General features: G+C 38.2%; 5 protein-coding genes across 6 annotated transcripts; 2 read left to right on the top strand and 3 right to left on the bottom strand.

The window, feature by feature from the left end:
* The first annotated feature begins 25,836 nt into the window (after nt 1–25,836).
* LOC145788438 (BBSome complex member BBS1-like) lies at nt 25,837–27,606 on the top strand. Its single transcript, XM_082600205.1, has one exon. It carries the CDS (start codon nt 25,837–25,839, stop codon nt 27,604–27,606), a length of 1,770 nt encoding a protein of 589 aa, XP_082456331.1.
* Nucleotides 27,607–34,020: 6,414 nt separating this feature from the next.
* LOC145788437 (abasic site processing protein HMCES-like) lies at nt 34,021–55,187 on the top strand. Its single transcript, XM_082600204.1, has 6 exons — nt 34,021–34,076; nt 38,582–38,778; nt 38,877–39,062; nt 49,270–49,434; nt 53,319–53,461; nt 54,999–55,187. Exons 1-6 carry the CDS (start codon nt 34,021–34,023, stop codon nt 55,185–55,187), a joined length of 936 nt encoding a protein of 311 aa, XP_082456330.1.
* A 1,376-nt stretch (nt 55,188–56,563) lies between these two features.
* LOC145788436 (uncharacterized) lies at nt 56,564–61,965 on the bottom strand. The gene is made up of 3 exons (XM_082600203.1): nt 61,839–61,965; nt 59,173–59,368; nt 56,564–57,653 (listed from the first exon to the last, which is right to left on the bottom strand). Exons 1-3 carry the CDS (start codon nt 61,963–61,965, stop codon nt 56,564–56,566), a joined length of 1,413 nt encoding a protein of 470 aa, XP_082456329.1.
* A 13,273-nt stretch (nt 61,966–75,238) lies between these two features.
* On the bottom strand, nt 75,239–88,584 carry LOC145786110 (cytochrome P450 2J4-like). 2 transcript variants are annotated; one of them, XM_082597768.1, is made up of 9 exons: nt 88,486–88,584; nt 83,505–83,647; nt 82,496–82,598; nt 81,770–81,879; nt 81,300–81,415; nt 81,098–81,210; nt 80,483–80,630; nt 78,271–78,428; nt 75,239–76,034 (listed from the first exon to the last, which is right to left on the bottom strand). In XM_082597768.1, the coding sequence occupies exons 2-9, from the start codon at nt 83,567–83,569 to the stop codon at nt 75,723–75,725; spliced, it is 1,125 nt and encodes a 374-aa protein (XP_082453894.1). In that variant the 5' UTR covers nt 83,570–83,647; nt 88,486–88,584; the 3' UTR covers nt 75,239–75,722. The 2 variants fall into 2 exon arrangements, with proteins under 2 accessions (XP_082453894.1, XP_082453886.1); XM_082597760.1 differs by lacking the exon at nt 88,486–88,584 and adding an exon at nt 83,891–86,597.
* Nucleotides 86,634–134,656, bottom strand: LOC145786124 (uncharacterized). Its single transcript, XM_082597779.1, has 5 exons — nt 134,589–134,656; nt 116,665–116,837; nt 98,581–98,719; nt 90,235–90,331; nt 86,634–88,759 (listed from the first exon to the last, which is right to left on the bottom strand). The coding sequence occupies exons 2-5, from the start codon at nt 116,811–116,813 to the stop codon at nt 88,596–88,598; spliced, it is 549 nt and encodes a 182-aa protein (XP_082453905.1). The 5' UTR covers nt 116,814–116,837; nt 134,589–134,656; the 3' UTR covers nt 86,634–88,595.
* Between the last annotated feature and the right edge of the window lie 9,523 nt (nt 134,657–144,179).

The raw sequence follows: 144,179 nt of genomic DNA, 5'->3' as shown, positions 1-144,179 counted from the left end.
GATCAATGTCGGAATACGAAATGTAAAATACGAGAAAAAAAAATACGAGTTCGGAAGGTGAAGATTTCAAAAATATTATTATTACATCACAAAGGATGAAACTTAGGGGAAAAATATTAGTCAGTCTTGACCTAGCTGTAGCTGAATCTGATTACTGTACTTCAAAATTGTGTAGAACTACAAATTAATAGAATAACAAACTAAAATTAAACAAAAAATGGAGTGGTAGCGTACAATAAACTGTCCAGATTTGATCTTTTTTTTTCTGAAATTTGATTTGTTTCCAATAAATTAACCTCTTTGGTGTTGATGGTTGAGCTTGTGCTGAAATTGGTCTTGGTTGGGTTGAAGGTTATTAGTAACGGTTGGGTGAAAAATAATGGCTGGGTTTAGAAAATGTAAGAAAGTCAAAATGAGTCCTTTTAACTTACTTTGTCTTCTAAACTTGAGGATTTTACTGGCAGCTGTGATTTATCTTCGTAAATGCAAAAAAACAAACAAACAATGACTGCTGACTTGTTAGCTAGCCTAACTGAAGGTCTTTTCAAGTTTAATTATCTCTGCAACTTCCTGGTTGATTTTGATAGTTTTGGTGTTGATATGACCACCGTCATTCTGGCAGAATAATTCTGCGCGATCCGCCTAAAAAAATGATCCTTAAAAATTTGCGCGATAAACAATGCGATGAAAGTAGCAACACTCGGAAGCTGATAAAATCACTTCTCGTTACCACATCAAAGCAAATCTTATATTTTTTCCATAGCCAAATGAACAGTGAACACAGAAATTTAAATAATAAACTCGACTTGTCAAAGATAAAGCAACTGCAATTGCGAAAAGTTAGACAAAAAATCGTATCTATTAAGACTGCTATATGTGATATGGCAAGAATAGTAAGCATCACAAAAACAACTATAAAAATATTTTCCCGAAATATTTTTCGGAATTTTATTTTTGAATCGTGTTCAGAATTAAATTTACTTTCCAGGGATGGCAAGCTCGTGGTGGGGCAGACGAAGGAAACGCGAGCAGAATGGTTTAAAAATGGGGGAAATGTCTTACGTATTTAAAAATAAATAGAGATTTTAACGTTTATAGACGCCTTCAATTAGGCGTCTATAAAAATATTTTCCCGAAATATTTTTCGGAATTTTATTTTTGAATCGTGTTCAGAATTAAATTCCTTTCCAGGGGTGTCAATTTCGTGGTGGGGCAGACGAAGGAAACGCGAGCAGAATAGTTTAAAAATGGAAGAAATGTCTTACGTATTTAAAAATAAATAGAGATTTTAACGTTGATAAACGCCTTCAATTAGGCGTCTATAAAAATATTTTCCCGAAATATTTTTCGGAATTTTATTTTTGAATCGTGTTCTGAATTAAATTTCCTTTCTAGGGATGGCAATTTCGTGGTGGGGCAGACGAAGGAAACGCGAGCAGAATGGTTTAAAGATGGGGGAAATGTCTTACGTATTTAAAAATAAATAGAGATTTTAACGTTTATAGACGCCTTCAATTAGGCGTCTATAAAAATATTTTCCCGAAATATTTTTCGGAATTTTATTTTTGAATCGTGTTCAGAATTAAATTTCCTTTCCAGGGGTGGCAAGCTGGTGGTGGGGCAGACGAAGGAAATTGGGGCAGAATGGTTTAAAGATGGGGGAAATATCTTACGTATTTAAAATTAAATAACGATTTTGACGTTTTGACAAGCCTTCAATTAAGGGTTTATAAAAGATAGTTGAAAAATTGGAAATTACAGAAAATAATGCAAAAGACCTGTACAAAAATAAATTCCTTGTGTTACATTTGTTTATTAAGTTCTGTATTGTTGTAAGGTTTTCCCACCGCACCTTTGATGCAACCTTATACTGTCGTTAGGTTTTTTGTTAACGCAAGACCTGTCGCCAGTAGCCATATTACACCTGCTGATACAGCACATCTTGAGTAGTGCAAAAAAATTGTACAGAATAGTTAATGCTTTATCAATATTGAACTTTTCAGAATTTGACAAAATGATGTGTAAATTGAAGAGATCCTAATTTGAAAACTTAAATTTCTCTAGAAAACGATTATAGGCTATACATTTCAAATGGGTATTTTTTTAAGTTTTAATAGATTACTGCATCTACAATGATTTGATTTAGAAATCACTAGGTTTGTTTGTCGTATCCAGACTTACACCTGGTGGTTGAAGATTTGGATTAAGTGGACACGAAAGCAATGAAGCCAATCTTCGTGTCCACTTTCAGGCATGCCTTTAAGTGTCCTGCCAAAGACACACCCGCATGCTCTTGAACGGTGTCGAACCCGGTGCTCTTTCGATTGCCTTTCCAAGTTCTCACCACTCGGCTATGCAGCCGACCTCACCACTCGGCTATGTAGTAGGTATCAGTTAATGAAGAATAATAGGATGCTGCGGATTCTTTTGCTATATTCAGTCTTTAGCTTTTACGTAGAAAAACAAGTATCCGCGATCCTGTATTAGGCTACCTTTGTCATTTCGCAGAACGAAATACATCGAACTTTTTTGTCATTAAATTCCCAAACTACATTGGCTCCTTCTAGACAATAACAAATGTAATGGCCGTTTTCCTTCCCTTCACCAAAATGTGCAATGGCACTTACGAATTTGTAATTACATTCAACGCCATTTGCATCCTCAAGAGTAAAAGTTTCATCTGCTGTGACACATCTTTTGGATTTGATTACACCAGTATTTCTACCTAAAGACAGAACCAAAACTTTGGGGAAACTAAATATTTGTTTACTCGTAGTGCAGTTCACACTTGTACATTTACAACATGGTGACATTTCGTTGTCAACGAGCAAGTTCTTTAGATATAAGGATAAAAGATTATTTTCTGAAATCCAGTGGTACATTGGTAGAAATAATACTTTTTCGTTATTTCTATGAAGCTCACTTTTTGAACCGCATTCAATACACTGGTGATACGTGACGTATTCCAGTGCCAATGTTATATCAGACCGCTCTAATAACAATGGCAATGACGATTCGCTAAAAAATTCGGCAGGGTCATGTTGCAAATCCAGTGGAAATTTACTTCTTATATCATTCAACGTGTTTTTAAGTAGTTTTTCTTCCACGTTTCTGTTAACAATAAGATTATGCATTATAAGTTACCTACATTTACTAAGCCAGGAGGAAGATTGCTATTAGGAGTTCCAGATAGCGTTTGCGTTTGTGTAGCATTTGATAGCGTTTGTAACGATGTAATATATCATCCAATGTCGATAGGTTGTGAAAAAATCAACATCCAAATTTCTTTGGTTAAGCTTTTCATCGCTGTTGTTGCAAAGAATATCCGCTGTCATGTAAACGGCCACTCCACAAGTATTGTTGTCTGGTTGCATCAAGATGTGTTTAGTGTCTACGGCACAATCGTCCTTACATAGCCCGTAATCAACCAAGATATTTAATAAACAATCTACGCCGTCACGAAAGAACTTTGAAACATCACTGGACATGCCATTGTTGAATCATAGCAATGTAACAACTCCTTTTGGATGGAAAAATATAACAAGCGAAAATGACCATTGCACAAGAAAGGCAGAAGAACGACGGGTCGCAGCTTGTCCTCGTTTTCTATCATGGCCGTTTTGAAAAATTTTATTGACTTTACGGGTGTTCCTTGAAGAAGCTTGCTTGTGGAATCGCAGTCTAAAGCCCCTATGGCGTTAATGTTGCTCGGTTCATTGACTTTTAGCAAAATGTAAGCGTCTACCAGACGTTTGCTTAGCCAACCAACGGCCGATGGATTTGTATAGTGCTTTTCCAATTCGCTCTTGATTTTCCTACAGGGGTTATTACACGCCGTAAGTAAATCTAGCCAAGACACTTCGTGGTTTTTGTCTATTACGAGAGCGGTATCAGATAAACAGTTACGATTTATTGCCAAACCGTGCCACACCTTTGTTGAAAATTCCTTCATGTACCCGAAATCTTTTTTTATAGCAGTCCAAAAGTCATTTATCCGTTTGTCATCACACATAGAGGTTGCAAAAGCAGTGTTTTTATAAGCAGCCGATGTGGACATGGAGTCACTTATGACATTGCCGTATCGAATATGCTTTTTTGATTCATCGTTAGTGTAAAACCCAGTTGAACGACGTTTTTTTGGTTTTCTAAATTTAGAAACTACCAGACTAGTGCAATGGTTTGACTGATCTTTCAATGTTTACTCGCTTTTGTTTTTGGAAGAAATGTGAGGTTTTCTGTAACCTTGGTGGATATAATGTGCAGAGTATATTTTTTCACTAGTTCTGATTTCATTTTCATATTGTTCCACAAAATTATCGATACTTACAACTCGCTTTCCTTTTAAATAAATTTGTTTCAAATCCCAAAAATGCTGCTCAATGATTTCTTGAGTTAAGTTATCCCGAGAAATATTTCTTAATTCGGAAGAAATGACATTTTTAAACCAAGAGGAATACCGAAAGTAGAGTTGATCATTTGGGCATTGATGATGAGACGAATGCCGGGATAAGTCTCCCAGAATTAGCTGCGAAGTTGTACTAATTCGACTTAAAACAATTCGAATGAGTTGGGAACAAAAGGTTTTGTCCATATAAACATTTTTGTGCTTTAGCTTTGAATTGCAATGGTTAAGGTGATACGAAAAGTTATTAGAATCTAAAAAAGCGACAAGTCGGTTATGGTAGCGTACGTAAAATGGAGATTTCAATTCTTGTTTTTGATCCTCACGCATGCTGGTATGAAAATGGTCAGTCAGGTCGTTTACATCGGTTTCTTCAATTTCATTTGTTACTTTTGATTTAGTTTCGTAAGGTTTACGCCTTGATGCAGTCTGTTAAAATGATAGTCCACTTGAAAAGACGTTCGTTCGCAATTGGTTACCCAATGGCAGCAATGGCGAGTGGTTAGCGCGTTGGGCTCACAGTCAAAAGCCTGCATGTTCGACTCCAGCCACCCGCACTTGCTGTTGTTTCTCTAGGCAAGAAACTTTACGATAATTGCCTCTACCCAGTGATCGATTTCGAGTAATGGGTAGTACCAAATTTAAGTCATAAGTAAAGTAGACAACCGGAAACAGACATTGCCGTCGGCTGCAGCGTGGGTCAGGTGTACGTCGGAAGGCGTAGGCTACACCGATGCATAGCGCTCAAGTCCACTTTCCTGCAATGCAGGATAAAGATAAACAAACAAACAAACAAATAATGCTTTCCATTATTTCGTCCAGTTCACGCAGGGTTGTACATGCAAATAACAACGAAATCCAATGCATTGCAGTCAATCTGTGTTGTTTATGTTGGTAATGTTTTTTTGCCATAACTTTAGTTGCACGCATGGCATGACTTAAACAATTGTGAACGAACGTTTTTTCTAAGTCGTACGTTATTGCCTCGCCTGTAACTACTCTCCAGCATCTGTTGTAATAATCTAACCTTGTTTCATTGCACATAGCACTTAATACAGCATTCCACATAGCCATGGAACCGTCAATCATCATCAATGCCGGTTTTTTTACTTTCCCGCAAATTTTTACAATGTCCATTAAAAATTTTCTCAGAAAACTCCGTATACTCTCAGAATTATGAGTTGTTGCGATGTTTGTTGCCACCGGGAGCGCTGGACCCCCGGTGTATGGGCTTCTCACTAAAAGCGAATAAATTTAAAAGTCTTTTTCACCTTCTTTTTTTCTGACTATTCTTCCAGATGCGTCGAAATAAACTACATCATTGGGGCATAAATCCCGATAAAGTTTCACTTGTGCATTTGAATACATTGTAACGCCTGGTGGATGTGTAGTTATTTGTCTTATAAAGGTTCGATTTTTCTTTTCAAACTCGTATCTCAGGCGATTGATGTTATACATCCAATTTTTTGAGTATCTATTGCAAAGCTTACCTTCACTTTTTATATTTCTCAAAACAGACGAGGCAGGAGCAAAGTTATACGCTCCGTAAAATAGTTCATCTTCAGTTAAGTCATCTACCAACTTTCGGCCAACTTCGCTAGGATGTTTACATTGTAATTGCTCCATAAGTAATTTACGTTGTTCTCCTGCGACCGGCCTTCGTTTAACGCAATGCGATTCATGGCTACGCTTCCCCTTCACACTTACGACTATTTCAACTTTATCAACGTACGAAAATATACGAATGGTCCCCTTTACTGAGCATTCACAACAACGCGAGTGCTTGCAATACATGTTAGCATGGCCATTGTAAAATTTTGTATCGCCGCTACTTAGAGACTCAACTGCTGCTGGTTCTACCAAATAATGATTTCTGAAACAAAAAACACATCTGTCATAAATTTTTCTAACTTTTTTGCATATAATATCGCGATATAAACCAGATGAAAATCTATGCGCAGTGCGACTGGAAGTCATTTCTTTCCATTCATCTAACGTGAGGAATAACGGCTTACTATCTATGTTAACCAATTCACAACGTCGTTCACGCTTTTGCGATACTGGCTCTTTAAAATCCCCTTACTCCTTCAATGTTTCATCAGAAATCCAAGGTTTCTGATTTTGGGAGCATCCAAAAATGCTACCTTCATTATCATTTACTCCGTTTGGGTCATTATTTTTGTTTTTTACATCAATAAATATTTTTTGGCGATCAACTTTTAGGCCTACATCATCTTCTTCTTTGTCATCAGGTTTTAGATTATCTGTTTCATTTAAGGTTTCATCAACTGTGACTTTTACATCAATAATTTTTTTTTTATTATTATTAACTTTTGCTTTTAGATCATCAATTTCGATTATTTTGTCAGTTTCGGTTTTTAGGTGATTAGTTTCGGTCTTTACCAAATTGTTGTCGCAGTTAGATAGAAGTAAGTTTGATTTATTATTATCAGACAATTGTAAATCATCAGAATTAGTTGGAGAGGCAGATTTACTAACGTTACAAAGCAAATCAGATTTCTGCTGGAAAACTGGAGGTAAGACATTTAAATGTTGAATGGGTTTGTTGCTTACACCAACAAGTTTATGACAAAACACGGAATTTGAAGAATGCAACACTATCTGTTCACCTTCGCATACAAGATGACTATTAGCACAATTCCATTGTTTTTCTGTTATAGCTAATGCCGGACTATTTGGTGAGAATATGCAGCGAGGGTGAAACCATTTCAAGCAAGTTCCACAGCACACATATAGGGATCCGTCATTAGGCTTGTTACATATGCAGTAGAGAAGATTGTCTTCATGATTTTGTAAAGAAATGTCACTTCGATAGGCAACAGAAACAGTTGTTTCGTTTTGATCTGGGTTATTCTGTTGACCAACATCGCAAAACTTTTGCGCACCTAGCGTTGAGGAGATATGTTGAGATGTCACGCCTTTCGCTATATTTTTTTGTTTAGAAGAAACATATAGTAGTTTTACCGATTCCCTAAAGAAGAATCACGATGCCATCTAGATTTAATTGTTCTCACTTCAGAGCGAAAAAAGGAAGCAGGCCAATGATTTTCCTTTAGCATTGCTGCGACACATGAACCAGGAAGGTAGTCATCGCGAGGGAAGTCGTCCATATGCTTGCTGATGGAATTTGCTAATTCAATATCTAACTGAGAGGGCATAGTTTGTGATATCGAAGCGGAATTTGTTTTAAAATGTTCTATTAAGTTTTTATTTTTTCGACAAAACGTCAACAAATATTTCTCTCGTTTAGAAGCAGCACACTTTGCACGAAAACTCGAAGACGTTAAAAACTCTACACGGTTTGATTTGTTTCTCAGGGAATGCAAATTATTTTTCGCTAAATACCTACCAATTTCATTTTGTCGTTTGACTTACTAAGTCATCAGAAGCACCTCCAAAGTTCATTGTCAACATTTTGCTGTTACGTTTCGGGAAGGTGCTCTCTTGGCAAACTTCATCAAAATGAAATAACGTTTCAAGTGGAGAAAACCGATTTTGCGAAACAAAGCTTCGAGTAGGATTACAACTGGCACCACGCGTCCCTGTAGCAGACCTCACACCAGGACCGGCACCACTCATGTTTTTAGCAGACCTCACAACAACAGGACCAGCACCACTCGTACGTGTGTCAGACTTCAAAATAGCACCAGAATAGGTACCACTCGTACCGGAAGCTGACATCACAGCACCAGGACCGACATCACTCGTCTTGGTAACTGACCTCACAACAACAGGACCGGCACCACTCGAGCTTGTATTAGACTTCATAGCACCAGAGCAGGCACCACTCGTACCGGAAACAGACATCAAAGCACAAGAACAGGCACCACTCGACCCTGTACCAGTACTCACAGCAACAGGACAGGCACCACTCGAGCCTGTATTAGACTTCATAGCACCAGAACAGGCACCACTCGTACCGGAGGCAGACATCACAGGACCAGAACAGGCACCACTCGACCCTGTACCAGACCTCACAACAACAGGACCGGCACTACTCGTCCTTTTAGCAGACCTCACAACAACAGGACCAGCACCACTCGTACATGTGTCAGATTTCATAGCACCAGAACAGGCACCACTCGTCCCGTTATAGACGTTATAGACGCCTAATTGAAGGCGTCTATAAACGTTAAAATCTCTATTTATTTTTAAATACGTAAGACATTTCCCCCATCTTTAAACCATTCTGCTCGCGTTTCCTTCGTCTGCCCCACCACGAGCTTGCCATCCCTGGAAAGGAAATTTAATTCTGAACACGATTCAAAAATAAAATTCCAAAAAATTATTCGAGAAAATATTTTTATAGACGCCTAATTGAAGGCGTCTATAAACGTTAAAATTTCTATTTATTTTTAAATACGTAAGAATTTTTTTCCATTTTTAAACCATTCTGCTCGCGTTTCCTTCGTCTGCCCCACCACGAAATTGCCACCCCTGGAAAGGAAATTAAGTCTAAACACGATTCAAAAATAAAATTCCGAAAAATATTTCGGGAAAATATTTTTATAGGCGCCTAATTGAAGGCGTCTATAAACGTTAAAATCTCTATTTATTTTTAAATACGTAAGACATTTACCCCATTTTTAAACCATTCTACTCGCGTTTCCTTCGTCTGCCCCACTACGAGCTTGCCATCCCTGGAAAGCAAATTTAATTCTAAACACGATTCAAAAATAAAATTCCGAAAAATATTTCGGGAAAATATTTTTATAGACGCCTAATTGAAGGCGTCTATAAACGTTAAATTCTCTATTTATTTTTAAATACGTAAGACATTTCCCCCATTTTTAAACCATTCTGCTCGCGTTTCCTTCGTCTGCCCCACCACGAGCTTGCCATCCCTGGAAAGGAAATTTAATTCTGAACACGATTCAAAAATAAAATTCCGAAAAATATTTCGGGAAAATATTTTTATAGACGCCTAATTGAAGGCGTCTATAAACGTTAAAATCTCTATTTATTTTTAAATACATAGGACATTTTCCCCATTTTTAAACCATTCTGCTCGCGTTTCCTTCGTCTGCCCCACCACGAGCTTGCCACCCCTGGAAAGCAAATTTAATTCTGAACACGATTCAAAAATAAAATTCCGAAAAATATTTCGGGAAAATATTTTTATAGGCACCTAATTGAAGGCGTCTATAAACGTTAAAATCTCTATTTATTTTTAAATACGTAAGACATTTCCCCCATTTTTAAACCATTCTGCTCGCGTTTCCTTCGTCTGCCCCACCACGAGCTTGCCACCCCTGGAAAGGAAATTTAATTTTGAACACGATTCAAAAATAAAATTCCGAAAAATATTTCGGGAAAATATTTTTATAGACGCTTAATTGAAGGCGTGTATATACGTTAAAATCTCTATTTATTTTTAAATACGTAAGACATTTCCCCCATTTTTAAACCATTCTGCTCGCGTTTCCTTCGTTTGCCCCACCACGAGCTTGCCATCCCTGGAAAGCAAATTTAATTCTGAACACGATTCAAAAATAAAATTTCGAAAAATATTTCGGGAAAATATTTTTATAGACGCCTAATTGAAGGCGTCTATAAACGTTAAAATCTCTATTTATTTTTAAATACATAAGACATTTTCCCCATTTTTAAACCATTCTGCTCGCGTTTCCTTCGTCTGCCCCACCACGAGCTTGCCACCCCTGGAAAGGAAATTTAATTCTGAACACGATTCAAAAATAAAATTCCGAAAAATATTTCGGGAAAATATTTTTATAGGCACCTAATTGAAGGCGTCTATAAACGTTAAAATCTCTATTTATTTTTAAATACGTAAGACATTTACCCCATTTTTAAACCATTCTGCTCGCGTTTCCTTCGTCTGCCCCACCACGAGCTTGCCACCCCTGGAAAGGAAATTTAATTTTGAACACGATTCAAAAATAAAATTCCGAAAAATATTTCGGGAAAATATTTTTATAGACGCTTAATTGAAGGCGTGTATATACGTTAAAATCTCTATTTATTTTTAAATACGTAAGACATTTCCCCCATTTTTAAACCATTCTGCTCGCGTTTCCTTCGTCTGCCCCACCACGAGCTTGCCATCCCTGGAAAGCAAATTTAATTCTGAACACGATTCAAAAATAAAATTCCGAAAAATATTTCGGGAAAATATTTTTATAGGCACCTAATTGAAGGCGTCTATAAACGTTAAAATCTCTATTTATTTTTAAATACGTAAGACATTTCCCCCATTTTTAAACCATTCTGCTCGCGTTTCCTTCGTCTGCCCCACCACGAGCTTGCCACCTCTGGAAAGGAAATTTAATTCTGAACACGATTCAAAAATAAAATTCCGAAAAATATTTCGGGAAAGTATTTTTATAGTCGTTTTTGTGATACTTACTTTTCTTGCCATATCACATGTCGCAGTCTTAATAGATACGATTTTATGTCTAACTTTTCGCAATTGCAGTTGCTTTATTTTTGACAAGTTGAGTTTTTTATTTAAATTTCTGTGTTCACTGTTCATTTGGCTATGGAAAAAATATAACATTTGTTTTGATGTGGTAAGGAGAAGTGATTTTATCAGCTTCCGAATGTTGCTGCTTTCATCGCATTGTTAACCGCGCAATTTTTTACGGATCATTTTTTTAGGCGGATCACGCAAAATTATTCTGCCAGAATGACGGTGGTGTTGATATGACTACAATCAAATTTTCTTCTTGGTTCTTCTAGAATTAGCTTTTCTCCAGGCCTTAATTATTTTTATGAGTCCATTTTTTGATTTGGGCCTGAAGAGAGAAATTTTTGCTGCTTACTTTGAAAAGCGCGGGAACTTTTTTCAACTATCTTTGGAACTTTTTTTAACTTTCAACTTTCTTTTTTCAACTTTCAACTTTTTTACGACTTTCGAAATATAGTTGCTTGAATGAACACAATATTATGCATCGATCGGTTAATAAGAGATCTAGCCTACAATCTACATAGGCCTGAAGCCATCAACATTAGTAGGCTACGGTAACACGATAGTAGAAAATTTTTATAATGATTTTTAAATGAGTTTGGTGGGATTTTTCTGATTTCCAATGTGATTGAGTTCCAAATTTCCACACCTTTATATTTGAAGCTATGTTGAAGTTTTGAAGATGCGCATTGAGGAACATAAAATTTATCTTTGTCAATTGCATTTCTGGTATTGCAAAAATGAACATTTTTTGCCTTTTTAAAGTACCGTAATTAGAAAAAGTGCATGGCAGAGAATTATTTTCATATTTATGCATTACCGGTAATTTTGCAGTTTCGAGTTTGAACAATACAAATCTCTTAGCCTATTTTAAAAACATCTAGTTCAGGGGTGGGTGCAAGTATAGAATCCGCCACCCTAGTCAACATGACGTCACAAAACGGACGCAACTACTACATAAGGGGTGAAAAAAAGGATGCTGAAAAGCGGCGGAATGAAGGTGATAAAGCGGAATGGATATGGATTTTTTGACAATTTTACTGTGTTTTTACAATAAAAACATTAAACCAACGTCGAGTGTTGAATATAACTACCTAGAATGACATAAAATTTACCAAATTGCATCAATTCAGCTAAAAATTTACCCAATTAAACTTTAAAAATAAAAATATGAAACGTTTGCAACTAATTGTGTTGTAGCTATCTAATTTCAGCTCGCATTTTAATTTTTACAATAAAAGTACCAATCTAACGCAACTGCAAAGAGTATGTCTTGCTTTATGCACCTGGAAAGTTTCAGGTTTATATCTTATCTACAAAACGGGCAATCGTCGTTCAAACGTAGCCACTCAGCGACACTTTTTTCCAATGCATTGTAAAGGCGAATCGATCCTTATTCAGTATAAGCCACCCCCTGTTTGCTGTGATCCGTAAATAGTGCTTCCACTAAACTTGCTGTAGTTTTCTCGTTTCTGCTCGGATTTTAACAATTTTGCCATCGTTGGAAAGCACGATCATATATCTACACGAATCAATTAAACAGTAGCACAAAATAGGTACTAGCTTTATATTGTGATAACTTAAACTTCACCAATTTGTAACGATTCTCAGCAATTTAATTTTTGCAATAAAATCATTAAATCTTTGCAAACTAAAAGAATATGTCTTGCTTTATGCACATGAAAACTTTCAGGTTTATATCTTATCCACAAAACTGGCAATCGTTGTTCAAACGTAGCCGCTCGGCGACACTTTTTTCCAATGCATTGTAAAGGCAAATCGATCCTTATTCAGTATACGCCACCCCCTGTTTGCAGTGATCGGTAAATAGTGCTTCCACTAAACTTGCGGTAGTTTTCTTGTTTCTGCTCAGATTTTAACAATTTTGCCATCGTTGGAAAGCACAATCATACATCTACCCGAATCAATTGGCTACAAATCTAAAACAAGTACTATCTTTATCTTGTAATAACTTAAACTTCACCAACTTGTAACGATTCTCAGCAATTTAATTTTTACAATAAAATCATTAATATTTCACAAATTGAAAGAGTATGTCTTGCTTTATGCACCTGAAACGTTTCAGGTTTATATCTCATCTACCAAACGAGCAATCGTCGTTCAAACTTAACCGCCCAGCAAAGCTTTTTTTCAATGCATTGTAAAGGCGAATCGATCCTTATTCAGTATACGCCACCCCCTGTTTGCAGTGATCGGTAAATAGTGCTTCCACTAAACTTGCTGTAGTTTTCTCGTTTCTGCTCGAATTTTAACAATTTTACCACCGTTGGAAAGTACAATTATATATCTACATGAATCAATTAAACACAAGCACAAAGTAAGTACTAACTTTATCTTGTAATAACTTAAACTTCACCAACTTGTACCGATTCTCAGCAATTTAATTTTTACAATAAAATCATTAATATTTTGCAAATTGAAAAAGCATGTCTTGCTTTATGCATCTGAAAAGTTTCAGATTGATATCTCATCTACCAAACGAGCAATCGTCGTTCAAACCTAACCGCTCAGCGAAGCTTTTTTCCAATGCATTGTAAAGGCGAATCGATCCTTATTCAGTAGCCTATACGCCACCCCCTGTTTGCAGTGATCGGTAAATAGTACTTCCACTAAACTTGCTGTAGTTTTCTCGTTTCTGCTCGGATTTTAACAATTTTGCCATCGTTGGAAAGCACGATCATACATCTACACGAATCAATTGGCTACAAATCCAGAACGAGTACTATCTTTACATTGTATTAACTTAAACCTTACCAACTTGCACCAATTCTCAGCAATTTAATTATTACAATAAAATCATTAATATTCTGCAAATGGAAAGAGTATGTCTTGCTTTATTTACCTGAAAAGTTTCAGGTTTATATCTCATCTACCAAACGAGCAATCGTCGTTCAAACTTAACCGCCCAGCGAAGCTTTTTTTCAATGCATTGTAAAGGCGAATCGATCCTTATTCAGTATACGCCACCCCCTGTTTGCAGTGATCGGTAAATAGTGCTTCCAATAAACTTGCTGTAGTTTTCTCGTTTCTGCTCGGATTTTAACAATTTTGCCATCGTTGGAAAGGAAGATCATACATCTACACGAATCAACTGGCTACAAATCCAGAACAAATACTATATTTATCTTGTAATAACTTAAACTTCACCAACTTGTAACGATTCTCAGCAATTTAATTTTTACAATAAAATCATTAATATTTTGCAAATGGAAAGAGTATGTCTTGCTTTATGCACCTGAAAAGTTTCAGATTTATATCTCATCTACCAAACGAGCAATTGTCGTTCAAACTTAACCGCCCAGCGAAGCTTTTTTTCAATGCATTGTAAAGGCGAATCAATCCTTATTCAGTATACGCCACCCCCTGTTTGCTGTAATCGGTAAATAGTGCTTCCACTAAACTTGCGGTAGTTTTCTCGTTTCTGCTCGGATTTTAACAATTTTGCCATCGTTGGAAAGGAAGATCATACATCTAAACGAATCAATTGGCTACGAATCCAGAACAAGTACTAACTTTATCTTGTAATAACTTAAACTTCACCAATTTGTACCGATTCTCAGCAATTTAATTTTTACAATAAAATCATTAAACCTTAGCAAATTGAAAGGGTAGGCTATGTCTTGCTTCATGCAACTGAAAAGTTCAGGTTTATGTCTTATCTATAAAGCGAGCAATCGTCCTTCGTATTTGGACAACACTGATACATCTCACATCTAGGAAAAGAGCAAGATGCTAGCCGTTTTTGTCATTCGTCCAGTTCAAAGAACACGCAACACAATTTAAATCCTTTGAATTGGGATTGTTTGGAGAGTAGCTCATAGCCTTCCTACCAGTTCTGTAGCCAAGGGGGGGGGGGGGGGGTTGGGGGTTACAACCCCCCTTTAGCACGCGTGTGACGTCACGATATTGAAAATGATGCTTTCAGTCTTTACGTCTCTAAAGCAAAGTTTGCCTAATTTTAAACGAAACTGCATTAAAAGAGCGAGTTTTGCCAATACCAAACATTCAAATATCTCAACCAGGAATACGCAACAAGAAAAAATAGCGACTTAGCTCTATTACCAAAAAATGTTACGTTTGAACGACGATTGCCAGTTTTGTAGATAAGATATAAACTTGAAACTTTTCATGTGAATAAAGTAAGACATACTCTTTCAATTTGCAAAAGTTTAATAATTTTGTTGTATAAAGTAAATTGCTGAGAATCGGTACAAGTTGGTGAAGTTTAAGTTATCACAAGAAAAAGATGGTACTTGTTTTGGATTTGTAGCCAATTGATTCGTGTACATCAGGGGTGCACAACCTTTTTGCTATTGCCGGCCGCATTCCGATTAATTCTATAAAGCACAGCCGCCAGTGAGTTTTAATGATTTTTTTTTTCAATTTGCGTTATCTAAGAGAAGAATTTATTCGTTAATATTTAATAAACTCATCATACTTAGGCTATACCTAATAGTACCATGAAATATCAAACATTTTGAAATGAATTCATTCAATAAAAGTCTGCGACATTGCAACTCCCTTGATTTTGCATACGAGCACCGGTTAAGACACCAGTCTCAGTTAGCCTGATTTGTTCGGTACTCGTTTTTGTAGGTAGGCTACTTCATTCGTGAAAAGGCAGACTCACACTTTTCTTCAAATTTTCGACACAGATTTTCCTCGACTCGCCTTCCAATTTTGCATAATGGTGTGACATATGACGACAAAAATGCTGTTTTGCATTATTTCCTTTAACAGTTTTAACCACTTGACTGCATATTAGACACATCATAGTATGCGCTGCCGTCTCCATCATGAAATAACCCAACTCCCATTTGGAATTGAATACCCTTTTCTCCTCTGCTAGTGTTCTTTTTCTTTTTAAGGACATAATGCAATGTAGGCAGTGCCGGTCTTAGGGTATTTCGGGCCCTGTGCGGAATATGCTTTGCGGGCCCTAATGACAATGATCCAATTCAGTAGCGTAGCTAGGTATTTGAAAGGGGAGGGGGTTTTGACGGCGTGTTCGCCGAAGGCGACACCCAGCGTCTGGACTGGAATGCCTCAGAAATTTTTGAAAAATTACTTTGAATTTAGTGCATTCTGAGAGCATGTTCAACAAAAATTTGGGTATGAATATTACTGTAAAATGGTGCTTGCCTCACCCTCAGCACTTGCCTCACCCTAAAGCCGCAACTATGACTTCAAGGAATGGGCTACCGGTAGGCTACTTGCTTGTGAATCGAATTGAATTTTTTTCCATTGGAAATGACAAAAATTACTGCATTTTTTGAGTAGCCTAAATTGCGGGGCCCCCTAATTTTCGGGCACTGTGCGATCGCACGATTTGCACACCCCAAAGACCGGCACTGAATGTAGGCTACCGTTACAATGAAATTAGGTTGAGGAAAAAGTTTTGTCTCAAAACGATTTTAACAATATAGCCTAGCCTACAAAAACTTATGATGAGAATGTTTTTCAAGTTTTAAAATTTGAAATATTATATATAATTACAAGCTACAAGGGTATCCAGTGGTTCTAGATATCCCTGTATAATATTTAAAATACATTTCATTTTTATTAATGAAATAATTTTTTTATTTCAAAAACAGGGCACGGCCGCCAACACATGCTTATTAAATTACGTGTTAACGGCCGCATAATTATTTATCGACGGCCGCAGGTTGAACACCGTTGGTGTAGATGTATGCTCTTGCTTTCCAACGATGGCAAAATTGTTAAAATTCGAGCAGAAACGAGAAAACTACCGCACGTTCAGTGGAAGCACTATTTACCGATCACTGCAAACAGGGGGTGGCGTATACTGAATAAGGATCGATTCGCTTTTACAATGCATTAAAAAAGCTTCGCTGGGCGGTTAAGTTTGAACGACGATTGCTCGTTTGGTAGATGAGATATCAATCTGAAACTTTTCATGTGAATAAAGTAAGACATACTCTTTCCATTTGCAAAAGTTTAATAATTTTATTGTATAAAGTAAATTGCTGAGAATCGGTACAAGTTGGTGAAGTTTAAGTTATCACAAGAAAAAGATGGTACTTGTTTTGGATTTGTAGCCAATTGATTCGTGTAGATGTATGATCGTGCTTTCCAACGATGGCAAAATTGTTAAAATCCGAGCAGAAACGAGAAAACTACAGCAAGTTTATTGGAAGCACTATTTACCGATCACTGCAAACAGGGGGTGGCGTATACTGAATAAGGATCGATTCGCCTTTACAATGCATTGAAAAAAAGCTTCGCTGGGCGGTTAAGTTTGAACGACGATTGCTCGTTTGGTAGATGAGATATAAATCTGAAACTTTTCAGGTGCATAAAGCAAGACATACTCTTTCCATTTGCAAAATATTAATGACTTTATTGTAAAAATTAAACTGCTGAGAATCGGTACAAGTTGGTGAAGTTTAAGTTATCACAAGATAAAATTAGTACGTACTTTGTGCTTGTGTTTAATTGATTCGGGTAGATATATAATTGTACTTTCCAACGATGGCAAAATTGTTAAAATCCGAGCAGAAATGAGAAAACTACAGCAAGTTTAGTGGAAGCACTATTTACCGATCACTGCAAACAGGGGGTGGCGTATACTGAATAAGGATCGATTCGCCTTTACAATGCATTGAAAAAAAGCTTCGCTGGGCGGTTAAGTTTGAACAACGATTGCTCGTTTGGTAGATGAGATATGAACCTGAAACTTTTCAGGTGCATAAAGCAAGACATACTCTTTCCATTTGCAAAATATTAATGATTTTATTGTAAAAATTAAATTGCTGAGAATTGGTACAAGTTGGTGAAGTTTAAGTTATTACAAGATAAAGATAGTACTTGTTTTGGATTTGTAGCCAATTGATTCGTGTAGATGTATGATTGTGCTTTCCAACGATGGCAAAATTGTTCAAATCCGAGCAGAAACAAGAAAACTACAGCAAGTTTAGTGGAAGCACTATTTACCGATCACTGCAAACAGGGGGTGGCGTATACTGAATAGCCTAAGGATCGATTTGCCTTTACAATGCATTGGAAAAAAGTGTCGCCGAGCGGCTACGTTTGAACGACGATTGCCAGTTTTGTGGATAAGATATAAACCTGAAAGTTTTCATGTGCATAAAGCAAGACATATTCTTTTAGTTTGCAAAATATTAATGATTTTATTGTAAAAATTAAATTGCTGAGAATCGTTACAAGTTGGTGAAGTTTAAGTTATCACAAGATAAAGCTAGTACCTATTTTGTGCTACTGTTTAATTGATTCGTGTGGATGTATGATCGTGCTTTCCAACGATGGCAAAATTGTTAAAATCCGAGCAGAAACGAGAAAACTACAGCAAGTTTAGTGGAAGCACTATTTACCGATCACAGCAAACAGGGGGTGGCTTATACTGAATAAGGATCGATTCGCCTTTACAATGCATTGGAAAAAAGTGTCGCTGAGCGGCTACGTTTGAACGACGATTGCCCGTTTTGTAGATAAGATATAAACCTGAAACTTTCCAGGTGCATAAAGCAAGACATACTCTTTGCAGTTGCGTTAGATTGGTACTTTTATTGTAAAAATTAAAATGCGAGCTGAAATTAGATAGCTACAACACATTTAGTTGCAAACGTTTCATATTTTTATTTTTAAAGTTTAATTGGGTAAATTTTTAGCTGAATTGATGCAATTTGGTAAATTTTATGTCATTCTAGGTAGTTATATTCAACACTTGGTTTATTCAACACTTGGTTTGGTTTAATGTTTTTATTGTAAAAACACAGTAAAATTGTCAAAAAATCCATATCCATTCCGCTTTATCACCTTCATTCCGTCGCTTTTCAGCATCCTTTTTTTCACCCCTTATGTAGTAGTTGCGTCCGTTTTGTGACGTCATGTTGACAAGGGTGGCGGATTCTATACTTGCACCCAGGGGTGTGCAACGTGCGGCCCGCGGGCCAAATGCGGCCCGCAAAGAAAAATTGTGCGGCCCGCAAAACGTGTTTATAATTTAGTTTAGTCTGGTACGTGTGAACAATTCATTGTGGAGTGGATTATTGTAGATTTCGATACTTCTGTTAACCATTTTAGAAATCTCCAACCTGCCACCGCTAATCCAGTGTATTTAATTATTAATTGGAACGTAAAAATGTATGGTCACATAAAAGGCATTATGAACAAATTACGACTTTCGAAAGTTCACACACAGACAGGAAATCCTTTCCACTTTCCAACTTTAAGAGACTATGGAATGCATCCTGAGAAGAAAACTGAATTTGCAGACTAACTTGAAAAATTGTTGCATGAATTTTTGGTTCGTTTCAAGGACTTGAAATCTCATGAACATTTGTTTGGTATCCTATCTTCTTCGCCATTCAACACAGACATTGACAAAGCACCAGCTGATATCCAACTTGAACTGATTGATCTTCAAGAGAAAATGAATTTGAAAGCAACGTATTTAGAAATGAATCTTGGGCGACTTTTACCGAAAACATCTCAACCAAAATGACTTTCCTCATTTGAAAAAATCCATGGGTTCAAGAATGGCTCTTTTTGGCTCAACGTATTTGTGCGAACAATTTTATTCTAAAATTGGTGTCATGAAATCTCCCTATCGATCGGTGCTGACAGACGAACACTTGGAAAATGGACTTCGAATTGCGAGCACTTCCATTAAAGTAAATTTGGAAAAAGCCGTCGGAAAAAGAAGCCAGCTGCAAACTTCTCACTGAACTCGTTTAAAGACGGTGTGACAATAACTTTGAATAGCAGTTTTCTTCAGAAATTTATTCGTCTTAACTTATTATTTCTGCAAGGAGATAACCCTTAATAATTCCATAAAGATACCATGAATAACAAAAAACCTCTTTTTTGTGCCTGCAACTACTAGAAGTCATATATTGAATAAATGTTCGGCCCGCGGTTTCACCCATTTATTTATATCTGGCCCTCCTATAATAAAGATTGCACACCCTTGATTTAGTTGTTTAAAATATAGAGTCACGTGATCCGACCATCTACCTCCCGCAACGATTTTTATTGCTTTGTTTTGGAATGCTTGGAGTTTGTCGACATATGTCTTATTTTTGTTTGTTTTTTTCATATCTTTATCCTGCATTGCGGAAAAGCGGACTTGAGCGCTATGCATCGGTGTACGCCTTCCGACGTACACCAAGTGGAACCCCATATTGTTATTGCGTAGGCTATTGTAGGCTATATGGGGATGCACATTGCACAAGCGAGTGATATAATTGAAGTCTGGTTTTCGGAGGAATAAAAGATTTCAGTTTAGACAGAAGCCGACTGACCGAGCAAGTTTCGATTTTAGATTATAGATGTGAGGTTTAAACGAAAGTTGATTGTCAATAGTTACTCCAAGATATTTAGCATGGTCAACTATTTCTAATTTATCATCGTTGTAGAGAACATGCATTTTATCAAGATTGCTGTAGTGTTTTTTTTTGGCGGAATTACTAATAAATTTGATTTAGAAGCATTGATAGTTAATTTGTTGGCATTTATCCAGCTATTAATTTCAATAATCCTATTAATTTCAATGATTTTATGGAGGTAATTCTGGACAATAACTTAGTGCAGTGTGTATTAAGCCCAACAAGAGAAGAAGCAACTTTGGATCTGCTGTTCACCTCTAATCCAGAGCTTATTACCAACGTCGATGTTTTGGAACCCTTAGCTAACTCGGACCATAACATGGTCTTGGCAGAAGTTGCGCTGTTAAGCATCCGCAGCAATAAAAGCTCTAGATTGCGTCGGAATTTTAGGAGGGCAGACTGGGTTCTGTTTCAAGATCTTGTGAATGCTGCTAACTGGGAAAATGTTTTTTCCACCGTAGACGTCAATTCAATCTGGGAAAATTTTGTTTCAACCCTGGATTGTATCTTGGAAGTTACAGTCCCATCAACAACACAAATAACTACGACATCTCCTTTGTGGGAAACTCAAAAGGTCCGTAATGCTCGAAAACAACGCAATAAAGCCGAAAGACAGTTTCTCGCAAATAAGACTACTGAAAACAGGAGAATGCGAAATATTGCGGCAAAAAACCTTAAATCAGAAGTTCGGTATGCCATCAAAAACTTTGAATGCAGACTAGTTGAAACTACTGATGCCAAACCGTTCTGGCACTATGTGCGTTCCAAGCAAAAATCAAAAGTTTCCATTGGTCCTTTGGTCAAGAACAGCGATTGTGATTTAACAAACAATGCAACTGAGTGTGCACAAGCCCTGAGTAACTTTTACTCCACTGTCTTTACCTATGAGGATACCAACCACATATTATTACCTTTTGCTCCTCCAAAAACCAAAGAAGAACTAGTCAGTGTCACCTTCACGACTGAGCTAGTATCGAGGAACCTGACCAAGACAAAAAATTTTGCCTCAACTGGGCCTGATGGTATTCCATACATTGCACTTAAAGCTGGTGATTTTACTCTTTTATGTCAGTTGTGTCGACTTTTTCAGCTGTGTCTCGATTATGGTGACACTCCAGCGCAGGGGAAGATTGCCCATGTAACCCCAATCTTTAAAAAGGGAAACCGAAGAACTCCTGCAAACTATCGTCCAGTGAGCCTTACAAGTTGTGTCTGTAAGTTAATGGAGTCATGCCTAAGAGAAGTCATCTGGCACTTCTGGGATGAGCATGACCTTATTAAATCATCCCAATTTGGATTTATCCCACAATCCTCATGCACAACCCAACTTCTTGAATTTCTGGAAGACATCATATCTATTGTTGATAAAGGTCAATGCGTTGATGTTGTCTATTTGGACTTTTCTAAAGCCTTCAATTCGGTTCCACACGAAAGACTAATGAGGAAACTGTCGGCTTTGGGTATAAAAGGCAATGTTTATTCGTGGATACGTTCCTTCCTTTCTGGTAGGAGTGAAGTCGTTGTGGTGGATGGAGAGAAAAGTGATCCGAAACCCATGATATCCGGTGTGCCTCAGGGAAGTTGCCTTGGGCCTCTGCTGTTTATTGCCTATGTCAATGACGCTGATGACTGCATTAGTCACAGCACCTTGTTGAAATACGCGGATGACATGAAAATCTACACAGAATTGAGCAGGGATGATCCCGATCTTGCCTCATCGCTGCTACAAACGGACTTGAAATTGTTAATGGACTGGTCTGAATCCTGGCAACTACAGTTTAATGTTGACAAGTGCTCCACTCTGCACTTTGGTCATGGCAACTTAGAGCATCAGTATGTTCTGGGTGACATGCCAATTGCCCCTAAAAAGAGTGAAAAAGACTTGGGTGTCATGATAACGACTGATCTTAAAACATCTACCCATGTCTCGTATGCAGTTAAAAAGGCGGAGATGGTCCTGGGTGTTTTAAAACGAACACTGGTCAGCAGGGACAAGCATGTCTTTTTAAGATTATATAAACAGTTGATCAGGCCCCACTTGGAATTTGCAGTGGCGGCTTGGAATCCCCATTCTGTTCGGGACATTGATTTGCTAGAGAGGGTGCAACAACGAGCAACAAAATGCATTCATGGACTGAAAAACCTAACCTATGCACAAAGACTGTTTGAACTTGACCTTCTCTCGTTGGAAAAATGGAGATTAATTTTTGATTTGACAGAAGTTTTTAAATTAGTATATACACAATGTTCGGTATCACCATCTTCCAAATATTTCCTTTTTAACTCTAATTCAACCAGAGGCCATAATTTTAAATTGCATAAACAGTTTGCTCAACTGAACTGCCGTAAATTTTCCTTTGCCAATAGAGTAGTCGATACTTGGAATAATTTACCATATGCTGTAGTCAATAGTATGTCTATTGCGATATTTAAGCGACGTGTCGAAAACTATTTATGAATGTGTCTTATCTTTTTTGTTCCTTGTGATTTTTGTTTTCTCTTCAAAAATTTCTTATTTTTATTTATTTATGTTTTCTTATCAATTGTTATTTGCGAGTATGTTAATGTTTTTCTCTGTAGTACCATGTGTACTGGACCAGAATACATTATTATTATTAATTAGATCCGAATTGAGCTTGTCTTCTAACAGAGTTAAGTTTTCACCCGTTTATGGCAAACAGTATCGAAAGCCTTTTTTAGATCCAAGAAAGATAGCCCTGTAAAATCGTTGGTTTTCATTTGATCGTAAAAAGTGCTGATGATATCGAGAGCGGCATGTGTTGTAGAGCGATTAGCACGGAATCCATATTGCAAAGGAATGAGTACAGAATTTTTATCAATAAAACAGGAAATCCGTTTAAATATTAGCTTTTCGAATACTTTAGAGCAGGGGTTCCCAACCGGGGGTACTTGTACCCCTTGGGGGTACAAGATTAAACATCAAGGGGTACGAAGATCCTTGGGCCACAGAGCAGCTTTTCAAACAGATTTCACAGTACAAGTTTATTTTGGAATTGTAAATGATACGTATTATGCCATTACCGTCTTTGCTTTGAAAAAACAAATTTCTACAAATAATTGTTGTTATTTAGTAGGCTAAGAAGCCTCATCGTCTCATAACAATGTGTTTTTTACTTGCTACTGCTGAAAATGGAAACCTTGCTAATTTTCCTTGTCTTGATCAAATTGCAAATAACTCTTTGCTGCAAAATGTCAAAAATGAAATTATTTCCCATTTAAAGATGCTGGTTGATTTTTTCGATTGTTACTTTTTTGCTGGTGAATTGACTTATTTCCGGATTGGATTATAAATCTATTTCTTTTTTGATTTAACAAAAATGTCGGATGAGGATAATTTGAAGAACATCATCGAAATGAAAATCTGCCAAAAATTGAAACTGCTGTTTGACAAATCAAAGTTAGAAGATTTTTGGTGTGTTAGCTATGAATCTTTCCCAAATCTTGCTATGGAAGCCATGACTGTGTTAATTCTCTTCTCAACAACTTATCACTGTGAAAGTGGCTTTTCGACCATGATGTTTATCAAGAATAAGTATATACAGACATTGTCTGCAACTGGAAGATGGTTTCCGTGTTGTCTTGAGTAAAATCGAACCATTGTTTAAGCGAATTTTATCAATAAAGCAGGGTCATTTCATTATATTTCAGACAAAATTATGACTTTTTGGAACCATGCTATTTTTTTATTGGCTTATTTTATTCCTCTCACTATGCTGAGAAAAATGACACTAATTTTATGAAAATTGGGTCAGCGGTTTTCGAGATATCACGTCATTTATATGCTGTCACTAGGTGTCCTCGCGAATAGAAGAGCAACACGTTTATGACCATAACTCTAGACCCACTAGTCCAATCTTAAAATTTTTTGTGTTTAACCCCATGTTTTCACTGGTGGGCTTTCCAATAACATTGTGTAAAATGAGCTACTGGCAGTAGTTTTCATGATAGACTAATTTTGACTACATTTTATCTGCGGCAGATATGACAATGATCTGAATTTTTTTTTATATGAATTGGAAGAGGAAGGTTTGATGTGTGTTGTATATCATTTTCAACTAGTTACTCATTAATTAAGAGCATTTTGTAACTCAGCAATTAGGCTCGAACCTGATCAGTATTAGGGATCGATCTTAACTTTTTTTTTCACTAGCCCACCGGACTAGTTGCTCCCCGTTTTCACTAGCCCGCACGATTTTTCACTAGTCCGACCAGTTTACTGACTTTTCTATTGTCTGATGACGTATTAACAATAGCGATAACTACCCAGTTAACACTCAGCGTTAGACACTTTGTAGTAACATTGAATCAGCATTTGATCACGATATATCAACAAAAAAACGTTAATTTTGCTAACTGCTGCTTGCTGGGATGCTGGCTTCGTGCTGGCGACCTGCAGGGTTGCCAACCTGTCTTCACCAAAAAAAACCAGACCTAGTCACAAAAAAAGCCCAAAAAAAGCCAGCAAAAAACAGCTGAAAAAGCCAAGAAAAAAACAATTAGTATTCATTAAACATACACATATAAAAGTGCGCAACCAAATAGTGTCCCACCGAACTTTGACTTCAGCGACAACGCAGAAACATAGTTAATGAAATGACAAGCAACTAGAAAATTTTCTAGTTTCGGCTTCAAAACGAAATTCGGTCGGACACTACAACCAAATATAGAAATTACTGCTCGAATTGACGCAGACCGAATTTTTTTCCTAAAAAAAATCGCGAAAGAGAAAATTAAGCCAAAAAAAGCCAAAATTATGTTGGCTTTTTATTAATTTGACAAAAAATCGATGAAACATGAAAAAAAATTAGCCAAGCGAGTTGAAAAACAGTCAGATTCTCAAAATCTGGCTTCAAAAAAGCCAAATTGGCAACTCTGGCGACCTGGCGTGCTCACTACTATCCTACCACATGACGTGTCTAGCGAAAATGCAAGAAAAAAGTAGTCACGTGCTCAGTTGACCGACTTTGCAGCCTTTTTCGTGCAATTTCGCTTCTGGCAAGCAAATTTCTGCAGTATTTCAGAGTGAGAGTGACGTCGCCAATCGCCATCTTGTAAACCAAAACTTTTCACCGACGAATATTTTCACTAGCCAATCGGACTAGTACTGCAACATTTTTACTAGTCCGCGCAAATTTTCACTAGCCATTGGCTAGCGGACTACCGCTAAGATCGAACCCTGGAATATAGGCCTAGCAATTATTTCCCATGGGCAAAAAAAAGTTTTTTTGTTACATAGTGTAATTGTCCACATGGCTGTTTGCATTTATCGTTTGAAACCTTTTATCAGTTTAAGTGATATGATACTCTGTCAATTTTGTATCTGTTGATTATGTTTTACTTTGCTTAAAGTTATTGTTTTGAGAGGTGTGTACAGTGTACACCGGCACTTAAATTTTATGTAGAGTCATAAGTCTTTCGGTATAATATATTCTTTAATTTGCTTCCCTTATTGATTATATATAAAAACTAATCACTAATCACAGTAATCAGCCTATTAGCTTTCAACTAAACTTCTTCATTTTTTAGGCACTTGCTGTGTATTTGAAGTAAGTTTGATTTCTATTATTAATTTCAACATGGATGGCGGTTTACAAGAGAGTAACCCCAATTGGTTGTCTGCACATTATGATCCTGTTGCCCAAGTCTACACATTTTCATCTTGTCTTACATTAGCCGATTTAAATGGGGATGGAGACAATAAGCTTGTCATTGCAGATCTTGGAACAGGCTCTTACAACATGACTATAAAACTAATGAAAGGCACTTCTGTTGTGCAAGAAAACGCTTTGTTAGATTTACCTACTGGGGTTGCAAGTATATTTATGGATTTAACAGAACCAAGGACTCCTGGAATTGTCGTTGCATCTGGTCCTGCATTATTTGTTTATAAGAACATGCGTCCTTATTATAAGTATAATCTTCCTTTGCTTTCCATCAACAAAGAAGAAGCATTGCTATGGGACCAAGCCAGTAATGGGGAGATTAATACTACAATGCTTGCAGAAGGTTTAATCAATTTGAGAAAAGAGGTTCAAGCATCTTCTTTGACCACACGCACTTCTCTTTTTCTTCAACTTTCTACTGATAGCGAAGGTCACCAGTTTATTGAAGATTACAAAAACAAAGCATTAACACACGAGTCTGTGATAACTTGCTTGACAACCATAAAGAAGTCTGTTGCTGAAGAGGATGCAATTTCTGCCATTGTTGTTGGTACCGAGCATAAGAAGATTCATATCATTGACTGTGAAGCATTTACACCTTTGCAACAATTTCCTGTTCCAGGAGTGCCCGTTTTTATCAATGTTTCTGGGGTATTTGATGTAGACTTCCGCTTATTTGTTGCTTGTCGTGATGGTAAAGTTCACATTTTACGTAAAGATTCAGAATCTTCAAAAGTTTGTCTGGAGCTTAATTCCCAAATTGTCGGATTGGAGAGAATTAGCAAACTTCTTATGGTAGCCCTTATGGACAAAACCTTTTCTTGTTATTCTACCAAAGGGAAATTACTGTGGGTTATTGAGATGCCCTGTTCAATTTTGTGCACTGCGATTTTAGATCATAAATCAAAGGGTTTCAAAGCTGTTATGGTTGGTTTGCAGAGTAATGAAGTGCAAATATATAGGGACAAGAACTTAGTTGACACAATCAAACTGTATGACAGACCGCAAGCACTTTGTTTTGGTAAATATGGAAGAGAACAAAGCACTCTTGTTGCTGTCCTGGCGTCTGGAGCTTTACAAGTTTTAATCTTGAAAAGGACTGTTGAATATGCAAACCAGTCAAGCCACAGAGGCCCACCTGCCTCACAGCGGATTAAATTGGACATTCCAAAGAAAACTCAACTTTTTGTTGATCAAACTGTGAGGGAGAGAGAAAACAGCAAAGATATTTTCCAAAATTTTCAGCGTGATCTTCAACTCATGAGGTTGAATATTGCTAAAACTTATCTAAAAGGTCTTCAGTCCAGTATCACTCCAATATCCGATGATCCTCGTATGCCACTAAAGCTCTCTGCCACAATTCAGGGCATTGGACCATGTTTTCAAATGTTACTAATTATTGAAAACACTTCTTCTGCCAGCATTTCTGATGCAAAGTTGGCGACTGGTCTCATATTGCTATTTAATTATTCAGACTCTGTCTATACTATAAATCCTCAAGCATTGAACCTACCAGCATTAGTTCCAGAAATTCCATACAAATTTTCTGTTCACATCCAGTGCATTGCAACTGATGGTTTGTCACAAGATTCTGTTACAGCTGTTGTTATCAGACATGGGTCACTTAAACCTCTCATCATGGCTAATATTTCGATGCCTGCTTCAGAGGGGACTGTTGTTTAGATGCTTCACTGTTGTTTGATGAGTCATGTTGATGGTTATTATTAACAATTTTGTTTGAGGCTATTTTGTGACACATTATCCTCATTATGTTGTTAACATTAACTTGATAGCTATTCTTTCCATGGGTCTGCTACTATTCGGTGAGTCCGATTCGGTGAGTTCCTAACCTCTAACCCCTAACCCTAACTCTTAACCTGGCATCCCCTAAAACGGCAATGATAATTAGGCTACGGTACCCAATAATTAAAAAAAAAATTGAAAAATCCCCCGTTAAGGGATCGGACTCACCAAAACGAGCCATTCCGTCTTTCCATTACCCATTTCCATTACCAAATCATACTACATACACTTATGTAGTATGATTTCTGCAGTAGTTTGGCTAGAATTGATGTACCGTATATAGGGGTGTTCAATTTCAATTATTTGAATATTCGAAATTCAATTTATTTTCGATTTCCGAATTTCGATTTCGAATATCACAACTATTCACCACACTGCAAAATGTGATTTTATAGAAAGAAACGACATAAAAATTCACTAGAAAACACAAAAAAAAAACGATGAAAATTTGCGAAAAAAGAACACAAAATAACGTCTACAGCTCCAGGCCCACGTTGGTGTTTAAGAACACAAGCGACATGGTCACCCATCAGTCGGGATCTCAGCTTCGTGACGGTCAGGCCAGCTTTTCAAAACGATCGCTCCGCTGAAGCTGAGGTCGCTGGGATCCCAAACACTTCAAGTTCATTTTCACACTGAGCGATTCAACTGCCGCGGCGACATTTCACTGCAGAGATTTCGACTCGAAAGCGACATCGAGTATGTTTTCAAGCGCATAAAGCTAAACGCACACTCCGTCTACGTAGCAAATTATGTTGTTTTTGGGTGTATTCAACATCTGATGACATTGAATCGACATGAAATGGTAGATTTTTGCTATGTCCCAGGCAGCAAAATCAGTCATTTTTACATTGATTCAACGTCTGCAGACATTAAATCAATGTAAAAATGACAGATTTTGTTGTCTGTTGTTGGATTGTAGCATCGCAACTCGTTGTAGTGATTATTTATCGGGAAGCTGTTGCGGTTTGCATTCAAAAAGTGTTTTCCTGCTGCCGATCGCTAGTTCATCTATTGTTTTATGTATCAATACAGCATAAAAAGTTGCCTCCACACAGAAATATGCGTGGGGGCTTGGCCCCCACGCAGGCCCGTAGCTAGCCGGGGGCCAGGGGGGCCTCGCCCCCCTGAAAAAATTTTCGCGATCCCCCCTTGGCAAAATCTCAACATTCTCGAGCAACAGCTACAATTATAATGATTTTGCCCATTTAAATTTTTTCGGCCCCCCCCCCCTAAAAAAAAGTTGACCCCCCTTGCTCTGCGGTCTGGCTACGGCCCTGCCCCCACGGCTTAGGCGCCTATGGATTCGGTAAAAAATGGATAAAACTGCTACAAAGCTCAGCTTACACTTTCTGCTATTGCACAACCTAGTATCTTCATTCTTGAGAGAAATTTGGCATTAAAAATGCCAACCTGGCATCCCTGGTGCAGGACTGGCCGTTGGACCCGCGAGAGCGTGTGATAGTCACGTGATCGACAATGCGCATGCGTCAAAGTATTTTTTCGCTTGCAAAATGTGACAAGACAGATTTCGCGCCACTCGAGTTACTTTCAACTGCGTTCAGCCGAAAGAGCGGCTATAATTTCGAATATGTCCGATACGAAAAACGAATTTCGAATATCACCTTAATCGAAATCGAATAGAAAATCGAAATTGAACACCCCTAATCGTATATATAATTGTTGTTTTTATGTATTTTGTATATGTTAGTGCCGATGGCTTAGTATAATGAGAACCTTATCTTCTCATCCCCCGATGCTTGGATTCAAGTATGAGACTCACCTTTATATTTATGTATACTATAGCCTACTGAAGCCAGTAATTAATAAACTCTAAAATTTGTTTGGTTTAAACTTCTTTTTTTTATCTTGCACAGCTCATGATATGGAATAATTGGGTGTATTTAGATGGAATAATTGGGTGTATAAAGGTTCAGAACAATTATTAGCTCTTGCTTTTTGTAGTTAAATAATGTTAAAGTTCAGCTAATATTTCATTTTTGTGAGCCGTATAATATTCTATATGTACGCCTTACTTATTAGTGAAATGTACTAGTGTATTACAATTTTTATATCCATTGGTCATTGAAATTTTTATATTATTGGTGAATGGGAAGATCTTGAAAAAAATTCAGATTTAACTTTAGCCCTGATTTAAGAATACAACAGGATATTCTTAGGGGTCCACGTCTTTTAGGCGCAGACTGTTGGGCGCCGGTCAAATAGGCGCAGTGGCGCACACACTGTGACGTCTGGATATTTAGGAGCGGAGCACTGTGGCACCCGTTCATTTAGGTGCTATTGCTAGTAAAGTCTGCAGATTGTATCAGCTTGGCAGGTAGGGCAATGCTTTTCACACAAAATGTTATATTGAACAGAAAAATATGTTGTTTTGTTAATGCGCGTGTGGAAATGAGGTGCGAGACAACGCTCTACTACTCTTGATATTAGCACATCTCCACAGGACATTTGCTATGCATACTAAACACAGGTTGCAGCCAGATGGAACCTTACTTAATCAGTTAACTTTTACAATTACTTCTACTCGGGATGGATTGGTCATGTGGCGAGTACGTATGAGACAACGCTCTACTACATGAATACATTTCTATAGGGCAGGGCTACAATGATTGCACATAAATGCACCTGCATTAACAAAACAACATATTTTTCTGTTCAATACAACATTTTGTGTGAAAAAGCATTGCCCTACCTGCCAAGCTGATACAATCTGCAGACTTTACTAGGAATAGCACCTAAATGAACAGGCGCCACACCGCCACAGTGCTCCGCACCTAAATATCCAGACGCCACAGTGTGCGCGCCTATTTGACCTGTGCCTAACTGTCTGCGCCTAAAAGACTTGCTCCCATTCTTAGACCTCTGGTAATTTTTTTTGATAAGACTATGCTTACCATGTCCCTAAAATTGCCTCACTTGTATTTACATTACATTGTTTCAAGTTTAAATATTCATGCCAGCCTACTTCACTAAAATTTCCCAACATGTTGCATTGTTGCAAGACAGTCGTAAACATTTTTTTTGGTAGGCTTATAGATTTTGCAGTAAAATACAATAAGGTTGTCATTATGATTTGTGTGCATAAATATTGTGCTAGTACGGTATTTTTTTATTAAAAGTGCATGTGGAGAATTCGCAGAGCCCTATTTATTGCATTTCACCCTACTACTGCAGAGCATCATTAGTCCTTAAAAAGCAAACATACAAAAGCATTGCCTAAAACTATTAGTAAATGAATAAATCTGCAGTAGCCTAATGAAGATACTGGCCAAGACTAACTTGTACAATACTGCGTAAAATATTATAGGCTATGGCAAATTGAAACCAAGCTACATGAACCTAACTACTATGACAAAATAATGATGAGAGACAATGCGCAAAAGCAAAGGCAAGGTTGAGAGTCGAATAGCTAAAGTAATATGTACAAAATGAAATTCATTTGTATAAATTCGGAATGGCCTGTTTCGGTAAGTCCAATTCAGTGAGTCCAATTCGGTGAGTCCGATTCGGTGAGAGCCTTTTTCGGTGATTTTTTTAAAAATTATTGGGTACTGTAGCCTAAGTATCATCACCGTTATAGGGTTAGGGGATTGGGATTAGGAGGTTAAGGTTGGGGTTACGGTTAGGGTTACGGGTTAGGGTCTTATTTCAACGTTTAGCGACGTTAAAACGATGTAAAATCGGCAATGATAATTAGGCTACGGTACCCGACAATTTTTAAAAAAATTTCAAAAAAATCACTGAATAGGGCTCTCACCGAATCGGACTCACCAAATACTAGCAGACCTGTATAAATTGAACCTGTCTTTTTGAGGTGAAAATCACTTGCAAAAATCTCGACCTATACTCGAGTATATATGGTACAAATGGGATATGAAATATCCATGTACTTCACTACATGAAAGAGTGGAAAACCTACGGAAGTTTATGAATAGATTTTAGTTGGATGAGGTTATATTTACACCATTGTTAATTTAAATAAATTTCAAAATAAAACTATGTAAATGAACTTTTCATCAAAAATGTTTTGTTGGCTTGATTTAATGAAATTAAAGATACTAGTCCAAAAAATAGAGAGTACGGTACCACAGTAAATTGATAAATTCAAGTGTATTGTACAGTATTATAGTTATTCTCTACATGTATCCATCTTATTAAAAAAGAAGGTTCAAAGAATATTTACTGGCAACACACCATACTTATACACAATATCTTGAATCTATTCATTTTGTGTGATAGCCTGATCTATGTTTCTTCAAGACAAAATATTTGAATTCATGTCGCACTTTTACACGTGCACATAGTCATGTGCACAATTGAAATGACCACTTTACCCTGTTTTATGATAGCGCCTAGACCAGAAACTGTATATAAGTACGGTAACAAATAATATTTAAACTTTAAATGTCATAAACAATAAGTGACATCAATACAAGGAAATTTTTGTGCAACATAAATAGTGTCCCTTTAAAACGTAACTTTTGGATGGGGAGTATCCTGCTGTATCTTAAAATCAGGACTAAAGTTGAAACTAGAATTGTCACCACCATGTACATTGTTCATATTTCGAAGGAAAACCAGGTTCTATTTTGTTATTTGTCACTGTGTTATGGTATTTGTAAATTTTATAGCATGTTTTTCTTTGTTAAATTTATAGCTTTATTCATTTTTGGTGCATACGGCACCGTATATCAAACCAGCATTGTCCAACTACTTTTAACAGTGTGGGCAGCTACACAGAAACTTGATATTTTGTGAGTCAGTTCAAGCAAAACAATAAATGAAACAGCAGATTCAATAATTGCAAATAAAAAAGGTGAACAGGCCTTGAAATTTGTACTTTTTTCCGGCGGTCAAGCATGTCCTACTGGACTGGCTCTTTCAGCGGACATTTAATATCTCAACCGGACATATTTTTTGCATGTACATTTTGCACAAAATCACACTACAGTATTGTGTAGTCATGTTTGTAGAAGAAGATTTTCTACAACAGAATAACTCTGCAATGGTTGATGGCTTAATTAACCGACCCTGAAGTATACTGGAGCAGATTGCTTGCAAATAAATCAGTGCGTTAATGATAGTCGTGTAATGACGCAATAAACACAATTGAAAACAACAATCCAAATTTCCTCATTACAAAAGCAACTACGATCACTTATTCCGTGGTTTTCGCGTTATAGAATCGTTGTGCCAAGCGATTACTGCTGGCGCGGGGTCGTAAATCTCCAGCTCAGGACTAGACAAATGCGTCTAAATGTGTCTAACACCCTCCCTTCTGGGCAGAAATTATAGTTCTATCAGTATCAACGTGAATAAGGTCGCCACATTCGCCTAAGCACGTGCGGAACCCAGCTGAGACTTGCTTTTCTGTGACGTTTCTTTTTAACAAACGATCAATGTAACGCAATAATCCTCATTGTTAAAATTAGAATACATATCCTGCCGAAAAGTTCAGACAACTTTATTTCAAGGCAACATTGCAAGGCGTTGAAAAATGAAATGATGTGAAAATGGGTACTTTTGCCATCAGCTCGTTAACCACGCCACTCTAATGTGATCTTTAAAGCAATTGCCTGTACTGTTATTGTTTCAGCTCTGTATTTGTTCGAATGTTCGCGTTAAACAAACAATTGTAACACTTCAAATTTAAAATATATTTTTGTCAAGAATTTTGCGGCAGTCATTTATGACCGACCAATGAGTCGGCTTCGGCAGACATTCGAGGTCATGACCGCCGTATGTTTCGAGGCCTGGTGAACACTAGGGACAATTGAAATTATTGCGCTATAGCAATTTATTGCCAAAGTATTCCCTCTATAATTTATGCTGTTATATGTGGTTTGCTTCATGATGTAGCTGATTCACTCATGTATGTATGTGCTTTCATAGAGTTTAGTTTGCTTAGGAACTTTATGTTTACTGACTAATTTCCAGAAACTGAATGTCTGTCTAATAATTCCATTCAGTTGTTTTACTATGAGAGATTAGCCTAAGCTTTATACTTTCAAAATTGATCGATTTTCATACATGCAAGATTTCAAACAATGAGCTTGACTCATTGCTAAGAAGAGCTGTTGTTACACAGTACACATATAATATTAGGGTATAAAATTAATTGTAATATCGAAGAAGCTACAGGCCGCAAAAAATCTGTCCGTTAGTGGGTGTGGGCCAGTGGTTGGACCATGCTGTATTGAACTTGTTTTTGTATATTGTATCACTTAGGTGATGCTTGTATTATTCTTTTAGATAAGTGAACGAAGTTTAGTAATGTGTGGGAGAACTGCATGCACATTGAATCCTGATGTCATCAGCAACTTGTGTCGGTGAGAAATATTTTAAAAAACAATTTGTTCATGAAAAGATGTTTTTGGAAAGGCTTCTCATTTTGGAACCTGATATTAGTAAACTAGGTAATATCAGGTTTGGGTAATATTTTCATTACGATATTTACTTTAAATGTTGTCCAAGCAATGTTAATGTTCAAATATTATAAAACTAAAACATTTTACTGAGTATAATAAAATTTTAGGTCACTCACTGATGTAGGCTGTAAAAGGCACTTGCACAATGCACAGTGAAGCAGTATGACTAAAAAGTTTGTTTTGTCCCTGCTAATTTTAACAGTAGGCTATCACAGGGTATTTATTCAAGTATATGTCGCACCCCGCAACTCAGGCCTTGAATAGTACTAAATTTTTTCATGCAAATTTCCTGCTGAACATGTTGCAGTAACCTTTTTCCTGACTACTTGCTCATTTAATTACACATCCGTCAAGTAAACAGGATTGTTTTTGTGTGCCAGCACAATCCGTTACTCATGCTTCAATTGCATAATATAGCTATTTTAAAGTGATGCAGTGATGCAACTGAGATGTTTTTCAAACACAATTTTGAAATTTTTGATGTTACACCCCAACTTTTTAAGTAAACATTTAATATTATAAGCTGGTTAAACATTAAAAATTCGAAATGGCAGAATAAAATTCTGCATTCTTTTGACTTCACCAATGATCCAAAAGGATGCATACTTGCATAGTGTGATAAAATAATCAAAAAAAGTATAGCGTGTCACAATAAAATTGGCAAATTCAAGTTTGTTAAATTTAAATTCAAAGAACTTGAATTTGTCAATGTAGTGTTGTACTGTCTACTTTTTTTGTCGATAAGTTAACTAGACTTATATTCAATATCAGTCGACTAGACTTATATTCAGTGTAGGTTCACCAATTAGACTTTAAAGAAAATCATAATACCATATTCCATATTATAATACTCATCATAATAGGCTTCATGTAATAAAAGACAGGAATAAAAGAAATAAACAAACTAATAAAAGAAATTACCATGACCAAGCAACAAAGGAGGTTGACTGTTAATATGGTCACCACTGGGATCAAACAGTCCTCATTCTCATCATTGGTAGTAGCCTACTTGAAATTGGGTGGTTCACTGAAGTACCATTTGTTGAGCATGCAACCACACTTCTGACTTACAGAATTTAGTCAAAACTGCAGCAAACTAACTTATGAGATTTTCAGCAGATAGAATTCAACACTTTTTTTTGCAGTTCTTTGTTATGATAACTGAAAACTGTTGTTACTTGAAAAAATGTATGAAACGATTGAAAATAGTATAAAAAATAAATAAAAACATTAAAAAAAACAACTATTAATTTTTTTTTTATCATTTCTGCAGATGAAAACTAGGGTGCCCCTTATTTGCCGATTTTTGAATTTTTAAACAGGCGCATTCTAAAATAGTTTCGAATTGGTTAAAATACAGAACGGCAAGGTTTTTTTAAAAAGATTATTCAACATTGAAGGTATGTTCAAAGATGTTGACTTTTCTGCACATATTCAATTGTCCGATTGCATTCGAACATGTTTGCAGTTGAAAAGTCAACTGTCATGGTAATTATGCGCTCCCTTTACGGCAACACTTTTGTTTTTGAAAATTGATTGTGGGGGTAATTGGCTCACTTCAGGGCGGAGATTAGGGTAACAACCAAAAATGGTTGGGAACCACTGCTTTACGTCATGGAACTCCAAGTCCAAACGTTATAGCATTAACTTTCTTCATTCTCAAGCCTAGAAGTGGTTTTTAGTGCAATGTTCGCATACTTTATGAAAAACTCAGACATAATCTTAATGGAAACTTCTTTAATAAAATCACTCAGAATCAGATTGTAACACTTCTTGTTTGTCATATACTTGTCACAACTGTATCTCGATATTTAGGACAGCGTCCGACTAAGTCATAGGCATATTTTATTAGCCTATAGATCATATGTTAGCTGCATAGCTCGGAATAAAATTCCTTGCAGAAAAGGGTAGGTATTAGCAATGTATTGAAATTATATATTTTATTTATACAAGTATCAATTTCAGTGGGCCTGGTTTTTCAATACATACAAAGCTGCCTTCATAACCACATAATTTTCAAGGTATTTTTTCTTGTGTTAGACCACGATTCTTGATCATTTTCATTTGTGTCCCGCTTTCATTCCTCACAGTTCATTTTATCCCTCGCTTGTGTTTTAAACTTTTTACAATAACAACCACTTGAACTAGACAAATGCAATTATGACATCAGTGATAAACAGTGCTAAAAATGAGTGATTTTACTAGTAGAAAAGCTTTCAGGTAATGATTTGAAACATTCTTTGTCAAATATCTCAAAAACTAAAGCCAGTTCAAAAAAATTAAGAGCTTTTTCGGAATTGTGAGACTTGATATATTCTAAAATGACTATCACACTTTGTGCCTATTTGTTTGCCTAATGCACTGTGGACAAAATGAGAGAAGCAAACTCAATTTATCCTACAAGTAGTAGCTATCACCACAAGAAACTGCCTCACATAACTAAAGCTGCACTTGTTGAGAATCAGGTCAGAGCATTGTGAACACATGAAGAGAAATACTCATCATATTGTTATTTTAAAACATGTAATATCCACTAACATTTTGTATTACCTTTGTATTAGAATATCAATTGGACTCAGCCAAGTCAAATTTGGTTTGCATTGAGCATACATTAATTGTCGTTTAAAACAAAAAAATATTTTACAGGAAGTGTTTTTACATCAAGGGGAATCAACGTAATGGGTGCGGTACAATTTCTTCCACCTTACATTTTTAGCTGCTTATATATAAGTAGGAAGTAGATCAGGGGTCACCAAACTTTTTTCTCTGAGGGCCGGATTGCTGCGATATCAACAGCTGCGGCCGGATGCAAATTCCGAAAAGATATACTACTATTTAGAATCTCCATTGACTTGAATTGAGCACAATAAATAACAAAGTCAGCGGTGGAATAGCAAAGTTGTGATGAAAATCGGAAGGTTGCTGGTAAAGTTATCCCCTGCTGTGAATCTGTGATACACTACAGGTACAGGGCATCGTGCTTTGGAAAAAAAATTAGCCTACACCTTTCCAAATTTGGCATAGGCTGTCCCCATTTGTGGTGGCCTAATGATAAAAACAATGATAAAAAAATGATAAAAAACAGTTGTATTGCAGCTGTTATTTCCGCAGCACGTGGCGGGCCGGTTTCAGGCCGTAGTTTGGTGACCCCTGGAGTAGATTTTGCAACTGGTTTTATTAATAAGAAATAGGCACAGATCAATTGATAAAATATATATACAGAACAAGGTAAAACAATAATGCAGCAATATCCAAGGCGTTTAAAATCAAATATTTACTTCTCATAGTCAGACTCTTTTTCTGCTCTACCATGGGGGCATGTGTGCATTCAAGGCAGTCATATATTACCATGCTTCTTGTCCAAGATATCGTGATAGTGACTGAATGTTTTTCACTTTCTGAGGAATTATGGAACAAGGGCCTATGTAGGATTGTAGGGGGATCAGTGGAGTACTCAACCAGAGTGTACGGTGGCTTTATAAGCCAAAAACTTTGCTCCAACAACGAATTCATGTCTGTAGCTTGTTAAGTTGGCTGTATCTAAGGATTTTAAACTGGGTGATTTTCCAGTCCTCAGCTTTAATCTTGCAACTTTTTCAAAAAATCTTTTACAGTCTTTTATCTCACTTCCTTTCATGGTGGTCAACTGAAAGTGCTCACAGATCATGTCATTCCAACCGGTGTAAGGATAACACTTCTCAAGAAGAGGCACACATTCTAAGAATACTGATATCGCATTCAAAATATCTCATTTTGTTCCCCTGAGCACCATAGTGAGACATTCGGTGTGGAAAACTGATACTGTATAAGTGTATAGTGTAGCATTCTGAGCAATGGTTTTTGGTGTGGTTCCTTGTGCTGTCAACTGAGCTATATGCCTTGTTTGTTTTACTGAGTGCCACAAGGGTCCAATTGATGGAGTTGGGTCCTTCTTGAAATCAATGGAAACATTGAGGGGGGTATTTTTCATGTTAAAACTTGAAACGCTTGGCCAATTTTCAGATGTGATTTAGAAGACACTGAAGGGAATCAGAAAAACACAAAAAGTTCAATTTGAAAAAATGTGGAGTTGGGCCGTTTTTGAATTCACGTATTCAATATTCATGTATAAAACTGTTTTTCTTCCTCATTCCTCTAAAGTTTTTATAAATGCAAGGGACTAAAGAGATGGTTAATATGCTTGGTCAACTTGTGTAAAGCACAAAGTCACAAGCAGAAACTGAGCAAACGTTTTGAAAAGCTTTTTAGTGCTACAAATAGAATTTTAGAAATCTCAAGTGCTGTTAAACTTCAAACGTACAAATTTAAGTTGTAAGTTATTATGTTTTAGTATTCCAAAAGTTGAACTTGTAGCAAAATTACATTATCAAGTTACATGCAATCATGCATACCAGTGATGTTTTCAGGTACAGACTAAAGAATGGGACATCCACCAAACCAACATGGGGCAAAAGCAAAGACAAATATTTTCCAAGTTACAACAAGGCCCCTCGATCATATTGCCCTGTGATAGTGAGTCGAAAACACATGGATCAAGACGGCTTGTCAGATGAAAGGGAACTTGCTGCAATGAGATGGGGATTGATTCCTTCCTGGTTCCAAGGTGAGTCGTTAGCTGTTGTTTTTTCCATACTCACTTATCATTCGTCTGTTCTTGAAAAGTCTGGTACGACATATTGCTGTGATGTAGCTTTATTGCAGGAGACTCTGTAGACAAAGTCAAATACAACATGAGCAATGCACGCAGAGACACAATAATGGAAAAACGTTCATACAACATACCACTTCGTAAAGGCCAGCGATGTGTAGTGGTTGCTGATGGATTTTATGAATGGAATACTTCAACAAAAGGGAAACAGCCTTACTACATTCACCTTCCACAACCAAGTGAGACTAAACTCGGATTTTTAAACTGTTTGCGACAATTTGGTGCAGCCATTCGGACACGCCATTTCACAGATATTCTGATTTAGAGACGACCTTTTTTAAGCATCCGACGCAGTGCGCACATTTTTTAAAATCCCGTGACGGTTTTTATTTATTTAGTGAATTTGTGGGGTCATTTAGGTAGGTAGTTTCCATGCTTAACTTCCCATACTCATGGAAATGAAACGGTTTATATTGTAATTGTTACACAGCGAGGTATAGTCAGGTTCACTATGTCAAAAAAAAGAGTTTCGTTCAAATTTTTTGGAGATTAGCAAACCTATACATTTTCGGAAAGCTTAGATCATGAGGAATGCGAAAAACGTTGATTACATTTGCAGAGATGTCCGCTTGGCCGCCATTTTGAATTTTCAAAATGGCCGCCACAAAATATATATTTTGATATATTTTGATATAATAAGTCGGTGCAGGTCAAGTTGTTTCTTCGACACGAACATCTCTGGGTTGAGCAGTTGGTTTTGCATTGGCATCGGTCTAGTTGAATATTGGCTTGAGTTGCAGGTAGAATCTTTGTGGTGATAGGTGAAATCCCACTTTCATGCTGATGGTAGCCATGCCGAAGTGGATCAAGAAGCTGTTGCCACATGACAGTGGTGTGGCACCAGACAGGACTCTGAACTCGCACGCGTTCAACGTGCTCCTCTAATGCACCAATTGTTGGAGGCAAGTTTTGATTCTCCGCCAAGTTCTTGCAAAACAGGTGCCATCTCAGTTCTGGAATGTTGTTTATGTGGACACCCTTCGGGCAGTACATCGTGCAGACAAAGTTGGCCAGCATTTCTTTAACATTCGGAGATAGTGTGCTGTCCTCAGGTAAGTGTATTAGTGCACTGATTGTTTCCATTCCTACCTTCAAGTACTGTTGGAACCACTTGGTTTTATCCAATCCTGAGAATCTGCCAACATTATCAACTCCACTAAAAGTATGGAATACGGGTAATGCCTTTGCCTTCTCTTGTCCTAGAGCTCTCCATATTGGTGCGATCACCAGTGTACTTGATAGCATGGAAAGGGATGAGTGTTTGCAGAGTTGGTCGTAGTTTGCAACAGCAAGGACAAGAACGTCTGTGTCCAGACTAAAGAAGACTAAGTGCGCACCAGGACTCCGCTGTGATGCTGATGTTGCGAGGCAGATCATCAAGGTGTCAGCTTCTTCGTGATTGTTCACTTCAAACGTGATGTTTGAAGATTGCTTCTGGTGTGGCCTGACGCTGAAGTTATCACCAGCTTTGGAGAATGCTTGTTGTATCCGATTACTTCTTCAGCAAGATACTGTGTCAAATCTGCTTTCGTTTGGTCATGGGACAGGAACCTACTCAGTGGTATATGTGCTTGATTCTGGTGTCATCCATTTTTTGGAAGAAGTGTCTCCAAATTGCTCTTTGAACTTTTCTCAGAGGCGCGACATCTTTGGTGCAGCCAGGAAAAACCGTTTCCGGGCATTCGTGTTGTTAGAAATGCCAATTAGTCCAGAGCGGACTTTCATCATCTTGTTGAACTGCTCTCATGCACGATCTGCACCAATGGACACAAATGGGATCTCACCCTTGGTAACAGACACATTGCCTTCTTGAAGTTCGCACCAAGTCTCTGGGTAGCTGATCTTCAGGTCATGCATATCTGCAATATACCGTGGCCAAATGCGCTTGTACTTTATCCGATCTAGGGCTTATTCAGTTCCTCACCAACTTGCAAATGGAGATTGAGATCTGCATTCCGGGATACCTCGACAAAGAATAAGATCGTTTCCACACAGTGAACATAGTTCATCATTGACTTGAACATTGCATTAGAGGACTTTTCCGTTTCCCATGCTTTCAATTGCTGCATCACATCTTCATCTATGAGGATTCGTTCCAGATGGTCATGAACAGTCGAGATGGATTCAAGAGTAATGTTTCTGTTATCAGATAACGATGTACATGCCTCCTGGACCTTATCTGCTAATCTTGAGCAGATAATCTTCAGATGTGGCTTCTCTGTGAAAAACTGATTCAAGGCCAGTTTTACAAAGCTATGTAAGTGTGGATGTGTGCACGAAGAGTTCTCTTGTCGTGCGCACACTTGAGAATTTGTCTTGTGATCGCAGATCTATACACATCGGCTTCGATCCAGGCATCATTAACCCCAGAGTTCTCTATGGAAGTTCCGAGAGCTCTTAGTGCAGCCATCACAGCATGCAGCTCACCCAGTCTGGAAACAATTTCTCTTTTCAGGTCGACCCGTGCGTCTAGCAACTATACTGCCTTTTCGTAGAGGGCCATGTCGAAGGTTATCACAGTTGGGTACCCCTGGCCAACGACTAACGTCTTCTGCTGGGATACTTGTAGAATCACAGTCAGCATAGTAGGCCACTCGTGGCAACTTCAGGTAGCAGGGGCAGTGCACCAACGTGAGTGAGTGGTTGGCAAGATGAGATGAGTGACTTGTATCCTGCCCATCCGGGGATCTTGCTCTGTTCATCATTTTCTCTTGCTCTGGACAAAGTAGATGCTGTGACCCACCCTAACTGGGTCAGTTCATTTGACTGAGCAACACCTATTGTGTTGGCCTCAAACCTCCGTGCTCTGTTGTCAAGTTCTGGTTTTGGCTTGGCACATGGCTTAATGTGCACATGATATGGAAAGATTGATAAGTTCTTACCTGCAGTAAGTTCGAGCTTTGTGCGACTAGTTCTCCTGGAACATTTGCTTTCTGATACACTGCAGTAATTGTTCCATGTGTGGTGCCTTTCCAGTACGCGGACAACAAATACGAATAGATACTTTTTCATTTCATTATTTTCATTTTTTATACTTAATTACGGACAAATACGACGTAACACTGTATATAAGTAGTAATGTAACGAAATATAATTTCTGCGGCCATTTTGAAACCAATATGGCGGATAATTGCAAAGTAGTTAACGCTTGGTATCTAGGTATGCTTCTAATGGATTTCTTGACCCTTAAAATATAGAATTAGCATGTTTGATAAAGTTTCTAAGTTTATTAGGAGCCGAGATATATCAAGATATATATTTTGCGGCGGCCATTTTGAAAATTCAAAATGGCGGCCATGGGGACATCTCTGCAAATGTAATCAACGTTTTTCGGATTCCTCATGGTCTAAGCTTTCCGAAAATGCATAGGTTTGCTAATCTCCAAAAATTTTGAACGAAATTACATAACGAACCTGACTAGTAAATGTGACTTATCAGTAGGGATGGAGATCAAATTTAACTTTTAAGTTTATCATATAGTAACATCAACAGAAAACAAAAAACTACATTGAAACAAATTTCAGACGTGTTTGATATCACATGATGTTCTCTTCAGGAATAAGGTAAAGGTGAGTCCCATCTGCTAGAGCTGGGGAACATCTGAATTTGAATTGTATACAAAAAAGTGCAATTAAAGATGACATTTTCTCGTGTGCAACATGTTTTTTGAGCAATTTGAAATCATGTCCAAGGGCAGGTCTCAGTATTAGTTTTGTATTTGTTCTCTATCTACCATAAAATGAATTGCAGAGGCACATTCCAAGATTTACATTATGTCATTGCATGGATCCCCTAATTTTTGAGGGGTATGGTTTTTGCTATTCGAACTTGATCCATTTCATAATCTGTAAAATAGACAAACATCTTAATAGAACGAAAACATTTTACACATTGAAAACAATTATTTAGCGTTTTTTTATACATACCAGCACAAAACTGTCATCTAAAAAAATAAAATTGCTCGTCCAATATTTGGTTTTTAAAGCTTGCTTTAATTTTCGACTAAAGTCACCCTCACAGGCAAAAGTCACTCCAGTTTACGGGAACAATAAAATTAGACTTTATTCACTTCAACCTTTTTTTACTTTGAAACCTCTCATCGTATCAGCCTAAAATTTAGTTTGTAGACAGTTTATAAACTTTGAACAAGGCGAAAATGTTTTAACTTTATAGATTTTTTATTGCCCTACTAATAACCAATAACTGAGCAATACAATGTAAAATGAAATTTCCTCCCCGTTTGAGAATCACTGGTCTAGGCTCTAGGTCAGGGACGGGCAACATACGGCCCGCGGGCCGGATCCGGCCCGCGACGGGATTTTGAGCAGCCCGCAGACAGTTTCGGTCTTTACATAATGTGGCCCGCGGCCACTCTACCGCAATCCTCCACTACTTGCTTACTACGTCAAATAATAGTGACTGTTGGTTATTTTTTAGTTCTTTGATTATTTATTTTCGGTTTTTAGTCAAGTGACAAGCATGTTATGTTCCGTCATTAACGGGCCTTCCATCCCTTTTCTTTGTCTCTTGTAAGAACCTCCTTCAGTCTCAAGCTGGAAAAATAGATCAAAGTGAAATTTGGCTGATTAGTGTAATAATTGCACGGGGAACGTATACAAATAATAGTGATTGTTGGTTATTCTCTGGTTCTTTGTGTTTTTAGTTTCTTTGTTTTCAGTTAGAATTAGATTTTGAATGTAGCCTACAATAAATATTTTCCTATGGATTTTGCCAAGAAATGTAAAGTTGAAAAGGAGTGTCGCGAATTTAACAAATATTCTCAAGCGCTTTTTCACACAAGTCGGCAAGAAAGCAGTAGGCTACCATAGATGTTTCAATGAAAGTGACAACTTTGATCGACTACAGATGTCCCATTGACTTCAGAAGCTACATTACGTTAATTGTTAATAAATTCATTAAAGACTGTTTTTGGTCTTTATGCTTTAAACTTAAAGTTTACATTACATTAAATAGAATTCATTCTTTGTCTAGGTGGATAAATACACGCTTAATGTAGCAATTTATGAATCCGGCCCGCCAACTACTTCATTTTCCCATATCAGGCCCGCCGCCTGGAGAAGTTGCCCGCCCCTGCTCTAGGTCCATGGTTCTCAAAAAAAAATTTTGCGTTTCTCTGTTACATAGTCAAAATCGACGATTCCTCTTCAACAGCAGTCACAAAAAATCTAATTGCATTTTATAAATTTTTTTCTCTTCTGAAACAGGAAAAAATGGTAACCAAAGAAAATTTAATATATTACGATAAATGGCAAATTATGAGCTTAGCATCTAATTTAAAAACTGTTTACTAGACTTGTATAACATAAGACAGAATAACTCAAAGACAGGCAAAATAAGTCGAAATGAAATCATGTATAGGCCTAGTCGATTGCATTACAGAAGTAGACTCACCTGAAGTGATGTTTACGGTTTACGATGCCATCACATTATTACCCGAGTTATTCTCACTGCGTTATGCAAGAACTCAATCGGTACCGATTTTAAAGTCTTCGGTTTGACCCGACCTGGAATCTCAGATCTACCAGAGCCGAAGGCGAAACCACTCGGCCATTGAGCTGGTAGTAGACTCACCGTAGTGATGTAAAACGACACGCAATGTATACTGAGAAAAGTATGCAAGAATGTAACTGAGATGAAGAGTACAAAACGTTGATTTGGTTGGAAAGCTATGCGAATAATCAAATCAGACGTTTATTGTACCCTGTAGAGTGTAGACGAAAGTGTTACGTTTATCTAACAAAAGACTTAAACAAAGATTATTAAAGGCCGCATCGGCTATTATACATACAGTGAATTGCCAATAGTGTTTATGTAGGACTGTAGGCTACCTCACACCGCACACACCACCTGTGTAAGTATATCCAGTCAAGAAAGTAAATGTTAAGTTTTACACCTATTTTTTTGTTTCGGTGGTTTTCCTTTGTTATGTAGCACAATACAAACAAACAACATTTTTTCCAAAAAAATGTCACAAATGATGAAGAGAAAAGCCGTCTTTCAAAAATGCATTTTTTACCTGTTGGTTGAGTTACTTTAGATATTCATACTTTTATATTCTATGCCCGATGTTAATCTATTTTCGTATGGAACCAGAGAACAATGGTTTAGTAAGGATTATTACTTACTTACGCAGGTTATACTTCTTCGAAACCATCTTTACATGATGCTATATGATAGTAGAGAGTATACAGTACACTATATATAATATACACTACACCAGGGGTCACCAAATTACGGCCCGTGGGCCAGAACCGGCCGTGAACTGATTTCATCAGGCCCGCCACGTGCTGCGGAAATTACAGCTGCACTACAATTCTGTACATGTGCTTCCCTTGGCATTAGCAACCGTCTTTGGCTTTGCCTTTTTGTGTAATAGACACTTCTTTGTTAAAATTGTTTGTTCTTATAGTTCGTTGTTGTATGTTGAATCTGTACATTTTCCACCAGGTAGCCTACATGTTGGTGCTCTGTTTATATCATTAGGCCGCCACAAATGGGGACAGCCTACGCCAAATTTGGAAAGGTGTAATGCTTTTTCAAGAGCACGATGCCCTGTAGTGTATCACAGCAGGGGATAACTTTACCAGCAACCTTCCGATTTTCATCACAACTTTGTTATTCCACCGCTGACTTTGTTATTTATTGTGCTCAATTCAAGTCAATGGAGATTGTAAATAGTAGTATATCTTTTCGCAATTTGCATCCGGCCCACAGCTGTTGATCTCGCAGCAATCCGGCCCTCAGAGAAAAAAGTTTGGTGACCCCTGCACTACACTACACTATACAATTAGGCTGTTCATTGACAATCACTTTTGTGGATTATTATAAGCAGTGAGCAAATTGAGTTTAGGGCATAGTTTCCCAAACCGTTGATGCAAGGGTTGCAAGTATGCTGCGAAAGTCTTGGTGATTTGAATGTTTTAGCCGTAAAGCAATGTGAAGTGTCAAATTAGTTTAGAACGGAGCATTTACTTTGTGTTACATTATATTGGTACTATCGACAAGTTACTTTGGTAAAAGCTTGATCATCAGACCACTCCCAACTGATGTCAAACCCCGAATTAACACTATTTGTGCGCAAAAGCAGGCACATCTTTTGCATTGCAGTAAATAAATGATTTCACTAGTATAATAAATGATTTTATTGGTATAGGCCATAGGCGTCGAAATAGGGTGGGCCGGGTGGGCGACGCCCACCCTGCAGTGAATCGAGGGTGGGCAAAATATGTTTCGCCCACCCTGTTTTCATGACACTTATGAAGTGTTCGTTATAATTATTTCCGTTTTTCTTAAACGCTGGATTATCCAACCAAGTGCAGCGCAACTTCTTGTTTTACGTTATGTCTCTCGCTAAGTATCCGACAGAACAAAGCAATTCCGCAACAACGCTACGTGGAATAAAATGGGTACTCACTGCATTGTTGTTATGGCAACTGCCACAGCTGGCAATTCCTGGTGAGAGAAAGCCACGTTTGATCTTTTCTCTGAATGGTCTCACTTTGGTTACGTCACAATCAAACTTCAGTTCCCGGTCAGCGTAAGGGATGTGAATATGACATCATAATGAACATGGCAATAAAATAACCGATGCAAACTAAAGACGTACTGAAACAATCGCTTTTACAAATCAAAATGCGGCAAATCCGAAGGCGCCACTTTAAAGATAACAGGTCACGACTCACGAGTCAGGCGCTTTTTAGGTCGCAAAGGAAAACATAAAAGAAGTTTGTTTAGTTTAGCAGCACTCTTAGGATCGCAAGGTGCAAGAAAGAAAACACACAACCTATTAAAGCTAAACGCAGTCTTAGTGAGAAAGACCAACCGCACTCTTCGAAATTACAGTCGGCAATTGCCGAGGTGATTGTAAGGACCACAAGATTACAAGAAAAAACTAATTTTCTTAGACTACACCAGACTAGGATGTTGATTCAATCTTACTATTGCTGGATGTTTTATTTGGGTTACTTCCTACTTCGCCGGCGCTTAGACACGTGCCCAGCTGGGAGAATCTTTTATAGAAATATCATCCTATTTGCATTGATTCAACTCCAGTAGACGTCAAATTATTGTAAGCATCTACTCCTTGTTGCGCCTCGCTTTCCGTTATCTCGTCCAGCTGATACAGCATCTGATAATACCGATTCTGACTACCTAGTTCATTAAACAGACTTTGTGTTGCTCGCAGTGTCCCAATTGTGCCGAAATTATGTTGGCTTATAAGCTTACGTAAATCGAGGCAATCATCTCGCCGGGAGCTCTTGATATGTTTTCTGTAAATATTTGATGAATATTTGATTTGACAAATATTTGATGAATTGAAGAGAACGACAAAGTGTTTGATTTAAGACATCGCCACCTGATGTGCTGTGGCGTATCCTGGTGGTTTAAGCAAGGAAAGCAATAAAGCTGGTGGGGGGTTAGAGCGTGCCGAAGGCACGCGTATTCTAGAGGGGTCCGGGGGCATGCTTCCCCGGAAAATTTTTGCAAAATTACACTCAAATAATGGATTATACCACTTTCTGGAAACACTTTCAGGGTAATTTGTATGAAATTTATTAACAGATAAACAGCTATTAACTTATTAAAGGTAGCTGTTACACACAAACGGGCAAAAATTGTGGCTATAAGAGAACACAAAAAACTCAGCTACACAAAAACCCAACAGAGTAAGCGATTCTGAAATTGCTTCCACAGATTAGTTAAAAGAAGCTTAAATCGCGTAAACTTTGCGCGATTTACGATTTGCAAAATTTATTGGTGTCTTTCTGTGTGTCTAAAATAAATTCTAAAACAAGTCCTGGGGGGTGTTAATAGCCAGATGTCTTGCAAAACGATATAAATTTATACAAATTATGTTGTATTTTCAACAAAAGGTTCAACTTCGGAATCCAAACTTTAAAATTTTTTTTGGGGGGGCATGGCCCCTTTCGCCCCCCCTGGCTACGCCTATGTCTGACGCTATGGTGTCTATATTTGTATGGGCACTTTATTTTGAAAATACGAAATGGGCTTTCCTGCGCAGAAAAATCTATCACCTACCCATCTGGAGAAGCTCCCGCAGGTGTGAACAGCCAGGATTTACTATTAGGCCACAGTCATATACTTGTAAAGTATGGCCCATTTCCTTGGTCATTTTGGCAACATAAAGTGCACGTGCAGCTTTCTCGTTACTTCGACCATGTACTAGTGGTTTGGCATTACATTTATTAGCAGAGAAAATGGATTTGAAAAATGAGGCTGTACTGTAGGTGCAGCTTTCCTTGCACACACTTTTCGAAAAATAGAAGAAGTTAATCAAGAACATCTGCTTTTAAACTACAGATTACTGTCACATTGTTCAACTGTTTCTTTTTCTAGTATCTGTGCATTCTTCAGAGATACTTCGGTAGTGCATAATATTGCCAGTGCTTTATCAGAAAGAGTTTGATGTTGCATTTGAAACCGTGGCACTGTAGGCAAATCGGGAAAGTTGGCAGTGTATCTTACAGCCTTACTTTTTTGTTTACAAAGGAAAATACACAATTTAGCCTTGCAGGCCACCGATTCGGTAGTTAATTAACATAATCTGAACTGAATTTCAACATAATCTGAATTTCTGACTTTGTAGCCTACCGATACTGCACTCAAGTTTACACATGATCATAACTTACCCTGGGACTGTTACAAACGAATGCAAGATTATAGGTTTCATAGACCTTAAAACACATGTTTGTCCAGATAAAAACTACTTAGAAAACGTTGCGATGTCGTTGCAACTTACAATACGCGCAAAAATGCAACAAGTTTCAAGCAAAATCAGTTCTGACTGCGCCATCTCAGAGGACCGTGTTTACCTGGTCACGCTTGACTGATATCAGCTCGGAAAAGGTCTATTGCCGAGGCAATTTCAACTTTTGCCGTTTGGCCTCGGCAACGTTTTTGCCGAAGTAAAAATATGCTAATTTCGAAGACTAAACCATTGCGAATTTGCAAACATACACATTCAATAAAATCTGTTTGAAAACTCTCGCCCTCCCAGAATTCCTCTCTTCTAAGAAAAAATCGACGCCTATGGTATAGGCTACATAGATTAAAATAAAGCTTTAACTAACTTCTATCATGTCTAGTTTGTTCAACGCAGTAGAGTGAAAAGCAATACTTTGTAAAAGCATTGGCGTAATAATACGTCCATGCACCGCGATAGATTCCGAAATTCTTTGGTGTGCTGTGGTCCAAAAAAGTACTGATTTTAGGGATGCAATGTTCATGTACAGACAGCGCGATTAAATAGGATCAAAATTTTCAAGTGTAGTCACGTTAAATTTTTTTTTATTTAATTAAAAGCCTAGCCCACCCGGGAATCCACTACAACCTTGGTATGTTTAGGTGAGCTGATCGATGGAGAAGAGAAAATACCACGGCTTTTGACGATGGCCGGGATATTTGAAAAGGCATATTGTGGGAATGAGGATGTTTATTCGTTCACAATCATAACTGTTGATGCCGCTTCGGAGTTTGCATGGCTTCATCACCGTATGCCTGCGATATTGGGTGGGTAAGAAGCAAAAAGTGTTGCTTGCTGGCTGACTGTTATTAGTTGATTACACTCCGTGGTTGACAGTTGGTACAATAAATATGTTGCAAAAACTATCATTGTTTCTTTATTAAGTAGAATGTTACACGTTCTTGACTGGTTCCATGATCATGCAAACAAATGATACAGGGGTGATATTAAATTACTTGTTGTTCTGGTCCATGTGCTTGATTTCAAAGTTTTATTTTATTGTCATTTTCATAGCCAACAAAGATTTTAAAAGTTTGTCGAAGTATGTGAATACGCTTTTACTGTATAGTGCAGTGGTCCCCAACTTTTTTTTATCCGGTGGACTTTTAGTCGATATTCAAATTAAAATTCCCATTAAAATTCCCAATTCCCTATAAATCTAGTTTGTTAAAAACTTGTTTACATTAATATTCTAATCTAAGTCTTGGAAGATAAACTAAACTTTCACTAGTAATAAGCTTTTTAGCCTGTAATATTCCTTTTCATATTAAAATAATTAATTAATGAAGAACGTTGCTGAAAAGTATTTTATTTAAAGAATACATTCAAAATATAAGAGTCAAAACATTTAATAATATGTGTAAAGCTTGTGATTTTTTGTTTCAACAACTCATGAACGCTGGAACAGTATTGGAAAGAGCACAACGAATATCATTCTCTACGTCTAATCTGTTTCTCTGTTTTGTTTTCATTTGCAAAAGTTGAAAAACCTGATTCACATACATCAGTGGAAACAAATAGAAGGATACTTCTCTGCCACTTTGGAATAGGAATTACACATTAATGCCCAAAATCCAGTGATTGATTTTTCTCTGAATAAGTCTCTTGCAATAATCCGTTTTGAGCTATAAAAACATTCTTCCTGCAATATATCGGGATGTTTTTCCATCAACAATGTGAATGGATTTCGTGTTAAATCAAGATGATCGTTATAAATTTCAAAAAAATATCGAAGGAATTCCAGTTCTAATCGTGTGAGATGTTGCAAAATCAATTCTTTTTCCAACTCTTGAAGAATTTGTTCTTTGCCGTCAGCAACCAACACCGATGATAATTATTTAAACATAGTAACATGTGCAATTGTTCATTCTAACTTTTCTCTTTCAATTATCAAGCTTGCTGGTGAAAGCTTTCAAAGCATCTTTAAATAATGCTGAGCGGTATTGGCATTGGCATATGCTCTTGGAAGGGCCACCCGAGCCAGGGTGGTCGAAAGGTAGAGGCCAGACAAAACGTATCCCCCCGCGACCAGGACAGCAGAGCTTTCTACTACGTTAAGACAATCTCCTAATGACAGTGACATAAATCAAGCACTCTCCTACTATCTGCCTTGAACCAGAAGGAAGCAGTAGGCCTACAGTTTGTAAATTCACATAATATCAATATGTCAATGACTCATGGATACAGATAACCCATGTTAAGGTGCAATCTGCTTCAAACGGAGATGACGATTGAATATATACCCTATATTGGTGTTTTCCCTTGCATTTTCAGATTCAGTTTATTCTTTGGTGAATGCGGTTGTTATGGTCGGATAGTGTTCGCTAAGCACTACCGATGTACGACTCTGAGCTCAGAAGGGGTGAAGTTCTAACCTTATGTCTTCTAGAGTGCACTGCCTATTAACACAACACAAGCTTTGTATAATTTAAATCAGGGTAGACCAACACAATAATATTAATAACACTGCAATCAATGTTCCGAGTCAAAGTTCAGGTTTAACCTTGAATTAATGTTCCGAATATCTTTTCTTTCTTTGATTCGATGTCCTCTTGGGTGGTTTTCCTTTACATCCTGTCACAAATAAGAGTCGTGTTGTCAAAACTGTTTTGCTCAAATTCTTGCGCGAGCCACGTTCCAGCCTTGGCGACCTCTAGCGGAACAACACTCTTCAGACGCAGGCAGTATTAGGGGAACGCCACAATTCAATGGACCAAACAAGCAAGGAATCTAATCCATCTGTCATCATTCAGCAATGAAACAAATTTCAATTTTATTTAAAGGTCAAAAAATAAGTTAAGCTCGTCTATGAGCTCAAACACTCGCTAGGTTACGTTTCCTCTTGAAAGCCATCGAGTATTTGAAAGAAAAAGAAGTAGACCTACGTGATGGTCTGCATTCATGTCAGTGCACAGTTGCTTAAATAATCGGGAGTTAATCTAGTAATAATTTCCTCTTCAACGCTCTTGTCTAGGCCAACTTACTAGGCTTAAATAGGTTTACAATCCTAAAACCAAATTCCCCCCTAAACATTGCAAAATTCCCCCTAGTGGGGAATTCCCCCCCGGTTGGGAACCACTGGTATAGTGTATATTGTTTGGTGAAATCACAGTAACTATTGCAAAAGCCGCAGCGTGCTTTGTTATGTTGTGCAAGTTTGAATCAATTCTCATCACTGGCACTTGTTTCGTGAAAAGCCAAACACTGGCTACATAGCATGCGGTGCAAATCAGCAACAAGCTCACTGAGGAGCGAAACGATTTGAGTACAGTACTTGGTCAAAGTGAATGAAAGACACAGAAGCTAAAATGTTCAGCAAAGTAGAAACAGTAGTGTTTTAATTTTCAATTAGCGACACGTAGTGGATGGAATAATTTTCCGGCAACAACGTTTCAACCATTATCAGAAACTTCACTCTGTCAATCTCGGCGACCGGAGCTGCGTGAGTGGTTCAAAGCCTCTACATCTACACGTATAAGAAATTGCCGGGATTAAGCTCTCATAGAAGCTTTCCCAGTCCGAGGATAAAAATCAAATCAACAAAATACAAAAAGTCAGATCAAACACGGAAGATAAAATTAGTAAGGTTTTTGAAACGTTTGCAGAAAATGAGTTTAGTTTTTGCAATTGATGAGTACAGCCTCGTGGGCGGAACACGTGTCTATCAGTGGCGTAGCCAGAAATTTTTTTTGGGGGGGGCCAAATATTTGATGAATTGAAGAGAACGACAAAATGTTTGATTTAAGACATCGCCACCTGATGTGCAGTGGCGCATCCTGGTGGGTTAAGCAAGGGAAGCAATAAAGCTGGTGGGGGTTAGAGCGTGCCGAAGGCACGCGTATTCTAGGGGGGTCCGGGGGCATGCTCCCCCGGAAAATTTTTGCAAAATTACACTTAAATAATGGATTATAACGCTTTCTGGAAACACTTTCAGGGTAATATTTGTATGAAATTTATTAGCAGATAAACAGCTATTAACTTATTAAAGGTAGCTCTTATCTACACACAAACGGGCAAAAACTGCGGCTAAAATTAGAGAACACAAAAAACTCAGCTACACAAAAACCCTACAGAGTAAGCGATTCTGAAATTGCTTCAACAGATTTGCGCGATTTACGATTTGCAAAATTTATTGGTGTCTTTCTGTGTGTCTAAAACAAGTCCTGGGGGGTGTTAATAGTCAGATGTCTTGGAAAACAATATAAATTTATACAAATTATATTATATTTTCAACAAAGGGTTCAACTTGGGAATCCAAACTTTAAAAATTTTTTTGGGGGGCCATGGCCCCGTTCGCCCCCCCCCTGGCTACGCCTATGGTGTCTATCGCTGTCAATTCTTGCTACAATCGACTGCCGAGAAACACATAGAAGTTAATAAATTTTGGAGTCAAGACTGTGTTACGATAATCACGATAGTGAGATATACTTTATTTTCTGCTGCATGGAAAACTGAACATATGATGATCGTTTAATCTATATTAGTTACACTGATCAGTGATCATTATTACTCTTTACATTTGCAGTGTTACGTTGTTCACAGTTTGGTTTTGTTACGTTTTCCACATTCATATGTCTTTTATTCCTGGAAATGCTGTATATGATAATATCGAAACATTTCTTGATGACAACTTTTAACAAAATTTTGACAGAAAGTGACGATGAAATAGCTGCTTGGCTCGATTTTGAAAACGTATCTTTGGATAAGGCTATACCTCTTATAAGCCCAAAGAATTGCCTTCAATGTTATCCCGTTTCTAAACTCGTCAACAACGCAAGAAACAACAGCCCAGAGGTGATTCTTTTTTATGCATTTCGTTTTGGTGTGGCCGACCTGTCCCCACACTGTTTTCCCCAAGCGTTTAACCACCCGTTTGAATTCCTGCTACGTAAAAGAATTTGATTAAAGAAATATTGTATTAAAAAATATCTTATTTGTTAAAAAAATTATTTTACATAGCAGGAGTGCAATATGTTAATTTCTTCGCACCTTCATTGTTTTGGTTATTTGTGTTGTTTGCTTTCAGCTAATGCTAAAGTAGAGATAATCTGGAACAGATTGAAATCGATTTTGCAGCTGTTTATGATTGAACTGACTCGTGTGAAAATAAATTGGTTTACTTTTACAAAACATGCAGCTAACCGAGTCGTTCATATCAAGCATTCTTGTGAGTTTGACACCTGTCAGAGAAGATATTTCGTTGTTTTTATTACTCAATACTCACAGTAATCATTATTTCACTTGTGACATTCACCAATTTTAACAAACGATGTTTTTTCAAATTTTTTCTATTTTTTTATTTATTTAAAACTAAAATGAAGGAAACCTTCTTGCCCGACCCTGTTCATCATTCGGATAGCAAAGATTTTGGTTATGTGAACTACTCTCAGTCTCTACTCATGCCTTACAAAATATCTTCCATGTTTGAGGTGAACCACTGGCTCAAACATCTTCTTGTGATCCTTTTAACAAGTATTTTTTTGTTTTTGTTAATAGGAAAACAATAAATAAATTAGTTGGGGATTTAAATGATTGAGACAGCATCATCATCATCATCCATTTTGCTTCAAAGAAGCTTGGTGGAAACATCAAGGTTGACCAGTTGTCTGCAGCGACTCCTCCATCTCTATTATTACATTTTCAGGTTTCTTTTGTTCATGTCATCTTTTGCGGTGTCATCCCACGTTTTCTTTGGCCTTCCTTTTCTCATTTTTCTTGTCACTAACTTATTCCAGACTTGCTTTGTGAAACTGTTCTCGTTTATTCGTTCAAGATGCCCAACCCATCTCAGATGATGACCACGCAAGCACTCTTCAATATGCTCAACATCAGTCCACTCTCTCAAGACATCAGTTTTAATTTTGTTGAGAAGTTCTGCCACAAAGTGTGCCTGACAACTCTTTGAACTTTTTCGAACCCGCACGTATCCTTGCCGTCACAGCTCTGCTGGTGCAATTATCTATTTCTAACATATCTCCAAGATAACGAAACTTCGCAACAACTTCTATCTCATCGCTTCCTAAATTCACATGCTTCTCGTACGTCTCATCAGCTACAATACCCTCATATCTTCTACACTCAAAACACATCCCATCCATCAACCTTCCATGAATGCCTGAACATCTCTTGTGCGTCCAATACTTGCATTTAATACACTGAATAGAATTGCTCATTACTCTCCTGCCACACATTGCACAGGAATCCATAACAATGACTGCCAATACCTCATTTGTACATTTTATTCAGCATATGGCTGTAATTCAACTCTTGAAATTAATGATTTCAAGGCTTGGAAATTTTTATAAGATGTTCTCTTGTTTCGTACTTTCAGTGCTTTGTGAGGTTGGATCCTGAAGAAGTTAAACAGAAAGTGACTGCCAGCAGCAACATGATGATGAAGTGGCTTCAGTCCGCTCCTTCCACAAACATTCAAACACAAACAAATGCCAGTGCACCACCGAAGAAGCGATCAGCACCCACGTTGATGGACAAATGGGTCAAGAAATCCAAGGAAAAATAAATATTTGCTTCATTTTTTTTGTTTATTTTGGTTTGTAAATCATCGCAAGTCTGTAAGAACTTCTGTGACGTAATCTATTGAACGCATTCTTCCAGCGATCAAGACGTAGTGTTCCTAGTAGTGTTAGTGTAGACATAGTTGAAAGAAAGTAAAGAACAAACCTAAACAATATACAATTATACATGAAAGTAAAATTAACAACAAACAAGATGGTTTATTGCTTCACTGACGTTTCGCGCACCATGACAACGCGCATCCTCAGAGCGAATAACATACAAAAAAAAATTTCACCAGGTTATATACTGCAGTGCGATTGAAGGCAAGAAAAAATAAAACACGCAATATTTTAAAAAATTGGCCAATGATGTGTGAGCGGTTACTTTCCTCGTTAAATTACGTAAAAACTTCCAACAATAGACATAAAAATTCGAAGCGGTGACGACCAACAGAAAAAGTGCGATTAAAGGCAAGAGAAATAGAACACAATGTTTTAAAGATTGGCTAATGATGTGCGGTTACTTTCGACGTTAAATTACGTAAAAACTTCCAACAATAAACATAAATTCGAAGCACTGAAGACCACTAGAAATTCGAGACAAATTAGATTGCAATAACGTTTCCAACTGTGTTTAAGTGGGCTTGAAGCCTGCACGTCGAGACAATAATGATTTATAAGGTTTTGGTAAAAAGTTTCCGTCGTTCCGGTTGAGTACATTGCAATGTTTGGATGTGATGTTGATGAAGCAACTTTCTGCGGTGGTGCGTTGATAATAATTACTTTCATTTTTCAAAATTTTTGTTTCTGACCAGTTAATTTTGTGATCCTCTTCTAACATATGTGAGCAAAGGGCTGACTTTTCATGTTCCATATTTTTGACCGCTCTGCGATGTTCTTTGACCCGGGAATTTATACTACGTTCAGTTTGGCCAATATAAACTGCGTCACAATCATTACAAGGAATTTCATAAACAACACCACATTTATTGTCAAAAGGGGTGGGGTCTTTTGGTAGTGATAAAATATTGCCGATGGTTCGAAATGGTTTCATAGCGACTTTAACTCCGGCGCGATTCAATGCTCGTCTTATCGACTCAGAAACTCCCTGTATGTATGGAATGGTGGTGAAACTGTTATAAGTTTTGCTGTTACTTTGTTTGACCTGGCGTTTGGTCGAGAAATGAGTGTGCCGTTCTGCCATTTTCTTGGGAAATCCATTAAGTTTTAAAGTGTTATAAATTTGTTTGTTTTTCTTGTTCTTTGCAGAGGTGACCAAGTTGTTGGCGCGGTTGTAAAGTGTTTTGGGAATAGATAATTTGTGTTGAAGAGGGTGGTGTGATGTGTATTGCATGTACCTGTTGGTGTGTGTTGGTTTTTTTTAAATCTCTGTGGCTAATGTACCGTTGGTTTGTCTGGTGACCTTCACATCAAGAAATGCTATGCTTTGGTTGTTTTCAACTTCTTTAGTGAATTGGATGGAGTCTGATATGGCGTTTAAGTGTTGATGAAATTGATCTACTGCGTGGTTTTGTAGTATAACATAAGTGTCATCTACATATCGAAGCCAAATTTTGGGGGGTGATGAAAAAGTGCTGAGAGCTAATTCTTCGATGTGTTCCATGACTAAATTGGCCAAAACCGGCGAAAGTGGCGACCCCATTGGTGTTCCAAAAACTTGCCTGTAAATTGTCGTTTTGTAGGTAAAAAACGATGCATTAAGGCAAATCTGTGGAGCACGTTCAATATCCGGAATTGTCCAATCAGTTCTGTCTGAAAGAGTGCAATCTTGGGAGAGTTTATCTAAAGCGATACTACGGGCCATGTCGACAGGTACGGAGGTAAACAAACTGATTACATCAAAGGAAATTTGAACTTCATTGGGATTTATTTTATAATCGGCAATAATATCACAGAACTGTTTTGAATTTTTAACCGAGAAATCGGTGCACCCAACCAAAGGATTGAAAATATTGGCCAAGTGTTTTGCCAAATAATAAGTAGGCGAACCGACAAACGAAACAATTGGTCGAAGAGGAACTTCCGGTTTGTGTATTTTAGGTAAACCGTAAAATTTTGGAGCAATGCCGTCTGAACTTCTTAACTGTTTATAAGTCAAAAAATCAATTTTATTTTCAGTTTTTAATTTCCAAATAAATTTATTGAGATTAACTTCAGTTGCCGGAAGAGGGTTCTTTTTACAAATTGAGTAAGTTTTGGAATCGGACAATAAAGCGTTAATTTTTTGTTCATAGTCACTGGTGTCCAGTATAACCGTACAGTTACCTTTGTCAGCTTTCAAAATTGTAATGTCCTTGTTGTTTTGGAGACTTGTTAATGACTTTTCTTCTTTGTTAGATAGGTTCTTTTTCGGGATCTTGGCATGTTTCAGAATGTGAGAAATTTCTGAACGAGCATCGGCGACTTTCATGTTGGCTTCTTTTTCTAATCTGACTAGACCACGTTCGGCGCTGCATATAAAATCTACGGTAGGAATTTTTTGAGGAACGACGGCAAAGTTTAAACCTTTTTTCAAAACGGTGGTTTGGTGCTGCGTTAACGAATGTGACGAGAGATTTTTTATCCATCTTTTGTCATTGCAATTGTTGCTGTGAGTTTTTCTTGGGGCTAATTTAGAGATCTTTTCTTCGTGCTTCTGTTTTGTTTTTTGGGCTGTCGAAATCTTCCTTTTTTCTGCATGTTGGTCTAATTTATTCATTGATTCTGCATTTAAAATTGTACCTAATTCGTTTTTCAAACTTTCCGACATCTGCTTCTTTTCCTTTATTTTGCCATGGTTTTCTTCAATGCGGAGTTTCAAAAATTGCCAACCAAACTTGCGAGCTAAACTGACACCTTTCGGAGATTTGATTGGTGGCGAAAACTTTAAACTATTTGGGAGAACCGCTCACACATCATTGGCCAATTTTTTAAAATATTGCGTGTTTTATTTTTTCTTGCCTTCAATCGCACTGCAGTATATAACCTGGTGAAATTTTATTTTGTATGTTATTCGCTCTGAGGATGCGCATTGTCATGGTGCGCGAAACGTCAGTGAAGCAATAAACCATCTTGTTTGTTGTTAATTTTACTTTCAATGTCATCAGATGAACGTAGCAACTAGTGCTAGAAACGATAATTGTCCTGATGAACACCCAAACTTTTCAGTATTCAATTATAGCCTACATGGTTGTCCGTTTTCTCGTGCAGTGTTGTTCTTGCATGTGTTTTTACGTTTTTTTCTTCAACTGCCATTCCTTGTTTGTTATAGTAATTTTTCATAGTCGTTGCTGGATCTCCACGTTGTGACTAGCGCGCGGTAGCCATCGCCTCACGTACATGGGAATGACTGTAACAAATGTCAAAATACGTTTACCTTGACTTCTAGTTTCTTCAAGTCAACCCATGCTGCTGATCGCGTGTTGTTTCTTGCAATATGTTTGAACGTTTACATACCGTACTTTAGAATTAGATGAGAAGCTGATTGCGTTGCGCTTTGCTATTATGCAACATAAAGTTAGTTTTTGGTTGTTGCACAACTTTTCATTCATCGCCTTTGTGATGTGATACTGCCACAGCGTTTTTGTTCTGTACTTGTCAATTTTTCGCACTGAAACTAACCTTCCCACTGCCATAGATGTCCTAGTTATAACTGAACTGACCTCCATCAGTAATCACGCCCCTTATCGAAGCCCATCGGCTGTTGTGCCAGTGTTCGGTAGCCACTTTAACAAGTCGAAATTCTGCCACTAAACTTGACTAGAATGAAACCGCCAACCAATCATAAGCTACGGTTTAAGTGACGTAAAAAATGGCGAAAAGAAGATGATAGAAAGCAAATTAAGTGATGGATTTTTTGTCAGCTGGTTGGCTTAGTGGTTAGGGCTAGAAAGTAGTCATTACATTGACGCGGGTTCGATTCTCACCACTGCTATTGCTCTTTTCTTCTGTAATTACCAAATAAAGTTCAAAACAAGCATGTTATCGCACCACTTCTTTTTTGGTCGTCCACGTGGATCGCGCCCTTCTACTTCCATCGACTGAACCTTCTTATCCCAGGAATTCCCCTTCCATTCGTTGTACGTGGCCGTACCAACAGAGTCTCCTCCACCGAACGACTTATTTACTTGGTGGATGCCAAGCCTTTTTCTCAATTCTTCACTTGATACTCTGTCTGCCAGTCGCTCTGAGCATATCCATCTCACTATAGCGTTGTCATTTATGGCTCAAACGCTTGATGTCCTCCGCAATGACTGGGCACGTCTCACTGGCATAAAGCATTACGCTTCTGACACACATATTGTACACATGTCCTCCTTATACTGCTTATCAAAATGGGAAGAAGCTCTCGGAAATTCTTCCATGCGGACCTGATTCTAGCTGTGACAGCGTCCCTACATCCACCTGATTGACTGATTAGTGATCATGTCACCAAGATAGCAGAATACATTCATACTGGTCTTTACCCAATTCTTGTCCACATACACCGCATGAGAATTTTCCGATATCTTTTTTCAGACAGCTAACATTACTATATAGGTTGTAGGCCCTTGGTCTGCTTCATGTTAACACGATGCAACCTTCCAATCAGTAAATTGTTGCTCCAGTTCCAGAAGCGAGTCAGCAACTTTTTACCAAGTCATCAGCATAAGAAATTCATGGGGGAATCCTATGAGAAATTCACGAGATAGAGCTTCCATGACAATCTCTAATAAAAAAAAAGGACTCAAAACTGACCCCTGATTTACTCCAACCGTGACATCAAATCAGGGCTATGTCTACCATTTATTCGGTCGTTAGATTTTTCTATACGACAGGCCTAGCTGGCCTGAACAATCCATTCTTCAACACCAAGTAGCTTCATTGCCCACTACAGCACCTTTCTCGGCATACAATCAAACGCTTTCTCCAGGTCAAGTGAAGTAGGCTACAGGCCTTTTCGCTTCATGATGTATTTTTCCTGAAGTTGCCTTAGAATAAATATAGCACTTGAGGTCTCACGTCCTGACATAAAGCCAAACTGCTTGGAGACAATAGTCATCTGTTGTCTGATGATTGGCTCAAGCGCACTGTCACAATCAGTAGGTAGGCTGCAGCCCATGCGGCAGGCTACATTATATGTCCTTAAACACGTGGGCTATGTTACTGTAATTGTGTGATTATTACGAAATGTTATTATCGATCACTGTCTTAAAGTAATCTTTAATTACTAAATCTTTGTTGCACAAATTTCCTCCCATTTCCTCTAGAAGAATTTGTGTATGTGTGATTCGAGAAGCTTCTCTAAATTAAGGACAGTCCGACGTAATGTATGCTGTTAAAACGTCACAAACACATTATTACGTCCAGCAAAACCTGACCAGAATAATGACTTCTTGTGACGTAACATTATCGTAGTTTCTGGAAGTTACTAGTCAAAACAAATCGGTTTGAAATCCCAATAAACTACGTCATTAAACTTTCCAAAGATACAAAGAACCGGGACACACACGTTCGACGATTTTCATGACTTGTCTTGTAACTTTGTAGTTTCCTCTTTCGAGAGCGACCCATTTTCCTTTATATCAGTTGATAATGTAGGAGAGGGTCCAGTCGCTCGGCGTTTGTCTCTCCTCGATGCAGGCATTAGCAAGCTTGGTGATAAGGTCAACAGTGGCCTCACCAGTCACCACCATTATGAATCATTCTCACAACTATTCCTGATGGGTCAATCGCTTTCCTATTTTTATAGACAGACAACTTTCGTAACCTTATCTCTGTCAATCCAGAGGGAGGACTCTCAATAGATTGCACATGACAGCTTCATTCTACCACCAGGTCTCTTTGTGTTTGGCATGCCCGCCTTTGATGTAATCACAGACCTGCTCGCAAGCTTGTTTTGAGCCAAACTAGTAAGGCAGTAAGCCCGTCCCGAGCACTCATAGGCCTACTCTCGAAGTCGGTAGCACTTCATGGGACATTGGTTAAATCTAGAACAAACGCTTTTTTACGTCCTCATGCTCGTCGTCGGGTGACAGCGGCTCTGGCCTTTGTGTTGATCAGATGCTCAATGACCGATATTTTGGTTGTTGTAAGGCTTTAGCTTAGCTGTAGCAGCGTGATGGCTTCTTCACTTACGGCGAGAATATACTGTACCCAGAGATGTACGTATACGCCGCAAATTCTACGCCGTAGACTTTGTTTACGCTAACGCTTACGGCCACATTTTTTGGATAGTTGTCGCTTGAGGCTACGCCGTAAAGTTTTCGCGGTTTTTTAGCGCATAGCGTCAACGCATACTTTTTAATGTCTTTTTTTCGCTACAACACGCCAATACCTTCCAGCGCTGCAGTTGAAAGAATGTTTTCAATGGGCAAAGACATATTGAAACCAAAACGCAGCAAACTATCAGATAAACACTTTCAGATGCTTGTGTTTCTTTATGGAAATTCAAAATAAAACTTGTTCGTTTCGAGTGGTTTATACCGTGTGAATGTTTGGCACCCAGCAAACAAAATGAGTTTACGCTAGTGTATGCGCTGACGCCACCAACTTTTTTTTACAAGTTACGTTGACGCATACGGCGTATGGTTTTTCCAACGTTTGCGTTTACGCTAACGGCGTCAATATTTTTTGTATGCGCGTACATCACTGACTGTACTCTTGTTAGGGCACACGCTCAGGAGAGGCGTCACTCATATCAGACTTCTTTTCTGTGACCTGCAATTTCGGGTTGTCATTAGCCTGGAAAAGTTTCCAGTTACCCGAATTCACCACGTGGAGGTAGACGACATGAATTCTCATGCTAAACCTGCATTATGCAAAAAGTTAAGCAATCAATGCGGCAGAAAATTTGTGAAAGAATTGTAGGGGAGACTCAGGTAAGTTGGCCTAGCAAAAAGTAAAATTGAATTTGTGAGCTAATAACAAAACATATTTCAAAGCGGATGCAGAGTAGGCCTAGAGAATTTATCACCCTAGAAGTGGATAAATTTTCTAGATAAATCGTTCGATTTTCTAGATGTATAATTACTTACCGGTACCATCACTCTATTATTACAATAAGGGTTAGGAATAAGTTGTCGCAATCTGTGGCATGAAAACGATGTTAGGAAGTGTATTGTGTAATTGATCATTTAATGCTGATGTAAAGCTGCGATTACTTACTTTGGGTAGCCTACTTCATTCAGTTCAGTTGTTTTTTATTTCTGACCATCATATCAAAAACAATACACGTCAACATAGCGAAGGTCGAGAAAATGGTAGAAGCGACAAAACGCAAACGTTGAAACGTGCTTGTGACCGAAGTAAGTTATTAAGTTGAAAGAAATTTGGCACGGTCGCAACACCTTCAGAAAAATTTAAGATATAAAGGGAAAATGTCACAAACAAAAACAACATAAATTTAGGCTCTAGCTTTATTAGCCCACATAGCTTTAGCTGATATATTTAAGATTTGTATGGACAGTTGCTATGAAGATCGGCCATGGTGCGTTATCAAGGGTGCTGATGGTCGTGAGGGGAACACGCGTCTTGATGCGTTTAGCTCATAGCAAAGAAGAGCAAGGCAGGCAAAGAAAACCTTACAAAGAAATCTTATCACGGGCAAAGCCATTTCAAAAGCGCAACGCACCAGGCCCTGCACGACTCACAAAATAAATAGGTTATAACTTGATGACATGAAAACAATGACTAAAACAAACTATAGCAAAAACAACATCATCATCTTGCGGAAATTCAATTATACCCAGAGAAAGTTATGTCTTGAAGATATCAAGCGTGCTTTGATATAAAGTTGCGTTGATAAAGCGATAATTTTAGACCCCGGTCAACTAAACTCGTCACCTCCACACCGATTCAACGTTAGCAAACGTTGAATTAATGCAAAAATGACAGGCATCGCTAGCTGGGATGTAGTAGTGGCATGTCACAGTAATATGAGAAAATTGGGTTACCGTACCGTATGTTTTACACGTTAAACCATCATAGAAGTAAAAAAATGCAATTGGGCATAGCCTATTCAGTGCCGGTCTTAGGGTATTTCGGGCCCTGTGCGGAATATGCTTTGCAGGCCGCAAAAATTTTTTCCTACGAGATTTCTGACTCATTCATATATTTTGGTAAAAGTGTGTATTAAAACCGTGTGAATGCAACATTTTCTCGTTGGCACGGTTGGTTCAGTGGTTTCATCCTTTGCCTAGAGATCGTGAGAACGAGGGTTCGACGCCTGTCAAAATCAAACTTTTTCTTTTCTTCAAATTAATTTTTGCGGTTTACAAAAGCTTTTTAAAAAAAAGTAGGGTTAGGGAAAGCTTATATTTTATTATCATTGCAGAATTTCATTGGCAAATAGTTATTTCGCAATCTGAATCAACCAATTTCTCAAAACACTTTCGGAAAATCTTACTTTTAGAGTGACTAGAATCAACGAGACAAAAATCTCGTGGGAAAAAAAATTTCGCTTGCGGGCCCCAATGACAATGATCCAATTCAATAGCGTAGCTAGGTATTTTGAAAGGGGGTGGTTTGACGGTCGGCGGACGAAGCTTGGCGGTGTGTTCGCCAAAAGCGACACCTACCGTCGGAGGATCTGGGGGGCCTCCCCAGAAGATTTGAAAAATTACTTTGAATTTGAGGCATTCTGAGAGCATGTTCAACAAAAATTTGGGTATGAATATTACTGTAAAATGGTGCTGTCCGGTGGCATAACAAAAGGATAAGATCATGTTTTCTTTGGCATTTTTCGGAAATAAAGCTATGTCTCTATGTTGAAGTTGAGTCTGGATGTAACCTATTTCGTCCCCTGAACAATTCGCACCCCGATTGCGTACCCTAACCCTGGTACGAAATAGGTTGAATCCTTAAACATTTCTAACCCTGACGTGATCAGATAGCACGAACAATTGTTGATAGAATATAATTTCCAGCACATTCTAGAGCGCATCTAGAAAATGTTAATACTGTATAAGTTACCTTAACTTCCATTTAAGCAGAAAAGCTTTGGATTTTTAGATTGCTTCAACGTTTGATGACATTGAATCAGCATAATAACGGTGAATTCTTCACTAAGAATGAATGGGAGTACCTAATAATCATTCGCTATCTCCGCTTGCAGCAGATTGCGCATCAACATGGGTTGCTTGACAGGGTTCCATGTGATTTTATGAGCCGTAGGCTACTGCTTCCATGCTGGCTCAAGGCAGATTGGAAAAGGGTGATATGTCACCAGATTATTACCCGATTTATCCTCACTGCTTTATGCAAGAAAGAACACAATCGGTACCCTTTTTTGAAGTCTTTGGTATGACCCGACCTTGAATCGAACCCAGGGCTACCAGCACCAGAGCCGAAGGCGATAACCACTGAACCACGGGTGCTGGTACGGGTGGGAGTACCTACTTCTACACTAATCAGCGCAAATTTAGTTCAAGTGTTACATCACAATGTCTGGCTTTGATCTCCGAGTAATATCGATAAGCCAAGGTTGGTTACAAAACTAAATTACACGAGTAGGCTAAATTTTGGTATTACAGTAAGAAAAAAAGGCCCAGGAAAAATTATACAAGTGAGAATGAATACGATGAACCTACAGTATTTGCTCTCCATCACTTTTGCTCACATGACACGTAAAATTAAACCTAATGATAAAAGCCTAGTGAAACTTTGCACAGCAGAAAACAGTAACGTTAGTGTAGAAGGAAGTTTTCCGACTCCTGCCCAGAGCATTGTGACGCAAGAAGCCACACGACCTCGTTCGGTGGAAGTTAATCAGTTATGTTGTGTATTGGGCAGCTACAGGGCGCTTTGACTCTTCAATGGTCTGGTCTGATGAAGGCCTTTCAGAGTGAAGAATTATCAACATAAAGTGATTAAGCATGACGATTGAAGTTAAATCTCGTGTGTCCGCCGTGAGACTTAATTTGTCCACCGAGATAGCTGCTCAGACTGAACACATTTGTTCGCTGTCAACAAAATGAATTCGAGTTTCGACCTATTTCGTTTCCTGAAAAGATCAAGAGAAATTTTGAAATGTTTGCGGCAATTCCGATCAGCGACTTCGGCTAAAAGTTGTTTTTTTTCTCGATCTTTTCAGGGTACGAAATGTTCAGGGGACGAAATAGGTTGTTTTTCTATGTTTTCTTGTTACTAATTCCTTCGTTTAATTCACTTGTTGAATTTTTCCATTGGAAATGACAAAAATTACTGCATTTTCTGAGTAAATTGCGGGCCCCCTAATTTGCGGGCCCTGTGCGATCGCACGGTTCGCACACCCTAAAGACCGGCACTGGGCATATTACGTTAGAAAAATAGATAAACATTCAGACAATAGCATGACGATCAGAGATGTAGGCTACGTATACGCCGTAGACTTGCGGCGTAGACTTTTTGTTTACGCTAACGCTTACGGCCACATTTTTTTGGATAGTTGTCGCTTCAGGCTACGCCGTAAAGTTTTCGCGGTTTTTTAGCGCATAGCGTCAACGCATACTTTTTAATGTCTTTTTTCGCTACAACATGCCAATACCTTCCAGCGCTGCAGTTGAAAGAATGTTTTCAATGGGCAAAGACATAAACCAAAACGCAGCAAAATATCAGATGAACACTTTCAGATGCTTGTGTTTCTTTATGAAAATTCAAAATAAAACTTGTTTGTTTCGAGTGGTTTATACCGTGTGAATGTTTGGCACCCAGCAAACAAAATGAGTTTACGCTAGTGTATGCGCTGACGCCACCAACTTTTTTACAAGTTATGTTGACGCATACGGCGTTTGGTTTTTCCAACGTTTGCGTTTACGCTGACGGCGTCAATAATTTTTTTATGCGCGTGCATCACTAAGTAATGACGATCCTGTGGACGATCTAGTCCAAGATATTGATATAAAACAACTGGTTGGAGCACATGGCCACCGCTCACCGAAAGATGGCGATTGGTCAAATAGGATGGAAAAACTTCTGACTCTGTAGAACTTCTGTGGACAAAAAACACAAGAACCAGAAAGCCAGTATGAGTATTTACAACCTTACTATTTTGCTAATAAATCTAGACACATTGACCTATCATTGCTGGGCAAAAAATATTAGTAAGTTTGGTGTACCTACCGTATGTAATACTTAGATAGAATTATTTCAAGGAAGATTTAGCTTGTTCATTTTTGATTTAAACCCTTTTACAGTTTTACATTCATTTCTTGTAGCAGTTGGAAGCTTGTTCCAAACTGTTGGCCTCATGTACCGTAATGATTGTTAGCAAGTGTTAATTCTGCAATAAGTTATATAGGAATATAAGGAGAGTTACTTCTTGTTGTTAGCTACCGTACTTAATTGTTTACACATAATTATATTATAATTACATAATTTTACATTTAGCCTACACATAATTATAGGCTATTCTTGCAAAAATAAGTCATCGTATTAATTGGTCAATTATCATTCTATATAATATCTCATGAAGGCATGGTGGCCAACGTAGCCTACCTACCCACGAAATGGGCCAACTCCCCTACATGGCAGCCATATTTTAAAAACTACCGAGCTTCTAACGACGGTTTCACCGTCAAAATGAGCCTTTTTCATTTTTTCATTTTCATACAAAAAGCTTTGAACATTTATTGATCCTACATCTACCCAAACGGCAATCCCTCGCCCGCCCTGGGCCAGCTGTACCGCTATCAATTCCCACTGCAGCTTTCCGCCTCGACCTAGCCACGCTAAAGAGCCCTAAACGGACGAAAACCGCGGTTCCGCAACACAAATTTTTACTGAAACACCGCTGCGAGTGTCAGGCCAGCCAAACGACACGACGGTCAAGACCACAGAAAAAAACTATTGGTTATTAGTCTTTCCAGTGATCGCCTCCGCACCAGGCAGATCGCCTATCCGAGGAAGCGTTCCAGGACCAGATTTCCCCCTCCAGCCACTCTTAATCACCATAAAACAGTTTTCTTGAGACACAAAAATGCTTTTCATCAATAGGGGAAGGTGACCATAGTTGTGCAGGTTCCATAGTTGTGCATGTGCCATTTCATGCATGGTTGATCAAGCATGACACCCCTCCTGTAATGCCTCTAAGTAATGTGCTAATCTCTCATAGGAAACATATTTCTCGTGCGTACTCTTTGCGAGCTGTTGCTGTAAACGTTAGTTTGTTGCATTGTTCCCTGGTTTTTGAGAGATCAGATAAGTTGTCATTTTGAATAGATATTGGTTCTCTAAGAAAGTGAGCTTATTTGTAGAGCTTGAGCTTCACAGAGCTTGCATCACCTGCACTTCGTTCTACTGCAGTATTAAAGTTAATACACAAAACAGTTGCACACAATTAACACAATTAAGGAATCAGAATGCACAACTATGGACACCATGATGACCATAGTTGTGCAATTTTAGTCACCGTTTTAAAATGTCAAAAGCACCTATCAGTTTATTTGCAAAACGTGATTTTTGTAGTGTTTTTTGTTGGTAAATGCTTGTACAGTACTACAACCACATCATAACGTTTGTTTGCTAACTTTACTCATGCTTCAGTTTTTGATTCAAATGTTAAAAATTGCACAACTATGGTCACCTTCCCCTACAATTGAAATAAATATAATTTTTAAATTGATTTTTTTGCACGGAATTTTTTGATCTAGTCTCGCATCTCTCTTCAAACAAGAAGCACATTATTTTAGGCCTACATATAGCACGACGAATTGCTACTCGATGGTTCGTACACCAGCACGCTGACGCAGAGTAGAAGTGACGCCAAAGTGTTCAACGCTTATCATCATCCATTTTGTTTCAAAGAAGCCTGCCTGGTCTTCATCCCGATGCAGCAGGGTCGACCAGTTGTCTGCTTTCACTGTGTCACCCAACGTTTCCTTTGGTCTACCTTTTCTCGTTTTTTTGTCACTACCTTATTTCAAACTTGCTTTGTTAAATTCTTCTCATTCATTCGTTCAAATTGCCCAACCCATCTCAGATGATGACCACGCAAGTACTCTTCAATATTCTCAACATCAGTCCACTTTCTCAAGATAGCCTATCATTTTTAATTTTGTTGAGAAGTGTCTTGCCACACATCATATGAACTTTCCTCCTCTCTGTCGTTTGCATTCGCCTATATAAACGTCCAATGCTGCGATGATCAATTAATAACACCATGTAATAAAATTTCGCAAAATTTTTAGTTGCAGAAAAATCTTTGTGTATTGTGTTCTGTTACGGTACTTCAAACTAATCACCAAATTAGCAAAAAAAATCTGAAGTGTTCTTACTTTTGATAAAATGTCACTTTTTCTGATTGTTAGTTTTACTCAAAGATTTTCTGTATTAACCAGGGATGGAGGAACCATTTTAAAAGTAGGTGGGCCCAGAGGCGCAGCAGTCAAAGTCAATCTAACTTCTGGGGGGCTTCGCCCCCCAGACCCCCCATAGCATTGTTGCATTCGTAATATTTCAAATCGTTTACACCAGGCGTCGGCAGCCTACGGCCGCCAAGAAAAATCATCCGGCCCACCGCTCCCAAATTATAATTACATGTGGTCAGGCCAGTGATTTATTACAGTAGCCTATAATCGAATGGAAAAACAAGTAGCTACTTTTCATTAATCATTTTAGTCGGCCCACGTCTTTGATTTGCAGCGTTTCTGTTTGTACAAACAAAGAACTCAACATAAAGCGCCATATGATACAAAACATATTATTTTTTCCAAGTTATTAATAGGTCAAACAAGGAACAGTAAAGTTAATCTACTCAAAAATAGCTTAAAAACAGCAAATTCATCCGTTAAAAAGAAAAGCCAATGAATCAGAAAATTCTTTTGCTAGCTACAAAGTAGCACAGCAGTCAATAGCAAAAGACAAGAAATCGTGTAGTGATGGAGAATTTGGGAAAATGTGTAAGATGGATGTTATTGAAAACATATGTCCAGAGAAAAAAAACAAACTACTTTTCAGATATAGGCCTAAGTCTTTCAACAAGAACCGTAACTCGACGAAAAGAAGAGATATCGGAGAACGTAACATCTAGCAAAAAGTTATTGTATATCTACAGTTCTTTGCGATGGCAATAGATGAGAGCACAGACACGACAGATAAACCTACAGCTGAGCTGGCAGTATTTGTGGGTGCAGTAAACAAAGATTTTGATGTTTAAGCATTTGTTCAGCTGATTCCCGTCTAGGATATTAGGCCTACTAGCCGATATTCTGAAGGCAATAGGCTACGTCAACGCCTTGAAATCATGCCTCTGAATTTATCAAAACTGGTATTAATAGGCTACGGCCGGCCAAGACCATGTAAAGTTTGGCTTTGGCCCGCTTTTAGAAAAAGATTGCCGACCCCTGGTTAACACATTGCGTATTCATAATTGCCTTTCGTGCCAACAGGCAAAATTTTCCATTTTTGGGCCTGATTTGGTCAAAAAAAAATTACAAATTGTTGAATTGGTCTATAGCGCTGTAGGTACCACCTGGGAGTAATAATAGGCTATGCAGCATTATACAGTAAGTACATATATAATGATATCACTGTTCTAACCAGGGGCGCCGGAACGATTTTTGACTGGGAGGGCAAGATTACAAAAAAAGGACACTTTTGTTTACTAAAAGGCCAATTTTTTTTCAAGTTTTAAGATAAGATATAGCGACAATCCTAATCTATCTGCTCACTATGTATTGAGTAGGCTAATGATAGCCTACAAGTGTCCGGTATACAAAGAAGGGCTTCATGCCATGTTATAATGATGTAACCTACTGTCAAGCCTTAAAGCAGCCTGCGGCTATGGCCGCTAAGTAGTGCTTGAATGACCGCCGGTGCTACCTCCTCAATCGGCCAAGTTTGGCCGCCGGTCTCTTCTAGCCAATTATTTAATTTCGCAATAGAATGATCGTGGATTAACTGCCGAAAATATGTAGTATCAAAGAGTGACGCAGAATTAGGTCAGCACGTCATATTCACCACTGTTGCATTGTGCAGGAATATTTGTTATTGATGGAATATATCCATCTGCGATCACCAACGCTGTAAGTCTTGTTTGTAATTGCCGACGTTTATTTTAACAAAGTCTTAATCCGAAGTGCTAATTTACATCGGCTGGCAATACTGTCGTTTTTATGTCGATTCGATGTTGTCGGACATTAAAAGGGAGAACTAGGTCAGTTAGGAAGGAGAACTAGGTTAGTTGACATCCGAGGGGAAAACATTTTTTGATAATATTTTGCTTATACTTCGCTTATTTTGATAATACTTCGATAATATTTTCGCTTATTTTGATAATATTCGCTTATTTTGATAATACTTCGATAATATTTTGATAATACTTCGCTTTCCAGATCTCGTAGACCTCCATGGTCCAAACTGGGTGGTACAACCATTTTCTACCGAACCTACAGACATATTGTAGAAGTGGAACTCCAAGAGCAGTTCATTGATATGCAAACAGATGATGAGTCAAGAGTGAAATTCAGAAATGATCGATACGATTTGTTTTGGTGCCAGGTTGCTGGCAAATATGACCTTCTCTGGAAAGAAGCTAGAATGTGGATTTTGTCGTTTCCTACTTCATAATATGGTTAAAAAGGGGTTTTCGGCTGTGGCATTGATGCTTTCAAAGCAAAGAAGTCGCTTGCTAGTTCATAAACGGGATGATCTTCGACTCTATCTTTGCCAAATATTTCAAAACTTTGTAAAAGTCGCCAAGCTCATCCATCCCATTGAACATTATCATGTTACTGTCAATTTCGTTGATTAAATTCCCAAAACTAAATTTATCTATCACTCTATTATCAATGTTTATTTTACTTGGCAGAATTAGGGGGGCGAAATTTTATTTCAATAACGAAAAGGGGGCGATGGACTAAAAAAGTTTGAGAAACACTGATTTAAACTGTTGTCTTCCGAAATCGAACAGATATGCAAAAAACTACTTATAATAGCATGCGACTAGCATGTTCTACTGCTTTCGGTTTGATTTTGGAATGCATCCTGACTTTTGACTTGGAATGTAGGGTGACCATGTGATCATATTCATAGTCAAGATGTCTTTCAGATTCTAGCTGCGGTGTCAAGTAGCCTACAGTACTTTGCTTACTTATTTCGGACATTTTAATTACTGTTAACAACCTGTACTGTTAATAAACTAAGTAGTTGTTTTAGACCTTATTTTACACTATATAGTGTAAATATAGCCAAATAATAGAGTTGCCAGATGATGAATTCTATCCTAATTTGAGAAAAGTTCAAAGCTGTTAAAAACAAAAACTTGCATTTTGGAATTCTTTTTTAGTTCTGGGTTAAGATCAAAACCCTAACCTTATTCCTAAGTTTAACCCTTCCTAACTTTAATCCTAACTCTGGCAACATCTGAATGTAACCATGGCATCAAGTGGGTAAAATAGCCACTTTATTAATGTAAAAGTAAGTCGAAATACGGTTAAAATCGGGAAGAAAATCACAGTAAAAAATGTGGTAATCTGAGGACAAATGTGGTAATACACAGGCCCGGATTTAGGGGGGGGGTAGGTGCCCCGGGCCCCCCGACTTTTGTAGGGCCTCCCTACGTGGAAAAAAAATGTGATTTTGTGTTATTTTTTTTTCCCTTTCAGCCTTTAAAGTCTCTGCAAATTGCTGGATTAATGCTATTGTAGACGTAGAGGTGGTTTTTCGCGCCGTAGGCGCGAAAAAATTTTTTTTTGCAGGGGGGCCCCCCGATCTAAAAGTGCCCCGGGCCCCCCATCAGCTAAATCCGGCCCTGGTAATACAAGTGGTAATTTAGCTTTGTAAAAGTGGAAGCACTGACTAACTGGTAAAGTTTCACCATATGGTTTCACAACCTAAAGTTGAGAACTTTTTGAGTTACGGAAAGTTGAAGTTTGGGGGGACTGAAATTGAGTGGTTTTATTATTATTATTTATTTGCAATCAGATTCAAAGTCCATAGAATTCAAATTTTTAACAGTCATCATACAAAATATCAGACTAACACAACATCAAGCAGGCTACATCAAACAACGTACAAAATACTGTTGTAGTGAATATAAAATGTAGAATTAAAGTAGCAATCAGAAGACATAACATTGCGCAAAAGTGGATTATTTGATCTTTTGCAACGTTCTACAAATGCATAGCAATTTTTTCTTAATAGAGCATCAAATTTTCACATATTTTAGACTGTTCTGCAGTTAACAAACCGCTTTGACTTCCGTTTTTTTGCATTTTATGTGAAAGATATGTGCATGCTGATGCAGTAAAACCAATAAATTTGAACTTTTTTTCTAATTAAAGCAAGACTGATAATGATGATCAGACTAGGCTAATTTTGGTAATGAGGCCCATGGGCCCCTGGGGTAACGTTGTGCACCCTTGGTTAAGAAAGTGAGGGTTAAAGACTTGAGTGACCTAAACAATTCTTGTTACCGTACACCATTAATCCAATTTGTTATTGCAATGGAAATATCATAATCAAAATACTTTATCATCCCTACCATATCTAAAAACACCATGTCGCTTTTTAAAAAATGGAGCATGGGGCGGGGGAGGGAATAGTTGTCTCTGTGTATTTAATTATTAGTTATGTGCCTGTGTTGTCGATTAGAAATTGTTTTGTGGTGTTGTTATAGTGAAAATACACCTTTTCCATCACTTTTGGTGCTAATTCAAACCGGGCCTTATTCACAACACGTGCATCTAATAAGGCCCGCTTGAGATTTTTTTTATTTTTTTAATATTTTACAACCCCTTTTACTTAGAAACTTGGTTCATAGATATGTTGTTTAGATAGACCCAAAGTGTCCTCATTCCAAGTTTCGTTCAAAATTATGCAGTATTTGAAAAATATTGAGGTTTGAAAATTAGCGGGCCTTATTAGCTGCAGGTGCCTTATCTTGAGACACTACCGTGTCTTATGCAGCTTTTTTGCTCGAGGGTTTGAGAATCGGCAACTCAGCTGCTGACTGCTATGCGAAACAGGTGCAATAGAACATTATACGGAAGAATATGCAATGTCATGCCGGTTTTTTGTTTTTATAACAAATTTACGCTATGCTGATGATACTGTTCTGTAGGCTGAATCACAAGAAGATCTTCAAGAAATATTGGACAATGTTAACTCAATTGGTAAAGAATTTAATATGAAAATTAACGCTAAAAAGACCAAATCAATGATAATCTCAAAATCACCAGACACTCCAGTACTCCAAATTATAATTGACAATGAAATTATACAACAAGTAAAATCTTTTTCATATCTTGGTCATTTAATAACTGAAGATGGGAGGTGTGACCATGAAATTCTTAGACGGATAGAAATTGCAAGAACTACATTTGGAAAAATGAAAAATATATTAACCAATCAACGTTTAAATTTATCAATTCGTCTCAGGATCTTAAAATGCTATATCTGGTCGACTCTATTATACAATTCTGAAACTTGGACAATGTCACAAAAAATGGAGAAACGGATCGATGCCTTCGAGCTCTGGACATACAGGCAAATGTTAAAAATTTCATGGAAACAAAAGATCACTAACGATGAAGTACTCTCCAAATTCAATTCAAGCAAAATGCTCTTACAAACAGTCAAAAGAAGAAAATTGAAGTATTTCGGACACACAATAAGGCAAAATTCATTACAAAGATCGTTAATAGAAGGAAAGATAAACGGTAAAAGAAGTAAAGGCAGACCAAGAATGATTTGGACAACAAACATCACAAAATGGACAAAATTAACTTATGAATGTGCAGTACACACAGCTCATGGTCGAGAACAATGGCGCATTGTATCCAACCCTCCATACGAGGAAGGAACAAAATGATGATGATGATGAACTGTCAACCATATAGAAACAACGGTCTTCTGTATGGTTTCGGGGTTCTCTCCAAACTCTTGAAATGGCAAATACTGTAGTATCAAATGTCGATTTCCCTTGGTCAGCCATCTAAATTGGACCGATGTGTTCTGCAGATCACATAAGGTGCACAGCTTTTAACTTGGTCACTAATTTCCATCGAGTATTTGCATGAAAAAGAAGTAGGCCTAAGTGATGGTTTGCATCCATGTCAGTGCACAGTTGCTTAAATAATCGGGAGTTAAGGGCGCCTCCTTAAAGCTCTGGTCTAGGCCAACTTACTAGGCTTAAACAGCTTTACAATCCTAAAATCAAATTCCCCCCTGAAAATTGCAAAATTCCCCCTTAGTGGGGAATTCCCCCCCGGTTGGGAACCACTGGGCTAGAGCTTTTTACAGAACACAGTAAGAAACAATGAATGATTGAAACATTTTAAGTTCTATATTTTCTGATTACAATGTTAGTAAATAAAAACAATTTGAAATTTCTGTACTTGCTCTATTCCGAGACTATGACCAAACAAAGATCATTGTAATGATACAAGCTACAGTTATGAAGCTAAAATGATAGCCACTATGACGTCAAACTTTACCGACCTTATAAGGAATCTAGAATAAGAGCTTGAGAAACAGGGTACTAAAAGTTCAAAAACCTTAAATAAATATTTTTTAAACGACACTTGTGGAAAAAAATTGCTAGAAGCATGTGTTAATCAGCAATATCTTTCAAAAAATACTAAAAACTTGACACAAATTATATTAAAAAAAATTTGAAATACTATTGTGAGTGTTTACTTGGTCAAATGGTTTAAGGTTTAGACTTGAAAAAAAACTATTGATTTATTTTCTTAAACTTGACACAACTAATTTTTTGTTACATGGTGTAATCTGGTCAAATGAGAGTCCTGTGGCACTACCATAGGCTACTTTCCACAGTAGTATATGTTGGCATTGTCAAGTCGTCCACCTGGTATGAAACGGTTCGGGTTTCTGTATTCGACGTGAAAGATAGTTAGTTTGCCAAGGGGTGCCACAAAGTATTTTTCTCTTGGAGGAGGCAGTAAGCCTAAAAAGGTTTAGAAGGCTGCTCGGGCTTATTGAAACCAGGATTTCCTTTTACAGATTTGGTCATGGCAATCACTCGCGATGCTTCAGCCGTAATCTACCCAGTAGCGTTAAAAAAAAGCGTTAAAAGGTACCTACTATTTTCTGAATTAAAACAGCCTCTGCGCTGCTTTGATCGAACATTGAAGATAAAGTCAAATCAATTTATTTGTTCAGATAGCGCCATATAACTTATTATTATGTACCGTATTGCACTCACTCTTTTATATTATAGCGAAAGACGACAACTGGTCATAGAGTCATCTTCCAACCCACTACAAATTAGTTCAATAACAGTCAAAAGAATGAACAAATGACATCGAGAAGAGCAATTGGTAAAATAAAGTAACGGAATGGTGTAACGCGCACCATCATATTGTAAATTGTAAAACAATCAACCTTCAACAAACAAAATTTGATCGACATTTGTAGATAGCGGTACATAGTCCCTCCTGTATTATCAGGCTGGAAGTTTGTCAGCTGGTTGAATAAGAGCAAGATGGTTCATCTTCACTAGGTTAGTAAGCCCATGGTAAAAGAAGTCAAGTAGATAGCGGTAGAGTGAAAGTGTGATTTTTGCCATATTGGTACACTGTTGGTTAAGTGCATTTTCATCATCTTTCTAAAAGATACATTTAGCGTTCTTTCATAATCATAGGATAGTGGGGTGCAGAGTTAATTACTCCAGATGAGCCCTCTAATACAGGAAGAGGTTGTGTGGGATCGGGCAACACTTCAAACTTTTGAAGGATTGATACCACATACAGAAAGACCTCAATTCGAGCCAAGTTTTCACCGAGGCAGTTTCTTGCCCCCAAAGAAAATGGAATAATGAAGGGGGATTTAATGAATTTCCCATCCTCGCTAAGATGGCGGCTTGGGTTGAAACGTCGAGGTTCGGGCCATATAGCAGAGTTGTTGTGGACGGCCCATAAATTAGCGATCACCTGAAAATAGAGAAAACTTCCATGACATATCTACATCAGAATTGGAAGCCTATAAAAAATAAGTTAAAAAAATTAACAAGTATCTAACAATGAAAAAAAAATTGTCTTCTTCCGATCGTGCAATTATGGAGATTGGTACAATCTCATTTTTAAGACTCAGTGTGGCACAGTTGTGCAATGTCACACAAATATCCATTATTACATTTTATGATTATATTTGAAAAAAAAAAAAACACCTTTACGGTAAGACTGTTTGAAACAGAAATATTTTGAAATGTTTTGTTTTGACGTGCATTACTGATCTTGTTTTCGAAACATTCAAAACGGACAAACATCTCAGAATGTACAAAACACCAAAAGTTCACACTTTGAAGTGACATTACAACATGTTCTTTCCAATTTAACAGGGAGTGGAGCTGTTAATTTCAATTTTAGCTTTGATTTTGGCATATAACATGATATTTTAAGACTTCTAGTATAATATTTTTGAAAATTTTATCCAAACTGCATTTTGTATTGAGGTGAGGAGAGTCCCATAGGCTACTTGATCCAAGCATCGGGGGATGAGAACATAAGGTTCTCATTATACTAAGCTTTCGGCTCTAACGAGAGTAGGGTGGCCAGTTCCTTTCCCTCAGCCGCCTTTCCTTCAGCAACTACGCCCACCCAATTTCTTACACCCTGGGTAGAGGTGAGCGGTATTTTGTCAACAACCAGCATAAGCCGGGAGTCGAACCAGGATTGCATGATAGGAAAGCCATTGACAAATTTTGTATTAAAGAAATAAAGAGTACAATTTTTCTGCATTTCTGCTGAATGTCTTCACGTAATTTTGCGTCATTGATTTGTATTTTTTCGTAGGCGAAATTAAGCGTCATGTGCTTTTGCCTCTCCTCTGCCGTTTCATTCTTATTCGTTTCTTTTATCTATTTTATGTATGTAGATCAGATTGGTTATTTAAATTTATGAAGAACACCAGTCAGTTGGTTACTTAACAATGGCTAACATGAGTATGGCCGAATACGTTTGTAATGTTTAGTTTATTTTCATGTTATTATGTTAAATGCCGTCTGGTTGTTAGATTTTATTTGCCCATGGTTAAATAGAGAGTAGGCCACTGCACTAAATTGATAGATCCAAGGGCATTGTACACCTTTTGCCACGCAAGTAGGCTACGAGTTCAAATGAAAATTTGAAATTATTCGACAATTTTCAATAAAAAATGCAACCCACTGACAATTTTCAGGTTTCTGAAACGAAGTTTTAATAACTTTTAGTAATTTGATTGTGAATGCAAAGCGTTTGGCAACCTTGCAATACCAGAGATGTCCGATGCTTGAGTTGAAAATCAAACAGCATAAGATTTGGAAACTATAGTTTGGCATTCTAACATTCTTATGCAAAGTATCTTTTATAATTAATTCTTTAATGATTGCAATTGTTAATCTGATCGTTTGTTGTAGTTAAAAAATGGTGCTTGTCATGGAAATTGTCAAAAATGAAAATGCAGGCAACTTCTAAACTAAACGACGGTTACTCCTGGACCGAAACATTGGTCCCACTTCCACCCAACGTTATGCACATGCTCACCGGGTCTCAAAACAGATAAGAAAACAACGTATTTGGAAGGAGCATCAAATGGCAAAGTTTCTTAGTTATGAAAGTAAATGACCTAAGAAACGGAAAGTCAATCTAATTCGTTTTCAAATGTTGGCAAAGCTGGCACAGGTTTTGTTAGCTATTCCATCACAAGCGAACGTTGGTGGTCGTCCACAGATGACATTGCTGTACCAAATTATGCAACTTTGAGGACAGTGAGAGTATTTAATATACTCTTCCTCGAAGCAGCCATTTAAAATCTTGTGTGGAATAGCGCAACCAGAAGATTTGAAAACTACTGTTTATTTTTTTTTAAATAATTCAACACTGATTATATATCAGCTTAAGAGTGAAGTTCAATGTTTCAAAATTCATTGTGACACTTTCACTGCTTTATTGAACACGAAAGACACGGTCTTTGAAAAATAAGACCATGCAGAAAGTGACTTAAGAGCACCATGAACACAGGATCAGGGAGCATTCATTGTGCCCTTTTGAAACCTTGTAGACAAACGAAATGAATAGATGCTACCCTCACAAAGAATCCCAAAAGGAAGAGGCAATAAGGTTTGAAGGAAAAGTCAAAGACAAGCTCTCTATTTGAGATGTCAACAATAAAAGACAAAATAAAAACTACCTGAGTATTTTTCGGGATATGAAATCCCATGAGAGAAGTCTGTTCTGTGGAACGCCTAGGCACACCAAGTGGCGTTACCGTCTGGATGCGGTAGACCTCCTGAATGACAGCCTTCGTGAACGGAAGATTCAAATCCATGCAAACTCTTCCATTATGACCTGAAAAAAGGTTTCAGATATAATAATCTTTTTTTATCAAAACGAAACACCATTATCGACACCCACTATTGAGACAAAATAAGAAAGCGTTGTTGTAGTAAGTCGCAGAACAGCACTGTAGCGAAACCCGCTGCGTCTTTTTTTAAAACAAAACTATCTTAATCTTAAAATTTATTGAACATAAAAACATATAGCCTACAGAATTATAGCAAATTGATCCATCGTTCCATCGGTAATGATACGTTCCATCTTTTAACCTTAAGTATATTTATTTGAGTATATTTTAAAAGCAGAAGTGTTTAACTGCCTGAAAAAGAAGCTTTCCGCGTCAGACACTGAAAGAATTTCCAAAAAACTCCAGGAGCTTTCAGATCGCATCATCCAGCCAGTCATTGCAAGTCATTAAGCCAATGCACTAAATAACAATTTCCCCTTTGCATTTAAAAATTGACAATTATTCCAATTCTGAAAACTTATAGCCTACAGCTATTCATCAAAAAATACTCCAAAAATTTTTATCTAAAATTTCGCGGAGAAAAATCCTACCGTATTCTTAACTCTCTGACAGTACAGATTTCAATCAATTCTTGGTATCAGCTGCGACAAGTCTATGATTGGCATATCAGTGCCACTGAATAGTAAGATAATAATCCGACATGTCTAATGTTGGTTTAAGTCAGTGCCAGTACTGCCGCTTTGAACCATTTCCATATTGTAATTGTTTTGAGTATCGTATTTAGTTGACCACACAACAAAAACTATTGTAACGCAATCAGGATAGATTGCTGGAGCTTGATTTATTCTTTTGTCACAGCCAATTTTATCACAAGCACTCATAATTTAGTATCACGGTCAAACAACAGTTGAAAAACTTATAGGAGCAAAATGGTTGGAACGTCCTGATTAATCAAATCAAAAAATAAAGATCCCAAAATGGAGATACTGATGTTCTTCAGCAAATGTTTCGAAAACTACAGTGAAAACAGTTTAGTTATATCAGTAATATGCCCCAGAAAGGTCGGCAGCGACAATGAGCACTGAAAATGAAAACTGTTTAGTTTTCGGAGCGTTTGCAGAACATGTGTAATTGTGTATAGTATCTATATTTTGGGCTCTTTATTTGTTATTGAAAATCAATGATTTTCAAGCACTTCGATCCATCCGAGTTGAATGAAGTTGCATAGTTGCCTTGACAAGTTTGCTAATCTCACAAAAATCTAGAAAAAAACGAAAGTGATGATGAGTGGAGGCTGGAGCAAAAGGTATAGCTGTAAAGAACAAAGTCGACCAGTGCGCAATATGTGAAAATAGTTATGAGAAATTCGATGCAATGCAAAGGGTGTGGTAGGCCTAAGTGGGCACTTGCAAGATGTGTGAATACGAGGAGAGCTACAGCAAAACTGGCAAATTGTTTTATTTGTGGGAAATGTGATAAAGGAAAAGATTTAGTTGAGCATTCCAAAGAAAGTTTCTGCTATGGAATTGAAACAGTGACCAACTTGTGTTATTTGGGTGATCAAATAAATGGAAGCGGTGGATGCGAAGCAGCTGTAACAGGAAGAGCAAGGCTGGGTTGGGTAAAGTTCAGGGAATGCGGGGAAATGTTGTACGGAAAAAAATATTGTTCAAAATAAAAGGAAAAGTCTATCGGAGTTGTGTGCGGCCTGCAATATTGTACGGCGGTCAAACATGGATATTGAGAGTGAACTTTCAATTCTGAGAAGAACGGAAAGCACAATGGTGAGAGAAATGTGTAGAGTAAAAACCAGAAGGAAGAAAAAGACTGAACTGATTGATATACCAGAGATGAGGGAGACTATTGAACAACTTCTAAGATACCACGTTCCTATTTTAACTTATACCGATGATCTATTTCAACTTACTTCATTCCTACATTTGTCTGTGGTAGAGAGCTGCCACTACGTCACATGTTTCAATCGAAATTATGCTACTACTTTATCAGATCCTGTTCATTTGCCCTTGACCAACAATAAACTTTTTAGGAGGTATCAACAATATTTCCTACACAAGCAAATAAAAAGCTGTTCAACTACCTAACAATCTGTCAATCTCCTCATGGACTTTCTTTTGTATATCGGGATAAGTGATAAGGTAGAGCATTGTCCACCGGATGGTGCTAGTGGTTGTTTCGGTTCCTGCAGCAAACAAATCCTTCAGAAAATATCGCAACTGCTTCAGATTCTGAAAAAACACGTTCACTTTAATGAATTTAAAAAACGTTTCCAAGTAAATCTACATCTGAGGAAACCAAAAGACAGTGGACAGCAGCGGATCTAGAACGAGGGGCACTTAGTTGTATGCCTCAAAATTGTTGGAAATGCAATTTTACAAGTACAACAAAAAATCGCTCTTAATTTTATTCAAAAAAAAAAAAAACGAATCACCGAAACAATAGCTTTACATAATTTTTAAACTTTAAACAGATTTTTAACCTATAAAATGTTAACACTTTAACCTTCAACGGGTAACTTCAATCGGACTCATAACTTTTTGAATGACCTGCTTGATGTGCAACAACGCAAGTTTCCTGCCGTAGCTCTGTCATTCTACTTGGTGACTATTTATTACTCGTTAGCAAATGGGTCCCAGAAGATGAACAGGACGTTTTTATGCAAAGCTTGATGCAACAAACGAAACAAAGTTTTTACTTCAAAACTTGGAGTATTTTGTTTGTGTTCGGCAATAAACAAGTCAGTGAAGTCCCGGATGTGTTTTGGGTCGAACTCCTTTTTGTGCTCAGCGATATATTCGTCGAACAAACCTATGACAATGACAAATCAAAAACGATGTTACAGACGAATCATAATCATGACAACTACACTTCATAGCGTGGTCTATACATGCACTCACTGTTTCCGATAAGAAGTCCTTCTCTCATGTGGTCAAGATGCTTCTTAACAAAAGGAAGGAATCTGCACCAAGGCATCACAGATAGCATGGAGTAGTACACTCCATCTCTACGGAACCTGAACAAGTTAAAACAAGTACAAGTCAAGGCAATGCTATTAGAGCATACTCTGTGTCGCCACAAACGATTAAAATATATCACATTAGACGGATTTAAGGTATTGCTGATGTTGTTCATTTTCATTCTGAACAACATGAATCGATATTTTATTATTCGATCACCGTTTTATGGTATGTCTTGAATTTATGTCTTGAATACCTGGTATATTGCAAAATCTTGCGTTATGGTGGGCAACGACAACTTTACTTAACAAAAGATTACAATAACTGTTTTATTCATTATAATCTTTTGTTGCCAATCGGTAAGCATAATAAGAATAAGCAATTTTTGCAACTTTCAACTTTAGCCTCACCCTTCCACAACGTCCATGGCATAAGATCGGAATCTTTCGTCCCCGTCAGTACATCTCTGCATCAGGGTGATCCCATTGATAACATTAGCAATGGATCCCATCAGCTCCCGCTGCACAAGTAAGCTAGCGGATGATGAACTAGTTTAACCGTAAATCGAACTACTGTTTTCATGACAATAAGACTATGCAGGCTGTTACTTAGCCTTGATGACTGCCATGGCACAAAGATATCAACACAGACATCGTTTGCTAACGTTAAATCGTACTTGGTTGTATGAGCAAAATCTCGTACTTTTATTTCAAACACTTTTGCGCCTGTTTGTATCCCATTGTAGCCTATGCCTTTTATTTTAGTATTTTTTTGTGTGATTTAAATATGAACATTCTTGTCTGATGCAAATAAATAATAACAATTATAATTTCAACATTATGCATCGCATAATAAACATGGAACAAGTAACAAACCATGACAAAAGATGCACCATTTAAATAGTTTACACACAATAAGAAACATTTCAAAATTCTTCATTCGTTGAGCATGGTCTCATACGATCGCATCTCATCATAAACGTTTGTAAGGGAAGAGTATCCGAGAGTCTCTAGGTCTAATGTATCTTGCCTTGTCGCTTCAGCTAATAGAGCTAATACTGCAACACGTCCCAGGAAAGTTTCTTGAAGTTCAACAATAACAAAGCAGATAAGCATCATACAAGTAAATTCACATACCTCCAAGATGAAAGGTTTTTCGTTTTTCAGTCTCATGGCCTCACAAAGCAGGTTGACTTCTTCAAGAATTCGAATTTCAATCGACTTGCCGTTCAGGTTTGTCCTGCGTCAACAACATGGTTGCATCAAACGTTACGGACAAAATTATTAAGACAAGTGAACAGCAACGACACCATGCAAACATGTGACGTGTCCATTTCTAGATGACTAACAATTATACAGTAGTACACTGTACATTTCGTTAAAAGGACAGGTAATACATTCTTGTGCACAGGTAGCTGAAAAATATTTATTTACTGTGACAAAATATGTAAAGTCCTTGAAACAGCCAATAAAAGCGTCAGTTCAGTGGCCAACTAGTTCACATGGTTGCCTTTAGAAGGCTTTGGTTCGATTCCTACCAGTGGCGTACGGTGACCATTTTTTGGGTGAAGAGTTTCAAACACATATGCTTGATATGCACAGTGACACTTTATATCATATCAATAATAATAATATTCATGCTTTTATTTGCGCCTATTGCGATCACAGGTGCGATACAACAGACGACAGAAAGCAGCGAAGTGACATATAGTCTTCGAGTCAGCTGCTCCCCTTAGTTTGGCTTGCCATTAAGTGTCTTTGCCGAGACAGAGCCGCGTGCTCTGGAGCGGTGTCGAACCCACGTCCTTTCGAACGTTGCGCAGATGTTCTCACCACTCGGCTACACAGCCAGCTGTTCACGGCTATCAGTGCATTTTGATGTGATCTGAACAGCAATTGAACAAACTACAAACCAAGGATGTATTTTAAACACTGCTGAAAAAAAGTGAACGCCAAAAAATGATCACCGTACGACGTACGTCACTGATACCCACTCGTGAGTCGTGACCATTGGAATGGCACCGAGCGTGTTCTTATACAAAACAGGAAGGGTATGTCGAGAAACAGCCGCTAGAAAATTTTGACGCTTGTTGAGCCACAATGAATAAACTAGCAACAACCAGTTGTATGCGAGGCTATCACTAACCCGCTGAGCGCCTTCAGGCCAAAGCGACGCTGAGTTTTCCAAGAATCCTCACCATTCAGGAACATAATGCCGAATCCTTCACATGCAAAACGTGTGAAGTAAGTGCTGTACCTCCCATTGAACGCAGATTGCTTATTGAACGCCTGGTACAAAATATTAAGAAAGCAACTAATATTCTAATCGTTCTGGACTACCTGCTCTATACACATTTCAAACTAAAAATTAAATCAGCTTAACCATTGTCTTTCGCAAGGTTCGTGCATTCTCAGAAAACTGGGTAGCTAGTTTGGTAACAGTAAGTATGTTAGGCTTGTACTTGTAGGTACACAATCAATTGACCACGTATACCGATGAATTATGTAAGCCATAAAACCACAGCAATGCACCTGGTCGATCGCCTCATAGCTGTTCAGGACAATGGTGAAATGGGAGCCGAGTTGAACAGAAAATATTGATCCAAATTTCTTGGCCCAACTGCAAAAGGTTCTTTCTGCCCTTGCATCAATTAGCGGAATACTTCCGATAATAGGAAAGCTCATAGGACCCGGTGGTAAATTGTATGTTTTCCTATTGAACCGAGTCAGAAGAAACAAAGCAGAAACAACAAGAAATAAAATATTGGTAACAGTTAGATATGGCAGAAGCAACTCGAGCGCCATGACCTTTGCTTTAACTTATAAAAAGCCTGAAAGATAAACAAATTACTTCAAACAAAAAAGCAAACAAGAGAAATCAAACAGAAAAAAAGCAAATTGTGAAAAAGGTACCAGACAACGACAAACCAAAATTAAAATGACAGACATTGTGGCGTCACATTTAGTAACAAGTTAATAATAATACTCGGAAGTCGGAAAGTGGCCAGGCATCCGATAAAAAGAACTGCGCAATTTAGGGTGGAGTGAATTTCACTTAATGTGTTGGATTTTGATTTAAGGTGTTGTAATGTTGTCTTTGGGCCTAAAAAACAACCCCGAACATAATTTTGGTTCTCCTACCCCTAAATTGACCCTCCTACCTGAGGTCAAAGATCACGCGGGTCAAAATTGCTCTATCTCCACTTCTACTGGTGCTAGAAATCTGTATAATGGCTTAAAAGATTCAGAAGATCCATACTTCTATCTGTTCTAAGAGAACTTTTTCTTCTATTGCTAGTAGAATTTGACTAAACAGCAAAAATATAGTTTTTGTGGTATTTTTGCATACAACATTATAGTTAACGAACTTTAACAGCCAAAATAGTAAATTTCAGCAATTGGTTGGATTGTTGTTTGAGAATAAGTGTATTGAACATCGAAATATTCTCATCTGCAGCATTGATGAGGAACTGAAGTTTGAACTAAGTATGAAATTAATGTTTTGATGCACTTAAGATGACTGTTCAATGGTTGAAAGGAATGAAAATTATTGAGAGAGAGATACAGTTTTTGCCAACAAGTCACACTACGTAGCCTACAATAATAATTATATATTGCACAAACAATCAAAATTTAAATTAAGCATGAACTAACCAGCAACAACAAGAAGGCTGCAAAGGGACCACCGACAGGTCTTCAAGTCAAGCAGCACCTAATGAAAATCCCATTGCTTGAAAATGGAAACCCCATTGCACTTTTAAACACTCAAAAAATGTCACAAAACATTTTGCCTCCCTCATATTTAGGTCCCGGCTAATCGGCTATGCCCCTGGTAACTATAACAAAAAAACAAGTGGTTTTTATGCAATCGTATTCAGCAGTAAAATTGCTTTTTGGTGTTGAAAGAGGGCATCAACTTCCGTGATTTGATCTTTTTCCGGATCACATCATCCCGTCTTACGAACCTAGCCACATGCATGGAAGCTTCTGTTACAAGCTTCACATGACGCTCTACAGCTTGATTGTGGCATGGGTGATAAAGTTCAAACTTGTTTGTTTTGAAATTTTGTATTGCATCATCATTCATGACTGGTTGCAGGAGGTTCTGTGACATGAATTTCATCAAAATTTACCATGTTGTAGTAGAACTCGGCGTTGATATTGATCTCCGGTATATGATATATTTTCGAACAGTTACTGTCCTCTCTGTAATAGATTTCGCCTTTGCACTTTCATCATCTGGGGGTCATTTCAACATCTTTGCTTCTGCGTAGCGATAGCACAATATTGACAGCTTGCGATCGAATTGTATCATCATCGTCAGCCATCATTGAAAGAAGAATATTTTCGGGGTGAGCTGAGAAGCCATTACGTATCAAAGTTTTTGATGCAATGTCTCTTGCTTGCTTCTAGGGAAATTGGTTGATTCGTTTGAGCATGCGAAAATAGTTGACAGCTACTTTATTTATTTTAGAGTTAAGTTTGACATCAAACCAACTTAGGAAGTAGACTTTTAAACAAAATTCTACCAGAATTCTCAAATTTTTGCTCGGCTTTGTTTGGAAATGCAAACATGCGACATGCAAGTGTCAACCATCTTGCATGTGACAAGCCACCTACTTCAAACTGTGCTAAGTCATTCTCAAGTTTTTCAGATATAACAGCCAAACAAATTTGGTATGCATAAAATTGATCGGAACTCAAACTTTCCATAACTTCTTTTGGCAATTGAGGAAATTCAATAGAAGAGAGTGGCTTAAACTTAAACTCTTTGCCAATTGGGCTTGAAAACGAGTCGGAGTTTAAAGAGACTCTATGCAAGTGCTTAAAGACATGCCTGAGAGGTAGTTCGTTGGTATGCAGGAGACAGATGATCTATTGCGAAGGTCTTTGCAGCAACTCTTCTAAATGTGGCAATGCTGCAATGGTGTCACCTGTCATAATTGGGGTTCCATCTGAGCCTATAATCGACAAATTGTTCTGCAGGTCGGTATTTTCCAGTGCTTTGTGGATAGCTTTGTGATTCTCAAACAACAATCCAACAAATTGCTGAAATTTACTATTTTGGCTGTTGAAGTTGAAGTTAACTGTAATGTTGTACAAGCAAAAATACCACAAAAACTATATTTTTGCTGTTTAGTCAAATTCTACTAGCAATAGAAGAAAAAGTTCTTTTAGAACAGATAGAAATATGGGTCTTCTGAATCTTTTAAGCCATTATACAGATTTCTAGCACCAGTAGAAGTGGAGATAGAGCAATTTTGACCTCACATGACCTTTGACTTCAGGTAGGAGGGTCAATTTAGGGGTAGAAAAACCAAAATTATGTTCGGGGTTGTTTTTTAGGCCCAAAGACAACATTACAACACCTTAAATCAAAATTCAACACATTAAGTGAAATTCACTCCACCCTATTGCGCATGTGCTTCTGGTGACGATAAGCAGGGCCGTTAAAGATAACAATCTGCTGGTGAGCCACTGTTGATAGGTTTACCTATTATATTATACAACCTTGTTAAAGTCAGTTGTGAATGTGATGACTGAGACTAACTTGTGGTAGCCTAACCAAAGTCACCAAAAGTATGTACAACTTTTTATGTTAATATTTGTTGAAAAGACTAGAGTCCGCTGAACAAGGGTGCGGAAAGTGTAACATACAGTACAATAAGCAACACTAAACAAACAATCTAATGTAAAAGCAATAACTACAATTCTGCGTGCTGGCAACAAACGAGTCAACAAAGAGCAATGACAAGAAAATTCTGTGTCAAAGTGATGATGATTATGTGCTTAATCTGACAGAGATGTTGGCGATCATGGTCTTCCAAGGTTCATGTTATTTGACATTCGTATGAAATCATTAGTTTTGATTGCTGTGTTTGTGATCCATTGATTCAGGGCATTCAGGCTGTTTAAATAAGCTAAACTTTGTCGACCTCTGCTTCTTTTTTCTTGTATTATGCCCAATAGTGCTAATTTTTTCAAATCTCCATGTCTGTAAATATGATCTACAACATTCTTTTGAGAAACCACATCTCAACAGCCTCTAATCTTTTCTTCATTTCGTTACTCATTGTTCAGCATTAGCATCCGTAGGTTAAACTTGATTCCACATATGATTTTAAAACTTTAATTTTGGTTTTATTGTCATGTTGTGATTTTTGAAGACTATACTCAATTTATTAAAAGTGTACTTTGCTATAGTGATTCTTTTTTTAATTTCAGTATCACACTTGCTATCAGAAGTAATACTGTACCCAAGATATTTAAATACGTCAACATGTTTCACTGTAACACCGTTGAGTGTAAGGTTGCATTTTGGATAAGTTTTCTTTTTTGATACAGTCATGCATTCTGTTTTTCTTGAATTTAACTCTAAACCCATTGCTTTACTTTTATTGACAACAGAATTTAGTCCTGTAGTAGTAAATCGTTTGCAGATTCTGCTATAAAGACTGTATCTAATCATCAGCGTATCTCAAGTTTGTTGCATTTTGTCCTCCAACCTTTACTTCATTCATATGTTCAATGTCTTTGAAATCCATCTCACTGCAAATGTTGAAAAGGTCGGGAGATAGGACACACCCTTGTCTGACGCCCCGTCGTAACGGTTTGAATTCGCTAAGGTCGCTATTTATACGTATTGCAGCCGTGTGTTCCCAGTAGAGATTTCGTATAATTCTGAGGTCTTTTCTGTCGATATTGAAGTATTGGCAGTGAAACAACATCATCTACTAGCAGTACATCAGTAAACACTGCACTGACGAAGTACTTTCTAGGACGAAATGTTAAAGTTCATCATCATTTCATGAATGTTAGAAACTTTTTTTGTCTTTAAACGTCAGAGCAAAAAGCTTTAGAACCGCTTTCTAGTTTTGACAAATATTTCTTGCAAGACTGATATTTTCTCTGAAGTGGGCGGCAAACAGAATTTAGCGATAACTTTTAATCTGTGGAATGCACTTGTAAAAAAGTGTTTACAACCTTTCATCATAAAATCCTTATCCATCGTTATCAAATTGATCCCTTACTTCAGAGCTTCAAGTTTTTGTGCAGGAAGTTCTTCAAGAGCTTCAAAGTTTTTCTACCGTCACATGATCGTACGAGCAAAGTTTCTAAAAACTTACACGTTGCTGTGGTCACACTAATATGTTAAACAGATTGCTCCTCCATGAAGCGATCAGTTGACTAATTAGAGTTTCATATTGTCCGTTGCGCAATACCATAAAGTTTATGATCAGAACATAGTGATGTGAATGGCAGCAATGTCGAACAGTGAAGAGTGACGTGAGTACCGGGCTGCCAGCTCCTGAGCGGTGTCTCCAGCCGCAGTTCGAAAGGACGTATCAATGTCGTCATCATTTAGCAGAAGAAGCAAAACACCGCGAGTGTTCTTCTCACCTAAAAAGTAAAAAATTGAGATTTCAAAACATTCTTAAATTCTCTTCCATACTGGGCAAACGGAATAAACGAACGACAAAAAATGAAATATTTTGACATTTCAAGGAAATTACGGGAGTGAAAAGAATGACAGAAGTAATGCTAAAAACAAAAGACAGAACAGCATGGAGAAAGTTTATATGAGAGATCACAGCTGATCAAACATGATCAATCTGTTGAAGAAAAAGGAGATGTGAGACTGCTCCTTTCAAGTTTAGACATAATCTTAACTAAAATCACTACTATTTTATTCCACGCTTTGTGCATAAAAATCAATCCAGTAGGTACACTGGGTATGACCAGTGACCACGAAGGTATATAGGATACACTAAAGGTATGAAAAGAAAAATTGGCAAATTTTTTATTCCCCATGCTACCATGAGTGGAGTTTTTTTTATGTTTTGGAATAAAATATTAGTAAAAAAGATTAACAAGTAAAAAAGTCACCCTCGGTATTGGAAACGCTTTCACGTATGTTCTCTCATTGCACGCTAAAAAGATATATATATATATATTGAAGTACGTGTGAACGGTTTCAACAGTATTTTACATTTGAGAGCTAAAAATCTCAAACAATGCACCTCCATTTGAAAAGAAAAAAGTTGATCTTAAATTTGGTGCAATTCCAGGAAGATAAAACTTCGAAAAGCATACAACTCTGGATAGTGTCAATCAAATGCTATAACTTCCAAAGAACAACATATCTTGGATAGATACAAAACTTTCCTTCACGTGTGAAAAGCAAAAAGGAGAGAGTTGTGTATAGTACCGGTAGTAAATAGTATTGTATAATCAGATGATAGCTTTCACAATTGGAGGGTGAAGTTTTTTTAAGTAAAATGAAAACTTTCTGCATATATATTCATGATTTGTACAATAAAATTCTACCAAATATGATATGGGGATATAAAGTTACAAAATGTTCATAGTCCTAATATACACATAAAATATGTTGCATTGCGCATAGCTCATCGCTCTGGCAGTTTGAGCACTTTGACGAAGTAGGTGAAAACACCAAATTGTGGTTCATTACGTGTAACAAATAGAAGATCACCATCTTAACTTACTATATAACATCTGTGAAAAACTGACTTGACACCACAAAGACATTCAAAATGTAACACTGCAGTTACAACTTGGACATAATCTGAGCTATAAATTTCATTCTGAATGTGGCGAAGTACTTTTACCATACCAACAAAACAACCATTTTGATTACTATAAAAAAATCTAGGTACACTGGAAGAGAAGCGTTAAAAATTAAGGCATCAAAGTATATTTTTTGCCTGAGTTCACAACTTTGGTTGTAACCCTCAAACCCCTGGCTACTGGCTATACTATTGAAAACACTAACAAGTCACATGTATACCAGCCATACATCAGTGAAAATACCAATCATAGCCAATACAAAAAACAGTAAGAAACTTTAAACCTACTAGCTGCGACGTGCAGGGGAGTGGCACCACTATTCGAGCAGGCATTGACATCACTTCCGTTTAAGAGAAGTAAGCTTGCGATCCTGGTCTCATTCCACTGTAAGTAAATGAAAATGGTGAGAAAAAATGAAAAGTGGGAAAAGCTAACTGGTATAGGCGATCTGGTACTGAAGAAGTACTTCAGACGTGAGAAAGAAGCGGTCTGCGACAATTCCATGCAGCCGATTCGGAGATGATTTTGCCGAGCTGTCTTAAAAATTTCATAACGACTTCTGTTTAAGAAAACTTGAAACTGTTTATGTTGTAACAGTGAGGTAAATGTGAATTCGCTGTTATCTTGTGGGTATAGTCAAGGTAATGTCAAGGCCCTTGGCCCTGACTTGTACTCCGCCTCCGAACATCTGCTCCGAACTTTTACTCCATGCTGGGATCGCTATGAAGCCTCTTGGCTGTGAAAATTCCTGTCTTTTTGCTTATGCCAACTCCAAATCCCCAAAATCTGAATACGAGCCAAAGTAGTCGTGATCCCTAAGCCTCACAATTCACAAGAAGATCCAAAGAGCTATCGACTTATATCTTTTTTCTGCATCCTCTTGAAAATCTTTGAATGTCTCATGTACACTCGAGTCTAACCAACTGTAGATCCACTCTTGCACCGGGAGAAAGCCAGGTTTCGACGTAGACGATCTACTGTAGACAAAGTCACTCACATGACTCAAGGTATCGAAGACTGCTTCAAGGCAAAGAAGGTCGATGCTGTGTTTCTTGACCTCACCGCCTACGACACTGTATAGCACCAAGGCCTCACCTGCAAACTGCCCAGCCTGCTCTTGGACAGGCACATGGTCCACATGATCATGGAGCTCACTTACAACAGATGCTTTACCCTCACCATAGGAAGTGATAAACCAACCAGCCAGGTTATGACTCTTCAAAAAATGGCGCCGAACAAACATTGGACATCTGTTTTAAAAAGTAGTAACAGAGTGATCTCAAAAATTTTAACTCCAATACCGGTTGATTGCTGATGTTTTTAACATAATATTGCATTACTGATGAAAAATATTTGATATTGATCAAAAATATAAACCGCCTCCGAATCTAAACTGCACAAACAGTGAGAAATAAAAAGTTTATAAGGCACGGCGTAGAGTTTTAGAAATTACCGGAGGTGCAGTAATGCAGTTGCATCAGAATATCACACGCATAAACATCAAATAACAACAAGTGACAACCAAGGAAAGAACTGAACAGCGAAACAAACTAACATAACAGTACAACAATTTAACCACAAAACGATTTTTTTGAACTGATGTTTTCGCAATAAATTCTGCGATTTGTCGAGGCGATCGACTTTTTGTTTGTGCACGACGTACGTTAAGCGCACACACGTGGTTTAGGTCATTGTTGACCTCGAATACGTTTTGATCCGTCTGGGTGTGCTAAACGAACGTTCGGCCTTGCAAGACGTGCACGGTAGAGTCAAGTACAATCATATGTGGATTGCCACATTTGGAAACATGATTGGTAAGGCGTCATCTTCACGAAGTTTAATGACATTGTTGCGTTTTTCTGATGACAACACTGTACGGTTATTAATGGTCCCTAAACCTCAGGCGTTGTTGTAAATGTTGTAGCTACGCTACGCAGGAAACGAACTACATAACATTAGTGTGAATTTGAAACAGATATATTTTGAACAATAAAATTAAAATAAAAAAGCATTAAAACACCGATAAGACAAAACACCGATCCTTGCGACAAGTCAGCCGTGACAGGATGTCGTGTACCTGGTGACGTGTTATTGCTTTAAGTTGCATTGTAATTTACGTTGTTACTGATTGCTTTGCTACTACGTTGCCTTAAGTTCCTTTGTCGCTTTTACTGGTGTTTATTTTCAGTCTGATTTCAGTTTGCAATTTCTGTCCTCAGAACAACCTAGCTGCATTTTAGCGTAATAAACTTCTTAATAGAGGAATTGTAGATGGTTTTACTACATTTTATTACGCTAATAAAGTATGGATCTAAAAGACTTGCACCCTAGACTCTTAGCTGCGAACCCGCAAAGTAAAGACGCTAAACGACAATGGGTGCATTGGTACAAGTCTTTTACAATTTATGTAAAGAAGCTCGGAGAAGTTTCAGCTGAAGACAAGTTGAATTTGCTTATAAATCACATAGACGCTTCAATATATGAACTGGTGTGTGAGACAACAAATTATTGTTGTCTCACACACCAGTTCATACATTGCGGAAATAGGCGACATAGTAGAAGATATTGCCCTACTCGTGAAGTTATTTGTTTCAAATGTTCTAAAAAGGTAATTTCTCAAAAGTTTGTCGTCTTTCCAGGGTAAATCGAAAACCTATTTATTCATCTGCTTCTACTCCACGAGATGTCATTATGAATATGACAACCGAATCTTTCGACACCCACGCAAAGGTCAACGTCCCTGTTCCAGTTAACGGAGTTCAAGCCAATGCTCTCATTGACACTGGCTTTGTCAACATGAGCGACCGTTTAAGAAAGCGTCTAAAACTAAATCTTGAAGAAAGTGAATGCCGCATTGGTTTAGCCGTGAAAGAATGTTCATCGCAAAGTTTAGGAATCTGTAACGTAAAAGTTGCGCTTTTTGGACAAGAGTATGATAATGTAGGAGTCATTGTTTTGAAAAATTTGCTCACCGACCTAATTATTGGACAAACTTTTATGAAACAGCACAAAAGTGTGAATATTCAATTTGGAGGCCCTATGCCAACGTTACAGATCGGAGCATTAGAAGCTATTAAAACGTCTACTTCAATACAGCTTTTCAAACACTTAAGGAAGGAGTGCCACCCGATTGCTACAAAGCCTAGAAAGTATTCTCAAGCTGATAGAAGTTTTATCTCTTCAGAGGTGCAGCGACTTTATAAGGAAGGTTTAATTGAGCCGAGTCGTTCGCCATGGCGAGCACAACCTCTTGTGGTCACTCAAGAAAATCACAAAAAGCGTATGGTCATCAATTTTAGCCAAACCATAAACAAATTCACTTGTTTGGACGCGTATCCTTTACCTCTTATGTCAGACGTAGTGAACAATGTTGCTAGGAACAGCATCTATACGCGTATCCTTTACCTCTTATGTCAGACGTAGTGAACAATGTTGCTAGGAACAGCATCTATACAACGCTAGATTTAAAAAGTGCGTACCACCAGGTAGAAGTTCCTCTGCAAGATCGAAATTACACTGCTTTCGAAGCCAATGGAAGCTTGTGGCAATGCAAGAGAACGCCGTTTGGTCTAACGAATGCAGTACCTGGTTTTCAACGGATAATGAACAACATTATCAAAGACTACGAGTGCAAAGGTACGTACGCTTAACTTGACAATATTACCATTTGCGGGAAAACCCAAGAAGAGCACGATCAAAATTTATCAAAATTTCTTGCAGTAGCTCGAGAATGCAATCTAACTTTCAATGAAGCAAAAAGTACTTATTCGGCAGATACAATCGACTTGCTTGGATATAGAATCTCTAAAGGTACTTTAAGTCCTAACCCCGAAAGAGTGGAATCTCTACTAAAAATCCCGCCTCCAGAAAGTAGCAAACAACAGCAGAGGATTGTCGGTTTATTTGTGTATTATGCGCAATGGATTTCGCGTTATTCTGATAAGATTCAGCCTCTAATTCGAAACACTACCTTTCCTCTGAATGATGCAGGCCTAAACTCTTTCGCGACGTTGAAAGCTCAATTGGCCCAGGTTACGCTTGGGGTGATAGATGAAGAAATATCATTTACAGTAGAAACTGACGCATTTGACATTGCCATTTCAGCCACTTTAAATCAGAACGGGCGACCCGTTGCTTTCTTTTCCAGGACACTCAACAAAAGTGAAAAAGTTCACTCAAGCATAGAGAAAGAAGTGACGGCTATTATCGAAGCCATTCGAAAATGGAGCCATTTTCTAGCGGGACGCCGATTTAAACTTGTCACATATCAAAAATCGGTGGCATTCATGTACAACAGCAACAACCATGGCAAGGTAAAAAACGCAAAAATTTTGAGATGGAGACTGGAACTATCACAGTACGATTGTGAAATCGTTTATCGAGGAGGGAAGTATAATACTGCTCCCGACACTTTATCTAGAGTGTATTGTGCAACTATGATGGACAATTCGTTGTATGAAATTCATGCGGCCTTATGCCACCCTGGAGTAACTCGCATGCATCATTATGTTAAAACAAAGAATTTGCCTTATTCTATTGATGACATCCGTAAAATGACATCCTCTTGTAAAATTAGTGCTGAGTTGAAACCTAAGTTCTACAAACCAATTGAAATTCTATTGATAAAAGCTACGCAACCTATGGAGCGCTTAAGCATCGATTTCAAAGGACCTTTACCTTCTGCTACGAATAACAAATACATTCTGACTGTAGTAGATGAGTACTCTCGATTTCCTTTCGCCTTTCCTTGTAGTAAAGTAGACACTGAAACTGTAATCTCGTGCAAGTCTAGTCTTTTTGCGATGTTTGGTAAATGTGGTTATGTGCATTCGGATAGAGCCTAGAGGTGCATCGTTTATGTCTAAGGATTTTGTGTCTTACATGTACAGTTTGCGTATTCCCACCAGCAGAACCTCTATATACAATCCACGGGCTAATGGCCAGTGCGAAAGATATAACGACGTAATTTGGACTTTTGTAAAACTTGCTTTGAAAACTCGAGATCTTCCTATTTCTAAATGGGAGTGTGTTCTACCTGATGTTTTACATTCTATGCGCTCTTTATTATGCACTGCAACAACAACATGTGATAAGGAGGGAGGAAGGAAGTTTTCTTAGAAAGGCACTAGATCTAAAGGTGGATGGGAAGAGGAAACGCGGTCGTCCAAGAAGAACGTGGAAACAACAAGTGAAGGATGAATTTAAAAAAGTCGGACTGAAGGAGGAAGATGCAAGGGACAGGGTGAAATGGAGAGAAGGGATTAGAACAATTGCTGCGAGGAAACAATCGGCCACCCCCACTAGTGGGGAACAAACCGACGATGGATTATGATGATGATGAACAAACGTGACGCCACACGAGCAATTTTTTAATTTTCAGCGTCGTTCAAGTCTAGGTCTTTCCTACTTGGGTTAAATGTCCTCAAAAGGTTTTATTGAGACGACACGTTCGTGCTAGCAAGTACGAACAGCTTGTCGAAGAAGTGGAAATGACTCATGCAACTCCGAACTACGCGCACGTTTGTTTCGCGAACGGACGCGAAACCACAGTGCCAATTTGTGACATCGCTCCAACTGCTCGTGATGGCCATCTTAGTTTGCCGGATCCCAGGAGTCCAAACGAAGGAATAAACAAACCACCTGTGGAATTACTCGAACAAATAACAACTAATAATGAGCCTGTCAATGAAGATACACCTGCCCCGTCATCGGAAATCCATATACCGACTGATTCCAGCGAGCGCCCCATGCCCCGGCGCTCGTCACGCTCAAGGCGACCGCCAAACAGATTTGTAAATTAATTAAATGTAATTAATGTATTAACGTCATTGATTTTGTGTTGATCCCTATTGATAGTCTATGGAAGGGGTGAATGACGTGTTATTGCTTTAAGTTGCATTGTAATTTACGTTGTTACTGATTGCTTTGTTGCTGATTGCTTTGCTACTACGTTGCCTTAAGTTCCTTTGTCGCTTTTACTGGTGTTTATTTTCAGTCTGATTTCAGTTTGCAGTTTCTGTCCTCAGAACAACCTAGCTGCATTTTAGCGTAATAAACTTCTTAATAGAGGAATTGTAGATGGTTTTACTACACCCGGGTCCCGCAGTTGACAACCTGCACAGTGCACATTGCCACGATTGCACTAGTTCATGATCCAGCAGTATACTGTGCATCTGTTTGGAGTCGCAGTGCCGAGGTGTACAGAGTCAGCCTTTCAAAACTCTTCCTCCACTCAAATCCACTCCTGCTACAAATATTTTGGAAATATTGACTCCAATAGGACCCCAAACGCAAAATATAAACCACAATTCCAATTTTTTATACTGTAACATTTGTACCCTAGCCTATCTTCTGTCGTGAAAAGAAAACCATACTTTTAAATGAAAAACTTACTGCTTGGAAAATAAAACCATACAAGAACACAAAAATAACAACTGCACCAACTACAGCTAAAGTATTTGTACGCCAAAAGTATTAACTTGCAAAAATCACACTCCACCTCCTGGTTTTGCTAAGAATTTCAGACTCCAGCTCCACTCCGACCAAAATCTGAGCTCCGGCTCCTAAATACTCCAAAACTCCGGCTTTTGTACACCTCTGTGACGCGGGGCCGACTGCCATAAATGAGGCCTTGCATATTGTGACTGTATGTTTGCGACACACACCATCGGACAATCTTCCTGACCTCGGAGGCCATTCAACCAGCTGAGCTTTATCGCAAAGAAGCCATCCTGTCTCTTTCTTGCCGCGCTATGAACCCCAACCACTCAAGTCTCTACCAATCTGTAAGCGAGCAACCCCGGCAACTGAAATCAAGACACACGTTTGTACAGGCCGCGCAACTCTTGATGAAAATTGTTGAAGACCAATCCATTCCATCAGTGTGGCTACATGGGCGGACCACCAATGGATCCTTGGAGTGGAAAAAGAATCCTCAAGACTCCAAAGTTTCATTTCCGACACTGGCCTCCACCCAACCAGAATGCTTTTGTTAAGGAAGACCTGGGTGCCGCTCAACCGCTTACTCACTGGCGTCAAACTATTCCACTCCAACATGCATAAATTGAGAATATCTGCGATCTGTGAGTGAGGCAAGGAGGAACAAACCGCAGACAACACCATTTGCAACATTTACCATGTGCTAAATGGTGTGCGTGGTCTGCATGAACTGGATAATGAATTAATTCAATGGCTGCCCAAACATCTAGACTGAGTCACCGCCACTGCACACAGGGTAGTAAAAGGCATAGTCCCTCGGCCCTTGCAGTGGCAAAGAAGTTTATACGAAGAAGAATAATACCTATAATTCTGCAAATTAATAGATGCCGCAATGATTTCCAAGCAGGGTTGAGAAAAACTCGGGTTTTTTTAAAAAAGCCCAACCCGCCCGTTTTTTTTTTAAAAACCTGGGTTTTTTTTAAAAAAGATGCAAAAAAGGGTAGATTCATGCTTATTTCACCTCAAAACTACTTTTTACGAATAAAGTGCCTTTCACTCACAGTACATGCTTGCATAACTCAATAAAATAATGCACTAGGGCTGTTGTTGCTTGAGTGTTGCATCATCCATTAATTTCAAGATCAAGTTGGATGTTGCATAATCCACTGACTTCTATACCAAGTTGATGCTACCGTGGTAGAAATCACATTATTGCATCATTTGCTTTAGATTTGAAGGCAAGGAGCATTTATGCCATCATGTTTAAATGTTTTTTTATCATTTATATATATATATATATTATATATAGTAATGGATGAGCAATTGAGCGATTGCGTGGCCAATGGCCATTTAGGCAAATGCTCTGAAACAGCCATGCGTTAGAATCCAGAATCTGTAATTGGTAAATAGCCTCCAAAATTGCATTTCACATCATATATATAGACTACAGTAGAGTAGTACTTTCACCAGCTTAACTATAAAGCCTTCTTGCATAAATGAGTTTTAATGTAGTATACACAAAATGGCATTACTTGATTTTTGTGTACTGTATGTACAATATCCACTGCGTTTTCAGTTTATTCTTGGAAATTTACTTCACAATCACATCCTTAATTCCTAATTTAAAGTTTGTTTTAAGTGCCTTGTAGTGTTTTTGTTCATTTTTTTAATTTTCTAATAAAAACTGGACAAATATGATGCTCTGGGTTTTTTTATGGGTTTTTTTGTTTTTTTTTAAGTGGGTTTTTTTAAAAAACCCCACCCGGGTTTTTTTGGGTCGGGTAAAATACCGACAACCCTGTTTCCAAGACATTCTGTCTCCGCAGACAATCATATTGTAATCATGAAACGTTGTTTGCAGCAATATAATGGAGCTAGGTTTCAAGTTGGTTGATCACTCCCTTGAATAGGCTAATCTCTATTATAATTTTTTAATTAATAACCCAATGCCGACACAGGACTTTACAGAACTTCAATTTCCATACAGAAAAAGGCCTTTTGCAAATCAGGATGTCTCCGAATCAGCAGCACCGAATTAGGCCATTCTGAAAAGACTTGAGCACAAATTTTTTAGAAAGTATCAAAATGGTCATATTTAGAAACTTATTCTGAAGCAAAACACCAGAAATTTATAAAGCTATTACTATTAATTTGAACAGTGAGCTATGAATATGCACAATTGCATATTAATTTACCTTACATGCACAATGCAGTGGCGTCCAACCATCAATAGTCTGAGCGCCAATACCTGCATTATGTGACAGAAGCAATCTGACAACTTCTTCCTGCCCTTCTGAAGCTGCCCTGTGCAGTGCAGTATAACCTTGGTCGTCACTAAACAAATGCACAATATGATTAGATTGATCAGTCAATATAACTGATATGTTAATGAAATTATGAGACCTAAAAGTTACCTTAGCGATCGTGATTATACTTCTGATCTGAATAGCTGCGTATTAGGGTGTTGCAGGCGCCCCATGAAATTTAAATCTTGGTTTCACCATGCTTACCTTTTTTGTGGTACTGTGTTTAGATCAGTAGACCACAAATATGAAGTTTCATAAATTTTCATCGACGTTTACCTCCATCGACGAGGCCATTTTGAGGCCCACGTTTTGAAATTTTTCATGTATTTTGCCACTAGAGGGCAGTGTATAAGTTTTGCAATATTGGGGTACATTTAAAGGATGCCCTATGATGTTCTGAATTGTTTAAAAAAAAAATTGGAGAAATGGGATAAGTATATCCTAAAATATTCAAGTTTTGTCACTCATTTTTTGCACAATACTGCCCCTAGTGGTGAAAAGAAAAATTAAAATATCTTGAAAACTACTCATCATGTTATGGAACTTGCATGCACCCCCCATTTTCATGGGTAAGGAATTTGATTTTAGCAATATTTTTGCAAAATATTACCACTAAAGGGTCGTAGTTCTAATTTTGAACTATTTTCCTGTGAAAAGGCGATATTGTTGCATTTCTTGAGCTGTGCTTCTGCAGAATACAAGTTCATGGCTTATGCACAACAAAATTTATTCAATTGTAAAGAAACTGCATGCATACCTGTACTATATCAATAAATCCAAACAGGCAATGTGAGTCTTAGTTAACACAATTTCCGCAAAGGCAGTTTTGTGTTGATAAACGACGTTTTCTAAGACTTGGTATCTTTCCTCAATCCTCCTCCACCGCTTGAATATAGTTTTGCGGATTTTTTTCTTGTTTTGCTACATGAAGAAAGTCGGATACCACTTTTACCCCTCTCTCTGCTGAATCATTACAGACTCTGAGTGCACTTATGATACCATTAGCAGAAGCATTGCCATCATCTATTTCCCACTCTTTCGGGTGTTTGACATGAAAAGTTGTTGAAATGTGCAAAAGTTCAAAAAACATTTTGCTGCTGGCATTTGCATAGGAGCACAATGACAATGAGTTATCATTAACAATGTCTGGCAGCTCTGGCTTACCGTATCCATTACCAAACCTGTTTGTAACCTGGCCATGGAAACTTGCATTTAAATGCAGCAGAGTTCTAGCCAAAGCTTCCTTTTCATCCATAGTGACTTGTTCGAATGTTCGTCCCATAGAGCTAATGGGATCAGCTCCCCAGTTACATACCATGTGTGCCTACCTAAAGCTTTTAAAGCAGCAATACTGATAGTTTTGTTTACTGCATCATAGCTTTTGATATTACTTACCAGTTGCAAATCTTCTCGGGGTGCTGATGCAGCAATTGGACAGTTGAACCACCATCCATTAAATTAATACAAAAGCACAAAGGTCAACAAATCACTCTAATTTTTGTATTTGTGACTTGAAAATGATTCCTTGCGGTAGAAAGTCTTACAGCATAACTATCTTATAGCAATAGAGCTGCTTTCCCATCCACCTTGCTCGATGGACTGTACCACATTTCATGAAGTTGTACTGTCCACTGTTGATTCCAATCTACACCGTCATCAGGTCTAAAAGTTCTTTGTAATCACCCCTCTGATAATTTTGCATATCTCTCTCAAACTTTATGTGCTTACACTTTTCCGCTTTGAGTTGTTACAAATTCTCCCAACTCTTGAGGATTTTTGGTGTGCAGTACAGCTGCAGCATGTGGGGTTGCATTGAATCCTTTGTTCCGGAATCTTTCGAATAGTTCAATGCCTGGAGATCTTGACGTTTCGACTTACAGGGCTTCCCACACATGAGAAAGTATAACTTCTCCAATATGTTTTCTGCATGCTAGGCAGAGAAGTGGTTTGTCTAGCTTTATTTGAAAAAAAATGCATGCAGCAGAGAGATGGCTTGAAAAAAGTTTTTGGGTGTTGTTGTTTTAAATTTTTCGTTTTTTTAAGGCCATTTCTCTGTTGCATGCATTTCTCTCTGCTGTCCATCGAGCAAGGTGGATGGGAAAGCAGCTCTATTGCTATGAGGTAGTAATGCTGCAAGACTTTACACCGCAAGGAATCATTTCCAAGTCACAAATACAAAACATAGAGTGATTTGTTGACCTTTGCAGTTTTGTATTTAATGGATGGTGGTTCAACTGTCCAATTGCTGCATCAGCACCCCGAGAAGATTTGCAACTGGTAAGTGACATCAAAAGCTATGCTGCAGTAGACAAAATTATCAGTCTTGCTGCTTTAAAAGCTTTAGGTAGGCACACATGGTATGTAACTGGGGAGCTGATCCCCTTAGTTCTATGGGACAAACAAGTCACTATTGATGAAAAGGAAGCTTTGGCTGGAACTCTGCTGCGTTTAAATGCAAGTTTCCATGACCAGGTTACAAACAGGTTTGGTAATGGATACGGTAAGCCAGAGCTGCCAGACATTGTTAATGCAGGCCTCGAAATTTGTACTTTTTTCCGGCGGTCAAGCATGTCCTACCGGACTGGCCCTTTCAGCGGACATTTAATATCTCAATCGGACATATTTTTTGCATGTACATTTTGCACAAAATCACACTACAGTATTGTGTAGTCGTGTTTGTAGAAGAAGATTTTCTACAACAGAATAACTCTGCAATGATTGATGGCTTAATTAACCGACCCTGGAGCAGATTGCTTGCAAATAAATCAGTGCGTTAATGACAGTCGTGTAATGACGCAATAAACACAATTGAAAACAACAATCCAAATTTCCTTATTACAAAAGCAACTACGATCACTTATTCCGTGGTTTTAGCGTTATAGAATTGTTGTGCCAAGCGATTACTGCCGGCGCGGGGTCGTAAATATCCACATTCGCAACCCAGCTGAGACTTGCTTCTCTGTGACGTTTCTTTTTAACAAACAATCAATGTAATGCAATAACCGAAAAGTTCAGACAACTTTATTTCAAGGCAACATTGCAAGGCGTTGAAATGATGTAAAAATGGCTACTATTGCCATCAGCTCGTTAACCACGCCACTCTAATGTGATCTTTTTTAAAGCAATTGCCTGTACTATTATTGTTTCAGCTCCGTATTTGTTCGCGTTAAACAAACAATTATAACAATTCAAACTGAAAATATATTTTTGCTGCATTCGCTCTATTTTTGTCAAGAATTTTGCGGCGGTCATTTATGACCGACGAATGAGTCGGCTTCGGCAGACATTCGATGTCATTTCAGAGGTCATGTCCGCCGGATATTTCGAGGCCTGTAATGATAACTCATTGTGCTCGTATGCAAATGCCAGCAGCAAAATGTTATTTGAACTTTTGCACACTTCAACAACTTTTCTTGTCAAACACCCAAAAAAGTGAGAAATAGATGATGGCTATGCTTCTGCTATTTGGTATCATAAGTGCACTCAGAGTCTGTAATGATTCAGCAGAGAGAGGGGTAAAAGTGGTATCCGACTTTCTTCATCTAGCAAAACAAGAAAAAAATCTGCAAAACTATATTCAAGTGGTGGAGGAGAATCGAAGAAAGATACCAAATCTTAGAAAACGTTATTTATCAACACAATGAAGATGCACAACTGCCTTTGCGGAAATTGTGTTAACTAAGACTCACATTGCCTGTTTGGATTTATTGATATAGTACATGCATGCATGCAGTTTCTTTACAATTGAATAAATTTTGTTGTGCATAAACCATGAAATTGTATTCTTCAGAAGCACAGCTCAAGAAATGCAACAATATCGCCTTTTCACAGGAAAATAGTTCAAAATTAGAACTACCGCCCTCTAGTGGTAATATTTTGCAAAAATATTGCTGAAATCAAACTCCTTCCTTACCCATGAAAATGGGGGGGTGGATGCAAGTTCCATAACAATATGATGAGTAGTTTTCAAGATATTTTAACTTTTCTTTTTACCACTAGGGGCAGTATTGTGCAAAAAATTAGTGACAAAACTTGAATATTTTAGGATATACTTATCCCATTTCTCCAATTTTTTTTTTAAACAATTCAGAACATCATAGAGCATCTTTTAAATGTACCCCCAATATTGCAAAACTTATACACTGCCCTCTAGTGGAAAAATACATGAAAAATTTCAAAACGTGGGCCTCAAAATGGCCTTGGAGGTAAACGTCGATGAAAATTTATGAAACTTCATATTTGTGGTCTACTGAGCTAAACACAGTACCACAAAAAAGGTAAGCTAAATCCAAGAGGGTCGGGGCGCCTGCAACACCCTACTGCGTATCTTACAATTACATATTTTATTACAATTATTCGTGTAATTACACTGACATTCATTGCTGAATATCACTGTCCTTGGGAATGAATTTCATCAAATATGCAACAGTGCTTTAATTGTCGTCTGAATAGTGCACAAGTATTTCAAGAGCTCGATTAAAATCAGTTTACCTTTGTGCAATTTGTTTTAAAATAAGCTGAATATTTGTAACGGCAATGGAAAGATGAAATAATATACATATTCGACAAATAGATAATCTTACCAATTTATTGATAACTATAATCTTGATTATAGTTTCAAAAATTTACTGTTTCACACTTTGTTAAGCAGGCCTACTTTTTAGAAAAGCTATGCTATGGATTTGCTTTCATCCAATGTTTCCACCATTATTTATTGCACAACAAACTTATTAGTTCATTCACATTTTTACAATACGTGTGATATTTCACTCAAAAGAAAATTTACAGTTATTTCAAAAATAGGCTACTACAGCTATTCTGATTGGAGTAAATAGTGAACACTGAACAGGTCTTCAAAACTCTATCTAAAAGGTTGTTACACGTACTTTTCCTTTTGCCTAATTTATGCAAAGTACCATTGCTGTGGTAATAATAAAGTTATCTGCAAAGGGCAAACTACAAAGAGTAGCAGTTTCACAAATTCAAACAAGTTTCAGTAGACCGCTGCTTTTGTCAGTCAATTGAATCCCCTTACCTTTGTGGAAAGAAAACAACTGAACTAACCATGGGCGCCTAACCTGTGGGGGCTAGGCCCCCACGCATATTTCTGCGTGGGAGCAATTTTTTATGCTGCATTGATACATAAAACAATAGATGAACTAGCGATCGGCAGCAGGAAAACATTTTTAAATGCAAACCGCAACAGCTATGAACGAGTAGCGATGCTACAATCCCACCCCAGACAACAAAATCTGTCATTTTTACATTGATTTAACGTCTGCAGACGTTGAATCAATGTGAAAATGACTGATTTTGCTGCTTGAGACATAGCAAAAATCTACTATTTTGCGTCGATTCAATGTCATCAGATGTTGAATGCACCCAAAAACAACATAATTTGCTACGTTGACGCAGCGTGCGTTTAGCTTAATGCGCTTGCAAACAGACTCGATGTCGCTTTCGAAAGTCGAAACCTCTGCAGAGAATTGTCGCGGCAGTGAATCACTCGCTGTGAAAATGAACTTGAAGTCTCGGCCTGAGGTAACCACTAACCAACGCAACAAGGGCTGGTACAAACCACATTGCGCACACACGGCAGCATAATCAACACAACAACGGACTCGTGCAAACTGCATGGCGCACGCACGACCGTTGCCATAGAAACCCGATCAAAGGTGGAGAATATGCGCGTCTTTTGTTTCATCTGCAACACGGGCGTGTTACAGCGAATTGAAACTTGAAAGAAAAGTCAGCGATAAGTTGCGATATTGTAGTGAAAAGGGAGTAATGTCAAGTCGAAAACTTAATCAAACGTCTCTCCGTAACTATTTTTCAAGGGCTGTTTAAGGTGTCAGCAACTTTTAAATTTATTCAAGTTGACGTGCTGTTGAATTGATGTAAACATGAATGGTTTTGCTTTCAACAGGTATATTTTCAAGCGTATGATCAAGTTAGTATTTTCATTCCATTTACAGTATACATTTTAGTAAACCTTTTCGTCTCTTGTTTCATGCTAATAAATCTAGTTCGTTGCTAAACTTTATGTTGTGCTTAGCTTAAAGAGTCGCAGTTCATCAACCGCTGGCCAACGCAGACGCATAGCATGTGTTTTGGTCGAGTTTTGTTTATTATAATTAACGGTAGGTCGAACGTAGCGATAACTCCGAGTGTGGCAATAAAAGCAATCTTAGTGTGACGACATAATTACGTCATCCATCTGCGTGTCATTTCCCTGAACTTACGTTGCTGCTTATGAAACACGCTTTCGCCCCCACGGCGAAAAAAATAGTTAGGCGCCTATGGAACTAACTATCGCCAAGGATATATAATACACTGTTGAAAAGGAGCGATCTTCCTGGCGTCAGTACTACCCGACTACTAACTATAGAACAGCGAGCATTGTGTTTCGCATTGTAGCAAGAATTGACAGCGATAGACAGACACCTGTCTTGAAACACGAATTAGTAGTGCAATACTGATGAGCCCGGCCTCATGGGCGAAACACGTGTCTATCGCTGTCAATTCTTGTTACACTCGACTGCCGAAAAGACATGTTTTTGGAAAAGTTTCGGTGGCTAGTGTGGAGGCTACACCGGTATGGTTAGTGAAACACAATGCTTACTGTTCTATAGTTTGTCGTATCCAGGCTTACACCTGGTGGTTGAAGATTTAAATTAAGTGGACGGGAAGGCAAGGAAGCCAATCTTCGTGTCCACCTTCAGGCATGCCTTAAAGTGTCCTGCCAAAGACACAGCCGCATGCTATTGAGCGGTGTCGAACCGGCGCCCTTTCGATTGCCGTTCCAGGGTTCTCACCACTCGGCTATGCAGCCGGCATAGCCGAGACTACCTGACTACTCTATAGTGAGTAGTCAGGTAGTACTGACGCCAGGAAGATCGCTCCTTCTCAACAGTGCATATCCATGGCGGTAGTTGTTTTTTTTTCACAAAGGTAAGAATTCAAACAAAAGCAGTGGTTGAGAATTATGGGGTATGAATTAGCGTGCGATACTGATGAGCATAGCCTCATGGGAAAAACAAGTGGGTATCGCTGTCAATTCTTGCTACACTCCACTGCCGAGTAACACTAGTTTTGATAAACATTATTACCTACAGCAAAAATAAGCAAGCTCACACATCATTTCAACACAGTTTAACTTCGTTTCATCATTAAAACCATATACTAAAAAATAAGGAAAAGGCCAGAGTTACCATATGATAACCATATCCTTAGAGGCTTAGTTACTCAAGCATGTGGTCATGTGCTCAAGTATATGTTTTTGCAAAACATAAGGTTAAACAAATGCACAATACACAATTACACAAGCACCAATAAAATGAAAAATGGCAAAAATACTCAATGATAAAACTGTCTTTTGAGAAATCAGTATAGATAATTTGTACAGCCACCATACCGTTTTATTTACAGTAAAAATGTAGTGCATATGATCAGTCATTTCCATAAACTAGGCCAGTAATTAAATACACTAAACAAACTTTTCATTGAGTGTAAAGCATACACTTGTGACTGAGGTAATAGTGTGGGCACATTTGTCATGAAAAAAGGTTTCGTGTATTTTTTTGTTAAAAGCAAAAACTTTCTTGATTTTGTCAGATGATACTATAAAGATGAAAACAAATTAGGGTGGCATTTTTTCTGTGCACTCTAATGGCCTGAAATCCCCTATCAAAATAGCCAAAATTAAATTTTAGCCCCATTCATTTACAGTAAAAAATATACAAAAGTACTTTATGACGTAAATACTTTGTAACAAAGTTACTTTGTGACGCACATACAGCAAGCTTATTGAATCATTTTAATCAGCTGTTTTTATAATTTGTGACGTCATATGTGAATGACAGTAGGCTACCAGAGAGAACCCAAGCTTGTATATGTAACGGTTTTTACAGGTTTACGCAGGCTGCTGGATAAAAATAACAAAGAAGTGATACTGGAGTAAAGGGCGAAACAGCCTGTTAAAGATTTTTAATAAATTGAAGAACTCCTAGTTGTTGCTTTTTTATGTAGAAATAGTTTCTGGCGACGAAGCAAGCGGTCTGCAAGTAGCCAGAGTGTCTAATGATCACATGTGATACACAAAAATATCTTTTGGGAGCAGCTTATCAGCAAGATATCAACAAAGACTCAGAAAGCATTACAAAACCATTCCAAAAACAATCGAGATGTTCGAAGCCAGGGACATTTTCCTAAAGATTAAACAATCGCAAAGCACTGAAAACAAGATTCAGCGCTTCATAGGAAACTACCGTACATGAAACAGTTCGAGACTATCCTCCAATTTGTTCGAGCCACCAGACGAGACATATCGCTCTGCACATGCTGATTGCTGAGTTTGGAATCACTCATAAAGTACTTCTTTGCCCATGATCATTTAAATTATGCACGCCTTTTACCACTTTACATTTCTACAATGCAGCAAAGCAAGCAGAAAAGGAGCACCCAGAGATCTGGGCAGAATTCATGAAAGGGAATTTCTGCGTAACCAAAGGTGTTGCTGGATTCACATCAATAGGTGCAGACCACGGGATTGAACAAGAAAATCGTGAACTCAAGGTTATTGGAGGCATAGTTGAAATTCACAGAATCAAAAGTCACTGGACAAATACTTTCTCATCGTACCCGAACTCTCAAATTTGCAGCATGACTTTGATAAAAAGTACTACTCTGGTAGCAAGGCAAAGAGAACGCAGCACCATGAGCTTACAGGAGGAAAACTCTCTCAAATAACGCAAAATGCTATCAAACTCAGCGTAGTATTTCACGAACATGGAAACCCATTTGAATCCTCTGACAAAGATGAAATTTACAATTTGCTCACCAAAGCAGTTATGAATGAAACTGCTACCAACGACATCCTTCGGCGTGATGAGATTGGGCAACAGATTTTCGAAAGTTTCGTCACTGAACGTCTTGTAGAAGGAAAACTTTCCGTGTGGGACAAAATGACCAGGAATAAACTGTCTACATTCAAAAGTGCCAATGCAATTGCAAAAATCAGCATGGGAAACAAGGTAATCAAAATTAAAGAAGAGCGAGGATTGTTGCAGCGGTTCATTGTAATATCAAGAAGTCGACCGGAGCTGGACCTCAAGGAATGCATCGGAACGTATGAGTTTGGTGTAGTGCCTCGATCGCTGTTTGCTTCAGATGGATCCCTCCTGCTGGCATATGATAAGGCATCAATACTCCGTCATCTTGAGAAGCTGGATACCGGTGGTAACAGACAACGGGTACAAGTTGACAGGAATGAGGTAACTGTTACTCAGCTGTCCGATAACCATTCATTCCAAGTACCCTTAAAGATGACGGACACAGCAGTTGAATATACCACTGTGGACCCACCAGATGAACTGAACTCGCCGAGTGATCATCATTGATGGGATTATATGGCAAACGCAGTTACCAAAATCGAACAAGTGAAAACATGCCAAGACTTTTCCGAAGCCTTTCTTCAGATAATTTGTAACATGGGTACACAGTATGACGAGATCAGGTTGGTGTTTGACCGGTACACCGAAACATCACTCAAGCAACAGATGCGGACAAAGAGGACCAAGGAAAAGTCAACATATTACCACGTGAAAGACAACACTTTAATCCAGAATATTTCCCTGAAGGACTTTCTCTCAGATATCCGCACCAACGGAGAACTGACCGAGTAGCCTATTTAGCTGAAAAGGTTGTACATCACAGCAAGAGCTCCAACAACAGACTGAAAAAACTACTGGTGACATCAGAAACACAAATCAAGGGCAATGTTAATATTCCAGACTCGCTCCTGACTCACAGCCAAGAAGAGGCAGACACTGTGATTGTTCTGCACGCTCTAACTGTTCCAATGAAACAGAACTGGTTGTCAGTTCCCCAGACACAGACATCTTGTTGTTGCTCGTCTACAATTCTACATGTATCCACACTTACCCGGGTCTACAACTTTCCTTACGGGAAAGGGCAGATTGAAGAGGGACATTTGTGTGCGAAACATATAACTTACAACAACTTGGGACCAAAGCGTGCTTCTGCACTTCTAGGTTTTCATGGTCTGACTGGTTCGGATATGACTGGGAGATTTTCTGGCAGAACCAAAAACTTATGTTTCAAGGCGTTTATGTATTGTGATGATGATATCTTAGAACTTGGATGCACTAGCAATGCTCGGGAATGACACTGATCTTCCTGCTGATGTACGGTACGCTCGCAGTTGGAACGCTTTGTCGGTATTTTGTATCGATCCAAAATCTACACGAAAGCAAATGACCTCTATTGGTTCCTCTTCTCCAATCGTGCAGCCGAAGGAGAAAACCTCCCACCAACTTCTGGTTCACTAGATTTGCACATTCGCCGGGCTCATTATGTATACATGATTTGGAGAAAAGCTAGCAAAGCAAAGCTAGCCCTGCCTTTCAGCACCAACTGCATTTGGTTGGACGTTTGATGCAGGTTCAAGTCACTTCACGCCAGATCGTTGTTTAAATCCACCAGCTCCTAAAGCAGTATTGCAACTCATAAAGTGCGGGTGTAAACGTGGATGCGAAGGAAGGTGCAGCTGCTACAAGAACAATATTACATGTACAGAAGTCTGTGGCTGTGGTCTCAGCTGTAAAAACAAAACTTTCCAACCAGTGATAAATGAAGACTGAAAATTTGAAGATGAATTGCTTTCTTTGACATTCAATAAATATTATAAATTCCGTAGATGTCGGTTGTTAACGATAACAGCCATTTAATCAGAAGGCCTAAGACTTCTTACATCTTTCGCGTGTAATACGACTTAAAGGATCGAACATTAATTCAAGTTTCATTGCATTTAGATCAGTTCATTGGCTTTTTAGTTGCATATTCTTTGTGAAAATGCATGCATTTAAGTTATGGTAGCCTAATAGAGTCCTTGGTGTAAAATTACAAAATTACGTAGGTAGCTTAGCATACGTTTCGGGTGCGCGGGGGTATTTTAAATAACATTTTAAAATTTGGCACATGTATGTCATATATGTAACCTAAATTCGATAATTCCATTAGATTTCCTGTCTCAGAAAACATATATTCAGATATTTTATTTGCAATTGTAGCCTATATAATTGCGAAAATATTGCATAATTATTGTTGTGCCCCATTTTGGACGCCATCTTAGATTTCGTGCCCCAAAAATGTTCAGAAAAAATGGCACCCTAACTTTTTTTTAAGCTTATCATGTTTTCTTTCAAAAACAAGTGAATTTTTACTTTTAACAAAAAAAAAACTCAAAATTACAAATATGCCTACACTATAAAGGCGTGGAATTTTGTTTGACAAATGTGGTCAGATTCCTTTGGCAAAGAAAAATTTACATTGGGATATTCCCAATACAAATTACTCATAAAATTTGTAAAATCTAGAGATGTACCGATACCAATATTTTGGCTGATACCGATATCACTTTTTTAGGCCGATACCGATATTTTGGCCGATACTTTAGTGTTACAAAAAGAAGCAATTTTGGTATTTGCAAGTAATTATATCAAATGCTAAGTTTTACGCAAATAAGGTAAAACTTAAAGCACAAGATCAAAAGTAAAACCACAAGATCTTGTGCTAAAACACAAGCCGTGGCACCACCGCGACTGACACAGTGACAAATTATTTTAAAACCAAAAAATCCCCTAAATTCAAAATTAGTTGTGTTCAAGTTTGGCGCTTACAATAAATAAATTCCAAAATACGCCACAAAACCAACCAAATTTGGAAATTTATAGAGCAGCAAGGGGAACTTCAAATGGGCAACATTAGGTGCCAAAGGGGGCATTGTTACGTCATTATGAGTGACAATGGACGGATTTGGAAGTCCTTGGCACTTGAAGATTCAAGAATCCAATCCCAACTCAATGTTGTGTCATAATAGTAGGTTTTAGTAATTAATGAAAGGCCACCGTGATTGAGAACTGGGGTATAAGGGAAGAAACATTACATCATAATTGGGGTTTCTGAAAAATTAATAAAGGGTTTGCGCAAACTCTCCAAATAAGCAATCATAATTGATAATAAGATGTAAAATGTAAACCAAGTCATTTGTGTAGTCGTACAAAAACTATTTGACAAGTAATGTGCAACCTAAGGGCGGTAGGCACTTTAACATACTGATATCCCATTGAACCACGAGCCATCAACCAATCAGAAGCTTCGCTGTTCATGACGTCATCAAGGTTGCGTTTCTCGGAACAAAGGAAAAATGCAGCTTCCCACCACTGCTATTGCTCTTGTTTGTTGTGTATTTACCAAAAAAAGTTTAAAGTAATAATGAACTCTCTGGCTGAATGCTGAAATGGCCACAATTGGATGGAAAACCTAACATCTGATGGTTCGGGTTCGTTCAATTGGATATCAGTATGTCAAAGGTCCTACCCCTAAGGGCGCTTCTCGTTTGGTTGAGAAGCTTTTGCCAGGCCAAGACTACCAAGGTAGCAAAAATGTATAATTTTGTATCGTTTTTACGTTGCTAAACGTTTAAAAAACCCATGTAACTTGGTTGTTTTTAGTAAGCTGATTCTATCAGTTTGTGATTTAATTTCCACCTTTCGTTGTAATAAACTCATCAAGCTTAAACAATGTCATAGTAAGTAGGCTGCGCAACAAACTCCCACAGCCACAGTTATCACCACTTGCTGCTGACAAGTCAAAGAACATCTATGTCTTTTGATGTTGCCTATTTGCGTTGCATTTTTGTGTTTTTTTTTATAGTGATACTTGCTCTTCGCTATTTCTGTTACGTTAAGATGATGTCACGTTATTATGCCGATTTGAGATATAATAATTTAATTCATGACGTTGTACGGATGAAAAACTTTTCCAAGTTTTATACTCTGCTGAGAGTAAAAAAGAAACACAAATGATAAATATTGGAGAAATTGAGTCTCCTTAAGAATCGAACAACGCAAAACTGCTGAAACAAAATGTTTTGTTTAAGTGAAAGAATCATTCTAAGCAACCAATGTTAAAACGTGCGCGCAAGAAGTCATGGGAGTGTGACGTATCAAAAATTTGAACAGGTTGTTATTTTTCTACATCAATGTAACGTTAGTTACTACTTTAAAAAAATTATATCTTTGCTTCTGTAGAAAATCCCCAGCAAACGCCTTTTTTTACGTGTTTAGTATCGGCCAAAATTTGCCGATACCGATACTCAAAAAATGGCCGATATCACCGATATATCGGTACATCTCTAGTAAAATCATTAAAAACGATCTTCATTGAGAAAAGTAGAAAAAAAATAATACCGTAATTTTAGGTTATGCTCATTGTTACAACATAGCAATAAAGAATAAAGTAATATGGGTAAAAGACGACTGGAAACAGCAAAAACGGCACTACCATCAAATGAGCCAATTTTAAATTTGATTGAAGTTTGCCCAAAAAAAATGCTTCCTAGCTATGTCGAACTGAGATCCAGTGAAACCTTGAAAGTAGACACTACATATTGCCATATCAGCTACAGCATGTATGGTGATACAAAAAGTGATGAGTTATATGAGGTTAGTAAAGGCAGATTTTCTTTCTTGTCGAAGAGTAAGCAAAAAAGTAAGTTCACGCTCAAGTGACTAAGGAACTTTCGCCTCAGAGGTTATGGCTTCTAACATAGCGCAAGTAAAGTGCTTCATTAACGAACCTATGAAAGTTCCACAGTGGCCTTGTCATGGTCAGTCAATTGAAAGGTGTGTTAAGCAAGTCACTGAGGCAGCTGGGAAAGTGTATACGCATGAAAGACGTGAGGGTTGCATCAGGGGCCAAGTAGCAAGTCGGCGCATGATGTCAAGGAATGAATCAAAACAAGACTTGATAAAACTTGTTGGTTAAGAAAATACCATTATTTTGTGTTTTGTATTGTCATTTTATCGTTGGTTATTGCTGTTGGTAATCGTTAATGTTAGTTGATTTGTTTTTGGTAGGCGACTTAACTTTGGTCTACATGTTTTTACATTAGTTCATCGAAAAAATTACATTAACAAATTGCAATAACATGCTTATCTTCATACTATAATACTAACGAGTATAACGTTAAATATTGAAAAACAGCTGTAAAAATTTTCAAAAATGTAAATCTGGAAAAAAAAATAGCTTGTGGAACCTGAAAAATTATCTTTAAAGGGAGAAAAACTTCCTAGTAATTAATAAACATCGTATTATTATGGAATTAAAGAACACATGTCTCATTAGAAACAATAATCGGGGGAAAAAATATAAAATGTTTTTTATTTGTGGTCTTTTTATCACTATTTAAAACAAACAAAGATTTACCAAGCAAAATTTTGTTCAATCAAAAAACAAATTTGGATTTGGTTTATTCACGGCCATACACATATTTTTAAATAAGTTCCCATCTGAAATTCAAATTTACTCTTTAAATTGACGGGTCTGCTACTATTCGGTGAGTCCGATTCGGTGAGTCTGATTCGGTGAGTTCCTAACTTCTAACCCCTAACCCTAACCCCAAACCCTTAACCCTAAAACGGCAATGATAATTAGGCTACGGTACCTGATAATTTAAAAAAAAAGTTGAAAAAATCCCCCGTTAAGGGATCGGACCATTCCGAAATTGACACACCCTACTATTGTAAGCTTGCAAGTCAAAGGTGGTTTGTACACCCTGTCGGACCAGTCGATTAGCTCAATTACAGATGAAGCATCTGGGTTAATCAAAGGTGTCTTTCTGGGTCGTACTGAAACATCTCCGAGTGTGTCAGCATCTCCTCCCCTCAGATCTATAATCTTTTGTACTCCAGCTTTTCTCTCCTCAATGTCTTCTGAGCACAAAAGAGTCTGGATGATGTTTTCGCTGAATGCATACCATGCGGAACGTTTGATGGTTGGCATGACAGCATCCACTACTGTCTTGTTTTGCATCTGGACTAGCCGGAGTTGGCGCAGAATGTGACGTGGCCCTTCGACCCAAGAGTGCTTAATTTTAATATTGAACCAACAGGGATAATATACCCCGACGATAAATTCTACCATCATTCTTAAATTATACGGAGTATTGCCTTCAAGGCCATGGTTTGAGATCCATAATCTGCAAACCCTATTTGCTGTTGTCAGCCACCTGGAATGGCTCACAGGACCAATCTCAAGGAGAGCCAAATCAGCAGGGAGCTTTCCTGTTTTAATGGCCTCGGTAATTCTATATCCGTAAGCTTGATCAGTAGACAGATCCGTTATAACATTTTGAGATAAAGCAATAAGGGGTTCTCCAATGGGAAGTTTAACAAATGAAGTATTCACTTTAAGTGTTGTGGCAATGTCTAACATCTTCCCAATGTCACCTGTCCACTTGTTGTTAGACAAGGTCTTTCCATCGATTGTTTTCATTAAATGCCTTAAGGGTAACTCGTTGGTGTGGAGGGCACAAATCAACCATATCAGCTTGCGTCTGAGCTTGACTTCTACCTTATGGATAACACCGCCCAGCCAGTATTAGTGTTCGTAGAATCGCTTCCAATTGCCTGCAGACTTTTGTCAATCTCTTTATTAACTAACAAAATCCACGAGATTATCTGCAATCACTTCAGCAGGTTTTTTATTGGAAGATCCTTTCACAGGTGTGAAATGATAAAGATATCTTCCTCCTGGTTCACTGCATACTGAATAGTGCTCTTCTTTGATGATGCTCGGGAATTGTCTGTCCGAATTGTCTGCTTTTACTAAAACCTTTGTCATATCTTGGCGGCCGTCAAAAAAGATGCATTTAATGTTACCATCCTTGCAAAACTTATCAAACTCTGCATCCAAATCGTTCATAACTTTTATTTGGGCTCTTTTGACTTTACTATGATCAACTACCAGTCTCTTGTCTTCTTGTGTGATCAAGCCACCATCCATAAAGGCAGCAGTGGTCACTGGTCATAGCAGCCGTTGCACGTAGACCAAGACCATATCTAATGCTCGTCATAGCCACATTACGTATTTCTAATGTGTTGTATTGTAATTTGTTACAAGATTTGCTTGGCATTTCTGTGCTTGATGTCAGATATTGAACATCATCAATATTTTCATCATCGGAGGACATGGTTTCGTTAGATGATATTGAAACCTTTTCCCTAATTGTTTCAAAGTCCCCCACAATCAGTCTTCTTCTCTCATCTTCTTGTCGTTTCTGTCTTTTGACCTGCCTGTTGTGCTCAGGTATATCTGGCAAGGCAATCTGATGTGGCCCAATTGATCCGATCTTATTTCTCTGGCCGTAGATAAAAGCAAGCTCTTTCCCTGGAATCTTCTTTTCCTTTGGGCACGTACATTTTATGTGAATTTGTATTTTGCAAATATCTTCTGAGCAACCAAATTCGGAACATTTACAATTTAGGATATCAAAAAGCCTGTCAAGCTTTGCAATAAATGCCTCTTTGACTTGAATCTTTCCTCTTCCAAGAGATATGTTTTTTGCCTGTTCCCAGCTCAAACGAATCTTTTTTAAGATTGCGGGTCGGCACGTAATAATTGGGTATACACGTAATAATTGGGTATACAAAACAACAATTTGCTTGGCCCCATCTTTTCAATAGTTCAGGGTATATGTCCATTGCCAGATTTGATAGAGGGTAGTTTCTCACATCCTCACAGCTTCGTTCTCTCAACAGTAGCCCATATCTCAGAAGACATCTCAGAGTGGGAAGCTCAGAAGGCAACATCTCTTGACCTGTTCCAATAAGATTGCTCATATGCGTCAAAGTCCCTTGTCTTGTCCTTTTCTTAGAAGCCATCATTGTTAAATTTATTTTCAACAAGTTAATGTAAATATTTTAATCTTGAAAATAAAGTAAAATACAGCGTGGTAATAGCGCGATAATAACGTGATAACGTTAGGCCAACTGGGTAATTCAATGTATTCAGACGTTGAATCAATGTAAAAATGAACTGTTAGGCTAAATGGGTTCTTGGAACAAATCGAAGAGCTTCTGTGAATGTTTCTCAATTTCAACGTATTCTAGTCAGCAAAAGTTCCCTCTTCTACATGATTTCAACGTTTAGCAAAGTTGAAACGATGTAAAAACGGCAATTTCTGCGGGTCGGGGTAACTAGGCTACGGTAACTAGGCTATGCTACCTGTTGATCCTAAACGACTAGCCTACATCTAACTAAAACTTAAATTATTTATGAATATGATCTTACTACCAAACAAAGAAAAAACTTTACACAGCAGCACTATCAAGAATCATTACCTGAATACAGTGCAGTTGTGCAGCCTATAAAAATAAATCTAAGCATTCTGGACTTGAAATTGCAGTTTTGCACAAAGAATCAACAACAGCAAGGAACTCTGCAACACAGCAAGCCCTTTGGGGCATTGTGACATCATGGGGCGTCACAATGTTATGTGATTTCGCGTAGTCGGCTCAGGCAATGTTAAATAAACGTAAATTTACCAAGCTAAATCTTGTTTAATCGAATAATAATTTTGGATTTCAATTATCACATGTTTTTATATACGTTCCCTAGCAAAGTTCCAAAATAATTTAAATCAACACGCCCTAATCTAACAATTACCATAATAACCATAGCCATTGCCAAAAATCAAACTTGTTTACGTATATGTTTTTCATGAATTCCTCGATAGTGTGTCTCATGACTACAAAGATTTTCTTTTAAGTATGGTATATAAAAAAACAAAACTGCATGAAGCAAAAGCATTTGTTGATGATACCAAACATTTGGCCAGATAATTGACAAATTTGTCGATGTGAATGATTGGTTTTGGGCAAAATTTTTATATTTAAATATTGCATTTATATATATGGGCAAAATTTAAATATCAAATTTATTTTGTTATAAATACATTTAACATTTTTTAATTCCTGGCTTATACTAAATTTTGTGACATTCTACACTATGACACTATGATACTTTACAGTAGCCTATCCAACATAAAGTTTGAAATAAAGTATTCTATCATACTGGAATGCCTTTTAGTCAAATTTAAGCTAGATGAACCTGCAGAAAATTACAGAGCTATCTTCAGCTAATATGCCTTCCAAGATTTCTACATTTCCCACGCCAGCTGCCCACAAGAATCTTTCTTGTACATCTTCAGGAACAGCAGAAGCCAATTCCTCCAATGAAGTCTCATCATCACTCCACATTTTAGGCAAGCATTTACATCATGTCTGCAACAGAAAGAGATGAGTTGTAATGACACAAAATTTTGAGATTTTAAGTAACAGAAAATTTCCTGAAAGGACCAGGCAAGTCCATTTTAAAACGCAAACAGAGAGTTGAAAGGAATAATCTGGATATCAAGCAGTGGTGCCGAAGTTAGTTGAGGATTGCGGGGATAAATCAACATTTTAGACGATTTCGAACATTGGGGGGGATGCATATTTTTGTACACAGATTTAATGGCACCGGTATTAAGTTTATTAAACAATCACCGGACTTCGGTAAATTAGCTCCTAACAGAATAATATACAGATAAGAAACCATGGAGATAAAAGTGCTACCAGTGCTCTTGTGAATGACTGCTGCAAGATTAAGAAACAAGCAAAGAAAAATTGGTACCACCAGCGGGAATCTATAATGACCTTCCAATGAATACTTAGTGCAGCGCAGAGAATGATACAAAACACGCAAGACGTAAGTTAACTAGACAAAGTTGTTGATACGATTATCGTAAAAGTAGAACAGCAGACACTGCAAGGTCACAAATAATTAACGTTACAAGAAATCCAATTCAAAAACTGGCAAAGAAGGCGAACGTGGCCTATGGAACCATGTTCACAGTTCTCAAGAAGGATTTTTAAGATGAGCTGATTCAAACACATGAAGAAACAGTTGCTAAATGCCAATACCATTGGGAAACGTCTCTCCAGAGCCAGAATTCTGCTCTCACGAGCTCTCCACTCTGCTCTCCAGAGCCAGAATTCTGATGTCCAGCATCATTTTAACAGTCAGAATGATGGTGTTTGATCATGAGATGGTGACGTGGAACCCGGGTAGTCACTCGGAGACAAGGGGTGGCATCAGTGATGGGGTGGCATCAGTGATGGTGTGGGCCAGGGTTAGGAAGTCCATTGGTCAGGAAGGAGTCCATTGATTTTTGTGGACCAAGGAGTGAAATTGAACCAAGAAAACTATATTCTTAAGGGTTCATTGTTGTCTTGGGCAAAGAAACACTTCAAAAAACGTAATTGGTAATTTCAACAAGATTCTGCCCCTTCACATGGAGCTAACAGAACGCAAAACTGGCTTTCAGACAATGTGCCGTTCTTTACTTTCTAAGGAAGAATGGCCTCCTTCATCCCCAGACCTGAAACCCTAGACTTTGGCATATGGTCTTACCTGGAGAGTAAGGTTTCGACTAAACATCACCAAAGTTTGGAAACGCTGAAGGCTAATCTGAAAAAAGAATGAGCCAAAATACCTCAGAGTTATTCATGACTCTTGCAGGTCCTTTTCAAAGCATCTCCAATTTGTTATCGACGCAAATGGCAAACACACTTAGTGAAACTTCTTTTTCCAAAATATTTATTTATTTGACAATAAAATTATATGTTTATTACTCAAAAATTGTCTGCCATTTCTTAAATACAGTTGTTTGAAGTTATACATAACGTTAATAACAGAGGTGGGCAGTAGCGTGCTACTTTTTTGGTAAAAGTAGCGGTAGCGGCGCTACTTTTAGTTGAAGTAGCGGCTGCAGTAGTGGCGCTATTTTTTTCTCCAAAGTAGCGGGAGAGGCGCTACTTTTTTTCAGTCGCACTCCGCTACCTGCTACTTTTTAAATTACATTTTAAAAAATGCTTGTTTTTTTGGCAATACTGGCGTGGTCAAGCAGCTATATAATCGGTTTGGTTGCAAAGTTTCGGTCTTTTCTAGCTGACGTCAACTTCTTCGGTGAACATCTCCGTGTGATGAAGCCTATCTGCCAGGCTTTAGACATTTTCCAGGGCGAGTCCAAGGCGTATTACGGAGTCTTGCTTTCAACCATCACAATTTGCGCGGAGAAGTTGACCAAGATCAGTGATTTTGTGACCTGTGAGGAGTTGAAAGTGAAAGTCCTTGAAGGGGTGAAGTTCAACAAGTGCTTCAATGACATAAAATGCGTTATGGCATCATGTCTTCATCCCTCCTTCAAGACGTCATGGCTACAATTTCTGCACTACGTTTCCACTGATGATACTGACGCACTGCGAAACCAGGACCGGATTTAGCTGATGGGGGCCCGGGGCACTTTTAGATCGGTGGGCCCCCGAGCAAAAACCACCTTTACGTCTACAGTAGCATTAATCTAGCACTGCACAGCATTTTGCAGAAACTTCAAAGGTTGAAAGAAAGAAAAATAATAACACAAAATTACATTATTTCCACGTCGGATGGTCCTTCAAAAGGGGGGCCCGGGGCACCTGCACCCTCTGCCCCCTAAATCCGGGCCTGTGTAAAACTTTATACGACATTTGAGCAGAGAGACAAACGCGTCCGGGACTTTAGTTGAAAAATACGAACTAATTTTGAATGTTTTATAAGTAGGAAAATGTCCACATCAAATTTACTGTTTACGAAATTAGTGTTTTGTTACAAACTGTTTTCGTGCTAGTTATTGTTTTTGCCTTAATATGTGTTTGCAAACAGAAAGCTAATTCTATTTTGTCATACATGACGAAAAAGTCGAGATCTATAGAAGATTGGTTGAGGATGCATGGGGTTCACTCGGCCAACTTTTAAACTGATTGAGAGAACGAATCCTGATGTAGTGGCATTTGGCAACCGGTGGGTTGTGGGCCGTGAGTGCCTTTAATATTAATCAAAGGAATGGGCGTTGGCCTATTGTCGCAAATCACTTGGCCGACATTTCTGAATTAGCCCCCCCTAAATTTATTTCTGGGTGCGCTACTGCCAGTCATAACTCCGAGGAAGAATTTTTTGGTGTATTGGCGCCATCCTTTGAAACGTCGATGCAGAAGGAAGCAGCAATTATGGACGCCTTTTTTCGGACAAGAGCAAGTTCTTGAGCTTTTTGAATACCAAGTTGAAACATCTGTTCATTAAATACAACACCCCCATTCCTTCCAGTGCTGCGGTGGAGAGACCTTTCTCTGTTGGAAAAGATGTGCTTAAGCGAAAGCAGGCAGGACTTAATGACTCTCATTTTGAAATGCTCGTGTTTTTGAAAGATGCATAACAATAAATTTCCCTTAGAATGTGTTTTCTATAACGACGTTAAAATGACAGCGTAAACAAATGATAACATTCATTTTCAAAGTCATTTTTGCGTCACTAGGGACTTGAGTGTTTCCTAGTGTCACTTTAGACAAAAGTAGCGGTAGCGCGCGCTACTTTGGCCCGAGTAGCGGGTAGCGCGCTACTTTTGTAAATTGGTAGCGGGTAGCGGTAGTGCGCGCTATTTTGGCCCAAGTAGCGGTAGCGGGTAGCGCGCTACTTTAAAAGTAGCGGGTGCCCACCTCTGGTTAATAATTATAGGCTAATTGATGACCCGTTAATAGCTGCGATTTAACACAGGAGACACAAGCAATCCATTGCATACCAGAGACACAAGACCTGCACAGGAGATTAATACAATGAGTCCCCTCATAAGCATTACTGCAGTGCCGTAGCCAGGTCCAACTCGTCCTTAATACCTTCAATGAAAGTCCTTCATTGTCTAGCGTCAAATCCAAGACAATTTAGAACTGTGATCAAACATCAATAAAAGAAAAAACAACAGCAATTTGAAATGCTTGCAAACAACTAAATCGAAGTACAACTTCATAGCAAATAACTTTTTCTAAATTATTGGGGGGGGATGCTGCCAAAATATTGGGGGGATATATCCCTCCCATCCCCCACTACTTCGGCACCACTGTATTCAAGAGCACGTTTTACTCGTTTTAATAAAAAAAGTTGTCCATACGCAATCTTGAAACAAAGTGTTGGTTTTATAATTCAAACACACACAACATCAAACAATGTCAAAATAAAATTGCTCCTTGAGTGATGTCATGGATTTACCAAGCAAAAATGTATTCGGAATCGGACGCTTTGGAGAATCTGATGCGGACAGGTCAATTTGGAAAAAAAACAATTCAATGACTTCCTAAATCCAGTGACGACTTCTGTTTATTTACAGAATTCGTAGGGATTATTTGGGTAGGCAGGTTTGCGTTTACCTTCTCATACCTATCTAGTGCAAATGAGGAAGTTATTGTTTCAGTGAAGTAAATTAGCTGATATCAGGGGGTGCAACCTATTTTGTTCCCTGAACACTTCGTACCTCCATTTCGTACCCTGAAAAGATCGAGAAAAAAATACAACAAAACCGAAGTTGCTGATCGAAGTTGCCGCAAGCACTTCAAAATTTCTCTTGATCTTTTCCGGGGAAGAAATAGGTTGCAGGCCTAGAAATTCGATTTTGTTGACAGCGGACAAACGTGTCCGGTCTGAGCAGCTATCTCGGTGGACAAATTAAGTCTCACGGCGGACACACCACTTTTAACGTAACGTCAGTCATCATGCTTAATTACTTTATCTTGAACTATATCTACTTGTTTGAGTGAAAGAATCACTGCAAGCAACCAATGTGAAAAGGTGCATGCAAGAAGTCATGGGAGTGTGAGGTAGGCTATCAAAAATTTGAACAGGTTGTTATTTTTCTAGGGTGCAACCTAGTTCGTACCCTGAACAGTTCGGACCCTCAGTTCGTACCCTGAAAAGATCGAGAGAAAAAAGTCGAAGTCGCTGATCGCAGTTTAATAGCACAAAGCCGAAGCCGCTGATCGGAGTTTCCGCAAACAAACTCGAGGGTCAGGGTTAGCGGAAACCGCGGTTAGCGGAAACTGCAAAACTGCGGAAAAATATTTGCGGAAACTGCGATCAGCGAGGGTTAGGGTTTGAGGGCATAGATTACTCGATGGTTAGAGTTAGGGTAAGCCGAAACTGCGGTTAGCAAAAACTGCGGAAAAATGTTTGCGGAAACTGCGATCAGCGAGGGTCTGGGTTTTTTTTTTCGGTCATTTATCGGTCATTGACCGATTTTTTAGCAAAATGTCCGAAAAAAATATAGTCAATTCGGTCAAAATGTCCGAAAAAATACATAGTCAATTCGGCCAAGTGTTGCAAGGTTGAGTTTCGCTGATGAACGTTGAAGAAAGTTTTCTCAGATAAAACACGACGACGTTTCTCAGCGAAACTTAATGTTGTAGCTCATAGGCGCCTAACTATTTTTTTGGCCGTGGGAGCGAAAGCGTGTTTCATCAGCAGCAAGGTAAATTCAGCAAAATGTCACGCAAATGGATGACATAATTATGTCGTCACACTAGGATTGCTTTTATTGCCACACTCGGAGTTATCGCTACGTTCGACCTCCCGTTAATTACTGTATTATAAACAAAACTCGACCACTTCGGTTAAGCAAACACATGCCATGCGTCTGCGTAGGCTAGCGGTTGATGGACTGCGACTCTTTAAGCTAAGCACAACATAAAGTTTAGCAACGAATTAGATTTATTACCATGAAACAAGAGACGAAAAGGTTTACTAAAAAGTAAAAGGTATAATATACTGTAAATGGAATGACAATGTCTTGAAAATGGAATGCAAATACTAACTTGATTATACGCTTGAAAATGTACCTGTTGAAAGTAAAATCATTCACGTTTAGCCTACATCAATTCAACAGCACGTCACCTTGAATAAATTTAAAAGTTGCTGACATCCGTAAACAGCCCTTGAAAAATAGTCACGGAGAAACGTTTGATTAAGTTTTCGACTTGACATAGCTCCCTTTTCACTACAATATCGCAACTTATGACTGACCTGCTTTCAACTTTATGACTGACCTGTTTTCATGTTGCAGATGAAACAAAAGATGCGCACATTCCCGCCTTTGATCAGGTTTCTATGGCAACGGTCGTGTGTGCGCCATGCAGTTTGCGCGAGTCCGTTGTTGCGTTGATTATTCCGCATGTGCACAATGCGGTGTGTACCAGCCCTTGTTGCGTTGGTTGGTGGTTACGTCGTGCCGAGACTTCAAGTTCATTTTCACAGCGAGTGATTCACTGCCGCGACAATTCACTGTAGAGGTTTCGACTTTCGAAAGCAACATCGAGTCTGTTTGCAAGCGCATAAAGCTAAACGCACGCTCCGTCTACGTAGCAAATTATGTTGTTTTTGGGTGCATTCAACATCTGATGACATTGAATCGACACAAAATGGTAGATTTTTGTTGTCGCAGGCAGCAAAATCAGTCATTTTTACATTGATTCAACATCTGCAGACGTTAAATCAATGTAAAAATGACAGATTTTGTCTGGTGTGGAATTGTAGCATCCTACTCGTTCTAGTGATTATTCATCGCGAAGCTGTTGCAGTTTGCATTCAAAAAATGTTGTCCTGCTGCCGATCGCTAGTTCATCTATTGTTTTATGTATCAATACAGCATAAAAAGTTGGCGCCTATTTTGTAGCTAGTCAGGAAGTGCAAATTTTGGTTTGTATCAGCTACTTGAAAGGAAATATTTTCATCAGAAAAAATGACCGAAATAAATAAAAAATGACCGAATTTTTTCAAGTCATTTCGGACAAATGACCGAAAAGTGTCAGCGAAAAAAAAAACCCAGGCGAGGGTTAGGGTTAGACTAGAGCAGTGGTTCCCAAAGTGGGCGCCAGCGCCCCCCTGGGGGCGTTTGCAACCATGAAGGGGGCGCTGGCTATAAAGTGGGCAATTGGGGGGCGCTGAGAGTAAATCGTGGCAGTTACAAGAAGAGGATTGCAAAGCATTTTTTGTCATGTTTCGCTTCAAAGAAATACAAAAGAAGACGGTGACTATAAGAGCTCTGTGGCAGATATTGTGGCAATTAGGTTGGCAATGTCGCTTCGCATTGCCTTACAAGTTAGTTGAGGTCATCACGTAACGCATGACAATTTGAAACACTGCGATTACGCAAATCCGATCTTACAATCCGAGAGTATTTTGATCTAGCGTTCGTCTTAATTTATCTTTGAAGACTGTCATCAAAGCAGTGAATAAAATTAAAGCGCACGCTCTGAATACACGCTTATTCAAACGATTGTGCAATGAGAATGATGAAGCTTTTGAGCGCTTACTACTCCACATCAAAGTACGATGGCTTTCCAAGAGAAATTGCCTTGCACGATTTTATTCGCTGTTTGAAACCATCGTAGAATTTCTAAATAGTTGTGGCCCTGGCCTTACGAATGACGGCCTGGTTGTGAGAAATGAAACTTGTCAGACATATTTTCCAAATTTAATGAATTAAAATTATCCCTTCAGGGTAACGAAATAAGCTCGTGTTGTATCAGCGAAATTTAGCTAGACGAGAATTTTTCCAATTATCCAGTTTGCATCAACTTGATACCAGTGACAAAGGCATATCTGATGTTGATGTAGAAACGTGCAGCAATCATCTTGAAGAAGTACACAAAGGCATGGGAGTTCGATTCCAGAATGTATTCCAGTTAGAAATCCATGACTGGATAATCGACCCATTCTGTGATATTTCCGAACATGGAATTCTTGAGGAGGAACTGATAACATTGCAAAGCGATTTTGCACTCAAACCGAAGTTCAATATCTCGTATCAATCGTTCTGGCTACAGAACCAAATCAAAGAGAAATACCCTCACGTGCTTTTATCATTGCCTTTCCCAGCTCATACTTGGTGGAGCTTTCAGTGCCGTGAAAACGCTGCTAGATAACAAAAGAAACCGTCTTGACATAGTTAGACTGGGAGACTTAAGATTGTTCCTATCCAAACTGAAACCCGATGACTGATGACATTGCACCAACCTCATCCGTCTCATTAATGTTGGACTTTAAGTTGTGATGAATGGAAAATAACTTTGATTTTACTTTTTTTGTCGAGGGGGCGTTTGATACTCTGTTTGTTGTCCAGGGGGGCGCTATTAAAAAAATGTTTGGGAAACACTGGACTAGAGCATAGATTGCTCTATAGTTAGGGTAAAGGTGAGCGGAAACTACGGAAAAATGTTTGCGGAAACTGCGATCAGCGAGGGTTAGGGTTAGAGTATAGATTGTTCTTTAGTTAGGGTAAAGGATAGCGGAAACTGCGGAAAAATGTTTGAGGAAACTGCGATCAGCGAGGGTTACGGTTAGAGCATAGATTACTCTATAGTTAGAGTTAGGGTAAAGGTTAGCGGAAACTACGGGAAAATGTTTGCGGAAACTGCGATCAGCGAGGGTTAGGGTTAGAGCATGGTTGGAGTTAGGGTTAGCAAAAACTGCGATCAGCGACTTCGGCTTTGTGCTATCTTTTTCTCGATCTTTTCAGGGGGAAAATTTTAAAATGTTTGCGGAAACTGCGATCAGCGACTTCCGCTTTTTTTAATTTTTTCTCTCGATCTTTTCAGAGTACGAACTGAGGGTCCGAACTGTTCAAGGTACGAACTAGGTTGCATCCATTTTTCTACATCAATGTGACGTTAGTTACTACTTCAAAAAATCTCTATCTTTGCTTCTGTAGAAAATCCGCAGTAAACGCCTTTTTACATGTTTAGTATTGGCCCAATTTTGCAGATACTCAACAAATGCCCCGATAGCTCAATTGGTTAGCGCGTCACTTCTGGAAAGAAGAAGCTTCAAGATCAAGCGGCGCTGGTTTGACTCTCAGGGCATGCGCTTGAGCAATGCATGTTAAGGACTGCTCTCCATTCAGCGGCATCTAATGGATGGAATAATTCCCCGGCAACAAGACTTCAACAATCGGAAAACTTCACTCTGTCAATCTCGGTGACCGGGCCTGCGTCAGTGATTCAAAGCCTCTATAAGTATGCGAAACTGCCAGGATTAAGCTCTGCAAGAAGCTTTCCCAGTCCGAGGATAAAGATTCAATCAATCAATCAAATGGCCGCTATCACCGATATATCTAGAGATACCGTACCGTATACCGATATATATATATCGGTACATCTCTAGTTTTAGTTTTGCAATTAGTCATGTTTTATCGCTACCGTCTTCCTATGTTTATTATGCATGCGCGACTTGACGTTTTGCAAAAAGATACGAAGAAAAGTCAAACATCATGTTCGACTGAATGTGTGCACTGTGCACGTAGTAGGTAGCCTCCGAAGGCCGTCTTTAATTGAAGCAAACCTAGCAAACCGTGGTAGCAAACCTGGTAGGCACTTTAACATTACCCACTGGTCGAAGAGGTACGCAATCATGCGTGACATGTTCAATCAATATTTGTGTTTTAGTAACAATTTCGACTTGTTAAAGTGGCTACCATTAAGATCCTTCTTGCACTCAGTTCAGTTGCAGAAGAAAAAATAGTATTAGCAGAGGGTGGGAATCGAACCCACGAAATCGAAATTACTATACTCCTCTGCCCTAACCATTAGGCAACGGTGGTTGTGGTGAAGCACTCAGTTAAATTTCTTTGTATCAAAATTTTTCGATCAGAATATCACGTCACGAGTCACATGACTGAAATCAGCTGAATCGCGAATGAACATGTCACGCATGATTGCGTACCTCTTCGACCAGTGGGTAGTGTTAAAGTGCCTACCAGCAAACCTCGCAAACGTAGCAAACCACAAGGTTGCCAGATGGTATTTTTTATTGTATTTTTTTTAATTTCCTGGCACTTTATTCATCGGGTGCATGTTTTTTAAAACCCTTTTCAATATGTTATTTGTTTAGTGTTGATGTTGGAGTTCTATTCTCATCTATAAAAAGATATCAAAATCTCTGCTTTGTTGGTTATGGTTAGTTTTGATATAAATACATTTAAAGCAATGCCTTTGTGATTAACATTTGTGAGATATTTAAAGTTAATATTACGCAGTATTTGGTAGTCAGACATTCGGAAATCAGTACTTCATCCCTTAGACCATGGTTGGGTGAGTTCACTAATTATTGGTTTTCTAAAAACCGGGCTGCAGACGATAAATAAAACATAACTTTTGCAGGCGACAGTAGTTCCTGCCCGGGTGCAACCTAGTTCGTACCCTGAACACTTCGTACCCTCAGTTTGTACCCTGAAAAGATTGAGAGAAAAAATTAAAAAAGCCGAAGTCGCTGATCGCAATAGACCTTTTGCATAACAAACCAACAGAGCGTGACGTTGGAGTCGTGAACGACTAGTCGCTGTTCACAATGCTGTGCGATAGGGTTAGTGGCGTAGTTTGCAGGCGAATAAATTGTTTAACGTTTGCTTTAGCTGTTGTTTTGTAGTCTTTACAGGCGTGTATCAGTGTTTCAGTATAATTTGCCAGAAAATAAAACTCTTTTAAGTTGTAAACTTAGGCTACAGAAGTGTAAACCTTCGACCAGTTCTTTGCTGTATTGGAAGCGATCTTGCCAGGCAAAGATAGGAAGAATTTCTTATATTATACAGCTTCAAAAGCTAGGCATGCAAATCAAAATATTGATGCAGAACTTAATGACGAGGCTACTTTCGAAATACCTCAAAATGCTACAGGAGCACTGCATCTACATCGATTAGCGGTGGAAGATTGAATTTTTGCTGGTGTTGAAGCTTCGCCTGGGTTTGTTTTATACAGACTTAAAGCACAAGGTTTGGTATTAGTTCTGCATTCGTACTGTACTGTACATCGTATTTTTCATTCATGAATGCACCTCATGTATTTAAGGTTGATTGGTTTGAACATATTAACTCATCGTGACGTTATCATAGCAACCATGAAGCCAGACTTCAAAAAGGACTACCCAAGCACCATGATCATCATCGACTGCACTGAAGTAGGCCTACGTCTCAAAACACTGTCCTCACTTCACCGTCAGTCGCAAACGTACTCGAACTATAAAAGTACGAACACTGCAAAGGCATTAGTCATTAGTGGGAGTTGATCCAAATGGGGGTAATATGTTTGTATTTCAGTTGTACACTGGTACCGGTAATGTGAGTGACAAAGAAATATATCAGAGGAGTGGATTTTTTCACCTTTTGAAGCAGAAAATAGCTGCTAATGAACTGCACGTCATGATGCTGTTATGGCCGATAAAGGGTTTCTTATAGAAAAAGACTTAGCCTACATGGTATTGGTCTACATTTGAATATCACCGTTCCTAGGCAGAAGGCCTCAAATGAGTGAGGACGAAGTGTTGAATAAACGAAGTATTGCACGCCATCTCATTCATAAAAATTTGTCAATTTCACATCTTCGACAGGAAAATACCAGTGACTATGCTTGGTATCATCAATAAAATGTGGTTGGTTCGTTGCATATTATGTTATGCAGAATGAAAATAAAATGTTGCAAGACAAGGTGCCACTATCGTGGTCCATAATTCCCGGTCAAAATGCACACGCTTCACAATGGCGTCCTAAATTGCCTTTCCTAGTCTGTTAGCCAACACTATGATTAAAACGAACAAGAATTGAAGTGTGCCGATAATCTACAACAATTCATAAACACAAAAAATTTACTTTCACCTGCCACCGACCTCACGCTTGCTTGCAATAACAAGAAACGCCTTCATAAACCGTAGTAAACAAGCGATTCTCAACCCTCAGACTCCGCGTAACTCAAACGTCACGCTCTGGTGATTTTGAATGTGCAAAAGGTCTATTTAATGGCACAAAGCCGAACTTGCTGATTGTAGTTTCCGCAAACAAACTCGAAGGTTAGGGTTAGCGGAAACTGCGGAAAAATGAAACTGCGGAAAAATATTTGCGAAAACTGCGATCAGCGAGAAGAGAGAGAGAAAACCATTATTTTGTCTGCTGCAAAAAATAGGGTTAGGGTTAGAGTATAGATTATGGCTAGGGTAAAGGTTAGCGGAAACTGCGATCAGCGAGGGTTAGGGTTAGAGAACATAGATTACTCGATTGTTAGAGTTAGGGTAAGCGGAAACTGCGATCAACGAGGGTTAGAGCATAGATTACTTTATGGTTAGAGTTAGGGTAAAGGTTAGCGGAAACTGCAAAAAATGTTTGCGAAAACTGCGATCAGCGAGGGTTAGGGTTAGAGCATAGATTACTTTATGATTAGAGTTAGGGTAAAGGTTAGCGGAAACTACGGAAAAATGTTTGCCGAAACTGCGATCAGCGAAGGTTAGGGTTAGAGCATAGATTAGTCTATAGTTAGGGTTAGCGGAAACTGCGGAAAAATGTTTGCGGAAACTGCGATCAGCGACTTTGGCTTTGTGCTATCTTTCTCTTGATCTTTTCAGGGGGAAAATTTTAAAATGTTTGCGGAAGCTGCGATCAGCGACTTCGGCTTTTTTTAATTTTTTCCCTCAATTTTTTCAGGCTACGAACTGAGGGTACGAACTGTTCAGGGTACGAACTAGGTTGCATCCTTCCTGCCCTGGGCTACGCCGTGTGACACACAACGAAGTTTTGGTCATTTGAAGTGTGTTTAAAATACCTATATGCTTTGGCTCTTTTTTGGGCTACTTGCAAAAAAATTGGTTTGTTTTTGGGATTGGTTTGAAACATGTTTTTGGCTTAGTAATTTTGTGGAATCTGGAAATTCTGCAAGGTTTGCTTCTTTAAATGTAGCAAACCTCACAAGGTTTGTACAATCAGAGTAGGGACAGTAGATTACCGGGATGCGTAACTACATCCGCTTTTCGTTCATCCGCAACATTAGAAGGGACATTTTTTATTTTATTTACAAAATAATGTATTTTTTATGGGTTATATAAAAAGAGTGAAGTTGGTTTTGTAAAAATCAGAGGTACAATTACCTAGTGATGGTAACTACTATCTAGGCCAGTGGTTCTTAACCTTTACTAACCTGCCGAACCCTTACACTAATCTGCAAGCTTTCGTTGAAACCTAAATTTTCGCTGAAACACAAAAACGAAAATCTACCACATTTAATACAGTAGTAAAACATTACTGTATCAATGAGACTTCTGTTGTTGTTTTTCTGACACCAATAGTAAGATTCGAGGCTTTGTTTCGAAAACAGCAATCCTTATGTCATCTTCGCATGCAAGCAAGCTTTGTTTTTTTGCTTTAACATACACCAGAATAGAAAACGCATGCTTGCATAAATAAGTGGCTACGAATGGCATGAGAACTTCAAGGGCAACTCTTATAATAAGAGGATAAGTCTCCATTGGTTGGCACCAAAACCAGTAGCGGCGCCACGGGGTGGACTGGGGTGGACATGTCCACCCCAATCCTATTTAGGGTCAATTTTGTAATTCGTCGAGATCCGATGAGAAAACTTGGGGGGTGTATGTAGGGGGTTAGGGGTGCCTAGTGACTGCGTCATGAATTAATTTCAACTTCTTACGTATGAATTACTTTGGCAGCATTGACACACGTAGCAATGAAAAATCTTCATTGTTATCGCTCTGTTGTATTGATTGATTGCAGTCTAATTTTACCATTTTGAGGTGACGGCTTTTATCACAGCTGAGACAAAAGCTTTGAAAGACCTAATAGGCAAAGGTTTTGATGGGGCCACCAACATGTCAGGCAAGGATGAAGGTGTTCAGCAACACATAGTTGCAGCGGGTGCCAAACTGTCAGTACATTTTCATTGTTTTGCACACCGATTAAAGCTTGTGCTTGGACACAGTGTTGAAAACGTAGCAACAGTCAAAACAATTTTTGAAACAATTGTTAACATCTACCGCTTTGTAGACTGTTCCCAAGAGACATTTTTTGTGTAAAGAGCATTTGAAAAAGGAGGGAATCACGTCTGGAAAAAATGCATTGTACTCGTTATCTGATAGGCTACTGGATGGTCTGCACGTTCAAATGATCTGGATGTTGTTATTTATGTAGCCTATATCCAGCACTGCTGTCAACAAATGTCAAACGAAGGTAATGGTGTAGCTACTGGTTTGTTGTTCCGCATCAAGCAAACTGAATTTGTTACTGCTAGTCTTAGGGTGCAACCTAATTCGTACCCTGAACAATTCGTACCCTGAAAAGATAGAGAGAAAAAATTAAAAAAGCCGAAGTCGCTGATCGGAGTTTCCGCAAACATTTTAAAAGGGTTAAGGGTTAGGGTTGATCGGAGTTTCCGCAAACATTGCTTTGGCGGAGTTTCCGCCAAATTTACCAAATCAAATTACCAGTGAAACCACCACGCCGGCTAAGCGATGCCGCTACCCACCAAGCCATTTCCGAGATGGTCAGGTATAATTGATAGGTTGCAACAGTTTTCCGTGGAGTGAATCTGAATCCATTACAGAAAAGTTAAGAAGAGATTTTTCTTTATCCTTTGACACAATGCTAAATGAACTTAAAATGCGTTACTCGGATCAAGCATGTGAATTAATGTCAAATGCAGCTGCATTTTATTTCACGCACATGTCTCCATCAAATTTGTTTTTGCCTTCACTTTTGAAATTGTGTGGACAAAACAATCTTAAATCATTTGTGCAGCGATTTGTTTCAAATTATTGCTACTTTTGCTCATGACTGTGGCATCTTGTGAAAGTATCCCAGCAAAGTTAAGACAATAAACTATTATTATCTGCGACCTGCTATGTCATCACCAAGACTGGAACATGTGGTGCAGATCAGCAGTGAGCGAGATATTGCCGATAACACTGGTCCTCAAAAATTGGTGAAAGCTTTTAAACTGACTTGCGAGCGCAAAATAAAACTTTAGTGCATAGTGATTCTTAACCTATGGCTATGGGTATTATTGGGTAATAGCCAGGTTTTTTTAAATTCTGCTTAAGGGCCACCCAATAAATTTTTATGAGGCCGCCTATCATTGCAGCAGCTCCATGACATAAAATAACAACAAGCTTGCTAACATCAAGATCGTAGTCAACAATTCTATGGACCGCAGAGGAAATGCATGGGAGCGTTTGGCCCCATTCTATTCTTTTATTCATAAATTGGAGTGCGGTCAATGGAAAACGAGCTTTTGCTCCCTTTCAATTTCCTTTGTTTATTTTTCAATAAATTTCACAACCGAGCTGCAATGAGTCACATCGCAATCGGTAATCTTAGTGACTATACTTTACGGTAGTATATTACCTTGAAATCTTTTTGTCCACCCCACTCATTTTTTGCTGGCGCCGCCCCTGATTCCAAAACGTTTGAAGATTTGTTGCGTTGAAGTTTCTTTTTTCTATCTTTTATAGACTGTTGATATCCGCTGTTGTAGTATCATAAGCAAATGGTTGACATATCCATGCTGGATATTGCGTTTATTCAGGAAAGTAGTTTTGAAATAAATTTTGCGACTTCTGCAAATGCTGAGTAAGTACTGGCATAAGCCTCTGAACTTCTGCAACTTCGCCATTAATTACTGTATCGGAACTATTTAATACCTCGTCCAGACGTGGGAAGTTAGCTAAGTTGTTATTGCCAATGCCACCACAACTACAATTTCCTCTGGAAAGCACTCATTTGCTCTTCATCTTCTATTACATTTCTACCATTCAAACACATTTCTATTGTCAAACACACAGATATTTAATTGTTTATTTACCATCACGTAAGCCGCAATCAAGTTTCGACTGGACAATATTTTCAAAAAATATTCGCTGATATACCATTCTGTAGGCCGTGTGTTAATATTTCAGAGGACGTTCGCGCCGAACCCCTAAAACAGCTTCGTCGAACCCCAGGGGTTCGATCGAACCCTGGTTAAGAACCATTGATCTAGGCTATGACTTTGAGAAAGGTTTGTGCATTTTTCAATTGATAGTTATGAGGTTTTCTCAGTGGGCGTCTTTAAATGTCGCAAACTCCGAATTCCTCGCAAAGCCTGAGAAGGTTTCTGCATTTGAAAGCCTACCTCAATAGGTTTTCATAGTCTCCCTAAAGAAGATAGATTTAGACTAGCAGCAAGTAATGGTAAGGTTGTCTGTAGTCTTGGCCTATCTATTTTATGCAAACTATAAACAGTTGAAAACCTCATCGGCATCATTGTAGAAACCTTTCTCAAGATTTGCGAGGTTTGCTACATTTAAAAAAACAAACCTTGCAGAGTTGCCAGATTCCACAAAATTGCCCAGCCAAAACACGTTTCAAACCAATCCCAAAATCAAACCAATTTTTTTTTACAAGTAGCCCAAAAAGGAGCCAAAGGCAAAGCATACAGGTATTTTAAACACACTTCAAATGACCAAAACTTTTGGAAAAACCGGTTTCGTTTACAAAAAATTCCTTACATTCTAAACACACACAAAAACTTATCATCAGGAATTTTTTCGTTGTGTGTCACACGGCGTAGCCCTGGAACTACGGTCACCTGCAAAAGTTAAGTTTTATTTATCATATGCAGCTCCGTTTTTAGAGAACCAGTGATTAGTGAACTCACCCAACCATGGTCTAAGCACAGTCTGGTCTAAGGGATTGAGTGCTGATTCCCGAATATCTGACTACCAAATATTGCGTTAATATTACCTTTCAACATCTCACAAATGTTGATCGCAAAGGCATTGCTTAAAATGTATTTATATCAAAACTAACCATAACCAACAAAGCAGAGATTTTGACATCTTTTTATTGATAAAAGTAATACATAAACACTAAACAAATAACATATTCAAAAGGGTTTTAAAAAACATGCACCTGATAAATAAAACGCAAAGAAATTAAAAAAATATATATAATTAAAAAAAATACCATCTGGCAACCTCGTGGTTTGCGAGGTTTGCAAGGGTAAGCACTTTAACAGCAAAGTTTCAGTAACTGTCAAGAAACCTCGAGCCAATCAGAAGCTTTGTTGTCCGTGAACCGCCAACCAATCAGAACATATTATAAGAGGCTACCGTCCAATTGTGACCATTCTAGCACTCATCCAGAGAGTTAATGCTTGTTTTGAACTTTATTTGGTAATTACAGAAGAAAAAGATCAATAGCAGTGGTGGGAATCGAACCCATGTGAATGATATGACTACTTTCTAGCCCTAACCCTAACCCCTAAGCCAACCAGCTGACAAAAAATCCATCACTTAATTTGCTTTCTATCATCTTCTTTTCACCATTTTTTACGTGACTTAAACCGTAGCTTCTGATTGGCTCGAGGTTTCTTGACAGTTACTGAAACTTTGCTGTTAAAGTGCTTACCGTTTGCAAGGTAGGCACTTTAACATATTCCACTGGTCGACGCAATCATGCGTGACATAGTCTACGATTCATCTTCCACTGGTCGACGCAATCACGCGTGACTGCGAAAAAGCTAAAGTGTTTGGTTGAAGTTTTTCAGAGGTGAAAATCATTTTCTCGAAGTTTTTCAGAGGTGAAAAATCATTTCCTCGAAAAAAACATGGCTGAAGGAAGAATTTCTTTTCTACTGAAGAAGAAGCTCTTGAGGCTATCAAGGAGTTTGGATTTAAAAGTGGAATAAAGTTTAAATGCAACAAATTTACTGAAGTTGGTAGGTAATCACTTTCAGATTTCATGCTGTTCATTGGATTGGATGCAACCTAGTTCGTACCATGAACAGTTCGGACCGTCAGTTCGTACCTTGAAAAGATCGAGAAAAAAAATTAAAAAAAGCCGAAGTCGCTGATCGCAGCTTCCGCAATCATTTTAAAATTTCCCCCTGAAAAGATCGAGAGAAAAAATAGCTCAAAACCGAAGTCCGCTGATCGCAGTTTCCGCAAACATTTTTCCGCAGTTTCCGCTAACTCTAACCATGGAGTAATCTATGCTCTAACCCTAACCCTCGCTGATCGCAGTTTTCGCAAATTTTTTTTGCAGTTTCCGTTAACCCTTACCCTAATTATAGAGTAATCTATGCTCTAACCCTAACCCTCGCTGATCGCAGTTTCCCCAAACATTTTTCCGCAGTTTCCGCAAACGTTTTTCCGCAGTTTCCGCTAACCTTTACCCTAACCATAGACTAATCTATGCTCTAACCCTAACCCTCGCTGATCGCAGTTTTCGCAAATTTTTTTCGCAGTTTCCGTTAACCCTTACCCTAATTTTTTACCCTTACCTTTATTTTTTACCTTACTCTTACCTTACCTTTACCCTTAACCCTTACCTTTATTTTTTCTCTTTGTTTTGTTTTTTTTCTCTTCTCTTTATTCTTACCTTACCTTTACCCTTAACCCTTACCTTTATTTTTTCTCTTTGTTTTGTCTTGCTGAGTTATTCTTTTATGACATCACAATTTAATTTTGCTTATTGTCTTTAAGACTACAGTACTGTACCTAATTTCAAAGTTTGAGAAACTTTTCAGGTCTTGAATTTTCTAAAGTTTTAATCGCCCTTATTGCAAGTGGTAATAACATTGTACGCACGTTTTTTTTTGTAAAACAGAGAGAAACTGAGAAAAAAGAGCAGTAGGCTATGCATGCATTTTTTTTTATTTTATCGTATCCTTGCTTTTGATTAATTTTTTCTAAATTCGTGCGGCGGTCATACTGAGCCGGTTTCCTGTAATTTTTGCCTTGCTGAGTCTTTTATGCCATCACTTTTTTTTAATGCTTTTAAGACTCTCAAAGCAAAAGTTTAGGAAACTTGTCAGCTTTTAGATTTCTTCTTTGTGTCATAAAGTTTAATTGCCCTTGCACTTGCAAGTGTTTATTGTAATTGTAGTAGGCTATATTTTCACAAAAAAAAGTTTTTTTTCTATCTCGCTTCTAGGTTTGGTGGCTGTGCAATTTTAAGATAGTGGTAACACTGTTTTATCGATGTATATTTTAAACCTTTAGGTTTTGCCATCTTTCCCTTATGTTGGTGTCAAATTCGTATGTTTACTTTGCCGTTCTGTACATGTTTGCGCCAGCAACAAAAAATAAATTGAATTGAATTGAATTGAATTCTAATTATAGAGTAATCTATGCTCTAATCCTAACCCTCGCTGATCGCAGTTTCCGCAAACATTTTTCCGCAGTTTCGCAGTTTCCGCTAACCGTAGTTTCCGAATTCCGCTAACCCTAACCCTCGAGTTTGTTCAAATTGTTTGGAGAAACTCCGATCAGCGACTTCGGCTTTGTGCTATTAAACTGCGATCAGCGACTTCGGCTTTTTTAATTTTTTTTTCTCGATCTTTTCAAGGTACGAACTGACTGTACGAATGGTTCAAGGTACGAACTAGGTTGCACCCCATTGGATTGACCCTTCCCTAAGAATTTGCCAAATTATCTGCTTTTAGCTCAGGTTTTATCTGACATGATATTTACTGAGTCCATATATCCTACTAATTCAGATATAATAGGTTATTTTAAGTTTTTGGTTATAGCCTATGTGTGGTCAAGTAGTCTTCTTTCATGTTAGCCTACTTCTTTTATAGCTTTGGCAAAATGTAAAAATGCTCTGTGTGATTATACAAACACTCCATATGCCGTTGTCCAAACTTCTTACTTTATCTCGTCAAAAAAAGTTGTGACTGTAAGTAACAAAATCTATTTTCTTTTTATTTTAACAAGATTTTCGACCTCAATATGGCTCAGGGTTTGGTTTTGAATTTTTATCAATCCAATGAACAGCATGAAATCTGAAAGTGATCACTTACCAACTTCAGTAAATTCTTTGAAAGAGTACTGATGAAGCCGCCTTTACGACAGCGAAAGCTCTACCAATAAATTTTTGTAGTTACCAAACCTGGTTGATTTTTTATTGATTATTATACGTTTGGTTGAATCCTCTCACATGGATCCTACAATTATTGATGATTAACAATTCCCATAACACCGAGAAGCCAGAACTGAGGTTAAGAGTCTGCAGAAACCTTTTATTACTTTCAGTAAATTTGTTGCATTTAAACTTTATTCCACTTGTAAATCCAAACTCTTTGATAGCCTCAAGAGCTTCTGCTTCAGTAGAAAAGAAATTCTTCCTTCAGCCATGTTTTTTTCGAGGAAATGATTTTTCACCTCTGAAAAACTTCGAGAAAATGATTTTCACCTCTGAAAAACTTCAACCAAACACTTTAGCTTTTTCGCAGTCACGCATGATTGCGTCGACCAGTGGAAGATGAATCGTAGACTATGTCACGCATGATTGCGTCGACCAGTGGAATATGTTAAAGTGCCTACCCGTTTGCGAGGTTTGCTACATTTAAAGACGGCCCCTCCGAGGCATATTCACACGGGTGCAATCTATTTCGTCCCCTGAACACTTCGTACCTCCATTTCGTACCCTGAAAAGATCGAGAAAAAATACAACGGAGCCGAAGTTGCCGCAAACATTTCAAAATTTCTCTCGATCTTTTTAGGGGACGAAATAGGTTGCATGCTTCGAAATTCGATTTTGTTGACAGCGGACAAACATGTCTGGTCTGAGCAGCTAATATCTCGGTGGACAAATTAAGTCTCACAGCGGACACACCAATTTTAACGTCGATCACAAGATAACATAAGCATTGGGTGCATAGGCCTTTATCAGAACTGACGATGCACTGAATAAGTGCGAAATATATTTTCTGTAACATCTACTGACAACTGATCCCTGTTACCTTAGCAATTGAGGTTTTAGCTTTCTAGATATGGAACAGGGATCGTTTCAGAATAAGACTAGGTCAGAAAGCGAGGCAGACTCCGACGCAGCTCAGCATCAGCCAAGAGCAGTTAGCTACATTGGGTGCTAGTATAGAATCGGCCGCCGTGGTCAATGACGTCATAGGTGATGTGACGTCCAGCAAAAAGGCGCAATTACTTTTGGGAAGAAGGAAAAGGGTGAAAAACCACGAAACAAGTGATGAAGCGGAATGGATATGGATTTTTGAAACTTTCATAGTGCCTCCACCAAATGTGCTATAGTTTTCTCATTTGTAATCGGATTTTAACAATTTTACTATCGTTGGAAAGCACGATACTGCATCTACCCGAATCAACTGCAAGTCCAAAACATACATTATATTTATCCAGCGCTAAGTTAAACTTTAATATATTGTACCAATTATTGTACCAAACGTAACCAATTATTGTACCAAACGTTACCAAACCTGGAGGGTCACTGCAAAATTTAAAAATTGGCAGAACTGCAAAAAGTTTTGTTTGCTTTTACGTAAATTCATTTTTATCAAATGAAATGCTATATATTGCGTGAGATTTGAGATGCTAGAACATCGGCAGAACCTTGCTGTAGCAGTGTGAGACTAACTACTGTTACCACTGTAGCGTGAAATCTATTGCTGCATTATTATGAACTAGAATAGTATTACATAAACATGATATCACATATTTTCATATATTTATTTTGGCATTACACACTTTGTACACACGCAGCCAGATAACATACGCTGCACCTGGGTATGCGACATATGGAGGTAGACCTCAAGCTGAGGTTGCACCAAGTTTTGTCATAACACTACTTCTGTAAATGACTTTCCTAACTGCCTTCAACACGGAACTGCAATTATGTTTGCAGACGACACCACCATTATATATAAAAATAAAACCGTTTCTACGGTATATGATACGGCAAATCAAGAGCTTGTATGCATAGATCAATGGCTATCAACAAATCGATTGTCTCTAAATGTCACCAAAACCAAACATATATTATTTTCAAGTCAAGGAAGCAAGACACTATCATACCACCCACCCTTGAATATTCGAAAAAGCAAGATAGAACAAGTTGCCTCAATAAAATTTCTGGGAATAATTGTAAACGAGCATTTGTCATGGAAATCTCATATGGAAATCTTGCTTCAAAAAATAAGATCAACACTCTGCGTGACAAAAAAAATTAAGCCTTTCCTAAACAAACAAGCACTTCTCTCCATTTACCATTCTCTAGTTGAGAGTCAGATATTATATTGTATCTCAACGTGGTGTCATGAAAACAAAACTACATTGCAAAAGCTGCAACGTACATGCAATAACTTTCTTCGTACTGTATTTGACATTGACCGCAGAGAAAGCATAAAAGGTGTAATGGAACTCAATAATTTAAAATCAATTAACCACATGAAAACTACAGAGATTGCAACTTTCATGTTTAAATATTCAAAAAAGCTGCTTCCCACAACATTCAATGATATACTTATGTGTAAACAATCAAGTAGCCTAACAACAAGAAGTAATTCTCCTTATATTCCGATATATTGCAGAATTAACACTTGCAAACAATCAATACGGTACATGGGGCCAACAGTTTGGAACAAGCTTCCAACTACTATAAGAAATGAATGTAAAACTGTAAAAGGCTTTAAATCAAAAATAAACAAGCTAAATCTTCCTTGAAACAATCCCATCTAAGTATTACATCATGCACCAAACATACTAATATATATATATATATATATATATATATTTTTTTTTTTTTATTGCCCAGCAATGATAAGCCAATGTGTGTAGATTTACTAGTAAAATAGTAAGATTGTAAGTACTCCTACTGGCCTTCTGGTTCTTGTGTTTTTTGTCCACAGAAGTTCTACAGAGTCTGCAGAAGTTTTTCCATCCTTTTTGACCAATCTCCATCTTTCGGTGAAGCGTTGGCCATGTGCTCCAACCATTTGTTTTATTTCAATATCTTGGACTGGATCGTCATGCTATTGTCTGATTGTTTATCTATTTTTTAAACGTAATATGCCAAATTGGATATTTTTTGTCACTTTAATATGGTTTAACGTGTAAAACATACGGTAACCCAAATTTATCATATTACTGGGACATACCACTAGTCCACTACTACATCCCAGCTGGCGATGCCTGTCATTTTTGCATTAATTCAACGTTAGCCAACGTTGGATCGGTGTGGAAGTGGCAAATTTAGCTGACTGGGGTCTAAAATTATCGCTTTATCAACGCAACTTTTATCAAAGCACGCTTGATATCTTTAAGACATATAACTTCCCTGGGTATAATTGAATTTCCGCAAGATGATGATGTCGTTTTTTGCTAGTTTGATTTATTTGTTTTTTGTCATTGTTTCATGTCGTCAAGTTATAGCCTATCTATTTTGTGAGTCGTGCAAGGCCTGGTGCGTTGCGCTTGAAATGGCTTTGCCCGTGGTAGGATTTCTTTGTGGGGTTTTCTTTGCCTGCCTTGCTCTTTGCTATGAGCTAAACGCATCAAGACGTGTTCCCCTTACGACCATCAGCACTCTTGATAACGCACCATGGCCGATCTTCATAGCAACTGTCCATACAAATCTTCAATATATCAGCTAAAGTTATGTACGCTAATAAAGTTATAGCCTATTATTATGTTTATTTGTTTTGTAACATTTTTTATTTTTTTTATTTTCCCTTTATATCTTAAATTTTTCTGAAGGTGTTGCGACCGTGCCAAATTTTTTTCAACTCAATAACTTACTTCGATCACAAGCACGTTTTAACGTTCGCGTTTTGTCGCTTCTACCTTTTTCTTGACCTTTGCTATGTTGACGTGTATTGTTTTGATATGATGGTCAAAAATAAAAAAACAACTGAACTGAACTGAACCCTCCAGTTGTCCACCTTCTTTTTGAGTGAGCAATCCCCTACTTCTACCATCCCTACTCAATACTCATACTGCCTCCACCAAATGCGCTGTAGTTTTCTCATTTCTGATCGGATTTTAACAATTTTACTATTGTTGGAAAGCAAGATACTGCATCTACCTGAATCAATTGGTTGCAAGTTCAGGTTCCCTAGGCCTTTTCTTACTAAGAATGGATTAGCTGCATTTCAAGTTATCTATGACACAACAGTTGGCTTGCAAACTAGGTTCAACAACCCCAGTCAAGCACGACAGACAGGCTTGCAGTCGAGTGGTTAGCGCTTGCAGTCGAGTGGTTAGCGCGTTGGGCTTGCAGTCGAGAGCCTGCATGTTCGACTCCAGCCACCCGCTCTTGCTGTTGTTTCTCTGGGCAAGAAACTTTACGATAATTGCCTCCACCCAGTGATCGATTTCGACTAATAGGTAGTAGTACCAAATTTAAGTCATAAGTAGAGTAGACAACCGGAAACAGACATTGCAGTCGGCTGCAGCGTGGGTCAGGTGTACGTCGGAAGGCGTACACCGATGCATAGCGCTCAAGTCCGCTTTCCCGCAATGCAGGTGAAGATAAAAAAACAATAATGAAACAACAGTGCTGATAGCCTATTGTATAACATATACACCAACGATCCACCGATAGATCAACACACTAAGCGGACAAGCGGTTTATATACGCCGATGATCTTTACATAACATCACAAGAAAAGACCTTTGTTGCTACAGAACAAAACCTCACAAAGTCGTTCGAGGAGTTCACAATATCACACCAGCAATCACCTCAAAGCTAACCCTTCAAAGACACAAGTATGTTCTTTCCACCTAAAAACAGAGAAGCTACAAGGACCCTCAAAATCTCCTGGTCGGGAGCAGAGCTGGAGCATTGCCCTAACCCGTCTAGCTTGGAGTGACACTGGGCCGTAGGCCTACTATCAGCTACAAAAAGCACATTGAAAACACAAAGGCTAAGGTTAACATCAGAAACAATATCCTGAGGAAGCTTACCAACTCAAACATGTGATGAAAAACATCCTCTATATGGAAAAACTGCTGCACAAACCTGGTTGAAATCAAGAAAAAGCTTCCTAACACACGTTCAGCCACTAACCTCAACAAAAGAAGAAACAAGACTTAAGCAATGGAAAGAACAATTCGAAAATGACCCATCATACACTGAAGTGAAGGTCCCACCATCAGAGTCCCTCCCCCCAGGAGCAAACGCTCGCTGGGCAAAGTGGAAAACATTAAATCGATACCAAACCGGTGTTGGACGCACTAAGTCTGCAATGGTGCAGTGGGGCTACGACACAGGCCCAGTTGCATGTAGCCTATCTGTGGCACCGAGCCCCAAACAGCGGACCACCTTCTTGTTTGCCCTCGGCTTGCCACCCGGTGCAGTAGGTGGGACCTGTCAGTGTATAACTCCGTTGCGGAAGAATGTGTGAATCTGCGGTGTATCAACCAACTTTAGAAGACTCGATAGAAGAAGAATTGAATCCAAAAATTTGCCGGATTTCCTACTAGGCTACGAAAGGATCACGAATCCATTCGTAGTTTGAAAAATTTTCCGGGAAGTATTTTGCAAATTTCGACTCGAGCTTGGACAAATGTAATTAAATAGGCCTATGCTTCACAAATTTGAAGGGAAAAAAACGCACTTGTAACCTCAACTCTTCACTGTTTTCAAACTGAAATAGCACCAAGAAAAATGATTCAGAGTTTCCAATTTTTTTTTTTGAAGGGTAGACCACAGTCTCTAGACCAGTGGTTCCCAACTTTTTGGTTGTCACGGATCCCTTTAAACTAATTATTAATTTTGCGGACCCCTACCTAATTTTTGCCTCAACTACTGTACTGTGTCATATAATCATATTGTATTGCCGCTATGACTCCTGCGGCAAACATCAGGTTAAACAGTTGCTCAAGTAAGAAAATGAATGAATTGTCCAAGAAATGTCAGCAGTGTTTGAATATAAAGATGACCCAAAGTGCCATGCTGAAACTTTTTCAACGTAAGCAAATTTAATGAGAGGGCTGTTGTTGCCTTTCCTGAACAACGACTGAACTGTGGTTGAGTTTGTGACAATGCAACACGCATGTCATCTTCAACGTTCAGGCGATTTTGATGTTTAGTTTTAATTGTAACAAGAGCTGAGAATCCTGCCTCGCAAAAGTTAAGTGGTTATGAATGGTAACAAAACAATAATCGCTTGCTTTGCCAAGAATGGGTAGGTTTGCAGTTGTGAGCACCAAAATTCTTCCAGTTTTTGAATGAAATTCAATGCGTAATAACTCTTTTAATCTCAAATCAATTACCGTAGGTCATCTTTACTGAGATCGTCATCGCTAATGTTGTATTGATCCTAAGTGGTGGTTTCATAGTACTGTAGTACTTAAGTGGTTTCGTAGTGCAAGAGATGAAAAGATGCCAGTTAGTTGACAAATGCTTCTCAAAGGTTCAACAATTTGCTCGCATCTTTGGTCATGACAGTGTTGATAACCTAGACATAAACTGGATAACCCGGTGAGAATCGCTATGAGCAGTTGCATGCAAGAAATAACATGGCAAAACAGCCTCTGTTGACGAAACAGGGGTGGACAATTGTCACAAAAATCGTTTACCGTGTCCGTACTTAGTCGTATATTATAACTTCTAAATTCAACAGTTTTTTCAACTGAATCAGTAGTGCATGCGATATTTGTCAAGCTGGTGCTCCCAAGGAAATAAGTTCGATACTAACCGGAGTTCACTTGTATTTAAGTCAAATAGTAATCTACACAAAACATCAGTAAAAATATAAAATAGCCTATATTCAAGCGGGTGGTAGGCTTGAGTAAAGAGTAACTTAGTTTTCTGTCAAAAACCCTCATTATTTTTTTCCAAAATTCATCAAGGTAATCACGGACCCCCAAATGCTTTCTCACGGACCCCCAAGGGGTCCGCGAACCCCAGGTTGGGAACCACTGCTCTAGACTGTGGATAGACATCCAATACTACGTTTAGGGTATCAGCAGTGGCAATTTTTTAGTTAGTTGTGGATTTCTGGTGTAGTCGGCTAAGTGCATGGGAGTGGGACACATGTGTCCCAGCGTTCCTCAAAGGTTTAACTTCATTTTTATAATCTTAAACTGAGTTCAGCCATGAAACGGAACTATTCTGCGACGCCCTTGGAAAAGTGAAACGACGCACCAGGGCATCGCGACGCACAGTTTGAGAACTACTGGTATAGCCTATTGCAGATTTGTATTTCCTCATGAGGACGCAAGCACGTGTCGAAAACGTCATGGTTTACTTTAACTATGTTATAATTTTTGTGAGTATTAAATTATGTTTAACCTGTTAAAGTTACTTTGATTTGTTTGTCTATGGTTCAACGTTCAACAAAGCGAACTCTCTACCAAAGCTTTAGTGATTAGCTTTTGAGTTTGGTTAGGTTTAGGCAATCACTAGAGAAAGTTAGTTACATTTTGGGACTTAGCATTTGCTTGGTTGGTTGAATCGATGCTTGTGCTTTCTAACGATAGAAAATCTGTCGAAATTGAACAAGAAATGAACAAATGGGAGACCATTTATTGCAGAGCTATTTATTAAGAACACGTAGGGCAGCTACTGGAAAATGATCGATTCGCTATTATAATAATATTTATTTGCGTCAGACAAAGCTGTCCATATCCAAATATTAAAATGCGCCAACGTGGTGAAAACTTCATCTAGGCCTAGGGGCTGTGTTTGAACAACGATTGGTCGTATGTTATGAGATATAGACATGAAATTGTACTTAAATACACATTGATATGTTCTTCATATATCAGCGTTGACATAATTTTTTTGTGGTTTAAATTTATTTGATTCTAAGCGATTGAATTTAGTCAAGCTTAGACAATCACCAGAGAAAGCTAGTGGTATTTTGAGATTTGGTATTTAAAATTAGTTGGTTGAATAATGGATATATGCTTGTACTTTCCAACGATAGCAAATCTGTCAAAATAGAACAAAAAATGAACAAATGGGAAAGAATTTAGTGCAGACGCTATGTATCGTCACAATTTTTACATTTCACCCATTTCCATTTATCTGCTCCATTATAATAGTCAATTTTAAAATATGACGTATTGACGTCATTGTCTTGTTGACCAAAAAAAAAACGCTTACAGAATAGCTGAAACAAAACTTTGTTACTAAACTTTTCATCAACTTTCTTGAC

Source organism: Aplidium turbinatum, chromosome 2 (genome assembly GCF_918807975.1).
Source record: "Aplidium turbinatum chromosome 2, kaAplTurb1.1, whole genome shotgun sequence".
Classification (NCBI taxonomy): Eukaryota; Metazoa; Chordata; class Ascidiacea; order Aplousobranchia; family Polyclinidae; genus Aplidium; species Aplidium turbinatum.
The sequence above is the reverse complement of the archived record's forward strand: the minus strand, read 5'-3'. Positions and strand labels throughout refer to the sequence as shown.

What these genes read in the sequence shown, in the direction of transcription:
- LOC145788438 (XM_082600205.1), top strand. Translation starts at nt 25,837, where the DNA reads ATGGATGGCGGTTTACAAGAGAGTAACCCCAATTGGTTGTCTGCACAT.
- LOC145788437 (XM_082600204.1), top strand. Translation starts at nt 34,021, where the DNA reads ATGTGTGGGAGAACTGCATGCACATTGAATCCTGATGTCATCAGCAAC. An exon ending in GATTCCTTCCTGGTTCCAAG is followed by an intron (nt 38,779 to 38,876) that starts GTGAGTCGTTAG and finishes GCTTTATTGCAG; the next exon opens with GAGACTCTGTAGACAAAGTC. An exon ending in CAAGAAACAACAGCCCAGAG is followed by an intron (nt 53,462 to 54,998) that starts GTGATTCTTTTT and finishes TCGTACTTTCAG; the next exon opens with TGCTTTGTGAGGTTGGATCC.
- LOC145788436 (XM_082600203.1), bottom strand. Translation starts at nt 61,965, where the DNA reads ATGAGAATTCATGTCGTCTACCTCCACGTGGTGAATTCGGGTAACTGG. An exon ending in GAGTGACGCCTCTCCTGAGC is followed by an intron (nt 59,369 to 61,838) that starts GTGTGCCCTAAC and finishes GGATATGCTCAG; the next exon opens with AGCGACTGGCAGACAGAGTA. An exon ending in GGACGACCAAAAAAGAAGTG is followed by an intron (nt 57,654 to 59,172) that starts GTGCGATAACAT and finishes TTTTATATGCAG; the next exon opens with CGCCGAACGTGGTCTAGTCA.
- LOC145786110 (XM_082597760.1), bottom strand. Translation starts at nt 84,163, where the DNA reads ATGGCGCTCGAGTTGCTTCTGCCATATCTAACTGTTACCAATATTTTA. An exon ending in GGAGATTGACAGATTGTTAG is followed by an intron (nt 78,429 to 80,482) that starts GTAGTTGAACAG and finishes ACCTTTTTTCAG; the next exon opens with GTCATAATGGAAGAGTTTGC. An exon ending in ATATCCCGAAAAATACTCAG is followed by an intron (nt 76,035 to 78,270) that starts GTAGTTTTTATT and finishes CTCTATTTTCAG; the next exon opens with GTGATCGCTAATTTATGGGC.
- LOC145786124 (XM_082597779.1), bottom strand. Translation starts at nt 116,813, where the DNA reads ATGTGGAGTGATGATGAGACTTCATTGGAGGAATTGGCTTCTGCTGTT. An exon ending in CACTGCATTGTGCATGTAAG is followed by an intron (nt 90,332 to 98,580) that starts GTAAATTAATAT and finishes ATTTACTTACAG; the next exon opens with TGGAATGAGACCAGGATCGC. An exon ending in TCCCCTGCACGTCGCAGCTA is followed by an intron (nt 88,760 to 90,234) that starts GTAGGTTTAAAG and finishes TTTACTTTTTAG; the next exon opens with GTGAGAAGAACACTCGCGGT.